Below are 129,581 nucleotides of genomic sequence, written 5' to 3'. Positions count from 1 at the left end.
GCTTCCCTGGGCCACATTGGAAAAAGAAAAATTGTCTGGGGCCACACATGAAATACACAAACACTTTTGATAAAAAGAAAATACACATAAAATAACTACAATACCAGTTGGATAACCAGTTGGAGCTATACACTGGAATATGGGACACCTGGATATTACAGTAAATAGACTGATTATTATATAGTGAATAAAGTACCCCCTCTTGTAAAATATAAGGATATTATAAGTTACTGAGGAGTTTCATGACCATATAAAAACACGAGGCCGAAGGCCGAGTGTTTTTATACAGGTCATGGAACTCCGAGGTAACTTATAATATCCTCATATTTTACAACTGGGGGTACTTTATTAATTATAATACACTAATTTTAGTGAGTCATGTGACAGAAATTACATCACTACTCACCGTTTATAACTGATGACATCACTACTCACCGTTTATAAGGATATAATTTACAAGATATTCATGGCTTTTGTGTATTATATACTATTATGACATTTCCTCGGGAACCGAGTGTTTCAAGTTGGGCCGCATTCATACCCATCCTGGGCCGCAGTTTGGACACCCCTGATTTAGAGTCTCTGCTAAGAATGGGACTTGAGACTATATCAAATCAACTTTGAAAGCTACTTATTAAGCCCCACATGCCTATTAAAATGGTGTGGACTGTAGAGGAACTAATAGATGCTCCCACACCTAAAACTCCATAAGAAAAAACAAATGGGTCTTATGACAAACTGCCTAAGAATAAAAAAAAGCAGTACTGCATCATCCTCTTCTGAAGAGAACTTCCTGGCTACCTTCTGAAGTTTCAGATTTTTTTTAGAAATTCACTACCATCTGACTAGAGGGGAGACCACACTGATAAGTCATATGGTGGACACTACTTATCCTATGAATTTCTACTAGTGTATTAAATAGAGTGAATGGGTAATAGTGACAAAACGAGATTTACTATTTAAATTCCCTTAACTCGCTAGTTTGGAAGCATAGTGGATGCATTTCTCTTAAAATCCACTGAGAATTACCTGAATACCCGTATTAGTCTTCCTGCAGAAGCACGGCTATAAAGGGGAGTCACAAGACCTTTTGTGTATAGAGTGTGAATGAGAGCCAAACGAGCGGATCTTTCCCCAATATGCCACTAACGGGCATGGCTATATCCGGGGTAATCTGATTGTTCAGCCGTATGTCCGAACGATCCGATTACGATGCGCAATGGGCTCGGTGAGGTCAAAATCAACCCTGACCGATCGAACAAATGACCGATTTCCGCCGGACGAAAGATGTTGGCACACGCCACACACAATCCGAAAATCGTACGAATCGAGGATTAGGATCTGTGTGTCTATGGCCACCTTTAGGGGCACCTGTGATTGTTTTAAATATCCCCTTTGATCACAAGGCATGGAGGAAGGGGGGTGATGTGATATTATTTTTAAATACTTGACACGGCCCTTTTACTTTATAAGCCAAAAAGTAAGGCCTCTTTTCTGTTATGTGATTGTGCAAAGGCATTGAGAAGTGATCAGGTTTACCCCTACCAGCACCGCCCTTTCCCCTATTGATAACAAAGCCAAAGGTCCAACACTTCAGTTCTGTGTGGGCCATTATAATTCTAAATAAGGGGTCTCCAAATTTTTTTACTTGTGAACCACTTTCAAATGCAAAAGGAGTCTGGGAGCAACGCAAGCATAAAAAATGTTCCTGGGTGGGACAAAACAAGTGGCGTGATTGGCTATTTGGTAGCCCCAATGTGGACTGGCAACCTACCGGAGGCTCTGTTTGGCAGTACATTCAGACCCGGATTTGTGGCGAGGCCACATAGGCCCTGCCTAGGGCGTAGAAATTTTTGAGGCGGCACACTTCCCAGCCGCATCTTTGAAGCACTGGGGACTTAATGCTCCCCAGTGCTTCTGCCTCAGCGAGCGCCACAGCCGGTGCTAGGACCCTGCGGACACAGGGCGGCGCGACCGGAAGCAGCAAGGGTATGGATCATGCGGCCTTGGGGCGCCACTTCATTAAATCTGGCCCTGAGTACATCTGTTTTTTATGCAGCCAAAACTTGCCTCCAAACCAAGAATTCACTTACTGAGTTTAGGGACACACTCACAATATACAGTACACATAGACTATAAATGTCACAATATAAGGCTGATTAGTAATTAATACAGATAATTACTACATGGCAGCACAGAAACCAGTGCAATTTGCATTAGAATTTAATAAATAATGTATTAATAAATTAATAAATTATTTAAAATAATTAATCAACCCTGTAGCATCAGCTTATATTACAAACTTCATTTTCTGCTGGATAATTAGTGACAACCCCTAAGCTTAGCTTCTCAACAACTGCTCAGAGCCCACTGAGCTTGTGACAGACACTTTCCAAGATGGTGACCCCCTTGACAAGTTTGAAGTCCTGGATCATTGCTGCTATTGACAAGCTGAAACTTAAGGCTCGAGCAACGAGTCCAGTATATAAAATATGGCATTTTTAGCCCTATTCATTTTTAGGGTTTATTTCTCCTTTAAATAAAGGTTTCTGTTTACTAAAGGACCTTTCCTTTATAATATTCTGCCCTTGTTTGTATCCCCTTTACTACAGCTCTCTAACATCACCATTATCGCCATATGCAATTGCAATGTTTGTACTGCTAGTTTTCATTATATTCGTTTAATACTTATTTTACTGGACATATGTTTTTCTGTCACCCTTTTCCTCATCTGAGAAGATGTAAACTTTGTTTCACTAACACTGCTCTAATGATTTGCCACAAGAATCCAGGTATTACTATTCCTATTTTTCAAATACCCGGCAAATTTATCTGGCAACAAAATGCTATTGCCAAAAGCAAAATGCAATGTGATAGTTCCAGGCAACCTCTTTCCTCCATAAAGAACATTGGCTTAAATGCTGGGTCAATGACAGCAATTCTGCAGCAGAATAGAGAAGCTAATAATCATGAAATATGGTGCAAGCCTGCCAAAGTCTAATTATCACTTCTAATGAAATCCAGCCCTATAACTAAAGAAAAAAAAAGTTTTACACTAAACTATTTACTCAGTGTTACACAAGGTTTATAGATACAAATAAAAACATTTTATAGTTGCCCAATAAATATTTCCTAGCAGAAACAAAAAAAAAAAAACAAAAAAAAAAAAAAATATATATATATATATATATATATATATATATATATATATATATATATATATATATATAAAACATTGTAGTTCTGTTGGTCTGTGGTAGTGACCGTATCCTGCAGACATGCAACTGTTGCATTCCAAATGTCCTTAAAGGGATACTATACCTGTGGTGTTGAAATTATGCCATTACTGTAGATTTTCATGGTTTTTTTCAACCTTATGAGTCAAACACTTTGGCTAGAACATGTAGGACAGCTGTGGTCACTGTGGCTGTATCTTTAAGGGTTTATTTGCTGAAATAAGTCTAAAATGTTCAAAATAGTACACTATGTAATAAAGTTGTCAGACTGGTAGTTTTACAGGATTCTCATCAAGCTGTTGGAATGTGATCTTCAGAGAAAATGCTTAGCCAAATCATTTTTTTCCAACTAGGAAATAGGAATTGCTCAGAGCTTCTACACATGGTCGGTCTTTGGAGAGTGTGCCAGGTTATTACTTATTTTACAAAGTGCTAACAGATTACTTACATTATAGAGAATGTTCAATTATTCATATCATTCCCTGCCCCAGTGTGTCTGACTGTCTAATTTCCATACCACAGGTACACATTTGGTTTTGGTGTATATTAGGGATGCACCGAAGCCTGGATTCATTTTGTGATTCGGCCAAATCCAAGCTGTTTTTATCAGGATTTGGATGAATCCAAGAGCCTGGCCAAACTGAATCAGTGTATAATGGAAAATAATTGTTGCGCTCTTAAACGGGTACTTCTGTCCATGTGCCCACTTTTCCAGCACAGAAGAAAGATTCAGATTCAGTTTGTTATTCAGCCAAATCTGTAACCCCGGGATTCAGCCAACCCTTGAAAGGCAGGTATCGGTGCATCCCTTGTGAGTATAAAAGTTCATTAACTCAGCAGTATGTTTTTTGGGAACATTCAACTTCATCTCTGCACCACCTAAGACACTGATCTGAAAGCCAGTTAGGCTCTGTGCTACCATCTCTCTGGCATTTTTATGCCTTCCCCTAAAAATTTTATTTTCCACTACATGCCAACTATGTTTAGTTGTAGGCTGGCACAAAACTGGACTTCACTAAGTGCACACAAGGCACGAAACGCATAAGGCTACTTAAATAAAACTGACTTTTTATTGCATCAAGTTTATGGAGTGAAGTCCAGTTTCGTGCCAGCCTACAACTTAACATACTATTGCCAAATCGCCTCCCCAAGCTGAAGTTCTGGTGCTTGACCCCCTGTTGTTTTTCGTAAGTGTACCTTAGTATCTACCCCAAGGAATATACTGGATATTTATTCTTCCTCTCCCCATTTCCTCGCTACCCATGAACAGTTCATTGCACTACATGCCAACTGCCTGATGTATTTTAAAAGTAGCCAAAGCATACCAGCCCAAAGTCCCTTGACCTTTATCAAGATGCGGTCTAATGAGAATTTTTACTTTATATATGTCTCTATCACTAGGATGTAAGCTCTTTGGGCAGTTAGCTAAAAAATGCCTGAATGATCATGTGTATAATAATCAATGCATAAAAGGAGGAGTGCTGTACTGATAACATGCTCATCAATTTAACAAAAAGGCTGTATTTTTTCCATGTGTCATTCCCACCCAAGCATGCTGATCGTTCAGTTCCCATGCTAGCAAACAGCTTGAGTGTATTTTATAACAGTAACTCACTGCAGAGCCACACACTAAGACTTAAGCATTTGCTGGGACTTTCTTAATTCATATTGATGATGATGTTACCATGTAAAGCTAAAACAAATTGCTGCTAAACAAGCTTCTGAATTTGGAATCTAGCTGCAGGACAGAGCCTGTACAGAATAATTAGTACCACTGCGTCCCACAGTTATTAAAAACATGAAGTAAGTCAGTAATGCTGTTTTGGGAACATTTTTAAAGGAAATTTATTTCGGATCTTTTCTTCAGTAAAGACATACAGCCCCGGGCTACCTATAAACTGAATTTTCAAGCATGCCGGATAATAAATCATACATTTATTCATGCAGCAATGCGTGACTTTCAGCCCCTTTGGCAAAAATGGGAAATACACTTAGAAGGCAAGCTGTGCCGCAGCTGCACATTGTAGCCTAACTGCACCTATACTGGACTATAGCCTCGTTTCACATCTAGTAGTAGATGCAACAAGAGGTACAACACAAGTTTGGAAAAGTGGAGCTAAGCCTGAACAATATATTTCAAGGTTACTCCACCTCATCATCAGAGTGTGATGATGAGGTGGAGTATTCTTGAATTAAGTATGGTTTACTGTTTTTGAATTGTTTTCCTTCTTCGTCTGCTTCTTTCTAGTATTCAGTGATCAATGATCCCAGTAGCCAAATAACAATTGTTCTCCAAGGCGAGAGTTATACTATATGTTTTTATTACTTTATATTATTTACCTTTCTATTCAGATCCTCTGCAATACATCTTCTAGTATCACATTTAAACCCCCGCCTTGTTGCTAGGATAACCAGATAACTACTCAAATTTCAAGCTGGAGCTAAATAATTAAAAAAACACAAAAGCTTAAAGGGGTGGTTCACCTTTAAGTTAGCTTTTAGTATGTTATAGAAGGGATAGTTCTAAGCTCCTTTTCAATTGGCCTTCATTTTTTATTTCTTATAGTTTTTGAATTATTTGCCTTCTTCTTCTGACGCTCAAGCTCTCAAATGGCTCCTTCTAAAACACAAATGGTCTGTAAGGCTACTAATTTATTGTTATTGCTATCTTTAATTACTCATCTTTCTATTCATGCCCTCTCCTATTCATATTCAAATCAATGCTTGGTTGCTAGGTTAACTTGGACCCTAGCAACCAGATGGCTGAATTCGCAAACTGGAGAGCTGCTGAATAAAAAGCTAAATAACTCTGAAAACACAAATAATAAAAAATGAAAACCAATAACAAATGGTCTGAGAATATCACTCTCTATATCATACTAAAACGTAATTTAAAAGTGATCAACCCCTTTAAAGGGTAATTGAAAAGTGAATTACTCCATTCATTTTTAGCATTTTATAGATGGAACTATTCTAAGCACCTTTTCAATTTGGCTTTTTTATTTCTAGCATAGTTTTGGAATTATTAGCATTCATATTCTCTGTCTTTTTGTAGCCTGAAAAGCTGTCCTGTTGTCAGGACCACTGACCCCAGCAACTAAATAAAACTCTGGCTGTATAGTATTTATTGTTTTACTATTCTCATTTTATCATTTCTTATGTTTTTTCAGCCCTTTAACTGTTCCTCATACATTTTGCAGTTAGCCACTAGCAACCAGATAACGCGGTAGTTCACCTTTAGTAATTTTTATAGTTTTTCAATTATTCGTTTTTTTAAAGGGCACCTGTTAACCAAAAATATTTTCCTCCACCAAAGGTGCAGGCTAATAGAGCCCGCACACGGTTGGGGGTAACAGTCGTTTTTAAAAAATAACAAACTAGGACACCTACAGGAGGGAGCACCTGGTTTGAGCGGCCATGTCGGGACATACGCATAATGACCGAATGCTGCAACTTGCTCAATATGCGCATGCGCTCTGTACAACATGGCCTCTCACACTGGGAGCTCCCTACTAGTGCTGGTGGGGCCAATTTTTTTGTTAGAAAACTACGATTACCCCCAACCGGAGTGCTGGCTCTATTAGCCCACATCTTTGGTGGAAAAAATTATTTTCTGCCAACAGATGCCCTTTAAGTTTTTTATTTATTCACCACTTTCTGCTCCTGCTTTCTAATAGGGGTTGCTTGTACTTTCTATTATAAATCTTTCTATTCAGGCCTCTCTTTTCAAACCACGGCCTGGTTGCTAGGGTAAATTGGACCATAGCAACCAAATAGCTTCTAAAATTCCAAACTGGAGAGCTGCTGAACAAAAACTTGCATCATTAAAAAAAGCATAAAAAATTAAGACCAACTGCAAGTCGTTTCAGAAGAGCACTCTCAACATGATATTAAATTTAAAGGTGAACCACCACTGAAAGATACTTTCTATTCAATACCATGAGGCGACAGACAGGGTCATTTTGAGCTCCATTGTTTTCCACCAAGTCGTTAAATGCACCATTTGCCGTTAGCCTAAATGTTAAGTGTGAGAGTTTACAGAACAAAAATATAAATAGTGTACAAAAATTTTAAAATGGAGGGCAGATGAAAATGATCTTAGAACTTTACTGCCCGTCTTATTCTAAAACTGAATTTTATATTGAAAAAACCCTTTACTCAACTATAATGTCATTGTAACCACTCTATCCCAAAAGTTGGGATCTTTTCCCAAAAGTTGGCCATACATTTAAAGATTTGCTAGTTTGTCAAAGGTTGCCAAATCAACGCTTCATTTTGTGGGCCTACAGGAACAGCATCAAGTGGTCCTTGCCCATTAGGATTTCAAATCTGCCAGGTATCTATGGTGCAGTCCCTAGTACCCCATACACATGCCTAGAAGGGCCACAGCTTTTATTGGCCTCTGTATGGGCAGCTTAACTTTGCTGTGATTATATCCAGCCCTGAAATCTAATATGAACCAATAATGCATGCCAGCCATCATCCTCAGTCCTTAAAGCAGTGGTCCCCAACTTTTTTTTTTTTATTATTTTATGAATAGATAGTTACATCAATAATATAAATGTACAATAACAACAGAAAGTACATGCAGAAAAATGCAATAATTAATAAGGTAATTAATACAAGCATTCTAATATATTAATTTAAAAAAACAAACAAATAAATAGTGAAATTGTATATTATAGGACTATTGTCTAAAATGTAGTCCTAATCTAGGTTTTATTATTTTCATAATAGTACTAGCTAGTGTCGTATAATTACGATTCCATGGACCTATGGTGAATAAAGAATTGAGTCAAGTTTAGATCTATCAGTTTGAGAAAAGCTATTTATGAAGATTTTCCATTTTGACAAGAAATTCATACGATTCCTGTGAGCCATATTTAAATTTAAAAAGAGTTGGGAGCAACACAAGCAATAAAAAGTCTATGAGGATGTCAAATAAGGGTTGTGATTGGCTGTTTGGTAGCTCCTATATGGACTGCAAAGCCACAGGAGGCTCTATTTGGCAGTACGCGTGTTTTTTATACAACCAAACCTTGTCTACAAGCCTGGAATTCGAAAATGAGCATCTGCTTTGAGGCCACTGGGAGCAACATCCAAGGTGTTGGAGAACAACATGTTGCTCACGAGGCACTGGTTGTGGATCACTGCCTTAAAGTATAGACAGCTGAGAGGCATGACTTTCAGTATTTCTTACATCTAAACACCATAAATGAGTTCTTGCACTCAAGTACCTCCCTTACAATTTTCCCTATTGCAGGAACTGGGGACTGGGCAAAACGGTTCAGATGAGGTGATGGGCAGGCAGGTTCAGTTGTGGTGATGAACGGGCAGGTTCAGATGCTGTGGACAGTTCAGTTGTGGCCAGTGGGCGGCCAGGCCTAGGACAGGGCCTTTGTGGCTTGCCTACAAATCCGGGCTTGCAGAAAGCTCTGAATTACATAAAGGCCATCTCCCATTGCCTCCATTTTAATGAAATAATTCCCATTTTTTTTTAAATTATTTCCTTTTTCTCTGTAATAATAAAACAGTAATTTATATAGGTTTGGAAACCCGTTATCCAGAAAGTTCTGAATTATGGAATGGCCTTCTCCCATAGACTCTATTATAATCAAATAATATAATCAAATGTTTAAAACTGATTTCCTTTTTCTCTGTGATAATAAAACAGTACATTGTACTTGATCCCAATTAAGATTTTGATAATCCTTATTGGAAGCAAAATCAGCCTTTGGGGTTTATTTAATATTTACTGTTATCCGGAAACCCCCAGGTCCGAGCATTCTGGATAACAGGTCCCATACCTGTACTTCATTCCAACTAAGATTTGATTAATCCTTATTGGAGGCAAAACAATGGGTTTAATTAGTGTTTCAATGTTTTTTAGGTAAAGTTGTTGTACGTGTTAGCCAGTCACAGGGCACAACAAATAAACAAAAAGGTGATATAAAGGTGATACTTTTATTGGCTAAATAAGATAATCAAAGCAAGCTTTCAGGACATTTTAGTTCCATTTTCAAGCTGAATATAATGAAGCTGTTTGTGTTTCTGACTTGTTGCAGGCAGTTCTTAATCCACATAATTAGCCATAAGTACAAGGCCCAGGTTTAGTGCCTTCTCCAGAGAGTTGAAAATTGTCATTAATTTGTATTCCCATACTTTCCTTTCATTTTCTGTTTCAAAATTCCCCTTAAAACCCTTCTAAAATAATTCATAGAGTAGTAAGGGATGCTGGAATGGTTTTCTACTGGTGTGTCTAGTTTTTTATTGATTATAGTGAAGCAGTGATTTGTATTTCTCTTTCTCAGACTTTGACCAGTTTTGCCTATATACAGTCCTCCTGCTTGGCATCTGGTGCAGCATGTATCATGTATCAAGTACACAACATTAGAAGAACAGTTGTACTGGTCATGTATGTTGTATTGCTCTAATGCAGTGATCCCCAACCAGTAGCTCGTGAGCAACATGTTGCTCTCCAACCCCTTGGATGTTGCTCTCAGTGTCCTCAAAGCAGGTGCTTATTTTTGAATTCCAGGCTTGGAAGCAATTTTTAATTGCATAAAAACTAAGCATATTGCCAAGTAGAGCATCCTGTAAGCTGCCAGTCCACATAGGAGCTACAAATAACCAATTACAGCCCTTATTTGGCACCCCAAGGGGTCTTTTCATGCTTGTGTTGCTCCCCAACTCTTTTTACATTTGAATGTGGCTCACGGGTAAAAAAGGTTGGGGATCCCTGCTCTAATGTGTCTGGAATCTCTGTTCTGTCTGGATCTGGATGTGTGGGCAGGTTTTGCATTGTTTTTTTTTTTTGCCACATGGGTATGTTCCATTTTTGGTGGGTTGTGATAGGGAACTTCTTGTTATTAGTGTCTTTAGGTTGGGTCTGGGAATATGCTTGTGTGCCTCTTATCCATATGAAGTGTACCCTGTAGACCCCTGGTTATTTTTCTTTAGTTTTGGATTGTATGTGACCACTAGAGACACCCAATTTACTTCAGGTTTTTCTTTATACTGTAGAAATTGACTCCTGGGAATCCTAGTGGCTCTATAAATGAATTGATCCACAATCGTTGGGTTGTAGCCCCTAAATGTTATATATATCAGAGAACACTACAGCTTCTTTATACATTGGAAACTCAATTTTACATCCCCTGATTTTAAGTTTCCCCTCATTTTACATTGTTGTTTTGTGGTCCCACCTATATATTATGCATAATACATTTTCCTGATATTACATTTTCCTGGATTTTACACCATCTTTTTCTGGTCCCCTAAAAAACATAAAATGGAGTTTCTACTGTATTCAACTTGAAAAAGGAACTGCAATGTTCTGAAAGCTTTCTGTGATTATTTTAGTTAGCCAATAAAGGTATCACCTAGAGGGCAGAGACACACACGCTGCTATTTCGGGAGATTAGTCGCCAGCGACAAAGCATTTCTTCTTCGAGTGACTAATCTCCCTGAACTGCCTTCCTGCCGGCGAATTACATTCTAGCATGGCACTCGGATTGCTTGAGCTTTCTGAAGTCTCCAAAGTTTCCTTGTGAGGCAACTTTGGGTGATGTCGGAAAACGAAGCAGTTCGGGGAGATTAGTCGCCCAATGAAAAAGCGATTTGTCGCTAGGGGAATTAATCTCCCAAAATAGCAGCGTGAGTCTCTGCCCTTAAACCACCTTTTTGTTAAAGGGGTTGTTCACCTTTGAGTTAACTTTTAGTATGATGTAAAGAGTGATATTCTGACGGAGGCAATTTGTAATTGGTTCTCATCTTTTATTATTTGTGGTTTTTGAGTTATTTAGCTTTTTATTCAGCAATTCTCCAGTTTGCAATTTCAGCAATCTGGTTGCTAGGCTCCAAATTACCCATGCATTGATTTAAATGAAAGACTGGAATATGAATAGGGGAGGGTCTGAATAGAAAGAGGAGTAATAAAAAGTAGCAATAACAATAAATGTGTAGCCTTACTGAACATTTGTTTTTAAAGGGGGTCAATGAACCCCATTTGAAAGCTGGAAAGAGTCAGACGAAGAAGGCAAATAATTAAATAACTATAAAAAATAAAATAATGAAGACCAATTGAAAAGTTGCTTAGAATAAGCCATTCTATAACATGCTAAAAGTTAACTTAAAGGTGAACCACTCCTTTTTAGTAGACTTAAGGTGGCCATACAAGGGCAGATAAAGCTGCCGATATTGGTCCTTTAGACCAATTTATCTGTCGTGTCTGGGGGCTTCTGACAGGTCTTCCCGATCGATATCTGGCCACGATATTCATCGGGAAGATTTAATTTTTCTGCAGACGACCCGTCTGAACCCATTGCTCCTCGTTGTAATCCGATACTTCGGCCCCAGGGCCAAATGTTCATATTACACGGATATAGCCCTGCCGTTGGTGGGCATAGCTGGGAAAGATCCGCTCGTTTGGCGATGTCGCCAGACGAGCGGATCTCTTCATATATGGCCAGCTTTAAGGTATGAGATCCAAACTACAAAAATACTCCTTATCCGGAAAACAGATCCCGAGCATTCTGGATAACAGATTCCATACCTGCAAATGCTTTATAAATGCATTTATAAATAAATAAATTGGCTTCAATCGGTACTAATATTAGAGAGTTCCATTTGACTGTTTTGTGCATAACTAAATGTATTTCATTCAGTTAATAGTTAAGGTTGGTCTGGTTTCTTTAATATAAATATATGTGAATATAAATGTATGTAAACTACAGCTGCCAATAACTCCCTTTTTCCCAAAAGTTACAAACTAGAAACACTTCGGGGGGAGGAGTATGATGTTGGAGGAATAAAGTTTTATGAAACACCGAGGCAGCATCTTCTGTGCGTTTCCACCCCGACTGCTAAGTGTCCAGCAGATGGCGCATGCTCAGGTTGAACCCCGACTACTTGCCGGTGGTTCCCCAGTGACGTCACGAAGCTGCTGGCAGGGGTGCAGGGAGGAGAGCCAATGAGCCAGCCCACTCTCACCTCCCCTCTCACTGTTTGGGACACACAAGGGGGCAGGACTGCCACACTAAGAAAGGACTGCAGTAAACTTTTTTTTTTTGACTTGCAGCTGAGTTTTTTTTCCTGCCCATCATCATCAGCACGTACCTAGCGCTTGGGAGGAAGGATGACTATACTGCCCACCTAAAGTCTATTGTAAGACAAGGCATCATTAGTAGAACGGCAACGAGTCGCCCTGAATCTGAAGTGTCGCAGGCTGCAGACATTTAAAGCAGCTAAAGTGGAAAGGTATCAGCTGGGACAGGAGCAGTGCGACAAAGAGCTCTTTGTACAGGAGCTGGAGGAGAAGCAGCAGCAGCAGCAGGCGGGTGGGTCGGGGCTGGTGCTTGGCCAGTGTTGCCCCTTACCTCGCCTGACTTGCACTGCTCTCTGGGAACTTTGGATACTTTGCGCCGTTACTTATTCTCTGGGGATGTCCAGGACCAGGAGCCAGAATGGGGGGATTGGATGTGCCCTGCTCGGGCTTCTCGTGGCTGCCATACTGCTGCCTGTACAAGCTTCAGGTAAGGATCACGTGTAGCCACTACTCAGGACTCCTGGAGCAGCCAGCGCGGTGGTGGGTTCCGCATTGCTTCTTAATACTGTAGTAATGAGTTTCTGGATGATGCATAGGGGGCTCATTAGTGCTATAAGTATCATATAGTGGCTTGTAAGTGCAGCTAATATGCTAGATCAGTTTAATCCTGCCAGGCTAATAGCCTGGGCCAGCAGCTTTATGTTACGGATGGCTTCATTGGGCTGGATTAGCAGGGGTAAGTGTGTGCATTGTGACTGGGTTGCTAGTGGACTCTTGCACTGTATAGGTTAGTAGGGGAGCAGCCTTTGCATGAAGGTGTATTATAACTGGCACCAGACCGTGTATTACGATGGGTTAGTAGGGGATCAGCCTGCGTTTCATGGTGAGTTAGTAGTAGCTTGAATTTAGGGAATAAGAGTTGGTAATGGAATATCCTTGTACATTATAATGGGTTAATAATAGGGGTAGCAGCTTTCCTATTAGGGTGCATTCGTTTCTTTACCAGTGTGAATGTTATGGGCTAGTAAGTACAATAATCAACGAGCCAACCGATATCCAAGTCTGCTGCAGATATGGGTCGGCTCTTTTCCCACCATACACGCACCCAATATTGCACAGAAATTTGTTTCATATGGCCATAGACGCACAGATAATAACATACGAAGCGATATTCGATGTGTGTATGGTGGGAAAAGAGGTGACCGATATCGGCAGAAGACTTGGATATCGATCGGGCTGGACGGAAAATTTCGATCGGTGCCTTTGAAGGCACCAGAACATCGGCCATTATTAGTACTGAATCATCAGATACCGGTAGAATTCGATTGTTTCTACCTGTATATCCAACAATTCAGCTCTACACGTGTGTCTTGAAAAATCGTAATTGTTACGTCTATGGGCAAAAAAAAAGTCTAATGATGTGATGTGAGCGCTTAGTAGTTTGTGAGCAACATGTATCAAGTGTTGCAGCAAAGCAACCAATGTAATATTCAGGGGGTGGGGGCAGTTTTGTGCCTGGATGTGATCCACTCAGCAGACAGGGATTCAGTGAAGCTGTGCGAAGATCTGATAGTTTGATGCTGCTCCCTGTGCTGAGCCTGACCTGCCGATAGATGGCGCTCTGTTACGAGGAGCTGCAGCTCTTGGAAGACCTGGAGGGAAGTTGTTATAAAGTTGTGGTATATAGTATAGTAAAATGAAGGTCGTGGGGCCTAAGACAACCATGCGGCACTGGGCCTTACTACTTACTTTCAGCACAGATGTATTATGTTTTATAGCTATTATTGCTGAAAGTCTCTGAACTCTTCTTGCTGGTGCTTATTAGGGGGCAGTGCTTGTTTGAGTCTGATGTGGGCGCTTTTGCAGAAGACCCTGCGATGGGAAGTTTAATCTGTAACATTTTTTCTTTAAAAAATATACACAAATCAAAAATTATACAGGAGGAGGGTGAAACTTGTTCTGTATTCTAAGGCCTCATGTCAGGCTGGGGGGGGGGGGTTACCGATTATGGAAGGGGTCAGTAGGGCAGTGAGTAGAATAACACAGATAAGCCCCTTGAGTTCCAGATAACACGGCTGGGAAGTGCTTAAGACAATAGGATAATCTTATCACCAACAGGACCCTCTATCTGCTTTGTTATTGGAGGTAACTGTGAGGTCTCAGTGGATCCATGTCCTGATTATTGCCCTCTCCAAAGGTGGCCTTTATCTCTATCCCTGTCCTTGTGTGCTAATCCCACACTTCACATTACCCATACAGCTGCTGCTATCACCCCTGGCACCTATGGGTGCATGTTAGATTGGCAAATATCAGATCATTCCATCCCAAGCATTTTGTTTGTCTGTTAATTTAGTTCTGCCTCCCCCACCGATTCAGATCCCACTCAGGACAGTGGGGGTTCTTAGTGGGCCAAGCAGTGAAGTTGCATATTGGAGCAGACATGTTAATAGTGTGCAGGTTTTGAAAGGCCTTCTCCCCTCCTGGTTGGACCCTAATCCATTTAACTCTCCCCGGGAGGTGACAGATGCTTAGATTGTGCACTTCCTGTTACTCAGCTCCAGGGCCCAAGCCATTTGTTACATTACCTGGAGGGGGGAGGGGGAAGCCTATCTGCTGCCTCTGTATCACGTGGGGCATTTGATCTGGGCAATGTGGACAGTTTCCCTTTATTCCCTGTTGATTTATGGTGACCCCTTTTGAAACGTTGTGCAGAACCACTTTTTACCTACTAAGAAGGGGCTTCTGCTGCTTCTTGGCTTGTAAATTCAAGGGCCTGCCATTTCCTTCAAAGTGCTGCCTCCTCATTGTTATCTGGAAGGGGGCTCCAGCATACGACTAAGTGAGTGCATTACTTTTATGGGCCTTTCTCAAGGGCCGTCACATTGTGCAGAAGCTCAGTGGTAGAATGCTTGGGCTATTTTATGTCCCAGTTTAAGTCCTCCTTCTAACGACAGAGGGGGAGAAGTACTGATGAGAGAGGTGGATAACCAAGCACAGCTTTTTCCACAGGGAATTTTTCCAATTTTGCTCTGCTTTGTTGCTTAATGTGGCTCTGATGTGTTATAATTTACATTTCCTTTGACTGCACTTACAAACATCTACGGAGTTATTTAGGACTGCCCAGGGTTCACTTGGCTTGAACTACAACGCCCAGCATCCCCTTACAACAGAAGTGTGTCGGGTCTTGCTGGAAATTGTACTTGACAAATACAAGCAAAACAGTGAGTTTAGAGCAGAGACACTATTGCTATTACAGGAGATTAGTCGCCCACCCGTGATTTAGATTCTAACTGGCACAAAGGCAGTTTGGGGAGATTAGTCGCCAGAAGAAAAATCAATTTGTCGTTGGGCGACTAATCTCCCGAAAATAGCAGTGTGTGTCTCTGCCCTAAAAATGCCATTTTACAATCCAAGCATGTGTGTTTTTGCAACTTGTAGTGTATAAGATGATATTCACAGTGGTAATCAGCTTTTAAAAAAGAACTGAAAGGTTGGGAAAGCTTACAGTGATAATCATCTAAAGGTGGCCATACACTTTAAGATCTGCTCGTTTGGCAAAGGTCGCCAAATGAGCGGATCTTAACCCGATATGCCCACTAACGGCATAAAATCAAACTTGACCGATTGCTATCTGGCGATTTTTGGCCTGATATCCATCGGGAGGATCCATCAAGAGCCCCCAAACATGGGCAGATAAGCTGCCAAATCAGTCTAAAGGACCGATATTGGCAGCTTTAATCTGCCCTTCTATGGCCACCTTTAGTTAACCAATACAGGTGTCACCTTTACACCACTTTTGTTATTCTTCATATCAAAAAGTTTTACCCTATAACTTCTCCAAAATAAATTTCTGTCCCATTTGTTTTTCTGCTCTCTCGGTGGCTGCAGATAGTAATGTTTCCTCTCACCACAATAGTGCTCTCTTTGTTGTCTGTTTGCAAAGGGCACAGAAGTGATTGAGTTAATTAGAAACCGGAGGTCTCATGAATTCCAAGATTTTGGTGTCTATGCAGTATAACCTCCCTTTCGTGCTCCACGTGATGCAAATAACTGGCCTTATGACCTCAGACAGCCCTCAGTCTTGCCTAGGCTGGAGAAGACTTTATTGCTCCCAAATACCATTTCCCACAGTGCTCTAGTACCCAGTATCAGACAGGCATAGGAAAAACAGATGTCTGCACCCTTAGGCTTCTTTCTTTCTTTCTTTCTTTCTTTCTTTCTTTCTTTCTTTCTTTCTTTCTTTCTTTCTTTCTTTCTTTCTTTCTTTCTTTCTTCCTCATTTCCTGCAGAATGGCTTTATATGACTTGTATTATAAAAATATATAAATATGTAATACGCTCTTTTACTCTGGTCACTCTGACTAGGGAAACAATGTATCAGAAACCAGATTACAGGGAGGAAGTATGGAATGGTAGGCCCCGTAAATAATGAAACCTTGAATGGAGGAGAGTTTACCTCTACCACATTGTTTCAAGAAAAAAGAGTGCAGAAAGTGCAGATAAATATAGTGCAGTTCAGTTACTGTATATTGGAAACTTTCTTAGGGTAAGGACACACTAGGGGGCTGGTTTATCAAAAATCGAGTTGGCGTTTTTTCTGAATTTGAGAAAAAACTTGGATGTAGAAAAACCATAATTTATTAAAGGAAAAAACAATGGAAAGTCACCAGAAAAAACTCATCAAGTAAAAGCTGGTGAGGTTGTGTAGAAGTCAACGGGAATGTTCTCTAACATTTTTATTTATTTATTTTCCTAGTTTATTAAAACATTCAAGATTTTGAGCCTCACTGAAAATGAATGGGACAATGAGATTCCTCACGAGGCAACTTTGGGCGACTATTGAAAACGCATCGCCGCTTGTGCATTAGCGCAGGTGACTTTTCATTGTAGCCTATGGGAAAACACGCTGAGGCAGTTTGGGGAGATAGTCGATCAAAATCTCCCCGAATCTCCTCGTGTGGACTAGCCCTAAATAAGCTAGTATTTGAGAAAAAAAGTTGCACAAGCTTTGTCTGCTTTTTTTTCACTGACTCATACTTTGATAAATTTGCCCTTAGGCATATTCCCCACTTCCCTCTGCCTGCGTTTTGGTGGCAGGTCCAATCTGCTTCCGTTGCACTAACAGGCAAAGTGTCGGCCAGAGTGCTGCTACATGGACGGAGCTCGGCCTGAAAACCTTGAAAGCATCCCGACCTCCACTTCTTGTAGCTGCACTTACATAGGCTCCTGATGTGCCTGCTAGTGCAGCTAAACTCTGAATTATATTGGACCTGACTCAAAAAGGAGGGCATGAATCTAGTGTGCCATTGCCCTTACAATCACATTCATCCATAGGCTAAATTTATATTGAATAACAGCAGTTTATGCTCATAATTTAGTTTTAGATATACTCATTATGTTGATCTTATAATTAAATGTGAAGTGTATGATTTGTTGGTTAGAGAGGTTGTTACAGTATTTGTAGCTGAAACACCATTGAAATAGCTTGTACTTTTATCCGGCCCAATGATCAAGTAATTGGACAAACTTTTTGCATGTAAAATTGGATGTGAGGGCTCCCAGGGACACACAGCTCTTAAATCTACACACTTGCACTGAAATCACACAGATGTACAATGTCTTTTATTGTCACCCTTGCACCAATATTGCCATAAACTAAGGCCATTAAATGTTTTAGAATAAGTCATGTCAAGTTGTTCCAGTGTAATACACGGTATTGACTGTGTGTTCATAACAGTTCTTCTCTGCATGTGTCTGTTAATGATACTTGTGTGGCTGCCATATTTTTTTCCCAGGCTGAAGGCTGTCTCTATAGACATATAAACGTAAGATGTTTTGTATTGTATAGTTACCCAGAATGGCCTTATCTAATATGGCATGCCTTAACATATGGTTTAGGGCTATAATAGTAATAAGTGGTGTGTATAAAGTAGTATGTGTTTTTACCAATATTACTAAAGCTTTTGGTGGAAAAATGTATGAAAATATGTGGACACGTTTAGTTATATCCACGTATATATATTTAAAATGTATGCACAACCAGCTGAGTTGTAGTTCAGCAAGAACTGGAGGGCCAATGGTTACGCAATCTTATCTTTCTGCAGGAGTAAGTAGGATGACTGCATGGCAATAGGCAGGACAAGCTTTCCTTTGAAAAACTGAAACCAATGGAAACTTGTAAATACAATAACTCTATTCAGTAGCAGGACATGTTCAGCTTAGAATTCACAAGGTGCCACTGTGCAGCCACACACACACTGTATAGTCTTGTTTCAAAATCCTCATTGACTTGCATGGCAGAATATTCATGGTTTTGTTTTATTATGTGTCAGCTCAGTGTATATAAGGTTGGGCAGATAATCAAAGGTGTATTTTATATGAATTATGGCATCTGAAATTACTTATCTAAGGACCATGAAATCATTGAACATATAATTTTAGCCATTTTCTTTAAAAAAACAGTTTAGCACGCATGTTGATTACCATGTTGCACTTACCACTAAGGAATTTAGTTACAGAGTTGTCTAGAGGTTTGTTGTTCACATCGGTGTATTTGTGTCAGTAATTTAATCAAAGCTACAGACAATTAGGTGCCATTATTTCTTATAGGCATTAGGGCTCTTACAGACGAGCGTTTCTACCTGCGCTCCCCTGCATTCTGGATTTATGCGTTCAGCCGCAGGGGAGCGCAGGAGTAAATGCACTGAATTCTTTTCAATGTGGCTATACTCACACAGACACAAGTAAGAGCCGAATGCAAAATGGGAAAATGCAACATGCTGCGTCCCTATCTACAGAGGAAGCAGACCCTGTGGTAGCAGGGAGGCCCAGGAGTGTAGATGGCCCAATTACTCCCTAATTGATATTCAATTTCAATATGTCTTGGTAAAATAGGTCAACTTACCAATGGTTTGGAGCCCTAAATTAAATTTGCTGTGGGGCCTGGTAACATGTAACTGCTAGGACAGCAAATAGATATTTTCCCCAAATTTCACCCTATCTGCTTTCATGCTGGGTGTTCAGATCTAGGAGAGCAAATGGCCATTTGTCTGCATTCTCTTGTATTATTACATTTACACTGGAGCTGCTATTACTAATTATTAGCATATATTTATAAAGCACCAGTGTGTGTTCTTAACAATATCCGTATATGTCCTGCCAGACTGCAAAGTGAGTAAACCTTAACACTTGTGTCTCATATTGGTTCTGTCACTTACTTGCCACACTGTGCTTTCATATCTGTATGCAACATTTACACAAATGGGGAAAATGCTGATTTTTTTTTTCTTTTTCATTAAGCAACAGGGAAACTTAGTTGCATTTTTTAGGGCAAAAAAACTATTTACATTTGCCAGTTCCAAAAAAGATGTTGTCATTCCATTGAAATCGACTGCCTCCCCCCTGTGCATTGTTCCCTTTATCTCTTTGCTGTAAGTAACATATTAATGCTAAATTGTGGGGGTTGGTGAATAATAGGGGGTGACAGAAGGGGAGAATGGATCATGTTTAAACAGCATTAAGTTGCCAGCAGGAAACTTAGCATTCTGTTTTACATTCACTGCCCTATGGTGTATGTGTTAATCACCTTTGTCATTTGTATGGAAATGATTTTATTACTAATTAGAAAACTCCTGGCCCTTTGAAAGGTGCGGGTTGAAAAAGAAAATGGCTGAGTTTCCATTTCTAATGCCATTGATTACTGAACCAAACAGTACATATGACTGGCAAAAGAAATGTAAGGTAAAGCAGCTTAGAATCTTAAATTCAGAATGAGTTTTAAAAGCGTGCAGCATTGAAGCAACTTTTTTGTGTTGTTATTGCCATATGACAATTTCCCCCCATTTTTCCATTTTTCCCCCCTCTTTTTATACTTTATCTGGTCTGATATTCTTTTATGCACTATGCTTTTATTTGTTTTAGAGAAAAAATATCAAGCAAACAACCCCCACCCCAAAAATGAATTAAACAGACCCCTCATTGCTCATTTGCTGTTAATAACAGTGTATTTGACAGGCTATGTACTGTAAGAACCTTGGCCCTGAGGCTAAGGAATGAGGCTGAAGAACTCTGCTATAGAACATCAACAGGCTGCTGGTTGTGATCAAGAGTGAATGATACACACAAGATAAAGAGAGGACCTCCAAATGAGCAGAAAATCATATTTTACAGTGCAAAACTGATATTAAACCATTTACATGTTAGATTCTCAGTCATGGTTTTACAGCTGTCGGGGCCTAAATATATTACAAAGTAATGCATTTAAATGCCTCATGGAATATAGCTTCATTAGTTTGCAGGAAGAGCTGTTATTTCTGGTTCCTAGTTCAAGATTAACAATATATAATAATAATAATATAATAATTTATTATTATTGTAGAAAAAAGGAAATCGTGTGCAAAACATTGTTATTTAATCCTGTTATAGGGTTGTGTTTTCATATTAATATATTGAATGCACTGTGTTCCCAGGGAAGTAATTTACATGAGGTGCATGTGTTCCACTCTCAGGAGGATTGTCTACAACTGTTTGCTGTTTAAATATAGGGGCGTTGTGGTTTTTGTGTGTGGGAGAATGGGAGCCCTTATGCAGCTTCTTCTAGTAGTCTCCCCACAGGCCGGGAAACAGCCAGACATTTCATTTTGTTTATTCCCATCAGAGTTGTTACTCAATAGAGGAAGTTGTCATTAAGCTAAGTATGTCTGAGGGTTATGCAGGCTCAAGGCTTCCAGTCAGGCAGTTAAAGCTGAAAAGAAAGCAATGGAAAGGCATTACTTCACAGGCACATTGTCACTGTCTCTCACTTATATTGACCGTAGATGTGTCATTACAGTCTGAGAAAGAGAACCAAACAAAAAGAGCAATCAAAACAATGACCCGTATTCCATAAAAAAAAAAGGACTCGGCTTTCACCAGTCAGGCTGAAAAATGCTACCACATGTTGTCTCGTGCTCCGGAAAATCATATTAACTCATCCCAATGTCAGGAGTTTATCATCAGATATGTGGACTCATAAAGTTCCAGCAATGTCACACACAGATACAGTCAGTGTTAAAAAAAAAAAAAAATCTTTTCATACTTTGTACGTTCCCATTGGTATCATGGCTCAGCTCAGTGGGTGAGTGGACAGTGATGGATGGCATTTGACCTCTGGCTGTTTATACAAACCTCTCCATTTCAGCAGTAAACAGTTTCACTGGAAAGTTTACAGAGAAGCAGCAAGGGACTGTGTCTGAAGGGCAGGGAGTAACCACAGGCTTTCTTTATTGCCTATTGCATGGCCTTTAGGTAACTTCTGCTTGACTAATGGCATGGAAAAACTCTGGGCCACTTGCTGCAAAGACATACCTCCCAACTGTCCAGTTTTTCCCGGGACAGTCCCAATTTTGAATGCTCAACCCGCAGTCCCGGATTGTTACTGAAATGTCTTGAGTTTCTCTCTGACTAAACAGAGAAAAAGATACAAAGTTTCTGAAATGTAATTAAATAAGAGACTTTTGACAGAGAGCCCAGAATACTGCTTTTAGATACATTTGTAACAATTTCCGATAAGCAAAGACACAATTGTAACTATTTAATATAAGCAAATCTTTTGGGGAAACTGTGACTTGCAGCTTAAAGGGAAAATCACGATTATAGTACCACATAAAACCTGACCATAAAACCCCCAGAAATGTGTTTAAACTTTCCATAACCTGCCAAATTTTGGAAAATGGATGTGGTATTTAGAGGGTGTAGCCATAAAATGGGCGTGGTCCAAACATCTTCACCACGCTACACACAGCAGATATTTTTGTCCCTCTTTCTATTTTTCAAATGTTAGGAGATATGCAAAGTTGGTTTATATAAATTATAATAATAATAATAATATAATATTATATAATATAATAACAGGGCATGTTTCTGCAGTAACGGGTATCGTGCTTCTGGCACTGGTAACTGGCATAAAAACACCAGTGGAGAAAGTGCCAGAACCTCCCATTAACTTCTATGCTATATACTTGTCACTGAGCAAATGTGGTAGAAATATACCCTAAGAAGTAGTTTTCCAGTTTTAGAAGACTCTGCTAACTCAGCTTGGGGCAAAATCAGAAAAACTCAAGCAATTATATTTGCAAAGACAGGAATTCCAGCTTGGATCAAACCCCCTTTACTTGCTAGGTATGACTCAGTCAACAGTATTTATCTAGGATTTAGAGACAAGTACATTGCATAGCTGCTAGCAGTTTGTGTAACTGGAAGCACATTGGACACGCTGATACAAATGAAAGCATCTTTATATTACTTTGTCAAACTAACAATCGTGCTGCCATGTTTGCTACTGTAAGTCAGAAATTGAGTTGCCTGGTGTGGCCCTATCTAATACAGTTTGTTTCATGAACATGATGATATTAAGGGAAGGCTCACTGTGATAGGCTATACCATAAGGTGATGATGTGCTTGTATAGTCCTGTGTATTGCACTGGCCTGGAAATATTCAAAATTGAGCCCATAATGCAGTAAAGTTTAACAACCAATTCATTATTCAGCCTGCTTTAAGGTGGCCATACACGGGCCGATAAAAGCTGCCGACAGACCGTGTCGGCAGCTTATTGGCCCGTGTATGGGGGCCCCCGACGGGCTTCCCCGATCGGATGGGATTAAAAATCCCGTCGGATCGCGGCCGCATCTGTTAGTTGATGCGGTCCCGCGATCCGACCGCCCGTTTGGCGAACGCTAGGATCCGATCGTTGGGCCCTAGGGCCCACGATCGGATCAGCCCGATATTGCCCACCTCAAGGTGGGCATATCGGAGGGAGATCCGCTCGTTTGGCGACATCGCCAAACGAGCGGATCTATCCGTGTATGGCCACCTTTAGTCTGATCAAAGTTAATTGCTAATTGGTTGCTATGGGTAACTACCCTTGGCAACTTTGGTCAGGGGTAGTTTATAAGCCCCTTGTCTTTTTCTACAATATTCATCCATTCGCTCTATTTTTTATAAAATTTAATTTTAGCAAAATTACTGGTAGTTATCTCCTGATAGTTTAGATTTCAGCCTTCAGCAGGGGAGAGAAGATTAATAGGCCTTAAACAATGTACATACATTTCATTATTCTGTGATCAATCATCTTGTCCTTATAGGATAGGTATACTTACAGTCATTATCCAAGCAGTTTATATGAGATCAGTCCCTGGTTAAAAAGTAGGGGGGGGGAGCACGTCTTATATTTCAGGAAAAATGTTCAGAAGCGATCAGCGATCTTGTAAAATAGAGTCTGGCTTCAAACTGAGCCATAAATGTTGAAAAGTGCAGTGCAAATTGACACTGTGTTTCATTTAAAATCACCCACATCACATTTGAAGGTTGCTGAAAAGAAGTTGCTCAAATTGCAAGTAAGCACTAACATCCCCCTACACGAATGAGTCTTGTCATTGTATAGCTATGTCATCAAATTAAACAATTGTGCATTCGATTTCATTTAGGCTCATTAGCTTTAGAATTTAGATACATGCTGTTTAAGCCCATGATTAAATATCTTTTGGAAACGAAATGCGTAAGGCTTGATAGATGATGTTAAAAATAGAGAGTTTTTAATACTTTTTTTGGCCTATTTGTGGATACTTTGAGTGTCCAAGACCTACTTTTTCTTGTCCTACTTAGGATTTCTGGTAGACCCTAGGAGGCCTGGTCTGGTCCTGTCCAAATCTTACCCCTAATAGGCCTTCAGGCGGGGACCCCCAGATCCCCCTTGAGAACATTTTTTTAGTTTGAGAACCACATGCATATAAAATGGCTTTATTTCCCCATCTAAGACCATTTTCAGATATTTTTTAGAGTTGGAAAAATGTCTGACATAAAAATAATGGAGACCACACAGAAGGTGCTCAACCCAGTGGGTATATAACTGTATCTATATCCTGACATGAAAAGGGCCAAACTGACCATTGCTTTTGCAGTCAACCAAACAAATAGATCACTGTAGATGGGGACTTGCAGCCATAGGGCTAGTTGGAGCCCAACTCCCTTTATTGCCTAACAGCATCTGCCTGTGTGTGGCCAGCTTTGCTCCTTTCTGCCAAGTCCTGCTATTACGTTAACATTGGTTTGAAGAAAAAAAAAGGCGGAAGCCCTTCTTTTAGTTGTGAAATACATTAGTGAATAAAGTTTTGTGTGTATAAGCTTATTCATTCGTAGGGAGGGTATTTCATCAATGTAAGGATTGTAATTCCCACAGGTTCTCTACTTACACTTTATTGGACATTGGCTAAAATAGGCTTTTATTAATCATTTATTTATGTTAGCGTTTCAATCAAAATGCCAAGATAGCGAGCTTTAAAATAAACCAGACTCCATAAATACATGCTTATGTAGCATTCATTATTAAAAATGATCATGCTTAAATATTGACTTTGGCAGTTCTCACATCGCAGTGGATAAGTGTTGTTTTGCCAAAAGGTAATTAGCAGAACTTTGTTGTATTCTACCTTCAACTTTTCAATTCTATTCATTCAGTTTTAAGATAGGGCAGAGAGAATATTTTGCCCAGGGTCATAACAAGGGTAACCACTGGAAAATTCTCATATAAGCACAAAGGGTAGATAAATGTTAAAGGGTTTGTTCAGATTTAAATTAACTCTTAGTATTATAGAGAGTGATATCCTGAGACAATTTGCAGTCGGTTTTCATTTTATATTATTTGTGGTTTTTAAGCTATTCAGCAGCTCTTCCGTTTGCAATTTTAGCCATCATGTTGTTAGGGACCACATTATCCTAGCAACCAGGCAGTGATATGAATAAGAGACTGGAATATGAATAGTGAGGGTCTGAATAGAAAGACGAGTAATAAAAAGTAACAATAACAATTAAATTAAAGCCTTACAGGGAATTTTTTGTAGACGGGGTCAGTGATCCCCTTTTGAAAGTGTCCAAAGAAAGCAAATAATTAAAAAACTATAAAAAAGAAAAGTCCAATTGAAAAGTTGCTGCTTATAATTATTCATTCTATAACATACTTAAAGTTAACTTAAGGGTAAGGTCACACTGGGCAGTTCGGGAAGATTAGTTGCCCCAAAGAAGAGCAATTAGTCGTCGGGCGACTAAATCTCCCCTTATCACCCAGTGTGACCTTACCCTAAAGGTGGCAGACTGATTGTGCAAAACCTCTGTGCTATATCCTTTTAACAGGGTATCCAGCCTAGGTCCTGTTTACTCTGGGAACTCTCACACCCCAAAAACATACACGCAGATTCATTGGCTCTAGATGAAACTGATCATAGTTTGTATTAATGCAGGACTTTGTAAGCTGCCCAGTAAATGATGTATACATCTCTATGAAGCAGTGTGGCAGTATATAAATAAAGGATAATAATCAGCACCAGTATTTTTAAGTAGGATTTATCTTGAAACCATATTCAGGTATTGACCAAAAACTTATGGTATTGTTCTACTGTCAATAAATTGATATACAGTGTGACTTCAAGGAATGCATGCTGTGGGTGCAAAGGACTTTAGTATTTAGGAAGGTAGGAATCCCCTCCGGTTACTCACAGCACAGAGGTTTTGCACAATCAGTCTGACAGGCTGGCAGAGCATTCCCAGATAAGATCTTTCATTCAGTCAGCATTTGTAAGGTCCCCTGCAAAGAGAGGCTTATTAGAGATCATTATATTGGTGAAGGCATCATTCCTATCCCATGCTGTAGTCTGTCTACATAATATGTTAACCCTTACATGGCACCTCCCTGGCTCCGTATAGCAGCTTATACAAAGCAGCTGTTTGACATGTCAATTGAAGAGAATGGAAAAATTATCTATCCTTATCTCTGCTTAAGTTTCATGTAACATTTCAACCCCCCCCCCTTTTTCATGAACCAGATGTTACTTTTTTTTCCAAGCCTCATGTAGCAGTAATGAAATACAGACACAAATTAGACAATAGCATGTATCAAAACTGTTGCACAAGATTTAAAGGTAGTCATCACATTGCTCTGCCATTTTTTTTTACAGCCAATTTAACTTTTAACAGATAGCATAGACATTACCCATGCTGTGCAGTGCTAACATTTCATTGATTAAGAAATCTTTCAGTTGGGATTATGAGTTTTGATGAATAATTTGTAATGTCTTGGCTTTGTTTATCTTGCTCTATTAAGGAGCTAGCTATAAATGTAGAGCAGTCAAGTAACTGGGTGCAGCATTCATGGCGGAGGCAGTCATGACATTGCCTACATTTAATTTAGGAGTTCAGCCATTCAGTTACAGATTGGCCAAAAAAGTACATTGTAGGTATATTGGCACATAGTGATACAGTCTGTGACCAGCATTAAAGGAACAGTAACATCAAAAACTGAAAGTGTTTTAAAGTAATGAAAATATCATGTAGCGTAGTCCTGCACTGGTAAAACTGATGTGTTTGCTTCAGAAACACTTCTATAGTTTATATAAACAAGCTGCTGAGTAGCAATGGCGGAAATTGAAAAACGGCTATTTGGCACAGGTTAAATAATGGATAACAGGTAACATTATGTTCTACAGAGTTTGGGATGGAAAGGATCATTTATGACAGCTTTATGGCTACATGTCCATATCGTGCAGTTGAAATATCTGTAAAAAAAACGTGACTGGACGGGTGTTTTTGGTAGGAAGGAAGCCAATAAGAGTCATTTAACTTCTACTAATAAGTATCTCAAATAGAAAAAGTGACTATTTTTTAAAACAAAATGTATCCCATTTTATTCTAGAATGTTTCATAGTATGCCATAAGTCGACATAAAACATATTTTTTTTGCTACAGAGTCTGAAACAAAAGTTATATTGTATACAGTAGATGGATAGATAAAAATATAAATTCCATGCTATATAACTGTGGAGCAGCCACTGTAGTTGAATAGGGCGGAAGGACGCAAATTTACATAGTAAATAACAAGCTCTGTAGAATACAGTGGTTTTAGTATGGAGATTAACACAGGATAAATGACATTCATGGTTTTCTACAGAAGTAACGGATGAAAAGCTTTCAGGGCAGAGACACACATGGAGATTCGGGGAGATTTTGTCGCCCGGCGACAAATCGCCTCTTCTTCAGACGACTAATCTCCCTGAACTGCCTTCCCGTCAGCTAGAATCCAAATCGCCGGTGGGATGTCGCTCGGAGCGCTTCATTTTCCGAAGTGGCCCGAGGTTTCCAAGTGCCATCACACCAGTGATTTAGATTCTAGCCGGTGGGAAGGCAGTTTGGGGAGATTAGTCGTCTGAAGAAGAGGCAATTTGTGGCCGGGGGACTAATTTCACTGAATATCCTGGTGTGTCTCTGCCATCATACAAAGCTGGAGATTTGTTGGCAATAAACAGTTTATTTATAGGTGCCGGATGGACAGATAAAAACTTTATGAGTTTTAAGGGTAAGGTCATACTGGGAGATTCGGGGGGGGGGTTTAACGGGCGACTAATCACCTCTTCTTTGGGGGCGACTAAATTTCCCCGAATCTCCCAGTGTGACCTTACCCTAACAAAAAAACCCACTTAAAGCTTCCCATAGACGCGCCGATTCTTCTTGCCGAACGACCGATTTTAGGGAAGCCCGACCAATCCTTTACGATTTTTCAGCCAACATCTGTCAGGAAATTGATCAGCCAGGTCAAAAAATCTTTGTCGGTCCCAGTGCAATCTATCTATGTTTGCAGGGCCAAGCAGGCAGCTCCCCTTTGTTTTCCTGGCAAATTGGTCTTTTTAGTTGATGGTCAATTCGTACGATCGTACGATCGTTCTGAGAAGATCATGGTCTCAACATCTATGGCCAGCTTTACTCGTCCTTTGAAACAATAAACATACGTATTATCTAGATCATGTTTGCCTTGCCATGCAAAAACAAAGCTTGCAAATAAACTGCTTTTCATTAAGATACCCTTATCTTTCTTTTTGAAGGCTGAAATATGTTGAGGCATAACTAAAATCTGCTAGCAATGTGCTGAATAAGCTCATTTACAGACAACCACCATACGCCTGTCCTTTCTCACACTTCCAAAGGGCCTAATGCCTAACCTTTTGCAAATACTTAATTCTTGGAGAAATAATCTGCTCCATGATTTTTTTACTTGCACTATTAAGATGACTATATCTCATAATAGAAAGCATTCTTTCTAATGTGGTGGAATAATTGTAACCCTACTGCCTGCTCTTTATTAAAGTATTACTGATTTATTGGCACCAATGCTGTTGATAGGAACAGAGTATGGAATACACTTGAGTCAAGTGACAGTAGCCATGGTTAGTTCCAGGCATCATTATTGTCTGGTTTTAGGCTGCTGAGCCAAACTAGATGATGTAAGAATTACTTACATATGGTATGGCATGAATTGCTTGTCCTTTAAACAGTAAAATATGGCAGTCATTATCTGAGGATTATGGAAGTAAAAAAAATGAACAGCGGCATTTACATGCCCATATACAGTATAGTATAGAGTGACAAAGTCAGCTTTATGCTAATATTGGACTCAACTTAAAGGCACAGGTATATACTATACCAAGTCTATAAAATGTTTCCGTTAAAAAATGCATTCAATTAGAAAGGTTTATGCCAGGCTGAGAGAAAACAGCATCTGGTCCTCAGGATCTGATTTCAGGCTCCGTATACATTAGGAAATCTAGCCTGGCTCTTTGCGTACCTGACCGCTAATTCAACTTTGCTTCTGCAATTAACAAGAGAAGAAGCATTACAGAGGGGATTTTTCTGCCCATTATTGAAATAATCATGGTTGTGTAAGTGCTTCAATTGCGTTTATCTGCATACCACAAAATGCAGTTAGAATGTTGCGACATGTGTTTGGAGCAGGGTATGGCCGTGGGAAGCAGTGTTCCTTTGCTTTTCTTGCTAAGTGATCACAGTTTAGTGACTCACACCTTCTTAAAGGAAAAGGAATGGGATAATCAGTGGAGGTGCCAACATTTTAGACACACCCCAGTATTTACAATCCCTTACCTGATTCCTGGGCAACTTCATTCGAGCGACTTTGAAAAACGAAGTGCTCCGAGTGCCATGCCGCGGTGATTTAGATTCTAGCCAGCGGGAAGGCTTTTCGGGGATATTAGTCACCCGAAGAAGAGGCGATTTGTCTGCCCGAATCATAGCGTGTCACTAGACTTACTGTCACTGGAGTGTAGGCTGAATGTTGATATAAATTGCTGATAATACCATTTACTAACCCTTTCAGAAAAGTTTCTGCATAGTTGGGTTTATTCACATCTCCCTCTGCAAAAACTGCTTCTCTTTAGGGGCCAACTATACATGAGGCCCAGGGCAGTTTCCCCTGCTTTGTCAAAGGGCAAGGGCACATGTATTTATTCACTTAGGGCAATAACACATGGGAAGATTAGTTGTCTGTGTTAAAAATTCACTACTGCAGGTGACTAATATCCCCAAAAATGCCTTGCCCTTAACTGTCATTGTAATTGCCGCAAGTAAATTACATTACCTGTGGGGATTTGGATTCATCACAGGAAATGCAAAAGCTTTTTCCTTGGCTAAAAGATGGCCATACACGGGCAGATTAAAGCTGCCGATATCGGTCCTTTAGACCGATTCGGCAGCTTATCTGACCATGTGTGGGGGCTCCCGACGGGACCTCCCGATCTATATCATTTTGGGGAGATTTGTTCCCATGGTAATGAATATTTAACATTGGCGACTAACCTCCCATGTGTCATTGCCTTTAACATGTGCCAATCTGGATTAATCACAAATGTAAGGGAAGCTATTTTCTTGCATTTAAGCTGGATCACTACTGTATACAGTATGTATAGTGTTTTCCATGCGGCAATCCCCATTCATCTGGATTACAAGTTTCCCTCTTTGTAATATGTTAAGAATGTGTGTTTATACAACCACAATAAAATCGAATGTACACATTCTATACAACAAGTGCCATGTTGTAATTAAATGTCTCCAATAAGCTTATGACTCAAACCTGCCTCTCTCTTGACTGGAAAGCACCATGTTTTAAGAGGGAGACTTTGAAATGAGCTATGTAAAGAGCTATGTTACCCAGAGGAGCATGGAGGTTATGGAAAGAAAGCATGTATATTAGAAGCAGGGTTTTTGGGGTAGGGCCAAATACAAAGTGAATGCATGTCAACACAGATTAAACATTTCTTACATTGTAACAAAGCAGCACTTCCTGCTGTAAAATTGCAATAAAAAACATGTTCATTCAGAATATTGGTTTGTTTAAACAGTCTTGATGTGGGCAAGCACTAACTAACTGCATAATAAAGTATATTTGTAACATTAAAGGCCCAGTAACGAGGTAAAATGAAAAGATTTTTTTTTTACATATTAAGTTTGTGTCTGTTGATTCAGCATCTACAGATAGACCATTCTATTGTTAACAAATGTCATTTTCTAATATATGAATGAGATTTGCCCCCTGTTTATCTTTTCCCGTATTAACTAAAAATCATTATAATCTCTCTGCTATTAGCTATGTCAGGGATACCCAGCCACATTCAAATGTAAGAAGGGTTGGGGAGCAACATAAGCATGAAAATAGTTCCCGAGGATGCCAACTAGTGAGGCAACTTTGGGTGACTTCAGAAAACGAAGTGATCCAAGTGCCATCGTGCCTGCAATTTAGATTCTAGCCGGCGGGAGATTAGTCGCCCCGAAGAAGAGGTGATTTGTCATCGGGTGACTAAATCTCGCCGTATCTTAGTGTGTGCCCTTACCCTAAGATTTACATTAGATTTAAATGCATACAAAACTCTCTTATTTTTGGTGTTACTGTTCCTTTAAAATGTTACAAAACACTTGATGAGCACAGAAACTGAATTTCAAATCACAACACAACTCACACTACTGAGGCAAATGAAGAATATGGATAACTACATTTAAATTAGTTTTATGTATTTTTCTTTTCTTTGTGGTGTATGGGGTTTTTTGCCAATCCAGAACTTAATGGGCCGACACCTCTGTAAGGATCTGATGGGTCAGCCTGCTTGTCCAGTACAGTCAATGTGTGTGCACCGACTCTGCATTTATTATTATAAATGATATTGCTGTGCAGGGATTTCCTGTCTACGGTAGAAATGTTTTTAGCTCTGCCTTTCCAATGAAATCTTTGTGCTGTTTATCTGGGAAAACTTCCCATGTGTCCTCCCAAAGCTTTCTTGCCAATCTAAACCTTGTACAATAGTTGGAATTGCTCCTAATGGATGGGTTATGGCCAAACCTTTTTTTAGGGCATACGCTCAGGGATGAGGTGCTAAGCGAATGTAAGTAGAAACCTCTAAGAAAGGCTTGATATGTAAACTAATGACCTAAGCTTAATGCAAAACTGGACATGGAGAGAGGATAAACCTATTTCAAGCCTATTCATTCCACTTTACAAGGCACCGTTAGGCAAAAAACTGGGTTTGAACTTAAACTGCCTTCGAGGATAATTTTACACAGACTATTTTCGTCTTTTATCCTGGAGCTTCTCACAGATGTCTTATAAATAAAACAAAACAAAGTGTATATATATATATAGAGAGAGAGAGAGAGAGAGAGAGAGAGAGAGAGAGAGAGAGAGAGAGAGAGAGAGAGAGAGAGAGAGAGAGAGAGAGAGAGAGAGAGAGATGCAAAAAAGCATTTGCATTTGCATTTCTATATGATATCTTTAACCAGCACCTGGGCAGCACCTGAGGATTTTTGAGTGCACCGGTATGTTGTTGCATATATATATATATACACCCAAGGTTACAGATGGGCATGCCCTCAGTTCACCCCCCAGTGTTAGATACTTGTGAAACACTTATCCCATATGATTGCAACTGACAATAATACGTAGGATCAGATAAGGACAGTATATATATATAAACTAAAAGTGGTATTTTCCCCTGTGGATCAGTAGGAGGCACAGGAGATATAGGGGCCCCATAAGGCCCTAATTAATGAGCAATTTCAACATATATTGTTAATAAAAGGACAACCTCTGGATATGTTGGGGGGCCCTAAAATTAATTTGCTGTGGGGCCCAGTATTATCTAGTTACTCCACTGAATGTCTCTCTAGGGCAGTGATCCCCAACCAGTGCCTTGTGAGCAACATGTTACTCACAAACCCCTTGAATGTTTCTCCCAGTGGCCTCAAAGCAGAGGCATCATTTTTGAATTCCAGGCTTGGAGGCAAGTTTTTGTATAAAAACCATGCTAAACAGGGCCTCCTGTAGGCTGCCAGTCCATATAGGGGCTAACAAGTATGCCCAGGAACATTTTCCATGATTGTGTTGTTCATTGTACAAAATGGGAAGTATTCACCATAGGCCTTATCTGCCCTGTACGAATCTATATGACAGTTCCTGCTGATAGTCAGTGTGCCTGGTCATACAGAGGACTATTTTTGCTGTCTCTAAACAATCGCACTAAGACAGCAGCCATCGTGTGTGATAATGAGCCTGTTCCTGTGGCCTTTATTCCCTGGAGTCTGCATGTTGTACGAGCATTAATCTACATCTTGTGATAATAGCAACTCCACACTTCCTGCTGGATGCAATCCAACTGGCCTCCAGTAACACTTCTCTCATCGGGTCAATAAAAGCTCAGCGAAGTTTGTTAATACACTGTTATGGAGGTTGGCCTTCCCTGTTCTGCTTTGGAAGCTTTAACTCTTGAAATAACCATCATGTTGCAGGCCAGTTGTAAATATTCTACTTTCCTTATAATCAGAATAATGAGAAAGCAATGTCCAAGATGTATTCATCTCCAGTTAGACATGTGCCTCATGGGAGTTTTGGATTCACTGCTAATAAACTTGTATGAAGTCATTACTGTGCTTCTATCATATAGCAGGGATATTGGGCAGAGGAGAACTTATTGGAAACTCTTTATTACTCACTGACCAGCTGGGAGTAATATGTGTGTGGGGTTAAACTGGGGACTCACTGCAGATGAACTTTTTCTCAGTATGACTTTTCAGCTAGTCTGTACAGTAACCCTTCCCTGCCACATATCTAATATTTTGCCAAATTGTGTATAACGCTAAAGTGCGATGGTGGTGGCCCCGTATTGGTTGTTGGAACTACAACCCGCTACAAAAAATCTAAGGGCCTGGGCGCAGTCATAAAATATAGAATAATCGAATAACAATGTCCACACTTTCAGGTCTTAAAAAGTGAAAAGGTTATTTATTAATAACTGCCAGTTCTTTTTGATAAATAACCTTTTCATTTTTTAAGACTTGAGAGTGCGGACATTGTTGATCGATATATATATATATATATATATATATATATATATATATATATATATATATAGATATATATTATAATAATGTATAATAGTAAAAATGTATACAGTGAGCTTCAGTCAAATGATCTGTGGTTATTGCTGCAAGAACTATATCAAGGTCTTTTACTGCAAAAATAGAGCAGAACTGCTAAACACAAGTCAGATGGCCATTATGTGAAGAATAAGCAATATAGTTATTAACATGCCTATATTGCCTATTTATAGTATTTGCTGTTCTTGCCTTAGTTCAGTGACTGATCAAGTGAAGGTTTCCAGCTGCTGAGCAATACCTTCCACCGTCCTCAACAATCCACAATGGCAGCAGTAGTTCAAAATCGAGTTTTACCCTCAATACCAAAGACTAATGTGCCCAGTAATGAATGCTAATCAATATAAGGACTATTAGAGACCTTGCCTTTAGTAGCAACTTCCCCCTTTCAACTTCACACCATTAAAAATGTACTTTTCTAGTTAATTGGCTATTAAAACAGCAAAGCCTTTACACAGCAGATTAAACGTGTACTTAAAGAGGACAAACCAAAATTACCATTTCAGTTGATGGAAACGATGCACACCGGCAAGTAATCTCTCTTTCCCCTCTGGATGTAATTGTGAAGATTAGCAGACAGGAAATGCCCTATGATTTGCATAAACAAAAAGAGTTTTTCGTTGTCTCTTTCCATCTCTTTGGAATGGATTTTGTATGAATGGTTTGAATAATGCTCCAGGCATCAAACCTCTCCAGCTGCTGTGAAGCTGCCAGGAAATACCCACCTCTTTAGGTTGTTTTTTTCTCTCTGGAATAAATCTCATTTATTTGGAAGTTTTCACTGTTTCTCATAAACCTCAAGCTCTTTTCAAACTGACCACATCAAGAATAGTCCAGGAACATGGACTTCATTTAGTAATCTTCTTAAACACTTGTTAGCCTCATGTAACTAGGGTGTGCAGCATAAAGAGGGCTTACACAAGCACAAATTCTTCTACTTATAATAAACATGCTGTTTGGTTGTGTGAAACTGGTTATTTTTAGGGAAAACGGTAATTGTATGAACCTTGGTTTGTTATATGATACAAAACCTTTTTGGTATGTCCAATATTACAAGCAAGTGGCAGCTTAGTTGGCCAAGGTCCACAGATTTTCCTGTAGAATTGTACTTAGTAGAAGTGAGGTAAAGACGTGTTTGAAGATCCAAAAAAAAACTTACTACTCAACTGCTGCAGTCTATACAGGCCTGTCAAAAAGGGCCAAAATACTGGAATATAGCCCCCAACTCCAAAGGGCACTCAAATCAAAAATTCAAAAATATATTCCCAGTCAATTCTCAAAGTTTTTATAATCACTTTTTATTTATCATATATATTAAAAAGTAGGCATACAGACCAATTGATGCTCCGCCTTACGCGTTTCGCACCCATAAGCACTTATTCATCAATTGGTCTGTATGCCTACTTTTTAATACTTATGATAAATAAAAAGTGATTTTTTAACTTTTAGAATTGACTGGGAATATATTTTTGAATTTTTGAAAGACGTGTTTGAGGCCAGCGACCCAGAGCAACAATTATATAAGGTTAAAACTGCATGTTGAGCCAGTAATACCTTTATATAGACGCAAAGGCAACTTATATTCATATTCAACTATTAATCTGTATATTAGAGCAGATACAAAAAAATAGAATAAAGATCTGTTGCCACTTTACCCCAGATTTGCTATAGAACTATAGCATTTATGCACAAATTAACTACCCCCGAGGGTTGCTGTCATGCTGGGTCCTGAAAGTAAATACCCTCTCTTATCACCACTGAAACCAGCCCTATTATTCATAATTTCACCCTGTTTAGTGCAAAATCCAAGTGAATGTACAGTATGTATGTGGTCTATGTTACTCGTACATGTCTGGAGAGATGATTGACTGACAGCCAATGTAACTAAAGTTTGCTGGGTCCCCAAGCTAAATGTCAAAATGGACAGTGTTGTACCATGATATCTCCCCCCTTGGACATTATTTGCATTTGAAGCTTTGCCCAGTCCTCTATTTACATGTAATATACCAACTCTTAAGTGGCAGCCTTTATACACTGGCTGACCATGACTGTAAGGTGATAATGGACTCAATCATTGATGTAATGTCTCGTTTTGGTTTTCACCTGGCGGTTTTGGAATTGGTCATTGTTATGCTTCTTTAACCTGTTAACATTTGTAAATCATTACTGGCAGCACTGCTAATGCTAAAGAGGCCCCTTCAGAGGCTAAACACCATGTTCCTCAGCCATTCTAGCCTGATGGGAAAAGAGCATAACGTCAACACCCCTCCCAATCATTGGGTTTTGGCAGCACTATGTTGAGGGTCTGGTTAATTTTATTTATTGTTCCCATTTTATGTTCCTGGTGACCCTAGCAGGAAATGCTATTCATATATACTGTATTAGTTATCCACTCAGGATATAAGGAATCCTTCACTTGCTGACAACATCTTTCCATGCAGGCTCTGAACTAATATTAGCTGTGTATTTCCAGTGGGAAATCAGTTACTGAACATATACTCCTAGATATTTGGTATATTTTAATATGGTGATTTAAAATATTGGTATTTATTTTATTAAAATGGTTTCATATGTTTCTGCAGGAATATGGTGTGTGTTATATGTTGAATATGTGTGTGTGTCTGCAGAGTTTCATATGTTTCTACAGTGTTGGAATGGTTTCTACAGTGTTGGAATGGTTATATCTATCTGAAAAGAGTGTGAGCAGAGGGAAGGCATTGCTCTGAAATTAGAAATAAGTGTTGTCCTTGCTGTGGAAAGTTTCATTTTGTACTTTGTTGCACTGTCACCAGTGATGCCATAACTTCACTGCCATGTAAATCCAAAGGACATTTTACGGTCAAGAGCGCTCTTTGTGGCTGGGATCTCCGGGGAGCAAATGCTATACTTGTTCTGCCTTTAAATTGACCCTGATAATGATAAAATGTTTTCATAAACTTATAAATTGTTGTGCCCCCATTTCTAAGTTTGAGACTGGTTCCTGTGTCTTGTATTTGGAGTAGAATTATGTTCCATTCTCTGCCAAGGACAAACTTAGGAGATAAATTCTCACCAAAGACAGCTGCCTAATCATTTTTTCACTGGATCAGGGTTTCTGTTCATTCAGTGCAGTGGGAAAGATTTGTATATCATGATGTGCACCAAAACAATCAAAGACTCACTTTCCAAAAATGCTTTCGTTTGATCTGCTTATTGTGGTGGCTGCAACATTCTCATGGCTCCTGTGGTGGGCCATGCATTTGTGTTGTAGAAATGAAGATCCACACACTTACATATGAGTGCTAAAGGGCGGAGCGTTGGGTTGCCTTTTAAGACTGTGGCGAAAGTTCTAGTAAAAGGCAGGTCACTTTGAGAAACACCATAAACCTCAAGATGGTGCTCCTTAATATGCTTAATACATGTCTTGACACCTTGTTCCCCAGATGTCCTTTGCTATATAAATAACACTTGTTAAGAGACGTAAGGAGGGGAATGAAGGCATGAGTAATGTCCCAACTTTAATGTCCCAGTCATCTAACACATACACAGAACTTTTTCTAATAACTTGTTCAGACCCATCAGGGTGTTATACACATAATTGTGCAAAGCCTAAATACATTTTGAAAGGCTCCTATGAAATGGAGTTGACTTGTTGATTCAGTTGTGTTGTCTGTTTCATAAACCCAGCAGATTAGAAATGTCAAAATTGTAGCCCAAGACAGGCAAAGGATTCTGGGACTTGTTTGATCAACAACTGTTTGCCGATTGTGTATCTGTGGTTTGCATGTTATAGTTCTCTCCTTGGCTATGTCTGAATCATCATGTCCCAACAATATCCTCTACTCCAAGCCTCGTAGGAACAGAAAGTGCAATATTATTCTACCAAGTATTAAGCAGCTGTAGGACCAGATGCTTGAAACAGTTGCTTCCACTATCACTATCTGGATCTGTAGTGTTTCAGGATATATTTTTACGAATTGGCTTTTTTCAGTTATCATATTGTAATGGTTAAACTATATTTGCACACCAGAAAAAGTTGTTTTCCCACCACATGATGAACAAAGGAAAGTAAAGACACCGAGGGGTCACGGGCCTACAAGCTGAAGAGTTGTGTTTTTTTGAAACTATCCAGAAGTAATGGTGTGTTTTCCTTGTAGTGTCCTTTGATGAAGATAAAAGGGAGGAATGAGAAAGGTGGTGCAGCGTTAGTCTGGGATGGGGGTTGGGTTAAAAAAAAGGGTGCCTGTTAGGGCTAGTCCACACGAGGAGATTCGGGGAGATTTTGTCGCCTGGCGACTAATTGCCTCGTCTTTTGCGCGACTATCTCCCCGAACTGCCTCAGCGTTTTTCCCCATAGGCTGCAACGCAAAGTCGCCTGTGCTAATGCACACGCGGCGATGCGTTTTCAATAGTCGCCCAAAGTTGCCTCGGGCGATTATAGAAAACGCATCGCCGCGTGTGCATTAGCGCAGGCGACTTTGCGTTGCAGCCTATGGGGAAAAACGCAGAGGCAGTTCGGGGAGATAGTCGCGCAAAAGACGAGGCAATTAGTCGCCAGGCGACTAATCTCCCCGAATCTCCTCGTGTAGCCTTACCCTTACAATTTTAAATGTTAAACCCAATCATTTCTACTTATCTGTTTGGAACAATACATGTTTTATTTAAGTGATTATGTCAGAATGAAAACAGCACATTGATCTAGTAACCTTTGTAACAGTCCTACAGGAACCCTAAATAGCAGCCCACATTGCTACAAAGGAGGACTGGAGCCAGTGGTGTAACTAGATGTTACTGGGCCCCACAGCAAATTTATATAGGGCCCCCAACATATCCAGAGGTTGCCCTATTTTAACAATATATGTTGAAATTTCTCATTAATTAGGGCTTCATGGGGCCCTCTATACCTCCTGGCCCTGTGCAGCCGCAGGGTCTGCTTCCTCTGTAGTTACGTCCATGACTGGAGCTGAGTGGGCAGATGTCTATCAGAGTTGAATGGCAGAGGACCTTACATTTGTCTTTTTATAAAAGGGCCTGCTTCATATTGCACATTGTTCTATACAATAAGGTTAGAGACCTCAACTTACCCAGACCCACCTATTCAGCCCCTCTCCTAATCTTACTCAAAGTCTCCTTCAAACCACTGCCTGGTTGCTAGGATAATTTGGACCCTAGCAACAGATAGCTGCTACAATTCCTACAGACTACAGAGCTGCTGGACAAAAAGCTAATTAATCTGAAAACCACAACTAGATAAAAATAAATGAAGACCAACTGTAAATTGTCTCAAAATAGCACTCTCTGACTGAAAGAGAATTTATAGTTGAATAACCACGTTAATTGTAGCATGCCATTTTTTTTTTATTTCTTAAAAAATTCTAACAGGCCAAGCCTCACTGCATATGCATTGCTAAACTGGGAGGAATCTATTCTGCATCAACATCATTAGGGATGGGTGAATTTGACCCGTTTCATTTGGCCAAAAATTCGCCGCCGGCGAATTTTCGCAGACGCCATTAAAGTCTATGGGCGTCAAAAAAATGTTATCGCCCGGCGAAATTTTTTTGACGCACATCTTTTTTTTGTCGCACAACGCCATACAAGTCTATGGCCGTCATTTCTTTGCCAAAACAAGGTAAAAAATTCGCCCATCCCTAAACATCATATAATATAAATAATTTGTGATGCAAACATAAAACGAAAGGGCCATGATCTTTTACAGATGACGTAGCGTGAGATCTGAAATAGGACTTGAGGCACGAGTACATGATCCAAGTGTATGAATATGAACCACAATCTTAGGCGCATTGGATATAGCTTTTAGCCTGAATGTAGCCAGACTCTACTATAGAGTAATGCACTCCAGATTGCTTGCATGCCACAATTTTCAAGTGTCTGGTGGAGTATTTTATTTTGTAACTTGCAAACATACACAGCAATATGTCTGTAGCAGGGGATGGTTATACTGCAACATCAGGATTGAAAAATGGAATACTAATAAAAAGGCAAACTTCCTCAGTTCAAAGGCAACTGTTTCATACCAGTCCCTGGTATTTTTAGATTTTTCAATCTTTCCGTGCACATCTTAGAAAGTTTATATTTAATAATATAACATAGCAAAACTCTTCAAAGGAGCAAAAATCCAATGCCAGTGAAGTGAAGAATGCTTAATAACGACCTGAGATCGCCAACATCTTCCATAGAAATCAACTGCCAATGTTTTGGCCTCTGCAATTCTTCCTGAGAGGACAGTGGCACTGAATGACCTGATCTAGTGTTTCTACAATATTCTTCTTTGTACAGCATCAAGGTGGCAGTATGTGGCCCAGGGGTTTAAAGGAGAACTAAACCCTAAAAATGAATATGGCTAAAAATACCATATTTTATATATTGAATTTATTGCACCAGCGTGAAGTTTCAGCTTTTCAATAGCAGCAATGATCCAGGACTTCAAACTTGTCACCATCTTGAAAAGTGTCTGCAACACTCACATGCTCAGTGGGCTCTGAGCAGCTGTTGAGAAGCTGAACTTAGAGGTCTTCACAAATTATCAAGCAGAAAATGAGGGTTGTCTGTAATATGAGCTGATGCTACAGGGCTGATTATTAAATTCTAATGCTAGTTGTACTGGTTTCTGTGCTGCCATGTAGTAATTATCAGTATTAAGTACTAATCAGCCTTATTCTATGTGTACTGTATATTTTGAGTCAGTCCCTAAACTCAGTAACTGACAGCAGCACAGAGCATGTGCAGTGAATCAGCAGAAAAGAAGATGGGGAGCTACTGGGGCATCTTTGGGAGCACAGATCTTTACTGCTAAAGGGCTGTGGTTGCCTTGGGCAGGTATAGAAGCCCAAAACATAATGTACAACATTTCTAGCTACTTCTTTTGTTAAGAGCTTTAATTCTCCATTAAGCTGAGCTCAGCTGGCATACGGTAAGTCATGGGTTTGCAGGCTATAATTATAAAAGTAGAAATGTGTAAAAAAAGAATGTTCTGTGCAGACAAATAATGATGGCCTCCCAACTGAAAGTTTGTGGAGGGGAAAGAAAGATGGGCATACAACAATGCTTCATTTTGCCTGTCGTTAGTTAGACCTCTTAAAGTGCTTTAATGTGCTTTTTCTATTTTTTATTAGACTCAGCATTCTATATCATCTGGCAGAAACCAACAGTGATTAATGAGGAAAGGGGATAATTTAGGTAACATTGAATTTTTAAACAATTCTGTCAGCTGCATGAATTCTCTGGTTCCAGCCTTGTCTGAAAAATATCTCAGATTCACTTTTTTTTTTAGTCCATTTCAAATCTAATCAACATTCTTAATGTCTTAGACTCACCACAATGGACAAAGGCTCTGCAGTGTCATTTCTTTAAAGCTATTTCGGAAAGATTTGCAGTGATCTGAGAGAATATGCAAACATTTTCTAAGCTGCTATCATATTTCTGAAGCACAAAACCTGTAATTTATATCACACAGAGACAGATGGAAGGGAGTTTGCTCATTTGAACAGTGTTTCAAGTTTGGGTTCCAAAATATCTAGGCTTTCCGCTCGCACAAATTATTTTTTGTCAGACAGAAACATTAAAAAAATCTTTTTTGCTTTAAAGTAAAAATATTATGGCTCATGAAAAAAAAGGAAACAGAAAGAATCAGGCCAAACAGCTGCTATTGGGATTACAGTAAGACTCTGCTTCCTATACATTAACTTCCCTTCCTTATGTTCACTGTGAGCCAGGTTTTAGTGCTGTGCCCATCACTATCAGTGCTGCTGTGATCTGTATATTTAATGCAAATTGACCAGCAGGTGCTGTACACAAAACCTATTGCTTAATAAGCAGTTGGTTCGTATTGCAGCAGGGCTGTAGCCATTACACTTGTCTTGGAGGAAGGTGATTTTTTGCATTTTGTACACTGGGAATAAATTGGAGGACCAGTTTGAGAGGCATTTGAGATATAGAGGCCCAGACACTCACCTTGGTGGGTGGCCCCATGGCTCTATGTATGCAGATTAACCTGAAAGGTTCAGTTTGGAACTCATTTGTTTTAATTTTTTATAACAAAAATTCAATTTAACATAAATAAATCATGGACTTTCCTCAATTTACAATAATATATTTGAAAGTATTGTTGTATTTCATTTCTTATAATACATTATAGTCAAACAAAGCAAAGGCAAAGTGCCATGTAGAGTAGGCGGTAGGGGTATGGCCTCCAGTGCACAGACATTACTCAAACAAAGTCCAGATCAGTGGCAAAGATAATAAATTAAATGAAGGATCTCAGTTAGGAAGGCAGACTGGCTAGGCTGGTATTGTTTACATTGAGGAAGAGGCACTTAAAGGTGTTTATAAACATTTCATATAAGGGAATATACAACAAACTCTCTGGTGGCTCATTAGTAGCAGAGCTTTTCATAGCATGTGAGGGACAACTTTAAAATTCGAAGAAAGGTGGTTACATGTTAATGTGCCAAAATATATTTTTTAATGAGAGCTGTAATAATGTTAATTTCACTCCCATAAGAGGTTGTAATAGTAGAAACAATAAATAGCTTCAGGAAAGAGCTGGATGTCGTTTTAGGACATGTGAAGAAACAATATAAGGATATTAAAAATCCTAATCATATAAAGGCACAAGACTGAAGAATTTTCAAGGTGACCTCCAATATTTTGATATTTTACAACAGATGGAAGATTGTTTTTTACATTACACAGGCATGATTACTAAGATATATTTTAAATGATATTCATGGCTCTTGTTTATTATATAGTGATTACAGTACCCCCTATTGTAAAATATAAGGATATTATAAGTTACTGAGGAGTTCCATGACCCTATAAAAACATGAGGCCAAGTGTTTTTATACAGGTCATGGAACACTGAGGTAACTTCAAATATCCTCATATTTTGCAACAGGGGGTACTTTATTTATTATAATACACAAGTTTCAGTGAGTCATGTGACAGAAATGACATCAGAACTCAACGTTTATAACTGATGACATCAGAACTCACTGTTTATAAGGATGTAATTTACAAGTTATTCATGGCGTTTGTGTATTATATAGTGAATAAAGTACCCCCTCTTGTAAAATATAAGGATATTATAAGTTACCGAGGAGTTTCGTGACCATATAAGAATATATAAGGATATAATTTACAAGATATTCATGGCTATTGTGTATTATATAGTGAATAAAGTACCCCCTTTTGTAAAATATAGGGATATTATAAGTTACCGAGGAGTTTCATGACCATATAAAAACACAAGGCCGAAGGCCAAGTGTTTTTATACAGGTCATGGAACTCCGAGTTAAGTTCTAATATCCTCATATTTTACAACTGGGGGTACTTTATTTATTATAATACTCAGTCATGTGACAGAAATGACATCAGAACTCACCGTTTATAACTGATGACATCAGAACTCACCGTTTATAAGGATATAATTTACAGGATATTCATGGCTTTTGTGTATTATAAGGATATATTTTACAGGGCATTTGTGGAGATTGTCTATTGCAAAAAAATCATACGGTACTTAGATATGAATGTATTTGTGGATTATCTCTGTTTACAAAGGTGTATGATGAATGTCTTGTGGTTGCCAGGGTTCCAGAAATGGGATAGCTAAACAATGAAATAACACCTATGCATATTTCAGTAACTGTCTATATCAATCATGATGTACATGTTCAAGTTTTAATTTTATGAATTAAAAAAGGGTCATGTATTTTGGAGCTGATTTTACCATAGTGAGTCTGTCTTTTCTCTTGAATTCTGACTGAAAGTCCAGGTCTAGCCCCAGCTTGGAAAGTGCCTCTCTCTGAACTATGCAAGTCTCTCTGGAACTCACAGAATGTATTTCCAGGTTTTATTTCAAGAAGAGAGATAGGGTAATAGTAACGATCCCAATAGACCCCCCTATAACCCTGCATTTAGTTATTACTGCGGAAAGAATGTTTAATGTGAAGTTAAACAGTCAACTTTTATGGAAGGCAAGATGTAGAAAAAAAGTTAAATATATGTTGGGGGGGGAAGATGCTAGGGAGAGGTAAAACTGATTTGTGGAATGTATAAAAGTGAGTTCATATACGGTATAGATTTGCCAGCGTAAGGAAAACTTTAGCACATGTACTTTGTCATCAGATTTGTATCCTGTCACAATGCATTTCATTGAGTAATCCTTCTCCAGTAACTTCTCAGACGTGTCAGTTCTTTTTTATTTGTATGTACTTTCTAATAGGTATTGGTTGGTTTTCTCAGAGGTGTCAACCTCCCCCTGTATGGATTTTAATTACAGCCATTAGTGCTCTATGCATGGACCCTAAGGGATGCAATTTAGTGCCACATAGTGCTTTAGAACTTGCACCTGGGACAAGGGGGCCCATTGAGTCTCAGATTTCATTTCCATTATATTAACACATACACCAGTTTGAATTTTATTTTTTTTATATAAATGTTTAGATTTTGTATGGGTGTATTGCAGTACTATTCTGGGAGTACAATGTTGTTTAAAGAGCAGAGACGAAGAACATATATTGTATAACAATTGCCCAAAAACACACAACAAGGGAAACAGGTACCTTATATGTACAATGCCCCTAGTATAGTACCATGTATAGTATCCTGTATAGTATCCTGTATAGTATCCTGTACATTAAAGATGGAGGTCTGGCCAAATTCCCTGTTACAAATTCCTCTCTATTTTGGTCTCAGTTGTACAGTGCTTTGGCTTCTAGTATAGCTTGCCATGAGTTATATTACATTATTGTCTTATTTATTAATAACCATTGTATGGTTTAGGACGGTATGATTTTGTGCTTATCCTTCCATCATTACAAACCTAATCCACAACCAGGGTTTGTTCATTTAATGCTTAAAGATTTATGGTGGCAGGAGCAAAAACCAGATCTCGATGCTAATAAATTCTGCCTGATAATTAAAGGCAGTGATTCAAATATACTTTATTTGTCTGGCCTCCCATTTGTCTTGGTTTTTTTTGTTATATCCCCTATCCAAAATGTTATACACCTGGCTTGAGAAATTGGGGTCACACCAACTTTTGTTTTATTCAAAAAAGAAAACACTGGAACACCTCCAAAGCAAACTGCTGTAAAGCACTGGCAAGTTGTTACAGCAATTAATGGGACTGAAGATTTATAGCAGCAATAGTCCTCTATCTTCACCTCTGTTACTGTTTTACCATTTGAAACAAAAGGATCAAGAGGTTGATACTTTAAAGAGTCTTTTAAGGGTATGCTGCTAAATCCATGCAAGCTGGTAATGGACAGAGCATGACATTTCCACATGCAGGGAATGACCAGAATGGTTACAGCCCATCCATCTGCTGAGGAACACAACTACCATGGTTAATAATTATGGGGTTGCTAAACCAGTGGTTCTTCTACAAAGTGAGTAAGCAGTTTTAAAAAATATTCTTTATTCTTTTATGCTTTATCTAGGTTTTGCATAATGGTTATTATTGCTCTTTATGATCCTAAAATTGATGCCACATTAGAATAGCTTAGTATTCATAATGATGCCCACCAGTACTAACCACTCAGCATTAGCAAAATTGTCAATCAAATCTAGAAATACAAATCTAAAATTTGGTGAGAATATCCTTAGTTTCTTGTTGCCCAGAGGAACAGTCAAACAATGTCACACAATTGTTTCTTTGCCGTGACACATAATAGCTGCACACTTGCCTGGGGCAGCATGGATATGGGATACGCCGAGATAATTAGGGATTCTTGTATGGAAAGGTTGGCAGAAATGGTAATTCTGGTAGAGGAAGGATGAATTTAGGGCATCACAGGAAGAGACAACTGGCTAAATGCAGTAGTGGTCTAACATGACTGTGAAAGCAGTATTTATAAGTAAACTGGGAGAAATTATGATTTTGCATCTATTTAGTGCTGAAAAAGAGAAATGTCATTGGAAGGAGTCAAGCCTGAATTAATAGCAATATACTTTATAAACTCAAAAGAAGAAGCTAACTTTGTTTTTTTATTATACTTAAAAAAAAAACACCAATGGAGTTTATATGCTCAGTTAAGCTTAGGGAATTATGGGTTCTTTTGCTGCTCATTGTTTTTAGTAGGTAAGTATAACTGAGCAGGCTAGTTCTAAATTGTAGGGGAAAGGGATTAGATAATATAAAGAAAATATTACTCACCCTCTTGATTAAGAGGTTTATTTGGACTATATTTGGAAAGTGTGGTTAGTGGTAGTTTTGGTGGTAAGTTGTTGTGTGTTGCTTTTGAGGTAGACTTGTGATAGTAAAAATAGTCCTGTCTGTAGCTTTGAACTCCATTGCTGATTACTTGAAGCATGCAGGAATACTATTTTCTGCTGAAATCAGTCCGTAATATTTATTTTGTTTCATTCTTCTGGGAGACTTTTGTTTCTGAACAGAAAGTTGTGCCGGGCAAGTGCAACTGGAAGACACAAGCCAAGTCAGTTAACATTAAACTGAAAGGTGCAAGCATGTGTTCTTTGTCTTTTTAGAAGCACTGGTACTGTATACAAGTAAGCTAAATCAAAGCTCCATTAATAATATGGCCAACGTTGTCCAATACTTTCTGAAAAGTGTGTGCAACTACTTTACCAGTTTTAGGAAAGTTGTTTACTTGTGTTAGTGGACCCACACACCATGGCTGTTTACGCTTGGAACGTATATTTATTGCAACACTGCGTAGCCTGAAAATGTTTTTCCTGTTTGGTCAGTTCATTTGAGTTAGGTTTCAGTTGCCAAAACAAATGTTTTTATGGGCCACACACACATACAATCATACGGTTTGGTAGGAAATTCACCAAGCTTTTTCATTTGTTGCAAGTGAGTCCCTATTTAAACTGATTATTTTGGCCTGTAAATCTACTCGCACCAATGTTAACTAACCAAAAAAGGAAAACTATACAGCTCAAAAAGTGGTCTGTTTTCTTGCTCTGCATGTTTGCACTGAACTCTGTTTAGCACATGGGTAGTGTCATGGGTCTCTCTCTGTACCTTCCCTGTGCAGCAAATTGGAGAGAGTATTCTGACTATTCTGCCCAAGGGCCAATCTGTTTCAACTGTGGAATGTGATAATTGACACAACAGTAAACTACATTGAGATGCAATGGCTTGTTCAGGTATCCTAAGAAAGAGATAATAGCAGAATAATGCAGATGTGAGAATTGATGAGTGTGCCTTGAATAAGTGTTGAGAGTTGGGTTCCACTTTCTCATATTTTTGAACTGGATGATTAGTTAGACTTTGTGGTACACTGGACTTGACGAGATTCAAAACACTATGGAAACAGTTCGCTAAGCTTTAAGCTGGCCTGACTAGGTCCTAAAATGATGGGATCTTTCACTGATATGATGGGTAATATAAGACTGATGAGATGGTTTGGCCCTTGCGATCATAATTGCTGGTATGCAGGCCACCGGGATGAGGATTGCATCAACGTACAGATGCTGTCTTTGATCTGATGGGAATATCAAACCTGTCGAATCGATGTTAGCCCAATTTTGAGGCAGATATTGATTGGCCAGGCCTGTTGTAGAGCACCATACTTTTATCGGCCCTTGTATGGCCACCTTTAGCTCTTGGTTGTGTATAGAAAAGGCTGAAACTCAGCAGGTAGATAAAAAAACTCCACTGGAGAGTTATACCTCCATACAGGAGCGTAACTACAGAGGATGTTGACCCTACTGTTGCTCATTGGGGGGGGCTCAGGGGTGTAGAGGGGCCAGTAAAGCCAAAAATTAACAAGCAATTTCAGAATATCTTAGTACAACAGGTCAATTTACCAATGCTTTGGGGCCCTTTTTTGAATTTGCTGTGGGGTCCAGTAACATCTGTTTAAGCCACTTCTTCCATAAAACCTTACACAAAGTGGCAAGGAGACTAATATAGATTTCATGCACTGTAGTTAACATTTTATGGGTTTTAAACATAAGAAAATATTTTATGCAAGAACAAGCAGTCAGAATGATAGCTATTGCTGCATATATGGGTTAAATTTGCTAGTTTGTTAATATTTAGAAAACGGAGAGTAAACCCTGGTTTCATTAAATTTTCAGTGCTTGTTCGAGTGATAAAATAAGGTTTCCCTTAATAGATATCCACTTTTGGCTTCCTCAGCAGCAGGACCTGGAATCTCTCTGTCAGTTCTGTGTTTGTGGTTCATGTATCCAACCATTGGCGCCAGGAATGAATCCAGACAATTTTTTCATTTAAAAGTACATCATATTTCGTTACTTTATTAGAGAATCTTATGCCGTTGTTCCAAGCGTAGCTTATTAAAAGATTTCGAGCATTTTCTAGCATAAAGCAGTGCAGTTGCCTTCACAATAAATTAATCTGAGCTGAGTTTTGTGAGTTTCCTTGATTCATCCGAAGAAGGAATTTCTTTCTGCTAATGCAGAGGTATTTTAAGGTAGCTGAAAATATAGGACTTTTTTTGAATTACTCATTCCACTCTGAAAGGAATAGTATTATGTATTTTATAAGGCTTTTCCTGTTTAATATAAACCAGAATTTTACAGTTGAAGCAATAGAGGAATTTAGGCCTATGATTCACTATACCAGTGAATGGTATAGCATTTTAGAAGCAGCATTGATGCTTTAGTTCAATAAGCATATCTCCTATCATTTTCATTATAAAAACTGGGACATATCTGAAACATTCCAAGGATTGTGTAGTTATGCATCTGATACATCCTTACCCCACCTCTTCCTGATGGGGGGTTCACAACTCTTTTAGATGGGAACTGTCCAACTAACCATCAACAGAGGGTATGCACAACCAATAATCAGATACCTATAAATATGTGGATAGTTTTGATGCGGTCTGCGAGCCTCTGATCACTCAGGTCATGTCAGTTAGCTGCTGCCATCAGTTGAGGACCACATTGGGTCTGCAGGGCCTCATATGTCACCTGATAATTAGACTAAACAGTTACCAAACCGAATCCACTTGTTTACCAATCTGGTCAAATAAAAACCAAACTGTTTCTGGCTTTCTACAAGAAGTTGATAATAATAGGCATGTGTTTTACTTTTCACTGGCTAGTGCCAACGACAGTAGACATTTCTTTCAGCTGTATGCCTTTTATTAGGGAGTTGGTATCTGGATGGGCACTGTTTCTGCAATTTGCTGTATTAGGAAACCATATCTTTCTCAAACTCTTATTTTCCTATCCATTCAGGTCTACAGACTCATGACTCTTGCTACATTTTAAATGGAAACAATATTTCAGGAGTGGCTGCTAATGTTTTATGCACTGATTTATTTTCGTTGACTGATGTTCAACCATCTGGTTCTGAAACAGATCAGCATTCAGATAATAAGGTTGTTCTTTATGCTTCCTTCATAAATCTTTTCCCTGACTGTTCAGCAGGTGATCTCAGTTTTCCATGGCAGAGACTGAGCATCTACAGCGCTGGGATTGTGGGAGCTGATCAATGATTATACTTCTTTCAATGTCACAGCTATTTAAATCATCACAGAGACAGGGGGCTTTATATGGGTGCCACAGTACTTAATTGATTTAACAGCTATTTATGAGAATTTAGGCTAGTATGGATTTCAGGAATGTTATATCCTGTGTCTTCCTTTAGTGCTGTTGGCTATTGGAAGTTGTAGCTCAACAGCTGGAGGGAAAAAAAATTCATATTAATAATTAAGATGAAGTTCATTTATATATCAATTTCTAAAGGCTCATTTAACAACAGAGGTGCAGACAATAATAATAATAATTGCAAGCTGCACGTTTTCTTATTCTGGTGTTTTTTCTCTTTCCTTACATGATTAGCATCTTACTAATGAAACAGAGACTTTATGGAATGTGTATATAATTCTATGTTTTTGTTTCTATGGAAAAACTAGTTTTTTGTAAAAAAAAAATAGGGATGAGTAATTTTTTTGTTGCTCCATTTCAGTTGACAGATATTTCATTTGCAAGTAACTATGATCCTCAGTCATTTTTCAAAGCCCTATAATTAAATCATGAATACTCCCATTTTCTGGCCCACCCATATTATGAGGTTCTATGTTTTTGGCTGTGTACAAGTAAAAACACAATCTCTTCCTGGCGCTGAGCAGAAATAGTTTAGTTATGCTGTGTGTTATTGTTGAACAGGGTGAATTAGCTCCATGTTTATCAGAAGAAGTTTTATGTTCGGAACTGTAAGGTAAATGGTAGCCAGGACAGGTAGAATTACCCTCAAAAGGGTACTTTGTGCTAGGCTGCAATTACTCTTTCAGTTCCTTCTTCTTGAAACGAGATATTACTCTTTACAAGAAGCCTTATTACTTTTTCCATACAATCCTTTTAATGTTTAACACATACTTTAACAACATTGCACAATCACTTTGTACAGTGTCAGCTTCTTACCTGTTGGATCAAGCATTTTAAACCTCAGTGACATGGGGGAGTTGGCATAAGTCAGTAAGAGCCACAGTTATCCAATGGCTGCATACTCAGCAGAAAAGAAATACTATGATATAGAGGCAAAAAAACTTTTTTCTCCTTTGTTGAGTTTATTACTGATTAAATTTAAATACAGATAAAAGCATTCTCAGAACCAATAATACAGCCACTATAAAAAAAGAAAGTCTGGGAGGAAGGAGGCAAAAATCCAACCACTGGGGGTCATTTATCAACACTGGGCAAATTTTCCCATGGGCAGTAACCCATGGCAACCAATCAAATTGCTGCACTCATTGTTCTTCTTGCAGCTGGCTTCAAAAAGCTAATCACTGATTGGGTGCTATAGGTAATGGCCCATGGGCAAATTTGCCCAGTGTTGATAAATGAGCCCCAATTATGTGACTGGTGATTGTTTCTTTCTTTTTTTTTTTTATATTTATTCTATAGACCCCTTATGCGCCTCATCTCTAATGTAAAAACTACCAACTTGGCCAACTTTGCTTCATAACTGATATCTTTCATACCTTGTATTAGTCTATTCACCCTACCTTGTCTTTTCTTTGTTTCATTAATGTCCCTTTTAAGACCAAACTGTCCAACATATTCTAAGTCCTACCATAGTTTTTAAAGGGAATATACAGGTATAGGACTTATTACCCATAAAGCTTGGGACCTGGGGTTTTCTGGATAAGGGATATTTCTGTAATTTGGATCCCATACTAAAAATATTTAAACATGAATTTAACCCAAAAGGACCCTGAATAGTTATGTGCCCGACGCGAACCCGCCCTTCCTCCACCCGCACCTGACTTCCGGGTTGCTTTTATAGACCCACGCCGACACAGCCATGATGTCACAAAAGGGGCGGGGTGCGCAGGCGCATGTCTATAAAAGCAGAGGCCAGAAGTAGGAATCTGCCAGTGTATGCCATCCACAAATGGGGATGCGAGGTCGGCCTGAACCCACCCGATCCGTGGGAAGTATCTTTTAAATTTTTGAATTATTTGAGTAAAATGGATTCCTTCCTATAATTTGGAGCTTTCTGAATGGTTCCTAGATAACAGATCCAATACCTGTATTACCTCTGTACTCTTGGATTTAGACAGCCCTGGCCTTTGCTGGTCTGACCATTCAACTACTAGCCGAGAAACCAGTTCAACCAAATCTATAGCCAGATTAGAAATGGCCTTGTGTGGGGCCAGTTTATTACTATGTCAGTACTATAAACTATATCAGTGAGTATTTAAAATATACAGACACGCTCAGTCGTGAAGTCCTGTTAATTAGAAACCTGCAAGATGAAGCCACAATGTGAGCTACTTCTGTGAGCAAGTGGAAAGTGTTCAGACAAAAACCACTGCATAATTTTACTAAGTTGTTCCAGTGCCAAATAATGATTGCCTTTCTACTTGTTATAAAGCAGAACGCCTAAAAATGTCTGCTGCCTGGGTGAGCCAAAAAAGGAGGACGATCCGTTTGTTGAAAGTTATTGCCATGTAATGACTGTGGATTATGGTTTCTTAATCCTTATTTCTACTGTAATCTTGATTGAAAAAGCACATATATTCTAAACAGGCATACAAGCTGATGGCAAAAATGAATTCCTAGTATTGATGTTCGTCCCCAGTGTCAAGAAATCAATAGTTGCTTATGCATTTATTTTTATTGCAAGACATTTGTAAGGTTTTTCTCAGACATTTAGTCATGCAGCTTGTAACTTTGTTTAGATTAGGTAATGCATTATTAAAAATGATAATAAAAACCAAAAAGAAGTTCTGACTTCTGCATGACACTCCTAGTGAAAGCAATGTACACAACTTCAGATTCTATCCTTCCGTGCCCTTGCAAGAACAGATTTAGTTGGTGTGTCTGCTTGGGTTTGGTGAGACAGGGCGGAACTGACAGTTGCCAAAATGAAACCTGCAACAGAGAGAAAATAAACAGGGCACCTTTCATCACTGCAGTTTAGCTGATGAAAGGCAGAAGACCAGATATTAAACAAACTCGATGTATGATTTACTAGGGCCTACTGCTCCAAACACCAGAAACAAAGGTCTTTTTAGCACAGTATTCTGCCTTCTAATCTGTCATCTGAGTCTTTCACAGAAATACACTCCAAATAAATGATACTATTACATAGGTATTTATAAACAACATCACACCATGTGTGTGTCTGTTTAACTCTTGGGTTTATGGTACAAATGAATGATGTTGACTATTCTGTGGTGTTATATGTGCTTGCCTAGTCTTCACATGTAAAAAAAGAGATTATTGATATCTAGGCTATTTACATATTGGTACCGATTTCTATGATGGTTCCAGGCTTTCCACACACACACAAAAAACTAAAGTATGACTACTAAAGAAAGAGGATTGAACCCATGGCTATAAGCTTGTTTGAAATAGATGCTTGCATTTTTTTCCTTCTGGGGTAATAGTTGACAGGCCTCACCCAAAATTCATGCTCTGAGGCTATTGTCTAGACCACTGCATGGAGTCACAGTGAAAAGAATTTTTATATATTTTCTCTGGTGTTTGTATGTGGAAATGTCGACTTAAAATGCACATCAATGTAAGAAATGGTATGTAGAACATGTCCTAACTGAAATACATTTTTTTTGCTGCTCACTTTGGGTTAAACTGCTTAACACTGTTTATTTGCGATCCTGTATTCATTTTTTTTTATCATGCTTGGTCCCCATGTGCTTTTTTTTTGTTGATGTTCATAAAGCGTTGACTTGTTCTTTGCAAGCATCCCTGTTCTGTGAGACCAGCCCCTGTATACAGCTATGACTAGCTTCCAGTTGTACATTGCTAGAGAGCTAAAGCTAAGAAATGTAGCAAAAGTTTATGGATACAGGATATATACTTGATGTATATTTAACTTAGCATTTAGGATCACTTCTTGCAAAACAAGCAGTGTGTTATTGGTTGGTCTGAATCTCTTTGCATTAAATAGGTGGTTCACCTTTAAGCTAACTTTTAGTATGTTATAGAATGGTCAGTTCTACGCAACCCTTCATTTTTTATATTTTATAGTTTTTGTATTATTTGCCTTCTTCTTCTTCTGACTTTTTCCAGCTTTCAAATGGGGGTCACTGACCCCATCTAAAAACAAATGCTCTGTAAGGCTACAAATGTATTGTTATTGCTACTTTTTATTACTCCTCTTTCTATTCAGGCCCTCTCTTGATTACTATAGCAATTTCTACCCTATTAGAAGTTAAATAACTCAAAAACCACAAATAATAATTGAAAACCAATTGTAGGTTGTCTCAGAATATCACTCTCTACATCATACAAAAAAGTTGTTGTTGTTCACCTTCTGAGCACTTTTTTTTTTTTTTTTACTGTTTTCCCAAAAATTTAAGTTAAAATCTTAGGGCGATGGTCACACGGGGAATGTTTTTACGGTCAAGGGTAAATACGCCAATGAAACCACATGTAATGATCATATGCATTTTCAGCCGGTAGTTTTCTTTTCCCAACATGCGTTTATGTTTTTTCTCGTTCCCCACAATTCCACTTGGAAGGATTTTAGTAAAAATTTCTGAAATAAAGCCAAGCAGAAAAGCAATTTAAATGCAAAATTTAGCGATCGTTAATACACAACATAATTACGTCACCGGAAAATAAAGCCGCAAACATGTATATGTGCAATCCATCTTGCGAGAGTTTGGGCGCCATATTGAAAATATGCTGCATATTTCAGCCATGTGTATTTCGAAACCTGCAGATCCTATAGAGTTCAACAATATGGCGTTTCCTCTGTGTATTGGCGTTTCTTAAAAAACACAAATACTGGTGTCGTGGCAAAATGTTGGCTCGCAAGTGCCCGGTGGGAATTACTGTAGTGTGTATTCCATTATTTTTAGTAGGGCTTCATTTTGTGTGTATTTATGATCACATTTTATGGTTTAAAAGTTTTAAAAAGCCAACGAAAACTTCTGGTGTTTCAGTCTGGCAGCTCAGTAATCCAAGTGCAAATTCTGAACTGTTACAATTACAACTTGCTACAGTTCTGAGCAGCATCTGTGGATTATTAGTAACTAGTATCAATTATAACAGGTGCCTTTAATGAAACTCAGGAAATCTGCTCAGCCAGGGACAAAGATAAGAAATGTATCAACTAAATGTATCAATTTAAAACAGTTTGTGGAGTTGGTGACTCCCCCCTCCCCCGAGATGCTTCAAAAAGATATAGGAAGATGAAAAAAATTAAATTGTAAACTTAAATAATAGGAAAACCGAAATAGAAAAAAAGAAAGTAATTGAGAAAGGGCTTTATTTCTGCAAACAATCTGCAAACAAGTTAAATGAAAAAAATGTTGGAAGGTAAGCAACCCCTAATATATTATTATATTATTTATCATGTATTATACTAAATGCATATACGATAGAAAACTGGATGGACAGAGGGCACACAAAAAGGACAGACTGGTACAGTGTCGGACTTGCCCACTGGGATACCAGGAAAACTTCTGGTGGGCCCAGGTGTCAGTGGCCCTCCTGCTACTAAACATTTGGCCTATTTCATGGCCATTCCCTATTTGTATTAGAACAAAGAGGCTAAATAGATTTAATAATAGATCATAGTATGTAAAGAAAAGAGACTAGGGGGCAAATTTACTAAAGGGCAAAGTGACTAAGGCTGGTGAAAATTCGCCAGCTTGACGTCATTTCGGAACTTCGCTGTCGTAACTTCACTAGCAAAGGAGATAGACTCTAGTGGTACTTCGCTCCCTAACGCCTGTAAAATTTTCGCTCTGGCGAATGGATGTAACTACGCAAATTCACTAAGATGCGGATTTTACTGAACGTTACCTCTTGCGCCAGACTTGCCTTTGCCACCTCAGACCAGGCAAAGTGCAATAGAGTAGATAGGAGTTCCTAAAAAAATAGGTGAACATTTTTCCAAGTCCAAAAAAACTATAGCATCTTTTCCTTTTTTCAAGGTGATAGGCTGCAAAAGTGCAAAAAATTTTTTGGGGGGTAACCGGCTTCCCCCCTATATTTCCTAACATATGGCACCTAAACTATACAGTGGGCTCATGTGTAGGGCAATATAACAACTCTATTTTATTTTATTAAGGTTTCCCGGGCTTGTGTAGTGTAATGTATTTGCTGCAACATATACATCCATTCAACTTTAACTTCACCCCATATGCAAATTAGGCAACACTAGCGCAATTATGCTCACTTGGCGCAGTAACACTAGCGCAACTTCGCCAGCATTCGACATTATGTACGCAAATTAGGATTTTAATGAATTCGCCTTGTCCTGGAGAATCTATGCCTGGTGAAGTGTTGCACTGTGAGCGAAGCCGTCGCTGGCAAATTTTTGGAGGTTTGTGAATTTGCCCCTAGGAGAGGTTAAGTGAGGAGAGGAAGAATAATAGTACTGAGAGTAGGTCCCTGGTCTAAGGTTTTTTGGTGGGCTCCTGGTGTCCCAGTCTGACACCGGACCGGTAAGTAAATGGAAAGGCAGACTGACACTGAGCAAACAATGGATATATTTGGATTTATGGTATAAATCTGAGATGAACCACACTACATTTTAAAAGTAATTTAATGTGTCACAGGCAAGTGAGCCAAGTGGAAAACATGTCAAAGAGATAATACACACCTTACAATGAGGGTGAGCACATGGTCATTGTTTTAACATCTTGACTGGTAAAAAGGATGATTGATGCCAATATTATTAATAGGGAACAAAGATAAGAATATAGAAAGACCAGTATTTTTTCTCTCTACCTACAACTATTATTTCATGGCAGTAGCTTACTTTACTACATATAAATCCATGCAGGGCCTTCATTTGGTCTCAGCCCTAATAACCATGAATAACAGTAAGGGTCCTTTTTTATAGTTGGAACAGGTTGACATGGAGGGAACTCTGAGATGAAATGACTAAAGTAGGAATGATAAAATTAGAAGAATCAGAGCAATGTAAATAATTGTGCCCCTTGGAGTATATGTGCACAGGAGCTTCCTGTATTGATTCCTCAATGTCTCATGCTCTCTGGCCGGGTTAGAAACAGATGTGGGTGTTCTGCAATTTGCCTATTCTGCTTCTAGCATCTGCTGTTTGTCAGAAGCTTCAAACAACGTATGCACTACCCAGGCCTAGTGCCTTCTCCTGATGAAGAGTGGTTAAGTCCTAAAATAGAAAGCAGCTGAGGCCAACCTTTTTGCTTTCCCATTAACTTGCTGGATGATATATTGGAGCCTACTGTTTAGCCACTTTGTTATTAACCATATGAAAACTGGTTCTTCATTCGGCACCAAAGAATGTTGTCTTGAAGCTGCCATTCTGCAGACACTCATTATTTTTCCTGCCAAAGCAGGCACTGACCAAAGTAATTACAAACATATGAGAGTAATTATACATGTAAGAATGGACCATGCCATGACCCAGTGTTTTGCTTTAAGATAAACACACCAAGCAATGTCTGTTTTCTGCAGGTTGCTACAGGATTAAAGAATCATCTTTCTAAGGTAGCACAGCCACTTTATATACACCATATACCATATCAAGGTACGCTGTGTCCCAAAATGTTAATAGATGGAAACTGTTCTTCTCATATGAATTGTGGGTCTTTACAAAAGCTGAAGACAAGCAAACTCCTGTTTATTCATATTTTCAAACTGAGATAACTGCTTAGAATATGGAGAATGAAACAGCTTTAAAGGACTATAGATTTTAAATCGCACACATGTTTTTAGAGAGACTTTATATACACCATATACCATATCAAGGTACGCTGTGTCCCAAAATGTTAATAGATGGAAACTGTTCTTCTCATATGAATTGTGGGTCTTTACAAAAGCTGAAGACAAGCAAACTCCTGTTTATTCATATTTTCAAACTGAGATAACTGCTCAGAATATGGAGAATGAAACAGCTTTAAAGGACTATAGATTTTAAATCGCACACATGTTTTTAGAGAAACAGTGACTTCCGTTATTGCAGTGGTCCCCAACCTTTTTGCACCACCGATCAGTTTCAAGCAAGGCCATTTTTATGAGGACTGTGGGGTGGCGGGGTGTAGATGAGTGGGTGCATTTCAGGCTTACAAAATAAACTGTCCAAATATTATTTTGGTCCTTATTGTGATCAGTAGAAAGCTTACTGTACTTCCCGCACAGTTGTTGGCATGGCAATGGCGCATCAGGGAGCTGGGATTGCAGGTAATTAGGGCATTTTTTATTGTTTTTTGCAGCTATTATAGATTGTAGCTGGGACCAGAGTAGGTAAAGCTGGAGCACTCACACAAAAAATCAACAACTGCCTAAGTGCTGGTTTAATTGTAAAATACAAATAAACAGAAATTAACTGCACTCACAGGACTTAATCAGGTCAAAAAAGCAGTGGTTTTATTCCAACGTTTTGGCTCCTATACTTGAGTCTTCTTCAGGAAGTCCTGAAGAAGACTCGAGTATAGGAGCCGAAACATTGGAATAAAACCACTGCTTTTTGTTTATATATATATATACACAAACACAGTTTTGTGATTCTGTATTCTTGGAGAAATAATGTTTTTAATTTTATTGTGCATTACAAATAATGTCCTCATTGACATCATACCTCAGTGTCACTGTATTTTAAATTAATAATCCCAACAGATATATGTTTAAACATTTTTAATCCAAGTATGGCAGTAAAGAAAATACAGTTTTTTGTTAAACTTGCTGAGAAAGGGCTAACCTGAACAGGTTAACTGAATTTCAATTCTTGGAGCCTTGTCAGAGGCTGAGCGTGCCTGAGTAAATTACCCTCCTTAATACTGCCATGAGTTAAACTGATTTACTTTGGCAGAAACTACAAAAACAAACATGTATTTTAAAAGGAAACAAAAAAAAGGAACTTTTGGATGCAGCGATCTCTAATTTGGCCGAGCAGAAAAGGAAATGCTTAATAAATTGTGCACAATTGTAAAGTTCAGGCTTTGACCCCAACTAATAATTTAACATTATCCGTCAAAGCCGTAAATTAATGTGAGAAAATAGCCGTTCTAATTATCTGTGAAACATTGTATTAACTAAAAGAGACGAATGGCTTGTTCTTTGTTTACCCTGTTTCTGATTTCAGGGCACATTATACATTTATTAGAAGCACATTAACTTCTAGAGCAGTGATTTAAGGAGAAATGGGGCAACTGCTCTGTATTTTTATTATTCTGTATAGTTAATGTAGTTCAGGTTTCAGGAAGAAGATGTGGTGGGATAGTGATACTTTTTATTGTATTGTTTTATATATGATTATTTTGTTTTATGTTTTCCTATGAACAGCCACCCCTTCTGCCCCTTGTGATCAAACATTTTAGAATCTGCTTTGTAATCAGGGGTGTAACTACAGAGGAAGCAGACCCTGCGGCTGATAAAGCATGATGAACTGAATGGAAGATATTGGCATATCCCTGTAGGCCTAAGCTCTGGGGCCTCCTTTGTTTATAGCAAATAAAAAAGCACTCAGTTTTATGGAAACTCAAATGTATCTGAGGGTGTTTCAGTATTTCAAGTCAAACAGAAAAAAGTAATGTTTCCGTTAAGAAGTTCTAGAAAAGGCTGAATATGATAAATCACCCACTGTTCTGGTAAATATCTGTGATGTTGGTCTTGGAGCGGGTCTAAGCCAAAAACATGATGGAGAAGAGCATACTGTACTGTATATTAGCCGTAAATTGTTTCCAAGAGAAACCAGATATGCAGCTTTAGAAAAGGAATGCCTAGCCATAAAATGGGCACTAGAATCCTTAAGATGCTATCTGTTGGGTCAGGAGTTTCATCTAGTAACTGACCACTGCCCTCTAATGTGGCTTAATTCTAGGAGAGACAAAAATGCTAGGGTGACATATCTAATGCACTATTACAAACAGTGGCGTAACTAGATGTTCCTGGACCCCACAGCAAATTAATTTTAGGGCCCCCAAAATATCCAGCAGTCCATTCTGTTTTACCTGTATATATTGAAACTGCTCATTAATGAGGGCCTCATAAGGCCCCTATGTAATGAACTTAAAATGGGATGTTGCCTCCTGTGCTGTTCAGTTTGGCAGGTAGTTTGCCTTTGCTTGCATTATCCTTACAGATAACATACTTCATCATTCTTTTTTGTAACAGGAGAGGGAGGTTATGCAGCTGTTCCATATTCCTGCTGTTTTCCCTTGTACTAACTTTTGTTATTCTTTGATTTTTTTTTATTAGCCCCTGGTCCCTAGTGTTAAAACACCTCAAATTTTATTTTCCAGAATATGAGTTTATGTTGCTTTATGAGTATTCTGCCACGGCCACACAATTTTTTTCCCCTTCTCATATTTATTTACCCAGAAGTCTGCATTCCTAAACCATTATAAAACCCCAATGATTGAAGTTAGCAATGGATTATAAAAACTCCAGTGTTGTTGTTGGTTTTATAAAGGATTGAGTTATAATTCTTTCTTTCTTTCTTTCTTTCTTTCTTTCTTTCTTTCTTTCTTTCTTTCTTTCTTTCTTTCTTTCTTTCTTTCTTTCTCTTTCTTTCTTTCTTTCTTTCTTTTTTCTTCTCTAATATCTATCTATCTATCTATCTATCTATCTATCTATCTATCGATCTATCTAGTTATAATCTATGTAGCTATCATGTATATATCAGTCTATCTATCTATCTATCTATCTATCTATCTATCTATCTATCTATCTATCTATCTATCTATCACTATCTATGATGTATCCATCTGTTTATCATCTGTTTGTAACTGTGCCCATTGTAGAGAGAGAGAGAAACTGTTCTTGATAGGATTCTATGTAAAACAGCTATCCTTGGAATACCACCAGGCTATTAGTATCTGTAATGAGCTTTGCTGTAATTTGGGTAGTTAGTGTGAACATCTGCCATGCAGGTCATGGAGTTGCAAGCCAGATGCCTTGAGTTCCAGCTTGCAGGCAGCTGAGGAATGTTACAGGGTGATCACATCAGGAACAGAATGAATCAATAACAGCAATTGATAATGCTCCGTTAGTGGGAGATCTACTAGGAACCTACCAGTCAGCCAAGGAAAGGGACCTAATCAAAAAAATAAAATTCACATCGCTATATTAAATATTAGAATTTTTGTCTAGCATAGAAAAGTGAAGTGCAACGCACATTCTTCTTATTTTATAAGAAAAGTGTAGCATTTCCAGTTCGACTGCTGTCACCTTTATAATGATCTGCATCTGCTGTAAATACTTGCAGGAATCTCCCTTTTTTATGCAAACTCTGCTTTTTAACTTGTATTGCTTATTTGAGTTGAGACCTCAGATAGCTGATTCTTGCTACGGATGAAATGCCTCTCCTGCCCATAACCAAGAGCAGAGTCCCAGTAACAATTCATGCACTGTTTAAACGCCTAATATAAATAGTGAACCACTCTCTTGCTAAGATTCTAAATAGACGTTAACAAGTAAAAGAGTCCTTAAGAGCTCAACGCTTGTGTTATGCGCAGAATGTCAGCAGTTGAAATTTGCAGGCCCTAGCAGACGGAATTATATAAATGGTGTAGGCTACAGAGAGACCGACATTTTATAGATGTGTATTTTGTCATGTTGCCAAGATAAAATTGGATAGTTCTGTTTCAATTGCAGCCGTTAAAAATATACGTAAAACAACACATGGTTAAAAAAAAAAAAAAAAAAAAAAAAAAATATATATATATATATATATATATATATATATATATATATATATATATATATATATATATATATATATATATATATCATTTTAACTAAAGGTGTCTGTGTCATGTACATTTTTTATCTGAATTGACAAAAATTCCATTCCATGACTGAAGGTGGGACTAGCAGTTTCCTCACTCCAGTGCCATATGTAACATCTACAGGATACCTGTCAGAATTTCACTCAAAACTTGATTTATTCCAATCCTTTTCCTGGTTTGCTAATAGGTTTACATGTACATAAAATGTTCTACTGTTAATATATTGCTGTGGGCATGACCAGGCACGGGTGGATTTTAGTTTAGTTGGCAAGAAGCTGATTAAATGGGAAAGGACTTAAGTATGATGAATAAAAAAGATGGCAGGGGCTTGTAAACTAAAAAAAGAGCCATTAAAAGAAGTATTTTACGATGCAGCGATAACCCAGACACTGGGCCAGATTCAATACCATAAGAAAACATTATTTTTTATTGTTTATCACTTTAAAACTCATAGGCGAGATTCAATTCAAGGAGAAAAAACTTTTCTTCTTATTCAGTTCCAGTTTTTTTCTATAGACTTTAGAGAGGTAAATTTTCTCATTGAACTGTATCTGGCTCTGTGGGAAAATCTAGAACTGAATTAGGAGGTAAGCGTTTCCCGTCAAATTCGACCTGACACATTATCTGAGGAATGACAAATCGTTCATGAATATATATAAATGTTAATCAAACCATGTACATAGATAACTCCACGTTGGGGCATTCACTGACCACCTGTTGAATTGCTGTGGGTACTAGACTTGGTGCAAATGTAGTAAATATTGCTATATTATCCCAAGACACATAGACAGACCCCATTAGATGTTCTGTTTATTTTTATAACCTGGGCTTGGGTGGCTTGGGGTGTGTTATTGGCATAATGAGTTGTAGTACAAGGGAACAGGAGTGAAAGGGCAATGGTCAAAAATGACCAAAACTTAACGGCAAGATGGTTACCTTATATTACAATATAAGGTTAGTAGCAGCTCTGTCTTTACTGATGGTGGAGCCTAAAGGAAAAACATTTCCAACCACGGCCCTTACACCTTTGGGTGTTGGAAATTGCGCTTCATTAACAGCTGCAGGGCCCAAGGTGGGGCAACACTTTCATGAAGCCCGACTGCTGCTACTGCTGCAATCTCAGATTGGTTTTGTGTCAGTCCAATTACAAAAACAAGATAATGTTTTGACACGGTTTTATACAAATGTGTCACTAGCTAGGAAAAACAAAAATGAGTTTATTACATTTTGAATAGCGGTCAGTTTTATTTGTTCTGCTTTAGATGGCTTGTTTGCCATCAAATTATTAATTTTGGGGACATCTTGGGTTTGAAAAGGTTGAGTAATTTGCGCCTCCTAAGTACTTTTATTTATGAGGTGGCTGGCTTTTTCTGCTAGGGCTTTATGTAAAACAGTTTTTAGCACTGCAAGAAGTCAGCATATGGACTTATATAGCCATAGTTTAAATATATTGCCATCAGAAACAGATGTTTGGTGAAAGATAGGTTGCAAGGGGGATTTTGCTTAATTTTGGTGATCAAACCTCACTTTTTAAAAACTGTTGCTTCTTTTTATTTTGAATCTTGATGATCATAGTGGAAATTACATTTTGTATGCTATATTATTCAATCAGTTTTTTCCCCAAACCTGCTGACATTATAAAAATAGGTTATTACCTTTTCATGTATTTTGTTTCTATAAGGCTGATGTTGAACTGCATGATCTATGCAGAATGGGAGACAAACTGGTGTCATGCACAGCTGCTCTGTGATACTTGTAGGTCTCAGCAAATATCCAGCCATTGCAAGATTCTTACCATTTTATTCTCCCTATGCAAACATACACTTACCGAGCTACCCATCAAAACGTGCCTTCTGTAATGTCATTATTAATTGCCATACACTTCTGAAATGCATTGTCTTCCATAGCATGTAGGTGCTGGTAACACAGTCCAGGTGTTTCTGTATAATGGATCCCATACCTGTATCTAAAACCTTGGTTGTGGTCTGTGGGGTTAATTCAGACAATGAATACATCTAAAGATGGCCATAGACGCATCAATACTAATTTTTGTACAATATTTAGTGCGTGTATGGCGGGAGACAAGCTGACCAATATCAGCAGAAGACTTGGATATCGGTAGGCCTGTCGATAGGGTCGAGGGAAAAATTTTCATTGGGTGGATTTGAAGGCATCCGAGCATTGGCCACTGTTAGTGCTGAATCATTAAATACAGGTAGAATTGTTTCTACCTGTATATCTGACAATTCAGCTCTACCCGCGTGTATTGAAACTATTGTTCTTTCCTTGAAAGATCTTTTCCAGGAAATAACGTAATTGTTACTTCTATGGCCACCTTAAGACATCTATCTGCTGCATACGGTAACAAGTGGCTGAGCTTCTGTAGACAGAACGGATTATACTTGTTTAAACACGCACCTTTGTTTCTAGTGAAGCGTTCCTTTTTATGTTACAGATGATCAAACAAAAGCTTTTCCTTTTCCTTGCTTTTACTAAAGAATTAGTTAACATCACAAAAGCCAATCTAAATTGTCTTACTGTAGTTCCTTCTCATTTTGTATTAATATTTAAAATGTCAGAGCTGCAGCACAGAGTTACAGGCATCCAAAGGGCACTTCTGAAACATACAGTTTGGAATAACTCACAAAATAAGAATAAAATAAATTGTATTTGGCACTTAACTTGTTCTCTTACAATTGTAGTTCTGCTCCAGTTCAGGGATGTCCGGATGGTCAAAAGTCCCCCCCCAAGGGTTAATTTACAATGCAGGACACAGATTGCAAAGTGCAAAAAAGCCTCAATCTGATTGTTTTGCTCTTTGCACATTACATCATGCATTGTGTAAGTAGCTGTGGGTAGACTTGCAAATACTGCGGCCTGCATTTAATCCAATAGTGGTTGTCAGGGGGGGGATGTAGGTGTACCCCCCATCTGTCATTCCTTCCTGACCCTGTACTCTGCTTCTCACTCTGCTTACCCCAGGGTGCAAGTGCTTCTTAAGGGGGAGCATACTTGAGCACTCTAGTACTTGTGCCCAGGGGTAAAGTAAAGGGGTTGTTCACCTTCCAAACACCATTTCATTTGAGTTGTTTTCAGATTATTCTTTTTCATTTGCTTTCCATTTTTTATTTTTTACCTTTTTTTTCCCAAAATCTAAGTTAAATCTTTTCTCTGGTGTTTCAGTCTGGCAGCTCAGTAATCCAGAACTGTTACAATTTGCTCCATTAGTTGATATATTTCTCTCAGCAGCATCTCTGCAGTATTAGCAACTATTAGAAAGGTGAAAAATTAAACTTTACACTTCAATATTTGAAAAAGTGACACATAGAAAATAGAAAGTAAAAAGCAAAAAGCAAAAAGTCTTTATATCTGGTTATCTATCTGAAACCAACTAAACTGAAAAAAAAGTGTTAGAATGTGAAAAACCCCTTTAAGTCCTGATTTACAAGACAAAAACATTTGGGTGGTACAGATATTAATTTAACACATATGGATGAATATTAGTTCAGCAAACAATATGTATTATAGCATGGAATTGAATATGGAATGGCAGTTTTATAATGTGCAAGCTGTCACTGCCTATCATAAGGCTTAAAACTTCCCTGGATTCTGTATTTGTCATCTTATTTTATCATGCTGAGTGCAAGGATGAAACAATAACAGTATTAGGTTCAATACTGGCCCCCAAATTATGTGCAATCACCTGAAACATGGGGGGGTGCAACATTTTGTTTTGGGAGCCAGTAAGAATGTTCACCTCTGGCTGAATGCTGTTGGCTGGGATTAGAGTTGATGAATAAATGATGACTTAGTGCCAGTGCCGTTGTGATAACTTTAGCTCATTCTTCACTTGGTAGATCTTCCCTCCATTATCTATATGAATTGAGATAAGAATATACACCTGCACAGAAGCACACCCATCCTTTGTTTTATAGAGAAACCAGGCACACTGGGCACAGCAGTAAGTCATAGGCAATAATTAGAAATGATACTAATATTCATACATTATGTGGCTGCTTACTTTGCTGCAGAATATGATGCTGTATAAAGACCAGGCTTGATGCTATACAACTGTCATGGGTATATACAGTATATATATATATATATATGCTTGAAGTAAACTGGAGCACTCTTAATGCAAATTGCAACTGCCTGGGTGCAGGTTAAAAATAATAGATATCCATAGCAAAAAACCGCACTGCCAGGTCTTTGTCCAAGTGAAAAAAAGATTTATTAGATATACGACGTTTCGGCCCTGTTACTCGAGCCTTCTTCAGCCTGAAGAAGGCTCGAGTAACAGGGCCGAAACGTCGTATATCTAATAAATCTTTTTTTCACTTGGACAAAGACCTGGCAGTGCGTTTTTTTGCTATGGATATATATATATATATATATATATATATATATATATATATATATATATATATATACCCACAAAAAAAAAATATATATATATTTATATCACACTTCTGATATACAGTATGCTGGTAAGGGTTGTACTAGACTTATACTTGGATCACCAGCAGTTGTACAAATTAACAAAACAGACATGACATGCCATGGGTCACCACGTGTGATTATTGCTGAAAAAAAAAAAAAATTGTGCATCACTGAGATAATGAGGATTTAGTTTCTCCCTATGTACAAAATCAGATTGACTGCGCAATTTGGCATTGGTTGATCTGACTCCAGTGATGCCAGCCATAACAAATTGGAGCGCATACTCTTACCTCCACTTTTGGGAGCAGTGGGTGCTGTTAGGTTTCTTTGTGCACTATGCCTTGCCTCTTTCTTGCATGAGTGCATCTGAAGCGAACACGTGTAAGTAATACCTCGGCAAACATTTGCTAAGGGATAATGAAAACCACAGACTGCACTTCTGAATAGACTCTCGATAATTGAATGCATAAAGATTTTATGCTTGGAAATATATATGTTTCCATTTCAGGCTTTCTGGGCTATTGAACAACAGCACAGGATATGCAGTTTTACGGCAATAATATTTAGTGGGCCTGTTCAAGAGATATTAACAAGTGATTGGGTAGCCACCAGATCTGCAGGGCCGGGTTAGTAAAGCCACAGAATATGTGACATGTGCAATATGCTTTGCATCTACTCTACAGTTTGCCTAGTTTTACTTTACTACTGCCTTTATCTGTTCATGAGCACAATGATGGGGGCAGTTTTAGCAGACTATCCTGCAATCCTATGGGCACTCGAGTAATTAGAGGTTACTGGGCCAAAACATTTTAGCAGATGACCTCTCATGCACACATAGATTAAAACTGTCCCCACTAATCTTCCCCACTACTGCATCTCCACCACCCCAGGCCCCAGCAACAGCAGAGCCTGCAACATATTCTGTACCCCGTTGATATGCTTATGAAGACTGAAAATTTCATCTGCTGGTGGACTTTCACAACACATACAGTACATAAAGCATCAGCAGACCCAGAGTAAGAATTGCCTTTGCCTGAATGTGTAGGTAAAAGCTATTTTAAACCACTTAATGCCCCAACATTTGGCCCGCTGGATATGCCCATTCAACTTGTGTAGTGTCCCTTTAAAGGAATTTTGGTCCTGATATATGCATTATTTCAGATTATTTACATTGTCAGCCCAATAAGGGTTTTCATGTAGTTTAAGTTGCTCTGCTAAATTCCTATATTTCCCTTGAGAACAAGTGCCCTGGAACCTGAGGTGTGAATTAACAATAAAAATGTCATAATGGAGCAAAAATGCAGCGTTGGCAAAGCTCTGGCACTTTCCAAATAAATCCAGTAATTATCCAAGCTTCAAAATTGCAGGTTCTCAATCAAAGGAGACTTGTAAGCCAGCGAAAGGCAACCTCATGTACCCTAGTTGTTTAGAACCATCACCCAAATACTCATTGCTTGCGCCTGTTGTTTATGCATACAGAAGGGGAAGCTTATGGGCAATTTTGCTGAAATAAACCAAATATCACCATATTAATGGTAAACTGTGTAAAATCATGCAAATTGATAAAGCTGTGAACTTTTTTTTATGCCAAGGTGAAGCCAAATGAAAACTAAGCAGCATTTTAACACTTTTCATGTAAGAAATTTTTTACCACCTGGATTTGTTCCATTGACTTCAACAGGTTGTATCAGGTCTAAAGTGGTGTTATTTATGGCATTAGTCCGATGTTAAAAACAAGTACACACTTTTGTAAATATGCCTATCCTTTTTTAATGGATTATTTTCAAAGAATGGTCTTAATTCATGCATAAAATACAACAATTACACTTTATAAATACACCTTTTATTTTACACCAACATATACAATAAAATATCTTTACATATAAATATGCCCCATAACGTCTGGTTAAACAGACTGTACTTGCTCTAATAGTTTGGGTAATTTGTCTGGGGTCACTGAGCATTTTTATTAGTTTAAGTGCTTTGCTGGTTTTACAATTACACAACCCATGTGCAGTCGTATGTATCCATCCTGTAACAGCAAAGTAAAAGTGTTGTTTTTTTGGAGGAAGAATTTAAGGCATTTAGAAGATTAACTAAACAATGGGAACTGTTCTCCGGGGATCACAAGACTGACGGAGGTGAATTGCAGGGCTCTCTCTGTTATTCATAATTTATATCAATTAAATCTGTGCAGCTTGGTAGACATAATAAAGGCATTCTTATATTATAACAATGTACCTTACCTATTCCTTTGAATGGTTTTAGATGGGGAAATTAAATGTGTATGCCATTGCCCAGTTTACTGTTTTGATTAATATTCATCAGACAGCTTGTTCAAAAGAGTCTTCTATGGGAACAGTTGCCAGCTAAAATATAGGATATAAAAGATATAGCTTTATGAACCCGTGCACACGTTGCTTCTAAGAGAAATTTGACAGTCACTGGGAAATTCTCATAAGCCAGATAGTTAGTACAGCAAGGCAATGGCTGCTGACACGCTTATCTTGACTTTCCAGCCAGGCCCATTGTTATTCTCTACTGTTGACTCCATTCATAAACAAGAAATCCCAATGAATTAGTCTGGCAGTGCAGCATATTCATTCAGTTAAGTGGATCATGACACCAAATACATTCCCTTAGCACTTCCATCGGCAGTGCAAATCTATTTATGGTACCCTTAAATATAAGTGTATAGTATAAAATATAGAATAGAAGAATGTAGTGAGTATCTGGGTTCACCACCTTAAAAAGTGTGCCAAAAATGCCAAGTGATGGGTTGCTAGGAATGCTCAGGCAAGTAAAATGAAAGAGCCCGATTGAGAAAGCAAAGTATTCGGCTGCTCTCAGAGCCAAAGTAATCAGATTGGCATTCGAATCAAAGTGTACACTGGTCTCATTGTCTAACAAGCACTAAAGGCTGGAAATTCCTAGAAGGTTAACAAAGTTAATCTTCATAAAGCAAAATATTAGAAGGTCATAAAATAAAGTTTTTGGGGCATTTGCAGGATTATGTTACTGTGGACAAATCTAATATGAATTTTGCCTTGTTAGTCCAGGAATGTCATATTTATCAAAAATAAGATTATGCTTGTGCTGACACTAATTCATTTCATGGAACAAAAATGAAAGGGGAAGATTTGTTATAAATCAGCCTAGAACTCCTGAAGGATTTCCAGCAGTTCTCAATTCTGTGAATTATCAAAACTTTCCTGATTTGTCAGGAGAATGTTCCATGCATAATCACATTAATCAAAGCGGAAGCTTGTGTGAGACCAGTATGGGTTTGACCGTTTATGCCCTTGAATGAAATTCTGCTCTATGGGCAGCAGTGTTGGGGACTATCACCCATCCAAATTGTTGCTACCCAAAGCAAATCATACACACAGGCACGAAGTGTATGAAAAATGATTTGCTGCTAATTTTTACATATAACCTACCGTATGTCTTAGGGATCACCTTGGCAATCCAGATTTTATGTATTTTTATGTAAATGATCAGCACCACAAATAGTGGGTCCAGTCCAAGGCTTCTTGTGGTTTTTGAGTGATTGTTATTGCCACCAATGGGAAGTGACCCGCAACATTACACATTATGATTACTATAATGTTTCCATGTGCCATAGCCCTAACAGGGCTGAGTTTCAACATGTAAAGAGCTGTATGGTAAATAACGTATTTAAACATGAAATAAACTCAGTAGCCTGGTTTTGCTTCCAGTAAAGATTAATTATATCTTAGTTAAGATCGAGTACATTGTAATGTTTTATTATAACAGAAAAAAAGGAAATCATTTTGAAAAATTTGGATTATTTGGATAAAATGGGAGACGGCCTTCAGAGCAGGTTTCCAGATAATGGATCCCATACTGAATAAAGAGTATTTTTCTAGTTGTATAATTGTGTGGGCACCATTATGTCAAATTTGGTCTGATCACAACTAGTAGCTCAAAATAAAAAAATAATGGCAGACGGGCATATGCTTTTTCTTCATTTATATATACATAAACCGCAGAGGCCATAGTCACTATTTATTGGGCCTATGGGGGTGTTTGCTCTTGTTTGTGCTTGACATACCAGGACCTATTTTGAATCTCATTCCTGATCTGAACATGATTTGACCATTTTAATAAATAGATCTGTTTGGTGAGTTCATTGTTTTTTCTTTATTATTTTCTTTCAATAGCACCTGGGCATTTTATTGCTGAGAGGCAAGAGTGCCCCTAGTTACTACAATATATATGTTCTGTATTTATTGTTAGCATTTCTTGCATTTAACAAGGATTGTATTGCGCGAGGGTGGCAGGTAAAGCCCCCCCCCTGTGAAGCAAAGGTCTGTCTAATTAAAAGACTAACTTAATTAATATCAAATGGGAAATGCATTGTGCGTTTTAAATAGCAATTCAGTTGTGTGAAAAGAGAGGGACAAATGTAATTCTGTGAATGTCACCCAAGGAGCTCGAATGAAATGCAATTAGCTGAGGTTGTCCTTTGTGGAGCCATCATGTTACCATTGTGGAAATGAGACAGCTAAACACATGCCATGGAGGAATGAATGAATGAACATGATCGCTCTTCAAGTGTTCTTGTGAAGTGAAGATTTATGCCAAGGGTTCTTTAGTGCTGCCCAGGGGTTCCAAGGGGTCAATCAGATAAAGATAACGTTACTTCTGCTGTAAAACCACCGTCAGCTCAAATTTTCGTTGTTGAAAGACGTATTTGAAGACTGAATAATGAATTCTAAATGTGTGGTTCTTTTAAAAGGGAACATGCTGTAGAGTTCAAGCCACCAGATCCAATGGAAGAGACCTTTGAGAAAGTATTTCCTGTAGAAACATGGAACACAATCAAATACAAAATAGATCTTTGTGACACTGTTCATTACAGTGGGTCTGAGAACGAGAACCCAATTTAGAGAATTTGTGAACAACAAAAAGTAATCATAATTCACTAGCCATTAAGGAAAATTTCAATAGTATATTTTGCCTAGGTTTTTCTATTCGCAAAATATATCTTAGGCAATTCTAATATCTAAGTAATCATTTATAATTAATTATGAATACCTGTATAAATCATAATCCTTTGCCTTTGATTAATCTAAAATTGAAAACCAACAACATTTGAAGGACAACAGTATAAAACCCACATTTGAAAGAACATTTTACATGTGACTGATTTTGATTTCCCTTTAACGTTAATTTATATAATTTGATATATATGATAATATACTAAAGAATAATCAATAACATACCTAATTGTAGAGCAGGAATGCTCACAAAGAACTTTTAAGGGCCTGTTTATGAAGCCTCGATTTTTCCCCTAAAAACTCGACCAGAAAAAAATCGAGGCTTCATAAATACATTTTTAGAGATTTATTATACCCCAAAGCTGCTAAAAATCCAAATCTGAAATTACTCCAGCTAAAACCTTTCGAGGTCATGTAGAAGTCCCTGCCTTTTATAATTTGAAGATCTCTTGACATTGAGAAAGTTGAGGTTTTCGGGAGACAACTCGGGAAAAAACAAAACGTAAAAAATCAAGCAATTTTTTGAAAAAGTCGGATGTTTTGAAATTTCACTCGATTTTCTGGAGACTTTTTCGGCACCGACTTTTTCGAGCTGATGATATGATAAGTTAAATTCGTGGATGGGAGTTAGATTGTTTAATAAATAAATTAGATACATATGAGTTTTAGTAAATACTGCCCTTATTGTATAAATGAAAACATAACTAATATTTAGTGCATTTTACATTTGATAGTTCCCATTGCCAACTGCATTTTTTAGATAAACCGTCATGATCAAAGTTTTCTGTATAATTCAATAAAGCCTGCCTTGCATGCATGAGTTCTTTTTAAATATAATATCAGCAAATTCTCCTCGAGAGCCTATCCACAGGCACAGGGAATATATTTATATAGCAGCACTTAGAAGTATTTGAATCAGTGAACAATATGACCATTGTAGTTTTACTCAAGCAAGTCATTTTTTCCTAAGTACTATGCCATTACATTGGGAAAATAAACATTTTGTAGCCTGCCAAAAAAAGCAATCATAAAATTGATTACAAATGTTCTTATGTAACAGTAGAACCCTTTGCCGGGCCAAAAGCAAATCCTTAGACCATTTGCTCAGTTGCAATTAGGAAATAAATGGATACACAGAAAGATATTAGAATTTGAATAGAAGGAAATCACTGGTCCTGCTGCATTTTAATGAGGTTGTGTAAGGAATTCCAAGCAAGATCTGTAGAACAATGGCTTGAACTCCCTAGCATGAAATCTGCCTTTAGTCACTTACCTCTAATTCATTTATATTGTCAGTAAATTAACATGGACTATTATTATTCATTAGTTACATTATGATGAAAGACATTTCTTGCAATGACTTTAGAACCTTTAAAAGATAAGGTGCTGGGGAGTTATTATAATAAATGTACCACCATAAATGCTTTACCACTTGGCAAAATCTACCCATTTCTACAATATCATTATGCAGTAACTCCAGACAATGAGATTGGATGTATTCAGGATCTATTTAAGGACTGAGTCGCTCTCATGGCAGTATATCAGCATGATGACTATACATGGAGGCAGCATTGAGCAGTGTCGGACTGGGACACCAGGGGCCCACCCAAAAACATTAGACCAGGGGCCCACCATAAAACAGACCAGGGGCCCACTCAATATTCTTCATCTCCTCAATCAACCTCTATTCTCCTAGTCTGTTTTCTTTACATACTATAATCAATTATTCCATCTATTTAGCCTCTTTGTTCTCTTAGAAATGGCCATGAAATAGCCAAAAGTTTAGCAGTATGAGGGCCCACTGACACCTGGGCCCACCGGGAGTTTTCCTGGTATCCCGGTGGGCCAGTCCGACACTGGTATTGAGTAATATTGGTATTGTGTGCCCCTGTCTGGTGCAGCATGGATCCATGAGAAGCAAGCTTCATTCACATCCCTCAGGAGGGTGGGAGGCAGCCTCACTTGGAGGTGTGTGATGGTCAAAAAAATTATTGGCTGGAGGGTGGCGTCTGCCTGTGTAATATCTAAGGAAAATAAGCATGCGTTGACAATAATGATAACGCTGACCCTGCTAGTGCAATCAGGTGATAATCTCTTTAAAAATGTGTTAGTGAGCATTTTTGAGTGATAATTCAGCTTTTAGAATCTGACCCAGGAACTGAACCTTGGCCTCCCTAAGTCAGAGTGCCTCTGAGCCATTTTTCCTCTTTGTTGCATCTGGTAATATACATGTCAAGTAGTCATAAAAATCAGTAAGGACTCTCTTGTTTTTTGCCTCTAGCAATACAAGCCATGAATGATTTGTTTATTGCTTAGTGTTCATAATGCTGTCATGGTCTTGCCATGTACATTTTGCATATAATTAGCTGGGAAAGAAGAGACAAGTCTGTAGGCACTTAAATACATGAGGGATTTCTTGCTTTCTGTATTTAAAAAACAGACACTGGGCTGAAACCCAGAACCTCTGAAGCTGGTAAACTTCTCTGTACGCATTTACAAGGTTTAAGCCGAAAATAACATCAGGGTTCAGAGCAAAAACTGCATACATGATATGAGATTAACAGACAAGGAGACCTCATTTACCTGTTATTGTTACTGTTTTTAGGTGAAATGGAAATACCAGACTTGAATGACCCACTGGGACAAATGGAAAGCCACGACAGGCTCGGAGCAACTCCTAGAGGTAATTAAATGATTTACCTGGTAGCAATGACTCTATCATGGTCCATGCTCTTCTAAAAGTGGAGGCATCTTTATCTGGTTGGTTGAAATGATTATCCAGTAAATATATTTTTAGGGTAGGTCAGTAACTGTCAAGAACTGGTGTCTTGCATCTATCACCTATGCATTAATTTGTCCTCAGTCCTCCTGAAACCACAAGGATAATACAGGTATGGGAACTGTTACCCAGAATGCTGTGGACCGTTTTAGTATTCTTGTAACTGTTTCAATACTAGCCTGATTACCTTAGCTATTTTGAAAGGGTGCAAGCAGGGCACCCAAAGGACAACAGTTGAGGATGGGCTTTTGTGTGTGAAACCAAAACATCAATCACTGAAAAATGCGTATGTCCTAAGTGGATTTCCATCTCTAATGCTGGGTACCTTCTGTTGTGATCATCATCCTTCGGTGGGGAAAGTGCCATCAAAGGCACAGAGGGATATCATCAAAGGCACTGTCAGAGTCAACCTTCCAAGCATCTAGTTTGCACTTAAAGTCTCCAGCTGTGGAGGGAACCTTACTGGTTAGATTAACACATGTCTGCTCCAGCCGCTTCAGCTTTCTGGCCCCAGGCACACAAACAGAACAGAGACACAACTGTTCACAGGAGTGACATCTGCACATCTGCATTCCTGCATTTCTAAAAACACTAAACGCTGTGGTATTTGGGCATATATTTTCTTTGGATTGGCAATTTATCTGCAGTAATGGTGTGACATGTGCTGGTGGGTCATGGTTTATTACCAGAAGCAACAATTACCAACAATTTGTATGTCATGGTTGCAATTGTATTATGCTACATATAAAGCTTACTAACTGCACATGACAGTCATTATATATATATCATACTTCCCAACTGTACAGTTTTTCAGAGGACATTCCCAATTTTGACATTTCAACCTGCAGTCCCAGGTTTGTTACTGAAATGTCCTGACTTTTTCTTTGATCTCATGCACTGAACAGCCAGAAAAAAGTACAAAGTTTCTAATTTAATTGGCTTTTGGCAGAGAGCCCAAAATAGATACTTTTGTAACAATTTAAGATAATCAGGTCTCTTGGGGAAACTGACTTGCAGCTTAAAGGGCAATTCACCTTCATTAGCAAAACTGTAATAACACATAAAAACCACAGAAATGTGTTCAAACTTTCATAACTTGCCAAATTTTGTAAAATGTAATGAAAAGAGAAAAAGAAAGAAAAGAACCTTGTTTTGTAACTGTATCAAATGCTACACCTCTGTAGTTCAACCACTTCTCTCCAAAAATAGTTTCAATTCATGTATAGTTTAGAAAAGGATACCCTTAATTATTGCAGTAGTCCGAATTGAAACTATGTTGGTAATCTTTAAGGTAAACTGATAACACCAGATTAGCAAGTTACAATGTTGCTTATTGTTAAGGTCTAGTGAATTTAACTCCTCTCTACTGGATATGGCAATTCATGTGCAACATTCACCTTCAAACACCTTTTAATAATGATTCTAATAAGGAAACAACTTTACAGTTGGTATCATTTGTTATTTTATTCCGGTTTGACCCACACAGTCGATAACCAATTAAACTAAAAATTAAGAGTTGATTACTCCCTATTCAATCACTTATAATTTAAGGTGCCGTTTATCTTATAAGGACCTTAAATTAAAGGTTTGCATCTTGATTGCACACACACCCTGGGGCATCATTACCATTCCTGCCTAAAACTTGGGCCTCCTTAAAAGGGGTCCTTTTATAATTTGGAGCCACATGCCTTAAATGTGCTAAACATTAAAAACCCAACAGAAAAAAAAAAACAAATATGAGGAATTCTTTGTTTAATTTAAATAATATGGTTCATGGCATGGCATTGCAATATTGAATCTTGAATGATTAGCGTATCATCATGTTCCAAATGATTGTTGGAGAATATTTTTAAGCATTGTGCTAATGTACTGCTCAACCTGAAATTCACGGAGACAGGGAGTCAAAACTTGTCCTAGTCTAATAATACATACCAACCAATCAGCATTTACTAGCCTACTGTTGTTAGAATATTAAAATCAAAGTTGGTTATGTCACTAGACCAGAAGGAACCCCTCTGTTATTTCATAACCCACATCTAATCCCCTCTGCTCTACACAGAAAAGCCCTAGAGAAGTATAAATAAAGATGCAGAAAATGGGAGTGAAAGATAGCTCTAAGCCTCCCAGTTTAGGCCTGTGGCTCACTGGGCGTTTTTCAGCTGGCAGAGAAGCACCCATGCAGCCTGTCATTAAGTTAAATAAAATGTGTCTGCTGCTAGTGGTGATAGGCAGACATAAAACACTCAGATGTGTGTTTTGTGGCCAGATCCCCCAGTATCTGGTACTGTGACAGAGAGATTCCATTGAACTAAATGACAGACTGCATTTGGGCACTTTTCCACTGACTGGAAACCGCTGAATATGCCCTCGTGCCATAACCCTTAGTCAAACAACTTTATAACGTAGAGGAAATTAATTCAAATGAAGACTAACAAATCCTAATTTTATATAATTTTAGATGCATGTTGCGTGTATAAAACACAATTTGTTTTTATGATATTTTAGCCATCGTTAATAGCCACAATGAAAGTGGCAACTGTTTAAAATGATTTCCCTTATTTTTTTATTCATACCGTGAACCAATTTTTGGCCCTGTGGCGAAGCATTTTAAGTACACTTTGCAAACAGATGATGCATTAAATGTCCGCCCATTTACTTTATGCAGCTCCAACCCTCATATTTACCGTCCTGGGTTCACTAGAAAGGTATCATTCTTCTGCTGTGAATGATGGCAGATGAATATAGTACCAGACATTTACCAGTGTTTGGACATTCTCTAGTACCCATGACCTTGTAAGGAAAATACTTTCATTTAGTGGATATGGTAAGTTGGTTTTATGACTGGCCTAAAAGCTTTTAGTCTGCTGGTTGAATAAATAGAAGCACATCTTTTATTATTTGTATTGGATGGGTGCCTTGCTTTGACTAAACATCATAGTGTGGAAGACAGAAATGCAGTATCAGCTCAGGGAGGGAGTAAGGGGGCTATTTTAGTACATGTTCAAGTGTTTGATGAAGAGTCTTGCATATGTTACAATTTTATAGGTCCCAGGACTATTTATTATTAAGCAAGAGATAACAAGATGGCTAACAAGAAACATAACAAGATGGCTAGCAAGAACCTGAAGTAGAACACATGCATAACTCTCAACATTTTGGAAATAAAAAAGAGGGACAAAAAAAGTTGCCGCAGTGACATTTTCTGACCATGCCCATTTTGTGGCCACAAATGTTCATTTTACAAAAACTGGCAGGTTATGAACGTTTGAACAGATTTCTGTAGTTTTTTTCAGTTATTACAGTTTTGGTAATGAAGGCGAATTGCCCTCTAAGCTGTGAGTCTTAAGTTCTCCCAAGAGACCTGTTTATATAAATTGTTACAATTACTTATTTGCTTATCTCAAAATTGTTACAAAAGCATCTTCGTTGCACCTGGTGGCTGTTCTGGTTTCTCTGCCATAAGCCAATTAAGTTAGAAACTTTGTATCTTTTTCTGGCTGTTCGGTGCAGCGAAAGTCGGGACATTTCAGTACAAATGCAGGACTGCGGGTTGAGCTATCAAGAGCGGGACTGTCCCGCTGAAAACAGGACAGTTGGGAGGTATGCACATGTTATACCCAGATGTAATCATAATAAATCATTACTGTGCCAAAAACCAACAATACCCAAGGGGAGCTCAAGAAGTTGGTGCATGTGTACAGCATTTGTTGCTGTAACGCAAGACAAGGGTACCAAGAAAGGATATATTTTGACCTCTGGGTGAATCCAGTGTATTCTGGTGGATGATATTTTTATGTATTAAAAAGTAAACTTATAAGTAAGTAAGAATTCCTCTGAAGAATAACCTCTAGTCAAACGTATAATAATAAAAAAGTATAATAATAAAAGTAATGAGAAACTGAACATACTGAATTTTATCTTTGTTTCTATCTTATTCTGTGAAACCTTTTTTTTAATTGCCTTTTGTATGTTGTATTGTTTTAACTGATGGTTTTCATTACTGGAAAAAAAAATCTCTGAAGGTTTTATTCAAGCCATTATTTACACAGAATTCCAGCTTTTTTTCCCTGCTGCTCGACTGACATTTTACTGTGACCCTGCCCTAAAGAGACCAGTGTGTTGTTACTAGTCTAAGCCTCTTGTGCTTTGATAACTAAAGTGAAATATGGAATCTCTCAGGCACACGTTATTATTATGCTGGAAGAATGCTGTCATGTACAATTGTATTTAATGGCGAAGCCCCCACAGAGTGGAAGGAGGTCAATAAAGTCACCCTCCTCTCTAAAATGTGCTTTATGTTCCTGGTATTTACAAGGCCTGTCAAACAGATTGGACTGTTGAGTTATATTTGGTAATTGCGGAAAAATGCTGCAAATGTCACAAATTTCACAACATGGAAAATTTTTGCTGCATGCTGTCGTCTTATTAATGAGCCCGCTCTTGCTATATCACAAACCTAAGCATGTCTATTTACATATACTGTAACCCCCATTAGAAGAAGTATTCAACAGTTATGTTCTTTACTGCCACCATATATTTTCAATAATGAAAGCTTTCACTTTAAAAGTAGACAAGGTAGAGTGCACTTACAGATGCTGGGGCAGGATGTGAAGTGCAACAGACAGACACTTTGTCCTGTACTTCTCACATGAATAGGTTGCAGCCTTTCTTCCGCAACACTGTATTCATAAGGAGCAGGCTGGAGGGAGCTTGCAGTCCATTAACATCTATATATATATATATATATATATATATATATATATATATATATATATATATATATATATATATATATATATATATATATAATTTTTGTTAGTTTGTACTGACATGTACCCAAAAACATTCCTATATACTTAATGGCTATACATTAAGTTTTTGACATGATAGTACCCAGTGGTACTGTTATTTTACCTTTACTATATGATAACTGCAAATTAACCCCCTATGCATACCTCACTGTAAATGCTATACATAAGCTTATGGAGTTGTTTTTGGTAAAAAGGTATCTGGCATACGGTATCATTTTATTGCTACACACACAGTGATGGTAGGCCAAGTACAACGTTTTCAATACAAATCATTTTGAGACTAAAGAGATTTAAACTGGACACTTTAAAATAATCTGCATGCTGAAGTAATCAGATCAGTGTATGAGAACATTGGCTGTACTGTCTGCCAGGGACCTCCTCAGGGTCCAGTCTTTCGGTCAATTGCCAGCAAAGTGGATAAGTGCATTCAAGGGCTAATTTGACTCTCCTTGTTTGTGGCAACATATCTGGTTGTTTGATGAGCCGTCCACACTTGTCCATGTTTGACAGCAGTAAAAGGCAATATAGAAGTATTGCTTACTCCTCAGTTGTTAGCTAATTGGTTCATTTCAGGAGGTTATTCCCATGAAGCCATCACATCTGTGCATCCATTTTCTCTACTCCCATAGGCCTGAGTTTCAGGCAAGCCACCTTATTAAGGTTATTATTATTTTATTGAGATATGTTTCTGGCAAGTTTTCACTAATACTTTAATTTGATTTTTTTTAAATTTTTTATACAAAAAAATTGTGATTCGGTATTTCTTACAGTTGCAGCAGGCATATAAATCTGTACAGACTAAAAGCAAAAAAAAAAAAAAATCCAGAGCACTGTGGTTGGTGCAGGCTGCCTGTTGGATAGACATACAAAGGGCACAGTTTGAAGCCAGAATAATACAGGTTTTGTTACTTGTCTGAAGTGCTGTTTTATTACCTCAGTTTCCAAGATATTCTTTAAAGGGAATTACAACTGCTTTTTTGTGACGGTGGGTCAAAGTATAATGGCATCCAGAGGACCGGATTGTGTATGACATTTTTTCTTTGATTATTATTTATGGCATCTATTAAGATTTTTTTCTATTTAAGTAGAAGTAGAGGGGGCTTGAATCTTCCTGCGTAGGAATCAGATTTACAGGAGCAATTAAAGTTTTCCAAAAGGATTTGCTGTACTTCATTCCTAACAGTACAAGCCTCCCCCGCTCTGTACTAAAGGTACCGGATCTGTTATCCGGATGTGGTTTCAAGACTGCTTCTGTAATTTTGATTACAAGTCTACCAGCAAACCTCTAACCATGAAATAAACCCAATAGGATTGTTTTGCAACCGACATGAATTAATGCAGCGTTATTTCCCATTAAGTACAAAAAGCAAATATTTACGAAGTCGAAAAATTATTTGTTAGGAACACTATGCAGAATGGTAGTGCTATATTTAAGAACTTCTCAATGGGTATCTGGATAATTGATCCCATAACTGTAAAAACAAATGCTGAACATGTGATAGTGTGCAGTGGTGATATAAATTCACATATGTTTCATTTGTGAGAGGGCGCCTGAAAATAGCTTAGGCACATTAGACTTAATTCTTGTATTATTTTATAACATGTCAGCTTGGCAACTGTATATGGTTTATTCTTCAGCTCAGAATTAGCCATCTGCTTATTATAAATGAAGATAATCAGGGCGAGAACATTTTGGGGGTCGACAACCCCCTTCCTTGGGCACACAGTAGTTCACAGCCCTTACTGCGTGCCAGTTGGTTTATAGGAAAAAAGGCCCAGCTTGAAGCAGACAGGGGTTAGTGAGTATCCTTTACTGACTCAGCAGGCCAATTATGACTGACTGCTGGTGTGCTCATGCAACTAATCACTGACAGTTAGGTTTGCAATGCATAGAATACTGGCTTGATCTTGAAGTGACATGCAAGTGTTGCGGAAAGGATCCAGATCACACAGTAGTGTAACCAATCACACTTGCTAGTGGAGCTCTTTAAATAGGAGACAATTTGCCACAGTCTCGTGTGACACTGATGATGGACACTCCATAGGTACAAAGTTTAAAAGACATTATAATCAAATTAATCACTTCCGAAATTGGAAAACAGTTGAAAAAGACACAGATAGTCCTTGCTGAGCAAACATGAGTTTTTCTATGCCAAAAAGTGTTGCATTCAAAAGTAGTCATATAGTAAATTTAATGCAGATGTCATAATAATCTGGCTATTGATTAAGCACTTACCTGACAACAGCAACTCTTAATCATGTGAAGGTTTCTAAAGATGGCCATAAACGGGGAGATCCGCTCATTAGACAATGTTACCAAACGAGCGGATCTCTCCCTGATGTGTCCACCTTGAGCTGGGCAATATCGTGCTGATCTGATCGTGGGCATCAATGAACAGTTGCTGGTGCGTTCCAACAGGATTTTTTACCCTGCCCGATCGGCATCTGGCCGACTTTCGACCAAATATCGATCGGGGTTGCCTGTCGGATGGCTCCACACATGTGCCAATAAGCTGCCGACTCGGTCAGTCGGCGGCTTTTATCGGCCCCTGTATGGGGGCCTTAAGGCAGAGTAGCCTAAACAAATGTTTTACTGAGCATTCACAGGAAAATAATATAAATATATAACTTATGAATGACTTTCCTACTCTTTGCATTGCCCCCGGCAGCGCATTATCACTAGCGCATAAAACAGATTGTTTGGTTTCTTTACAATTAAAGGAACATATACCAGCATATAGTGGAATGCTTCGTTATAATGTCAAGTCTTGGAATGTGTGCATGCTGTCTGGGGAAGGGGGGAAAAAAGCAACAAAAAAATCATTATATTCCATTACCAAATTCCAGCCAATCGTCATGTAAAACAGCACATATATTTGTTTAGGTTACTGTATGTTATACATCTCAATTAAGAGAATGTAATGTGTTTTTCCAAGGCAAATATTTAGAGCTACTGTAGGTGTATTAGTGCACAAGAAGCATTTAAAAGTGAGCTATTACAAATAAGGCACGTATTCCCAGTAACATAAGCAATTCTGGTCCCGGACTTATTTATACAGCTTGGCATTTAGGATTAGAAAGGGAGAGGCAAGTGGCAAAACCATCAGTGAAGCTTACCCAGGACTTTGAAGTCTGGTGTGTATGTGTGCAATGGGATCATGTTTTTGTTCTCAGATGGAACAGTAATAATCAAATAATTGCTGCCTTTTTTTTGCACTTCTCCTATTTCAGCTGGCAAAAGCCTTCGCCAGACAAATGCTTGCACAAAGGCACACACACACCATTCACCTACACACTCCCCCCGTACCTCCAACCTTAGGGAGGTAAGAAATATAATGGGAAATGATGTTAAAAACAGTTCTGGCTAATTTGGGAGTGGAAGGAGCACGGACACTTTTTTACATTTTCTTTTTCCAATCCTTTGTCTGTCAGACTTTCCATGGATTTTTGGGACTGTAGTCAGGTGTTTAAGTTTCTTTGGAATAATGAAACTTTCAAACGAGAAAAGGGATTTTCATATTACATTTCCCAGCATGCGCATTTCTGGTCGTTGGCATGACAAATTTATAGCACCATTACGTCTGCACCATAAAAAGCCTTTTTATGCCTGACAGCTATTAATTGAAGCACTCATCTAAATTTACCCTGGAAATGACTGCTATTATTATTATTGCTAATTTACAAAGCGATAAGCAATTTTTGTAGACCTGCTTTAATGAGGAATATTACTAACAATGACCTGCAAATGCAGAGGAACTGTGTGTAGATGGAAGTTGCGCACACCCTTAACCCTTCCTCCACTGTGTAGCCTGGTGCCCTGTGTAGGAGGATACGGCAGCCTCCAATATTGAGGTACAAGTAAGAAACACAGGCATTCAAGGCAAAGAAATAGCAGGGTTCCCCCTTGCTGTTTATTAGTGCGAACGTGCAGGGGCTTGCCCCGAAACGTTGCATGTTCGCACTAATAAACAGCAAGGGGGAACCCTGCTATTTCTTTGCCTTGAATGCCTGTGTTTCTTACTTGTACTGCAAATAGAAATGCCTGTTCACAAGAGCTTGCCATTAGACACTAAAGGATCATTGTTCACAGTGTGCAAATTTCACTACTATGTAGAAATAGCTGTTTATATTAAATGAAATAATTAAAATGTATTGTAGTGAAATATTTGGAAAGGTTTGCTTATCCATGGAAATCATTTCTTTGCTCTGCAGGCCGGAGGTTGTATGGTGCTTCAGGGATGGACAGAGGTCAGACATCATTTGTTCTCATTGATATAGAAACATGGCACATGCTGAATTCTACTGTTTTTCCTCCTTACATTTACTGCAGGCAGTCTTTTTCTACCTTTCATAGAAGAAAAGGGGAATTGATTTAAATGAAGTGTAGTGATCTGTGACAGTAGTGTGCATTTATAAAGAAAGGCATTTTGCAGAAGTGGTGAACATAATTGCACCCCGGGGCCTGTCTTCTCCAACCGTGATCTGACCCTTTTTGAATTCTTCTTTCTCCCCAGGATACTATTTGACGTTTCTAGAACCTGTGAACAATATCACAATTGTGCAAGGTCAGGCAGCAACACTCCATTGCAAAGTGTCCGGGAATCCACTCCCCAATGTAAAGTGGCTGAAGAACGATGCACCTGTGGTTCAGGAGCCCAAGAGAATTACCATTAGGAAAACAGACTACGGCTCACGATTACGGATACAAGACCTGGACACCACCGACACTGGCTATTATCAGTGTGTCGCCACCAATGGGATAAAGACCATTACTGCAACTGGAGTCCTCTTTGTTAGGCTTGGTAAGCTTTACTGTGCATTATAATTAAATAACAGACATGGCAAAGGAAGTAGTTGACCTTTCTGCAAACCCCTTCACCACCTGAGTTAGCTAGGATTGCACAGATATACATAAATCTTTATTTCTGCAACGGACGTGAGTATTATTAATTCTTTGGAAAGTACTATTTTGCATTTGATGTTTCCCAGCTTCTTACACACTCTCAGCCCAACTATATAATTATAAGGAGCCTGCATTTATAATGATTTTTATTTTTTATAAAGTTGCTATTACAAGCATACAGAAACTACAACTGGTAATACAGGTATGGGAATGCTTGGGACTAGGGTTTTCCGCATAAGATCTTTCCTTGATTTGGATCTCCATACCTTAAGTTTATTACAAAAATAATTGAAAAATGTATTCAACTCAATTGGATTAGTTTGCCTACAATGAAGATTTATAATATCTTAGTTGGGGATCAAGTACAAGGTACTATTTTATTATTACAGAGAAAAAAGAAATCATAAAAAAAATTAGTATTATTTGATTAAATGGAGTCAATGGCAGATGGACTTTCCGTAATTCAGAGCTTTCTTAATAATGGATCCCATACCTGTACATGTCTATTTTGTAAGTAGGTACGGTAAGGGTTGTCACTTTTTCTGGACAAAAATCCCAGCCTTCTTATGTTTTTTAATCTACGGTATATTCCCTATTAAAACATCATTATGAATCATCATTTTTACTAGCCAGGTGGCTACCAAAGTCACAGTTTAGACCTGTACTTTTTTTGCATTGCCTATCCTTTGCCAGACTGTATTCTTACATTCATATGTATAAATACATTTTCTATATCTGTAATATAATCTCTGTTTGTTTCTTTGTTTGTACAGGACCAACAAACAGCCCTAACCCGAACATCCAGTAAGTACAATTCTGATAAAAACTCCTGTAATTAGATCTACACTTGTGCATTGGAAATATCCTTTAAATCACATGGGATTCCTTTTTGTCTTTCTTTGCGTTAAAGAAAGCCCTGCTGAGGGATTAGTGTAAAACAATAAAGACCAGGGCCATATTTCATGAATTATTGGCAAGGATAGGCTTTTTTTAGCGCCCTGAATGGTCAGTGCATGGTTTAAGCAGATAAGGTCTTAAATGAAGGAATGCTGATAGTGTTATATATCATGTCTTTCCAAACTGAAAGGGACAGTATACCTTCTGTTCAATTTATAGGGCTTGTACTGAACAGCCTACTGTTATAGTCCTAAAAAAAGTTATTTGGTAGTTCTTGAGACACACAGGGATAACAGGGAAATTGAAGCTACTCTATATTTGGTTCTTGTGAGGCACATAATAAGATTACCAGTATACAAATCCACTCAATTATGTTTTCTTAGCAGGAGTCCATTATTCAACCGAATTATCTGTGCCCTGTTAATGTAATCATCTACCTAACAAGGACCAAACATGGAGTAGCTTCAGTTTCCCCATTTCCCCTGTTTAGCTCAAGAAATAACAGCAGCTATTTTCATTTATTGGTAACTATAGGTTACAGTATATTTCACTTGCATAAGTTTCCATACATTATCTCAGTAAGCTAATAATATAGCAGATCCCTTGTGTATTAAATGGAGATATTTAGATTAATAATGGATTCTGCACAGGAAGCATATACCTGTAGAGAAAGGAATATAAAATGCAGTTAATACCTTTATTCTTCTTTCAAGACAAAGGTAGCCTTCTGGTGGGCGCTTATTGTTCAACAATTGTTAAGACATTTTTGTGAAGGGGCAGTGGCCATTTTCAAAATCATTGGTCATTTCATGTTTCTCTCCTTTCATTGCCTTTTGCCAGTGAAGTGGTGAAGTGTGTTCAATGAGATTTGGCTGGCGTATCTACAGAATTCTTTTTAAAGGTGTAAATCTATCCTCTGCTAACGGGAATGAACATTAACATTGCTTTTGCAAACTTGTAACCCGACTCGCTTTGTAAAGTCCCTTACACGTTATATACTGCTATAAAATGTTGATTGTTTTTCACTAGTCTGTCTCTGGAAAAGTCTTTCTGCAGGGTTCTGTAATTGTGGGCTTTAAAGAGAAATGAGCACGAAAAAAGGGAGCCCTTTGAAAAAAGCAGCTAAAACCCCTGTACGTCTTAGTTTAATGTGCTGTATTATCATTTAATATACCAGTGGCAATTGTCTTAAAACTTGCAGTGGCCATAGACACTTTTTATTGCCGCTAAGCAGAGTATTTATTAACACTTGGGATGCAGTTGCATTGTGCCAGTGGAAAGCCATAAGCAATATATCATCTTATGTTCCAATGTTATGCAGATAGAGAATATTGTATAGTAAGTTGTACATTATCTGTGTTGGGATATGTAATGTGTGATATTAAGTGGTGCAGCACAATAAACAACTTGAGCAGGCAAGGGGTTAATCACTGGACCTGACACTAATAATCATTTCCTATTATGTAGGCTGCTTTTCTTGGTTAGAGCTAACAGGCATTCCAGGGCACTGCTACATTAGGGGGGTTATTTATCAAAGGTCGAATTTTAGAGTTTTTTAAACCTCAAATGAACTTGAATGAATTCAGAACTCGAAAGGTTTCTAATTAAAAAAAAAAACTAGCGAGAACAGAAACTCAAAGTGATCATGTTTTCTGACAAAACCCTCCAAACATCACGCATGCTATTAACATCTTCAAATTTTTCCAGGGACCTCTGCCATTGACTCTCTACAGGTTTTAGATGGCGTATTTTTGGATTAGAGCTATTTCCAGAGTCAGGGTATAATAATTCCGAATGTGTGTTTTTGACCAAAAACTCAAAAACTTGAATTGTCATGGAAAACACAACTCGATCCATAATATATAACCCCCTAAATGGAAATATGGAAATTAAATTTGAAATTATTACATAGGAAAATACCTTGTAGGGGCCTTTAGCGGTCGAGAGAGACGCATAGCGAGTACAATTGTTTGGACCCTAAAAAAATCTAATAATCTGCAAGATATTTCTCATGTTTAAACACTGTTAGTTTTAGAAGATTTGTTTTGGCTGGCTCAGAGGAAATACATGCAAGGAATAAATTGCCTTTTCCCACTCCCTATGGATATTCGACTCCAAAAAATTCTTCCCTGGTTTTGAAGGGAAAGTGATTGTGCTTGTGTGCTTTCTGGCCGTGGGTTCAGCTAGAGAACCACAGGGGATTTTTGGGCTCTTTTGCATGATTAAACTCTTATGCACTTTCAGTGCATTCTGAATTGCGAGTATTACTCTCTTTAAACGGTCAGGTCAACTTTAAGTTAAGGTGGCCATACACGGATAGATCCGCTCGTTTGGCGATGTCGCCAAACGAGCGGATCTCCCTCCGATATGCCCACCTTGAGGTGGGCAATATCGGGCTGATCCGATCGTGGGCCCTAGGGCCCAACGATCGGATCCTAGCGTTCGCCAAACGGGCGGTCGGATCGCGGGACCGCATCAACGAACAGATGCGGCCGCGATCCGACGGGATTTTTAATCCCATCCGATCGAGATCTGGCCGACTTTCGGCCAGATCTCGATCGGGGAAGCCCGTCGGGGGCCCCCATACACGGGCCAATAAGCTGCCGACACGGTCTGTCGGCAGCTTTTATCGGCCCGTGTATGGCCACCTTAACACTACCTGTTTTCTTCTGGAATGCTTTATCTTCAAATACATTCACAAAGCAGCACCCCCTGCAACTGCATATAGACTATAAGCCATTGGGAAAGTTGCAGTGTTGTTTTGTAGACTTTTACTTTATTTTATGTACCATAATGATGCCCACGCATTTGAATAGCACTCTCCAGGCAATTCAATCAGATATTACAGAAGAGCATAGTTTCTCCCACACTGTATATGGCCATTAAGCAATTACTCTTGCCCATAAGGCCATCTGAGTTGGCAGATGATACCACTGACTTACCAGTGGGGTTCATGTGCCAACCTTGTTCATTAGCCTTAGCAAGATCATGGATTTTGGCCCACAATGACGCCTCCAACTGCTGTCCTTTCAAATATTATAAATGTTGGGATCTAACTCAGGATATATCAAACCTATAGGATTTTTTTTAAAAAGTATCTATACCCAAACATTAAACAGCAATTTGTAAGGATATATACATGTGTGCCTAACTGTGAGTGAAATGGATTTGTCATTTAGGCTAATAATATGGTTATTGTGCAACAGAATACACAGGGCAGGTGAAGACTTTGCATTGAAACGCAGTTTGTTCAAATCTTATTCTAAGCTCCCAAACTACAGCCTTTGCCTTTCTTTTACCACATGTCCCCCAGCTGCTTTATATATTAACTCATCATTGTTGTTGATTATTTTTACATTTCAGACATACAGTTTTATCATTAGCCTAAGCTTTACACCAATAAAATAGCCTGCACTTGCAATAGGACCCTGTTCTTGGAAAAAAAGGGGGGTGAACAGTCTCAGTAATAAACACATCTCGGCTTAAAAGACACAGAGGGATACTGTACAGAAGCTGCATATCATTACAGACACCTCATTTACAGCGTTCAGTAGTATTACTTTCGGCAATCATCTTCATTGTGAGAGCAATAAAATTATGTTCTTTGCCAGGTGTAGTTGTGTTGGCAGATTCCCTTAATGCTTTTAAAAAGCCTTTTATTTTTTAATGAGCAGTATTAATTTGTGCTCATTATGTATGTGTATATATATATATATATATATATATATATATATATATATATATATATATACTATAACAAACAAGGGAAAGTTGTGCTCACCACTATTTTTTAAAACCATTAGGCGGGGGTGCAATGAGGCTGTGACCACAAAATACATATAGACAATTACAAGAGTCCTCTGCACTCAACCCATTATCAATATATTTAAGACAGCGACATTTTGTGCATACTGCTACTGAAAAATGCCTTACCCTTTAAACAAAACAGGGATTGTTTGTCCATATATTGCAATATATTTAAGCTGGCCAACTACGTCAAAGTCATCCCATATCTGGCCAGTCCTATGCTCAATTTTATCTGATTCATTAAGAATTCTGTTGCTTCATTATACATTTTACAAAGGGACTTGGTTTTACCTGCAACTTAACTTGCTGCTTTCAAAGTAAACCTCCATACTTGGCTGCCCTTTTATTAGACACCAGTGGGATCCCCTGACTATAGCTGGGAAGGGTGGGAGCTACAACATGGAGCTGGTCACTGCTCCTGTATAAACTATAACAAACAAGGGAAAGTTGTGCTCACCACTATTTTTTAAAACCATAGGCGGGGGTGCAATGAGGCTGTGACCACAAAATACATATAGTCAAATACAAGAGTCCTCTGCACTCAACCCATTATCAATATATTTAAGACAGCGACATTTTGTGCATACTGCTACTAAAAAATGCCTTACCCTTTAAACAAAACAGGGATTGTTTGTCCATATATTGCAATATATTTAAGCTGGCCAACTACTTTGAAGCTGGCCAAGGTACTTTGAAAGCAGCAAGTTAAGTTGCAGGTAAAACCAAGTCCCTTTGTAAAATGAATAATGAAGCAACAGAATTCTTAATGAATCAGATAAAATTGAGCATAGGACTGGCCAGATATAGGATGACTTTGACGTAGTTGGCCAGCTTAAATATATTGCAATATATGGACAAACAATCCCTGTTTTGTTTAAAGGGTAAGGCATTTTTTAGTAGCAGTATGCACAAAATGTCGCTGTCTTAAATATATTGATAATGGGTTGAGTGCAGAGGACTCTTGTATTTGACTATATATATATATATTACCATTTTTTATTATTATCTCATTTGGAATTGTCAAGTGGATTAAAGCTCCTGGTGAGAAGTTTATGATTATGGGGCAGATTTACTAAGCTCGAGTGAATAATTCGAATGAAAAAATATTCAAATTTCAAAGTAGTTTTTTCAGTACTTCGACCATCGAATTGGTCAAATTTGATTGAATCGAATGTTTGAACGATTCGAAGTAAAAATCGTTCGACCATTCGATAATCGAAGTACTGTGTCTTTAAAAAAAACTTCGACTTCATACTTCGCCACTTTAAACCTACCGAAGTCCAATTTTAGCCTATGGGGACCTTCCCCAGCACTTTTCTATGTTTTTTTTGGTCGAATAAAAATTCTTCGATCGATCGTTTAAAATCGTTCGAATCGTTAGAACGATTTTTATTCGATCGTTCGATCTAAGCTTTTGCTCTAAAATCCTTTGAAACGTTGGATTAATAAACTTTTTTATTTTTATCCTCAAGTTGTTTTCTCTTCAAATCCTGTGAGTGTCATCAACTCCTACCTGTTATATATATATATATATATTAATTATCTCTATCTGGTAGGATATTAAGCCCCCCATGGCTTAGATGCAATGGGTTCACGGCAAGGTTCTGTTTCTGTTGATCTAATGTTTTTTTCCAACTTAAATATCTTCACAGCAATGTTATATCTATAGAGGAGAATGCATGGTTCTGTGTGGTTTAGTTCTTGCCTTGCCTGTTGAGAAAGACATTTTTTATTCAGATAATTTTCCTTCGTGAGAGCAAAGGCAGTAGGTATTGATGTATATATCAAAATAGACTGTGGGAATCCCTATAAAAACAGAAGTAAAAAAATATAATTCTTGTTTTGCAGTTTAGGGAAAGCAGAACATCACATAAACCAGTGTGGGGCTATTGACTAGCACAGCAGAGCATCTCATACAGATAATATAACTTTTTAAACATCTGCTCTGTGTTTTACACCTTAATCACAGTCCATGTCAAATGCAGAGGTTATCGGTAGTATCAGTTACTGCTATAACTGTTCCACAAAGCACCTGTCATACTGAGCTCTAGGCAAGGCAGGGCCAACTACAGGCAGATTTATTGTGTGTTATTGTTGGGCTGTTCTATGAGCTGAGCTGTCTTTTTTTTTTAGTTACTAATTGGTTTTTGAATTATAAGAGATATTTAAGTGGCATGAGTATCAGTGACATATTGTAGCAAGTGGATGCCAGAAGCGGTTAGTAAAGGATTGTTTCCTTGCTTAAAAGCAAATTGGAGGCTGGAATTATGTCATTGAACCTAAAGGGTATAAGGCTTTTCCTCAGTAAATATGGCTGTATATTCCAGAGAATGCAAATAGTGAAGGCAGATGCTCATCTTATTTCTCTCCTGAGGAACATTCACACCCCAACATTAGGTATTCAGTCACTGAATGTTACTTTTGAATGACTGATGGATAATAAGGATCTGCATGGTGTGTTTTGCCCTGGGTCCCAATATGGACAGCCCACTTCAGCTGCTGTAAATCCCTGTGCAAACAGAAATGGAAGCAGACACTAGTCACCTTCATTTTTATTGATCAGTTCATAAAGAGCATATGGAGACCCAAGCAGGGCCAATTTCCCATCACTGGGCACTTGTACAGGTCAGCTGTGCTTTGTACTCTTGTGCTTGTTGTGTTGTTTGGTGCGAGAGACAAAGCACAGTGCCCACAGGCCTTATTATGGGGCTCCAGGATGTGTTCCATGGCTGATGTGCCTTCCTTTACATTTCATGAATGAAGTACAAGGACAGGGAGTTCAAACTAATTTTGGGGGTCAAATGTTGTTTGTAGAAAACACAGGGATTAGATTGTTCATTCATATTGGAGTTCTTCATACAATGGAGCTTGCACCCATCAGCAGGGGCACTTCAGCTGTCATCCTCAGTCTTTTGTTGGATCACTGTTGTATTGATGGCAGTACTTTATACACTATGGGGCCTATTTAATAAAACTTAATGGAAAGACAATATAATATACTGGTGCCCTGTACTGGCAAAACTGATGTGCTAGCTTTAGATAAACAACTATAGTTTGTATAAACAAGCTGCTGTGTAGCCATGGGGGCAGCCATTGAAGCGCAGGACATACAGTAGATAACAGATACTTTCTGAAGAATCTCATTGCATGCTACAGAGCGTATCTGTTATCTGCTGTGTAACCTGTGATTTTCTCCTTTTTCAGCTTTGAATGGCTGCCCCCATGGTTACACAGCTTGTTTATATAAACTGTAGTAGAAGCAAACACACTAGTTTTACCAGTATAGGCAGCAGTACATATTATTTTTATTACTTTAGGGCACTTTCATTTTTTGGTGTTACTGTTCCTTTAACTCTGTATGCCAAAATTAATTTACAAAAACTGTCTGAAGTCTGAATATGTCTGTGGACTGCAAGAACCCACATGCAATGGGGTATAACTTGTCCCACAGTATATCCTGCCCCCCCCCCGTGCCCTGCCAACTTTTTGTAGACGTAGAAACACTTGTGTATCAGCACTTTTCTAAAATTAGATCTACTGAGCTGGTTCAACGATTCCCAGAGTCACAGCCAGTAAGAAAAGGTATGTGAATTTCATCCAACAAAAGAGACAGAATAAAGAGCTACAAGCCGTTAAAGTGAGCTTGGAGATTACTAGACTGCTCTTTCCATGCCATATATGGGCTGCACTGGAGGCACTGGGAAAACATTCACAAATACACAGATTGGGTGCTGGGCACAGCTATACATTAGCAGGCCAGTTTGCCAGCAAACCATGTTAATGGCATCATGATCTATTTTATGGCTATGTGAGCTGAAATCCTGCAAATCCTTTAAATATTAGGCAGAGTGACATACTAGCCTGCAATATGTTTTAGGGAAAATTGTATTTTAACTACCAGACAGTTTATGCCTTTGATTGATGGCATGTGGGAAATTTTAATCCTGACTATTCATTAAGTGGGAACTGGAGTGATTAATAAGCCTTTGCCCCACAACATCTGAATCCCATTCATCTGAAAAAGCAACATGTGGCACATGCACTCAAGCTTATATTACTTAAAGGAAAACTATACCCCCCAAACAATGTAGGTCTCTATAAAAAGATATTGCATAAAACAGCTTATATGTAAAACCCAGCTTCATGTAAATTTTCATAATAATATACTTTTCTAGTAGTATGTGCCATTGGGTAATCATAAATAGAAAATTGCCATTTTAAAAAATAAGGGTCGCCCCCTGGGATCGCACGATTGACTGTGCACGCAAACATACCAACAAACCACACTTGAATGGTCACATGAGCCAATTAACAGACAGAGTTCTTTCTTTTGCTTCAACACTTCTTCCTGTTACAGTTAGGGGCATATTTACTTAGATCGAGTGAAGGATTAGAATGAAAAATACTTTGAATTTCGAAGGTTTTTTTTTGCTACTTCGACCAACGAATTGGCTACTTCGACCTTCAACTACGACTTCCACTTTGAATCGAAGATTCGAACTAAAAATTGTTCGACCATTCGATAGTCTAAGTACTGTTTCGTTAAAAAAAAACTTCGACCACCTACTTCCGCGCCTAAAACCTACCGAGCACCAATGTTAGCCTATGGGGACCTTCCCATAAGCTTTCTAAGCTTTTTGATCAAAGGAAAATCCTTCGATCGATGGATTAAAATACTTTGAATTGTCGATTCGAAGGATTTAATCAATTTAATCGATCGAACGATTTTTCCTTCGATTGTTCAGTCAAAGCATTTGCGATAAATCCTTCGACTTCGATATTCAAAGTATTTTACTTCGAGGGTCGAATATCGAGGGTTAATTAACCCTCGATATTCGACCAATAGTAAATGTGCCCCTTAGAGTTGTAGTATTTCTGGTCAGGTGATCTCTGAGGCAGCACACAGACCATCACGAAATGGTTGTTCAAGGCAAGAGATGTAAAAAGGCAGAGAGATTGGTGAGATTCTTTTATATGCCACTTAATATGATATAAACTATCTGTTGCTTAAGTGTTCATTTTGGGGGGTATAGTTTTCCTTTAAGCATTGTGCCTTTGGAGTCCTTATGCAGTACCTACTTGATGGCACTGGTGGGTGGCTCAGTGTTTATCACTGCTGCCATTCAGTTCTAACATGGACACCATCTGCCAGCAGTCAGCTTTTTTTTCTTTTCACAAATACTGGAAGATGTTTGGGGAGATCACCACTGGTTTGGTCAACATATGGTCTAAAGAATTGGTGCATAATGTAGGTCAGTTTGGGATAGGATCCCTTAAACATGCTGATGCAGTCCTCATCCAATTAATTTTCTATACTGCCTGACACATAACAAATCAAACAGGCTAACAGGAGCGCTGGCCAATAAAAGCTGCCATCTTGGCAATTCAGAGCATAAATCCTGTCCTAGAGACAGCTTCAATCAATTTCTGAGGAATACTAAGGCTTTTGAAAAAGGTGTGACATTTGTTTCTTGTAGTAGTCGTCCACAGAATGTAAAATGGTGTAACTTTAAAGGTGGCCAAAGACACACAGATATTATCGTACAAATCAACTTTTCGTATGATATTCAATGTGTTTATGGAGAAACGAGCCTACCGATATTGGTTGGCTTGTTGATTGGCAAGTATAAAAAGTTTGATCGGCTGTTTTTGAAAACTCCCAAACATCGGGCAGCATTTACTGCTGAATCGTCAGATACAGGTAGAATTATGTTGTCTCTAAATGTTTGTATTGAAATGATCCAATCATAATTGTTACATCTATGGCCCCCTTAATTGAGATATGTAAACCAATTAGTATTGGAGTTAGTCATGGAGATGGAATTCATTTCAGAAGTGACTGTTATGTCTGAAGGTCAGTGAGGACACAAGCTGAGACTTGATATAGTAGTCACTAGGCATAATGTACTTAACCCTACAGCTCATTCCGCCACTGTGTTTTTCCTTTCATTTATTTCACGTCGCTAAGACGATTTGCATCTGAGCATTTCAAAAAGGAGAAATGTAATCTATTTCTGAGCTTGAGGTTTATTTACTAGCGATTGTTAACTTTTTAAATGCTTCTGTGGGGCTATGAATCCCAAATCCCAAGTCAGACCATAGCACTCCGATGCAATATCCTTTATGAACAGCTGTAAGCATTTATATTTCATTTTAACAAATAACCGCACTTCCATCTCAGTTAATTCTCCCGTAAAGTGTGCCTGCAAACTTTGCACTCCATTTTACAGAGAAGTGCTTGTTCATCAAGGTATATCAAGACAAGTTCTTCCGTGTAGGGCTGCTTTTAAGGTAGGGCAGAAACCCTCCTGTTGTTGTTGTTGAAATGTGGCTCCCTCTATTCCAAAGACTCATTCAGGTTCATTTACTAACACAATTCTAGCTGGACAATAACCCATAGCAACCAATCAGTGATTTGCTTCTTTGATCCAGCTACAAGTAGAACATGAAAAGCAAAAAAGGTTGGTCGCCACGAGTTACAGCAATGTTTTAGATTTGCCCAGATGATTTTTTAATATAAAAAAACCCCAAAAAATACAAAAATGATGTATCTGTTATCATGTACAAATTGGTTTTCAGAGTCATTGTCTGCATCACACTACAAATTAATTGCAAAGTGAACCTCAAACATAAAAAAAAATAGCAGCTAGCAGAAACTCAAATTTGTAAATCATTAAAAGCCTGTGATTGGGGCGGTTTTGTGCCTTGCAGTCATGCTGCAGCTTTACCATGGCTCCAGGATGTACATTGTGTCCTAGTGCTGTGCAGCTGGGCTATAAATAAGGCAACCTGGCATATTTAAAGCCCCCTGTATAGCAATTGTCTGAAAGCCTTGCTGTTTAACCATGTTATTCCTGGCTGGAATGTCTTTATCCTCTAAAGTTGAAATTTGACAGTGTTACTGAATATATATATTTTAAAGACGTATTTAAAATAAAGTAAATGTCTACTATTGTAAGGTCCCCGTCATAATGCTCCCTTTCAGTGGCTCTTAAACCATGAGGCTCCTGGAGAAGTGAATTGAGGGCCCAACTTGATTGATTAGAATGGGATTTAAGGATAATGACATTGTGATTGACATTTTTAGAAGAGTAAATTGATGGTCAGTTAGGGAAATAGTCGTAGAATATGAATGCCTATATTTTGGTGCCAAAATCCACAGCATCAGCCTGCACCTAAGCAAAGGTAATGTTTCTGGGTACAGGCACAGTGGGCAGAAGGGCAGCAGCGGAGGAGCGGATTCTCAGCCTGCAGAGATTCAACTTGTCTGGCCCTAGCCTAAGGTCATTGATGTGCAATAAAACTACACACTAGCAAAGCTCAGTGTTTATTTAGCATTTTGTTTTTGGGGAGTTTAGTCACATGGCCAGCGTGTTTATCTGATTAGCACCAGGCCAGTAAGCAAATACCACTGGCTGCTGAATTGCACACATCCTGTTGAAGGGGAATATACAAATTAGTGTGCATATGCCTTAAGGTTGCTGATTCAGGCCCTTTAAGGTGGCCCTACACGTAGAGATCCCTAGATATCTCTCCCCGATATGCCCACATTGATGTGGGTGATATCTGGCTAATCTGATTGTGGGCCTAGGGCCCAACAATGGGATCATAATGTAGCCAATATGGGCGGCCAAGATCCAACGGAATTTTTAACCCTGCCCAATCGACATCTGGCTTACTTTTGGCCAGATATCGATCAGGAAAGCCTGTCGTAGGGCCTCACACATGGGCCAATAAACTGCTGACTCGGCCCGTGTATGGCTAGTTATAGACTGATTCAGCAGTTTATCTCCCCGTGCATGGACCCACCCAACCAGCTTGTATTTCTGTCGTTATAAAACAATCGCTTGGCCCTATGGCCAGCAATTAGATTAAAGCCCAATATTGCTAAATGAGAGGATCTTATAGCTTTTGGCCACCTTTACACATAAGAGAGAAATGTCTTGAATTTTATAAGGATGGTCAATTTAAAAGAGGTTCAGGCCTGTTTGCTTTAAATATGAAAGGCATATAGATTTATTGTGCTGTCTCCCTGGTTGGTCTGGGCTGCAGGAATCAATAGCTATATGTTACAGATCCGGCTCTTAAGTACTTAACCAAAGCTTGTTTTAAATCCCACAACAGCTTTTGAAGAGGTACACTCAGCTGTATTCACATGTTGGGGAATACAGTCCCTTAACCTCTCGCTTGCTAGGGAGGGGCCTCAGCACTTCCTGTCACCTTCTGGAGTCGAATCCAAATGATATTTTAACGGATTCCCTGCTGAAACATTGCTATATGCACTGCAAATGTCTAATCCCGCGTTATACCTTGCTGAGAAATGGTTAATGCCTTTTCATATTGCGCAGCACCTGGGGAGCTGATTCATTCCAGACCTCTGCATCCATCCGTACGTTCATACATACACTTACATACATACATAAATACATGGTTTTTTTTCCAGAACATAACTCTAGTGTTCTCTGACATCAAGACATCTGCAGACCTACTTATGTAAAATGCATTTGTGTGTGTTTTTCTTTTTCAGGGATGACTACCACAAAGATGGGTTTTGTCAGCCCTACAGGGGAATTGCCTGCGCAAGATTCATTGGCAACAGGACCATATATGTCGACTCACTTCAGATGCAAGGGGAAATCGAAAACCGAATTACAGGTAGGAATTGTTTTAGGGACAATTGGCTTTATTTGCTGGTTTATATCTGTCATCTTAAATCTGACTTGAACAGCCTGTTGGGACATTTCTTTATCTTCTAAACAGAGAATGGGGCAGCTTGTTTTTTAACGGAGGGCCACATACCTTTCTGCAGACCCAGGAGCTGTGGTGACTCCGAGGATGGGGATGGGGCCCCATGAGTTTTCCAACTGCTTCACAGTTTCAGTTTCCCCAAAGTCAGGGGACAATAGTTGAAATTAATAATGAAATTGAAATTAATAATGAAATTGCCACCCCTAATTTTGGGTGGTTTGTAGAAAAAGGCTGGCGGGGGGGCGGTCCTTTCTTTTCATTGTGTGGCAGATAATGTACAGTGGATACATACTTTAATGCTTGCTTCACTGGTTAAACTGCTTCACGTCAGTCTAAGCGCATAAGGTAAATCCACAGACAACAAGCATTTCCCAGTGCTTCATCAAAATATTAGTTTGGGCACCTCATCAGCACACTATGAAGCAATGTTCTTTACTGCTGTAGTTGGTTACTTTGCTAGCACACTGTGCTGTATTGTGTGGAATTGTTAATGTTTATAGTTCTGTCAAGAGTTACTGCTGTTGCTGCCATTGTTCCCTTTCCAAAGCACATATTCATCCACAGCTTATATATTTATGTGACACCCAAAGAGAGTCCTGACTATTTTTTTTTTTTTTGTTAATGTTGTTGTACATTATTGTTTTGGCGCCCTCTACTGCTCACTTGTCTCGCAGGCATCAGCCTTCTTACAAGTGGCAACCTTCAGCAAGGAAAAGAATCAGAATAATGACCCTTTTATCGATTATTGTGCTAAGGGATTCTTTATAAGTTAAAGTATGTGCATGGAAATTCAAATATACCCAAACAAGCATGGTAGCTTCCATTTATCAATAAACACAAATAAATTAGTTTTCTGGCTATGGCAGTATGTTTTACTGAGCATTATACTAAAACAAAGGGAATGTAAACTTTAGGGATACATATTATATAGGGGTTTGCAGGCTTTGTGTTTTATAAGCATCAATAAGCAGCAGGCAGGCAAACTGATTTACTGTTATACTGTCACCAGTTCCATTTTGCTATAACAACTCTGCTGTGCACATTTTCACATGGAACTAAAACTTTCATGCAACCCCCATGGAGGCCAGTTTGACATAAACGGGGTTATTTATCAAAATCTGAATTTTTCGGATTTTTTTAATTAAAAAAAAGTCAGACCAAACTAGAATCCAGGATTTACACTTATTCATCAATAAAAAACCGCAAAAAAGATCTGATCAACTAAGACTGCAACATTTTTGAATTGTCGCACGAAAATGCAAATTTTTTGGATTGTCACGCGAAAAAAGTGAAACATTTTTCAGATTAAGCAGCTGATTTTTTTAGTAAAATAATTTTGAATTTTTCGAGTTTTTAGCATTCAGACGTTAATAAATAATAAAAAAAAAGATTAAGAAGGCAACACTCCACATATAGCCTTGCATGCCATGCCCTAATAGTTAATTTCTACCTCTAGAACTGCATATTTCTACTTTACAACCTATGCATACCCCGTTCTTGTATACACTGTCCATAAATAACAGTTTATCTATATCCGTTAATTCTTCAGCCGCTCCTGTACAGCTGAGTAATTGTAGCCACACACAAAGGTATTTCTGACATTTCAACCCAATGGCAGAACAACTGGATGGTCAGTATAGTAACTCATGGATGGTGGGCAAAGAAAGGTTTTTACAGATCCAAAATTTCTGGGGAACTTGGCAGACTCCTCAACTAACAACATGTCTGACTAGAATCTGCTTGAGCATAAAAAGATTCCAATTGGAACACTGGGTCATTTTGGAGGCACATCTGGAAAGATTTCTTGCCAGTTTAGTTTAAAACAATAAAAATTGCCTTCTAACACTGGTCTTTCTGATGGCAGTTGCTAAAGAAGAATTAACTGTAAGCAGCTCCAAGAGCCAAGGCATAGTCATATTGTAAGCCCTGATGGACACATTATGGGTGTTTTTATGTTGTAATAATTCTTCTCTAAAATTACTCTAGCCTTTCAAGACGTGTGTAATGCCAACCTGCTTGCAAAGTGACATCTCTTCTCACATTGCCAGTCAGTGCAGCTGCCCCATAGTGGTGAGCTCTTTGGCTAAACAAAGTTCCATTTTCATAAAAGCAAGTGATTAATGAGTCACATTTATGGGTGCAACTTTAAACTGATTAAGCTGAGTTTAAAAAATAAGAAATGCTAATGAAAAATAATCAACTGTTTTTTTTCCTTCTAGCTGCCTTTACAATGATTGGCACTTCCACCCATCTCTCTGACCAGTGCTCTCAGTTTGCAATCCCATCATTTTGCCACTTCGTGTTCCCTCTCTGTGATGATCAAACTTCCAAGCCAAGAGAGCTGTGCAGGGATGAGTGTGAAGTGCTGGAAAATGACCTGTGCAGGCAGGAGTACAACATCGCCCGCTCCAATCCCCTCATTCTCATGCAGCTTCACCTACCAAACTGCGAAGAACTGCCATTGCCTGAAAGTCCTGAAGCTGCCAACTGCATGAGGATTGGGATCCCAGTGGAGAAGCTTAACAGATGTAGGTGCTAATGGTTATATATAACTGTACTCTGTGGGGCTTAGGGTTTTTTTTACCTAGGGTTGAATATTGAGGGTTAATTAACCCTCGATAGTCGACTGCCGAATTGAAATCCTTCGACTTCGAGTATCGAAGTCGAAGGATTTAGCGCAATTCGTTCGTTCGATCGAACGATCGAAGGAATAATCGTTCGATCGAACGATTAAATCCTTCGAATTGAACAATTCGAAGGATTTTAATCCATTGATCGAAGGATTATCCTTCGATCAGAAAAACCTTGTAAAGCCTATGGGGACCTTCCCCATAGGCTAACATTGGCCTTGGTAGGTTTTAGGTGGTGAACTAGGGGGTCGAAGTTTTTCTTAAAGAGACAGTACTTCGATTATCGAATGGTCGAATATTCGAACGATTTTTAGCTTCAAACGTTCGATTCGAAGTCGAAGGTCCTAGTCGAAGGTCGAAGTAGCCAAAAAAAACACTCGAAATTCGAACTATTTTTCCTCTATTTTCCTCTATTCCTTCACTCGAGCTTAGTGAATGGGCCCCTGTGTGTTATCCAGTCTTATTTAATGAGTTGTGGCCTGGGCTGCATTGGTTCCATAGCACTTGCTCTGCTTCTCCTACAATTGCTGTGCCATTGACTGTGGCTGCATTGTTTGCTGTTGTTGTTCTCAGCATACAATAAGGCTTTTTTCTCCATCTCTGAAGGCAGATTCATCTACGTTAATTTGAACCTTTGTCTTATTGATATAACTGAGATTTGAATTCACTCTGTCCATTCACTTTCACTTTGAATGCCCCACTCTTGCTTCTACAGAGGTGTTTCCAGCTTTGCTTTTAGGCATTTTAGAGATCATTTGATTGTTTCTTGGACTTGCACAATGCTCATTATGTCCTTACAAAATGTTAATTTGAGTATTACAATCCTATGTGTCTGGTTTAGAGGGTGGGGTTTTGTATTTTAAGGGGAAGTAGTTTTCAAGTTTGCTTGTAACCTGAACAAAGACATACCATATAAACCCTCTCAGCAAGGTTCTAAACAAGTAGACCTTATTTGACCACCAACATGGTTGTGATTGAATCACTCAGATAGCAATGGCCACTTTGATGCTTACTCTGCACATATTGTTTTGGAAATGCATTCATTCCTAGGCCAATAAACTGCTAACTGAATCAACAAGCTCTGAATTTCCATCTAAATTCTCCCTTTGTGTGGGCACCAGTGATACTGGAGGTTGTTTCCTAGCGAGTTCTGTTCATTATGCCTGGCCATCCCAATACCACTTTGACTTCTTATTAATTTCCATGTGAGTTATCATGTTTTAGACAGCTATCTGTTCAATGTTTGTAAATCTCCCAAAAAGAATCTGACTTATGTATGACATTGTCTTATTTATGTTCTGTGGTTATTTAACTTGTTTAGTGTTTGTGTCTAAACACTGTGACATCCATGCCAGATGTGCAGCATTTATACAGAACTTTTACAGAATCCAGAGCCAGGGTTTGCTACAAGTCTGAACATCAAAGTGTTTAAAGCCACACACGTTCAAAGAATGTTCCAGCGATATTTTATATATTATGGGGGTTATTAACCTCCAATATATATAATGGATATCTAATTATTACTGTTTCTCTTCTACTCTTCTGCTCCTCAGATCAGCAGTGTTACAATGGGACTGGAACTGATTACAGAGGATCTGTCAGCGTCACTAAGTCTGGCCATCAGTGCCAGCCATGGAGTCATCAGGTTCCCCATAGTCATTCACTATCCAATGCGGATTACCCTGAAATTGGTGGAGGCCACTCTTACTGCAGAAATCCAGGAGGCCAGATGGAGGGTCCTTGGTGTTTCACACAGAATAAAAATGTCCGCATGGAGCTATGCGATATTCCTGCTTGCCGTATGTATCACAACACAGTTTTTATTTTTAAACGCATGTCTTAAATTGACTTTTTCTTGAGCTAATATCCTCTAAAATGTTCTAAGTATGGGTTTATTAGTTATTATTATTTGTGGGTGCATTTGCATTATAGCAACTCCCATTCACATATTACTGCACACACAGAGAAACAGAATTTTATTTGCACATGAGAAGCAATATAGTTATACGTGATTGTCTAAGGGCAAATAAAACACAGATGTCAGCAATAATCTTTCATTTTGTATGGTTAGGCACTGATTTTAAATATTATTTACTGTATTTTCCACATATGGGGTCTCCCTTGTAACATTAGCAAATTACTTCATCCACCAGGATGGAAACTTAGTCTGGCTTATGAAGTACATGGTGGTCACTGACCAACTCAGAACAAGGTGGGAGCTGCACCTCCACACAGTCATTGGCATGCATAGAAATGTTATTTGAGAATGATTGCAAGTAGCATTTAATTCTACTTCTCTTTGATAGGTACACGTGACAACACAAAGATGGAGATTCTCTACATCTTGGTCCCCAGCATTGCAATCCCACTGGTCATCGCCTGCTTCTTTTTCTTAGTATGCATGTGCCGAAATAAACAGAAAGCAGAAGGTTCTACACCGCAGCGCCGCCAACTCATGGCCTCTCCAAGCCAGGACATGGAAATGCCCCTTATGAATCAGCACAAACAGCAGGTAGTGTGTTTGAATATACTGAACAATGCTTAGTGGTGCCTTTATTCATAATTCCACATGTTGAGCATACCTCAGCATCCTAATGACTTCAGTGGGGGTAGAAGGCACTAGGTATAGTTCACCATTATAAAAAGTATTATTGACACCACTTTACCTTTCTATATACATCACCCCACAGCTGTTAAAATAGATAAATGTGTAGGGCACAATGGAGTTATTTTGCTTTCCCATAGCTTGCAAATGATGATGTCAGGAGAACCAAAAAGGCTTCATGTGTTTACCCCTGACTGTACCCCTCAAAAGATATCAGTGACTCCAATGATGGTAGTTCTCAGTAGCTAAGAAATATAGTATAATTTTCCTTAGTGTTGTGAGTGAGCAAACAGATGCAGACTTCTTTCTATTGATCTGTCTCAAAATGCTTACTAGTATTTGATCATAGAAAAATGCTAGTGAGTCTTTTGCCAAATACCACGTTAAACCTGGCATGGCAAGTGCTTTTTGCTGTACACCAAAGTGACCCAATGTTCATCTGTTCCAGAGCTATGCAAGCTTACTAAATGTCTACCAATCCTTTTTACAGTGTCCATAAGGCCATAATTTAATGTTTTTTTTGTTTATCTTTTCAGCCAAAAGTAAAAGAGATAAACCTATCAACTGTAAGGTTCATGGAAGAGCTAGGTGAAGATCGTTTTGGAAAAGTTTACAAGGGACATCTCTTTGGTACCACTCCAGGGGAACAGACTCAAACTGTTGCCATCAAAACACTTAAAGACAAAGTTGAAGTTGCTCTTCGTGAAGAATTCAAACATGAGGCCATGATGCGATCTAGGCTTCAGCACCCAAATATAGTTTGTCTGATTGGGACAGTGACAAAGGAGCAGCCCATGAGCATGATATTTAGCTATTCTCCTCTTAGTGATCTGCACGAGTTCTTGGTCATGAGATCACCACATTCAGATGTAGGCAGCACAGATGACGATAAGACTGTTAAATCCACCCTAGAGCCCGCTGATTTTCTTCATATTGTGACCCAGATAGCATCAGGAATGGAATTTCTTTCAAGTCACCATGTTGTTCATAAAGATTTGGCTGCCAGAAATGTTTTGGTGTTCGATAAACTCAGCATTAAAATTTCAGATCTCGGCCTGTTCCGGGAAGTATATGCTGCAGATTACTATAAACTGATGGGAAACTCCATGCTTCCGATTAGATGGATGTCTCCAGAAGCGATCACATATGGAAAGTGTTCTGTTGATTCAGATATTTGGTCCTATGGGGTCGTGGTGTGGGAAATCTTCAGCTACGGGCTGCAACCGTATTGTGGGTATTCCAACCAGGATGTCATTGAAATGATCCGAAATCGCCAGGTGCTGCTCTGCCCTGATGACTGTCCTGCATGGATATACACTCTAATGCTGGAGTGCTGGAGTGAATTTCCTGCTAGAAGACCAAGATTTAAGGACATACACACACGGCTAAGAACATGGGAAAATATGTCCAACTATAATAGCTCTGCACAAACATCTGGGGCAAGTAATACTACCCAGACAAGTTCTCTAAGCACAAGCCCAGTAAGCAATGTTAGCAATGCTAGGTATGTTGGGCCAAAGCCAAAAACTCAGCCATTCCAACAGCCACAGTTTTTGCAAATGAAAGGACAAATTAGACCTATGGTTCCTCAACCTCAACTCTACATTCCAGTTAATGGGTATCAACAGATGGCTGCTTATTTTTACCCAGTTCAGATACCAATGCAAATGGCTCCACAACAAATGCCACCTCAGATCATACCCAAACCTGGATCCCACCACAGTGGAAGTGGTTCCACCAGTACAGGATATGTCACAACAGCGCCCTCAAATAATTCCATGGCTGACAGGGTTGCTCTCCTTGCAGATGGGGCAGATGAAGCACAGTTAACGGCAGAAGATATGTCTCCAAATCCTGGTCAGGAAGAAGAAGGTTCTGTTCCAGAAACAGAATTGCTGGGTGACAATGACACATCTCAATTAGATGCAACAGATATTCAGTCAGAGACTTAACATGTGTTTTGCTGAAAAAGAAGACTTATAAGAAAAGTTAACTTTAGCATGAATTTGGACAAACATCTTCACACGGTGCCTATAATACAATTGGAATCTGAAGTTTGAGCCATAAACAATAAAAATGTTTCATTTATGTGTTGACAGCAGCTTTTGTACAGATTTTAGAACTCTTGGACTCAGAATATACGCCACCATAAAAAATGTATGTACAGTTGCTGTGCAACATATGGCAGATTTGCAGTGCACATCATGTGCAGCGAAGACTGTGATTGTAAATTTAGATGAATGTGCCCATGATGTTGTTAGGCATAACAAGTATATACAAGTACAGCAATGCTCTTAGAGTGCCTGGACCCCCCACAAATAGAGCTTGTTGAACTAAAGCACACTCAATGGTGAGTGTCTAGCTGTACGGAGTACAACATTGAAATGCATCAGCATACAATTCATCACTATTGTTTGTTTTTTATCGGGAACATGGGGAGTAACCCCCTTCTCTATTGCTGATAATTTTTACAGGGTGCAGTTCTTATATCTGTGAACCATGTATGCCAAACGCATGAGCTTCCAGATGTTGCTGGCTTACCCATGATCCTTAGCCAGCCAGTCACTGGACAGCCAGGTGATTGGCATCCGTGCAACAGATCCTCTCAATCTGAAGCCAAAAGTATGGTCTACTGTGCACTAGCCAACCAAACATTAATGGAGGTGTTTGTTGCTTTTTTGTTGCTTCAGAGACTGCAAGTTTATTATATCTGTTTTTAATAGTTTAGTTTTATACTAGACTTTATATTTTACATGAAGAGAAAGCTGATTGCATAAGCATCCTTAGGGTTGTATTTGGAGACTACAGCAATCAGATTTTGCCCATTCCTAATTTTTTTCTCAAATGTCTGTCTTTCTGCCAAATCCAGTGTTTTTTTTAACAAACAATATGTTGTTCTGGTTGCTTTATAAAAAAAAATAAATTGTGTACAGACTTTCTATGTAATTTATGTTTTTATTATCGTTTATAAACTTTTTTATTGGAACTATTTTGACCCATTAAGGAAAAAATAGCTAATTTAACTGTTTAAAGTTACTTGTGTAATTTCTGGTTTTATGTAACTGACATAATCTAATCCATTCAGTTCCTACTTTTTTGATTCCATGAACAACGCATTGTGCCCTACAGTTGTTTTTTTTTTTTTTTTTTTAAATCCAGATACTAAGAGTATCTAATAAAGGTGACAGATACAATTAGCTAAAACCTTTCTGGTCTAATTTTATTGAAACGTTTATAATAACGGGTGGAATTTCAAATTATCTAGAAACAAATACTGCCTTAGTAAGACCGTTCATTTGACTTTTCTTCTGACAATGGCTTGACCTGTTTCTTTCTTTTTTTAAATTGAGCTTTAGATTTCCCCATTGACATTCGTTTTTTGTAAGATAATTCACACGATACATAGTAACATGGTAAGTTAGGTTTAACAAAAGACACACGTCCATCAAGTTCAACCTTTTAACTTTTTTTAACCTGCCTAACTGCTAGTTGATCCAGAGGAAGGCAAAAAAAAACCATTTGAAGCCTCTCCAATTTGCCTCAGAGGGGGACAAAATTCTTTCCTGACTCCAAAATGACAATTGGACCAATCCCGGAATCAACTTGTACTATGAGCTATCTCCCATAACCTTGTATTCCCATCCAACTCCTTCTTAAAGCTATCTAATGTATCGGCCTGTACGACTGATTCAGGGAGTGTATTCCACATCTTCACAGATCTCACTGTAAAAAAACCCTTCCGAATATTTAGGCAGAATCATACATTGAATTGATTTTGATCATTTGTTTACAGTTAACTGAAGTCCAATTTATATTATTTGGCCCTAATTGGGGGCCCTTAAGAGGCATATTGTTACACAGGTATACACAAATCTACATTGCAGCACTCTATATTTTAATAAAAGAACAGTCTGTGTCTGTTTGTTGTAAATGGCTGCCGATAAGCTGAAATTAACTATCCCCACCAAACTGTTTTCACACTTATTTTTATAATAATATAATAATACTCTATATTTACAAAAGAAGATCCACTACAGGTATACCACTGGGTAATGAGCAGCGTGTAGTCAGGGATTCCTATGTCCTTTTGCTCTGACAAATATCCAGCATTGGAAACATTTATAACATAATCATATGTCAATTACATTCTGTTAGATCATTACAGAGGAATTGAGTGGTTTAAAGCCGTTGTTTTGTTTGTGGACATATATCATTTTGACTGTATTCCTTTTGGTGATTTTCAACTGTACCTGCTGCAGTCTTTCTTTCATTCTTTGCTTTCTTTTATTAGGCTCCTACTTAGGAACTCAAAAAATCTTAGAACAAGTCTTGTTCTACAGTTTTTTTGTTTTTCTGCTAGATGCTGACCAAGCCATTTTCTAGCCTTAAGCTGGCTATAGATGTTGAGGTTTTTAAAAGATCCGATCCTCATCGTGAGACCACGATCTTCTCAGAACTATCGTACGATCGTATGAATTGACCATCAACTAAAAAGACCAATTTGCCAGGAAAACAAAGGGGAGCTGCCTGCTTGGCCCTGCAAACAGTTAGATTGCACTGGGGCCGACAAAGATTTTTTGACCTGGCCGATCAATTTCCTGACAAATGTCGGCCAAAAAATTGTAAGATGTACAATCGTTCGAATCCCACTAATAATTTCAAAGGATTGGTCGGACTTCGCTAAAATCGGTCGTTCGGCAAGAAGAATCGTTGCGTCTATGGGGCGCTTTATTTGGAGGATTTGGACAGATCCAAGTTCCTGGCTGAAACCAATTCTGAACCCTTAAAATCACGTGAATTTAGATCACATAATGAAAATTGCAAAATGTAGCCTAATTTACATATTCAAATTAGGGTCAACATTTGGCTAAATCCTATGTGTAAGATTGTGGATTCATCTGAATCTACCCAAAATGGATTTGGCTATACCAAAAGACAATGAAAAGTTGATAATAGATGTAAAAATGGTAAATTTTTATGGGCAGGGGTGCAGGTGCTGAAGAATGAAAGAGAGCAAATGTGCACCCCTTAAAGCCCATACACTTAGCACATGTCCCTGCCAATGGTTGATGCTGCTGTATTCTTGGAGTGCAAAGAGCTGAACCAATGGTCAAAATCTGGGGTGGGGGGTACACAGTGAAAAGTGCAAAAAATATGGTGCTCTATGTGTGGTTTTTGCACTTTACATCTTGCCCCCAGTTGTAAATGAGGCCTAAAAACTATTATATCTTGCCTGATTCAGGCGCAGCATATATTTTTTTTTGAAGCAGATATCTGCAATGAATGGTTCATGCCTTTGGCAAATCACACCTTAAAAACAAAGAGAAAGATCCTTTTAGCTCTTACAAAGCCAAAGGGATTTGAAAGCCTAAAAATGATCAAATGTTTTGCTCACAAAGTTACTGGATACAAGATACGGAACATAAACACTCAGTAAAACCTTGATTTGCTTACAGGAAACACAACAGCTTTTTGCCAGCAGCAACATGTGTGTTCAATACTGCCAAGATGAGAATTTTATTATTGTTTACTAAAAATGGAACGAGTGACAACATTTGAAAAGATTCTTGAACTGGATGTTAATTCTAGCCAAGGAACTTACATCTTATTTATTTGTGTTTATTGCTTGGCATTGAGACAAGCCATGAAGCATTAACACTGTATGTGAAGTTCTCTGAAGGAACGCATATTAACGCTTCACATTCTAAACTGCACAGCAACTAGAACATGTTAAAACTGCAGATTAAAGCTACAATGTTTAGGAAACTAGGACCTTTCTTTCACAAACACACTTCTGTTTGCCATGCTTGTATTTTTCTACCAATGACCATAACCCATTTCAGTCTGAAGCAACAAAGCCATCTCATATGCTCTATTTACTAAGCAGCCAACTGATGATTTGTATGCATTTATGCCAGATGTTGCATCAAAACATGATGCCTCTTCAGACAATCCATTTATTTCTTTAAAACATTTTGGAAAGCTGTTTCTAGAATACTAGAATTTAGCGTCCCATAATACACTGGAAGCAAAATATTGTAATTTCATGAATGTAGCATAACGGGCAGGGGCAAGTGCAAAATAATAGTGCAAAAAAAAAAAGTCATGTTTTTTCACAGTGCACCATGACCTGTTTCCAAGAATGGAGCACTTCACACATTCAAGGGGGTGGCAGTTGGTGGGTGGCATGTGGCCATACCCTACAATGCCTCTTTAGTTTGTTCTCTTGAGTCTGACAGCTCTGCAGCTTCCACTGAAAAAGAGCAGTTTGCACGGCTACAGTAGCTGGTAAATGAGCTTTCAGATTTCTTCACCAAGATGTTCAGTGTAAAAAAGGTGGTGTTTATATATGCAAAAACTCCAAACACATCTGGGTCAACCATCAATTTTTTCTCCAGCATTTACTGTACCATTTAGAATGGCATATTTCATGCAAAGAGGGTATTGCTGTTATATAAAGAGGCTTATTTACAAACATTTTAATTTCTATTTTTTCACAAATTGATTTTTTTACCCTTAAAATATGTGCTTTTTTTATTTCTCTAAACCTCTAAAAATTCGAAATTTATAAAGTGTAAAAACCACATAACTTCTGATTAAAAAGCGGGCAAGGTCCTATAGAGATCAATGGGAGCTGCGCTGTTCCTGTTGGACTGTTCACTGTTCATCTTTTTTTGCTTGAACTTTTTATATTCAGATTTTTTAATAAATTACAAGGCATTTATGATGTTAGATAAATAGAGTTGAGTTGTTGGTTAAAAAAACTAAAACCACAAAAACTAAAATGTTGATAAATGGGCCTCCCAGTCTTGCTTGTGTTGAGGGAAATGATTTCTGATCACAAAGGTATTTATTTATATTAGTTTCTTTTGTTATCCACTCCATTAGTAATGTGTTAGCTTGCTGGTCCTTGCATATTGCTTTCATTTGTTTTGTGACTTGTTACCCTGCAGCTTTGTATGCTACTAGCACTCAACATGATGGAAGGATATTGAACTAATGAATAATAAGCCAGACTACAGTTGGCAGAGAGAAGATAACTCTTGCGTATTCAGTATTATTGCTCATCTATAGATTTCTGCAGATGCCTGTTTTATTTTTGTACCTTATTGATTGTGCAGAAGATACAAATAAAAGTGGCAAGGCCTTCTGATTTTACAAATGATTTCATGACAGTGTTTGGCAGGATAGTTAGCAGCTAAAGATACAGGAGCAGGTAATGTTGTCCATTATAGACAAGTATTTTATTTAGGGGCAAATTCACTAGTAGACGAAAATTCGCCAGCGATGGCTTCGCACATAACGCTGGTGAATTTTCGCCAGCGTTAGCCACTTCACCCTTTAGTGAATTTGCCCCTAGTATCTGATGTCTGTATGGCAGAATGCTGGATAACTATGACTATATTAGGAAAAAACAATCATTGGGAACATAGGTGTTTAGGGCTAGAATGACTAACAGATGTTATTACACTTTGGACATGTAACTTGCAACTTACTGACTACATATATGTATTCCAAGTTTACATTATGCCAAATTATTGGAATAAAGGGAGAAAACTAAACACTAAGAACAAATGTCTAGAAATGGTATAATTAATATACTGAACTTACTGCACCAGCCTAGAGGTTCAGCAAGTCTGTAACAGTAATGATACAGGCCTTTGAATTGTCTACATGAGTATGTCATCTTGGATTTTGTTAGGGATATCTTTTGAGTGACATGCACATGCACACGCGTGTGCTCTGAGCTGCTGTTAGGAAGCTAACGTTAGGTGTGGTCACAAAATATCAAGCAGAAAATAATAGAAGTTGATGCTACAAAGAAGATTTTTCATTTTATGCAAACTGCAGTTTTCTGAGATGACAAGTAATGAAAATCTGAATTCATTACTTATCAGACATTTTTGTAAATGCTATAGTCTATATATTTTGAGTCAGTCCCCAAGCGTAGATAACTGACAGCTACAGGTGCATCTTCTGAGACACAGATACTCCCTTTGAAAAAGCTGTGGTTGCTTTGTGCTGGTACAGATGCCCAAAAGATAATGTTCAGACTTTTCAGCCTACTTAGATCTCATGGGAGTTAATACTGAGAAGGCAGGGGCTGGAAACTGGAGACTGTATTCAACAGGCAGGGTCTTTGTGCTGATACAAGGCAATAGGGTGGATTATACATGTAGCTATTAATTATAGTGTACTCATCAAGACAAGTTATATGTGTATTTATTTCATTAACAATAACATATACTAAGGCAGACTTTGAGGGGCACATTTACTAAGGGTCAAATATCGAGGGTTACTTAACCCTCGATATTCGACCCTCGAAGTAAAATCCTTCAACTTCGAATATCGAAGTCGAAGGATTTACCGCAAATACTTTGATCGAAGGATCGAAGGAAAAAACTATTTTAATCCATCGATCGAAGGATTTTCCTTCGATCAAAAAAAAAGCTTAGAAAGCTTACGGGGAATGTCCCCATAGGCTAACATTGTAGCTCGGTAGGTTTAAAGTGCCGAAGTAGGTAGTCGATGTTTTTTTTAAAGAGACAGTACTTTGACTATCGAATGGTCGAATAGTCGAGTGATTTTTAGTTCGAATCAAAGTCGTAGGCGAAGGTCGTAGTAGCCTATTCGATGGTCGAAGTACCCAAAAAAAAACTTCGAAATTCGAAGGTTTTTTTACTTCGAATCCTTCACTCGAGCTTAGTAAATGTGCCCCTTAGAGACTATGGGGTAAATTTATCAAAGAGTGAAGTTCCGCCACTAGAGTGAAATTCCGCAGCTCTCAATTAATTTCTATGGGATTTTGAAAGGCGTATTTATCAATGGGTGAAAGTGAAAGTTCACCCTTTGATAAATACGGCTATAAAAATCACATATAAATGAATGGAGAGTTGTGGAATTTCACTCTAGTGGCGGAACTTCACTATTAACTTCACTCTTTGATAAATATACCCCTTATTTCTTAATGAGTGAAAGTTAGAGTTCACCATTCCTACACCTCTAAAAATCCCATAGGAATTTTAGTGCAGTAAGCTATAATTTTACACTTATAGAATAAATCTGCCCTAATGGGGGGAGAATTAAAGTAATTAACTGTATTGTTGCCATTTTGTGCACTCTTGTTCCTGAATCATGACTGAACTGGTGTTAGTGTTGTTAAGTACAAAATGTCCACTAGGTGTCACACGGTACAACAAACAAAAACTTTCCAAGAAAGACATTCCACGTTCAAGATATAAAGAAAGCTAATGTTTAAACAAGGAGAAAATTACATTTGGGCTCTGTTTCTGCTGCTTTGAGCAGTGTGATTCCTCTGCAATAACCTAAAAATGGCCCGGGAAATTAGTGATGGCTGGGTGTGAACAATATGGGTTGAACAGCACCTCAGTGCTCTGTGAATATACAGTTTTTCATTATAATCTGTTTGTTGTGGTGTACTTCCATGATCTATTCAAGAGGGCTCATCAATTTTTATATTATTCGGTATAATAGTGTATCCTATATGTTTTATCATCGATTATGTGTCTTTTTGTAATATTTTATTTATACAGTGTCAACATATGGCACAGTGTTAAGTAACCAAATCATGCACAGTCTCTAGTACAATGGAGTTTACAATCTAATATCCTTATCACAAGCACATAATATATTAATGTACTGTATATATGTTTGTCCTGTAAAAAAAACAGGAATCATTTGAGAAAACCACCCTAAAAAGAAAAAAATGGTGGAAGTTTTTCACAAGATACCAAAAACCACAACCTATTTAGCTTGTATGCTAATGAGCCATTGCACTGCATACAAGTGTAGGGGGCCCAAAGAGTTATGGTCAGAAAGGCATGGAAAGGAGATTGTCCAATTGGCCAGTTTCAGCCCCTTGTTTATATAAAGGAAGGGAACACATGGTTCAGCCTGTTTGGTCTCCACCTAATACCAGAGAGCTGGATAACTAGTTTTTTGCTCCATCATGAAGTGGTACGGAATTAGTATTGACGAGACAAAATCAGCCTAAAGGTGGCCATACACGGGCCAATAAAAGCTGCCGACAGACCGAGTCGGCAGCTTATTGGCCCGTGTATGGGGCCCCCCGACGGGCTTCCCCGATCGAGATCTGGCCGAAAGTCAGCCAGATCTTGATCAGATGGGACTAAAAATCCCGTCGGATTGCGGCCGCATATGTTCGTTGATGCGGTCCCGTGATCTGACCGCCCGTTACCATTCGTTAGGATCCGATCGTTGGGCCCTAGGGCCCACGATTGGATCAGCCCGATATTGCCCACCTCAAGGTGGGCATATCGGAGAGAGATCCGCTCATTTGGCGACATCGCCAAACGAGCGGATCTCTCTGTGTATGGCCACCTTAAGTTTAGGAACCACAGTTGGAAAGAGGCTCAGGCTATCTTTAATCCCTGACAGCATTCCAATGGAGGGATCCTGTAATGGAGCTTGAGGTAATGGGGAATGATCCTTTTCTAAAACTGCTTGATTTTTTAAATACCTCTAAAGCAGTGGTCCCCGACCAGTGGCTCGTGAGCAACATGCTGCTCACCAACCCTTTGGATGTTTCTCCCTGTGGCCTAAAATAAGGTGCATATTTTTGAATTACTGGCTTGGAGGCAGGTTTAGTTGCATACAAAACAGATGTGCTGCCAAATAGAGCCTGCTGTAGGCTGGCATTCCACATAGGGGCTACCAATAGCAAATCACAGCCCACACGTGGCACCTCCAGGAACTTTTTCCATGCTTATATTGCTCTCCAACCTTTTTTACACCTCAATATTGCTCTTGGGTGAAAAAGGTTGGGGACCCCTGCTCTAAAGATTCAATTGGCTTGCTTATTGTTTACGCAGGAAAGTACATTATATTGTTCTCTGTTACTCACAAAAACACCTATAATGTTAAAAAAAACTACTGTTATAACCTTTGTGCCAACACCTCTGCACCAAAGCTCCACTACCCCTCAGTTGGGGAAAGAAGGAGAATTGTTTGACCTTCAAATTCTACCTATTACATAATGATGGTTATTGAAACTAGGTGACCAGTGCAGGTTAGAGGAGACAAAGCACAAACTAGTGGGGAGACATACATTGAGAGCTGCATAAAGCATTACAACTTTATGATTTCCAATTATGGAAAACAAAACAAATGGAAACTCAAATGCAAATACTGAATGCCCGCGCAGCCCCCAGTTTATTGCTCCTGTGCCTGACACATTTTTTAGCTCACCTTTATATCCGAAGCATATGGGGAAGGCAGGCGCAGGCCCTGGTGCAGTCACACCCACAGCTCTCTAGTAAATGTACTTCTAAATATCTCTAGAAGTGTTCAGCAGCATTTAAAGGAGAACTAAAGCTTAACTAAAGAAGTAGGTTAGAAATGTTGTACTTTATTGGTTGGGCTTCTGGCAACCACAACCCTTTAGCAGTAAATATCTGTGCCTCCTCATCTTCTGCTGATTCACAGCACATGCTTTGTGCTGCTGTCACTTAAGCTGGCCATAGATGCAAAGATTCTTAAAAGATCCAATCGTTATCGTGAGACCACGATTATTTCGAAATGATCGTTTAAATGTACGATGTGTCCATCAACTAAAAAGACCATTCAGGCAATATTGCCAGCAAAACTGAAGGGTAGTTGCCTGCTTGGCCCTGCAGACATAGCTTACACTGGGGCCGATAAAGATTTTTTAACCTGGCTGATCAATTTTCTGACGAAAAATCGTAAGATGTACAATCGTTCGAATCCCACTAACTTCACGATAATTTGACGGATTGGTCGGACTTCGCTAAAATCGGTCGTTCGGCAAAGAAAAATCTTTGCGTCTATGGGGACCTTACTGTGCTTAGGGACTGACTCAAAAGATACAGTACACATAGAATACAAATGTTGTAATATAGGGTTGATTAATAATTAGAATACAAATAACTACATGGCAGCCCAGAAGCCAGTACAACTAGCATCTAGAATTTAATAATCAGCCTTGTAGCATCAGCTTATATTAAAGGCCAACCTAATTTTCCACTTGATAATTTGTGACAACCCCTAAGTTTAGCTTCTCAACAGCTGCTCAGAGCCCACTAAGCATGTGAGTGTTGCAGATGGTGACCCCCTGTGACAGGTTTGAAGTCCTGGATCATTGCTGTTTTTGAGAAGCTGAAACTTTAGGCTGGTGCAATTCTGGCAATTTCTGCAGATTCTGGACTCAGAGTTCACAGCTCATAATGAACTGGGGGTTAAAGGGGTTGTTCACCTATAAATTAACTTTCAGTATGATGTAGATGGTGATATTCTGAGACAATTTGTAATTGATTTTCATTTTTTAATTATTTGTGTTTTTTGAATTACAGTGTATTTAGCTTTTTATTCAGCAGGTCTCCAGTTTGCAATTTCAGCAATAAGGTTGCTATGCTCCAAATTGCCTTAGCAACCATGCACTGATTTCACCGAGAGACTAAAATATGAATAGGCCTTAATATACAGATGAGTAATAAAAAATAGCAATAACATTAAATGTGTAGCCTTAAGGTGTTTCTAACTGTATATCTAACGATTCAAGAATGGTCGCAGGAAAGATTGTAATTGTTAAGTGTTACCTTAACAGAGCATTTGTTTTTGTTTGTTTTTACAGAGAATTTGTTTTCAGTGATACCCCATCTGAAAGCTGCAAAGCTTTCGAGCACTCATACTCCTTTCACACTGCATGTGTGCTCATTGCTCCTGCTTTCTGCATTAGCAATGCCTGTTTTTTCCCTGTTAGATGGACTGCAGGTGATACCTACCAACATATCAAGCAACAAATGATCATCAATGTACCATCTAGTTTTATTTTAGCTGTGTTGACTGTATTATAATATGCACTGGTATCAACATTTGCGTATGTGTGCTAAAGTTTATGGTTTTGAGGGAACATTGGCAGTCATAGCCTATCTATATAGAAACTGTAATAATTTGGAATATTAGACCACCTCCTGAGTATATCAGGATATAGCAATAATTATCAGTTTTAGAATTTAAAACTGCCAATGTCCCAGCATTAAGAAGACATTTGTATGTTTTCTGAGCTAGGTTAATGTCATCTAACGCGATATCTTCTTAATCAACATCTTTGCAAATTTTAAAAGGGACAATGGTGATCATTTTAACAAGAGCCTGTATATTCAGAATTCTTTGACCTTCACATCACCTGCTTGTATGGAAAGACTAAGCCTGCAGATGTATAAGGAAGTACAGAGAGCTGTAAATCTCCTGGACAGTCTATGTTTAATTACTGCAGTATTAAAAGGAAACATGTGGTCTGACACAGCTACTTCTCATTTCCACATGCATGAAAGGGGAACTTTACATTATCAGAAGAATGCTGCACCTGAAGGAATAAACTGTTGCTGAAAAACAAAGAGCTGGAATCAGCAGACCTTTCGTCATCTTTACTTTTATATTCTAACTCTGCTAGCAACGTTCCAAATTCAGAATTTATAATTTTTCAATATTACTTTCTTTAAAAGGATGCTGCTGGCAAACCAGAGCACAATTAAGCTGAAGCGGATATTATCATATACAGAATCCTACAGCAACCAATCACATTAATACCAGTAAAATATTTATTGATTGATGACCATGGGTTACTAAACTTGGAACAATTTAAGGCTATCACTTAATAATCCCCCCCATGTTCCATGACAGCAGCTGTTTGGATTGTAAAAAAACAACTAAATGCAGTCTATTACTAATCAAACAGGATTTATAGAATTATAACAGTATTATCTTAAAGGGCACCTGTTGGGTAAAATTTTTTTATCCCCAACCAAAGGTGCAGGCTAATATTGCCCGCATTCTGGTTGGGGATAATAGTAGTTGTTTTTAAAAAAAAATGCCCCCTGCCAGCGCTAGGCTACCCACACCAGGAGGGAGATCCCGGTGCGAGCAGCCATTTCCGGTCACTCGAATGCGCATAATGAAAAGCTGCCCGTTGCGCATGCGCGCGACATCACAAGTGCGTTATGCGCATGCGAGTGACCAGACATGGCTGCTCGCAACGGGATCTCCCTCCTGGTGTGGGTAGCCTAACGCTGGCGGTTTTTAAAAAAAAACACGAATACTCTATTAGCCCGCACCTTTGGTTGGGGGATACCCAACATGTGCCCTTTAAAATTCTACATATGCATATGTATAGGACAAGTAGTGTCTTTCAGTTTTGAGTTGCATAGGAGTTTCAATGTATTTAAATGATATATACACTGTATGTGTGTGTGTGTATATATATATACCTGGGGTGTGTGTGTGTGTGTGTGTATATATATATATATATATATATATATATATATATATATACACAAATACAAGAGCACACAACCCATTATCAATATATTTAAGACATAGACATTTTGTGCATACTGCTACTAAAAAATGCCTTACCCTTTAAACAAAGCAGGGATTGTTTGTCCATATATGGCAATATATTTAAGATGGCCAACTAAGTCAAAGTCATCCCATATCTGGCCAGTCCTATGCTCAATTTTATCTGATTCATTAAGAATTCTATTGCTTCATTATACATTTTACAAAGGGACTAAGTTTTACCTGCAACTTACTAGCTGCTTTCAAAGTCAAACTTGTCTGCCCTTTTATTAGACACCAGTGGGATCTTGTACTTGTCTATGTGTATTTTGTGGTCACAGCCTCATTGCACCCCTACCTAATGATTTTAAAAATTAGTGGTGAGCACAACTTTCCCTTGTTTGTTATAGTTATACAGGAGCAGTGACCAGCTCCATGTTGTAGCTCCCACCCTTCCCAGCTATAGTCAGGTGATGCCACTGGTGTCTAATAAAAGGGCAGCCAAGTTTGGGAGTTTTACTTTGAAAGCAGCTAGTAAGTTGCAGGTAAAACTTAGTCCCTTTGTAAAATGTATAAAGAAGCAATAGAATTCTTAATGAATCAGATGAAAATTAAGCGTAGGACTGGCCAGATATGGGATGACTTTGACGTAGTTGTCCAGCTTAAATATATTGCAATTTATGGACAATATATATATCCCGGTTTTGTTTAAAGGGTAAGGCATTTTTCAGTAGCAGTATGCACAAAATGTCTCTGTCTTATATATATTGATAATGGGTTGAGTGCAGAGGACTCTTGTATTTGTCTATATGTATTTTGTGGTCACAGCCTCATTGCACCCCCGCCTAATGGTTTTAAAAATTAGCGGTGAGCACAACTTTCCCTTGTTTGTTTTATATATATATATATATATATATATATATATATATATATATATATATATATATATATATATATATATATATATATATATATATATACAGTAGACAGCACCACACTTCAAGTTTAATTACCCCGGTGTGCGGTAAAACTGAACACTTGAAGTGTAAAAAAGACCAGCACTCAGAGAATTCTCTGTGAAAAACTGTCTTGTATTAGTGCATGTTCAAAAAACTGCACCAACACAAGTTTTTCAGAGAATTCCCTGAGTGCTGGTCTGTATTGCTGGAATATATTTAATGGCCATTCGCTAATTTCTGCCACCATCCTGTGAGGGGAAATGGTAGCTCTGGTCATGTGATCTGTTCATCACTTCCTGAATCTAGCTGTTAGTATGAATACTGTAAACTGGCAGCATGTCAAATACCTTCCTTTTCCCTCCAAAAATGATTTTCATAACTAGCTCAAAATACAAACATTAAAAAATCTTTCACCTGGAATCTGGCACTGGTGAATTTACTATAGAATGCTTGAAACGTTACAACACAAGTAACGGTTGGCAATGAATTTACATATACAGTAAATCAAGCAGATATAAACAAAACTAATAATTAGATTGTAGGCATACATACTTATTGCGCTTAAGTTAAGGAGGGTGGACACATCATACTATAGAGGTACTTATACAGGGTTATATTAGTAGGTGGGTCAGTGGGGGCCCTTCCTAAGGCCATACTGGATAAACATTTAACAATGCCCTAGTTGAAAAATATTTGGTATATTGAAAGCTCTTCAATACCTCATGATATAGTTTTGTATGTTTTTCTTTTTGAAGTGAGGCCTCCAATCCATGTGAAACACGTGAAAGAGCTTAGTTTTGAAGAGAGACAGCGAAGGGGGTTGTTTCTCTATCCATATCTGTAAGATAGTTTTACGGGCCACCACAGATACAATAAATACGTTTTCTATTGTTTGTTAAATTAGGGATACCAAAAATAGCCCATTCAGGTGATGAAGGTACATAGTTTAAGGGATACTGACACTAAAAATGTTCTTTTCAAAATATTAATCTACATTAAAAGTTACCTATGGGTCTTGTTGATCGTTTTTCGCTGATAGTTCTGCTTTTGTAAGTAATTGTTACTTGAAGTTCCTAAACCTGACTGTTTTGCCAACCTGACTGTCTCTTCTTACTGTTTCTTATGCTAACAAACTCCTATTGCACAAATATGGCAGCCCCCTGGGGGCAAGAAAGGTAATGTGAAAACATCAGGCAAATACTTTTATGGCAAAATTATAAATAGCATTAAAGACAATGTTATGATAGATAATACAAAAAGTTATTTTCTAATGTCAGTATTAAGTAAGTTTTCTGTTACATATTGGGCAAGTAATACCCAGAAGTTTTTAATACGAGGGCATGACAAAAAGAAATGAAGCAGATCGGCTTCAGGAGTGTCGCATGTAGGACAGTTATGCTTCGCTGTCATTTTGCAGTGGTATTGGCGGTTCGGAGAGAAAAAAGTTTTGTACATTTTAAATGCATTTCTCTATATGTTGCATTGGGAGACATTTGTTCGCATATTGCAATGCCTTAGGAATATCAGAAATTTTAGTACTGTGAAAATCTGTTCACCTAGAAAATTAAAAAAAATATTAAACGTGATAGTTTTGCAATATTTCCACCTGTGTCTATTAAACCTCCATACTTACATTTCGGAATGTATCTACCAAAGCTTTACTGGGCCACTCTTTTCTATTGTTAACTTCACTCTATGTGGCTACCATTTTTAAATAATGTATTCTTCTCTGATTTTCTTGTCACTGTAATGTGCACATACTTATCTGCAATGTAACCTGAGCGTTTTTGCCTTTGTATGGCTGCCCCCAAAGCTACACAGCAGCTTACTGATATACTACTATATACAGTAACTGTAGTAGTGTTTTAGAAGCAAACACACCAGTTTTAAGGAGACAGTACTCTACATTTTAAAGGGGTGGTGGACTTTTAAGTTAACCTTTAGCATGCTATAGAATGGCCAATTCTAACAACTTTTTAATTGGTTATCATTATTTATTTTTTCTAGTTTTTAAATTATTCACATTCTTCTTCTTACTCTTTGCAGCTTTCAAATTGGGGTCACTGACCCCACCTAAAAAACAAATGCTCTTTAAGGCTACAAATGTATTATTATTGATACTTTTTATTACTCATCTTTCTATTCAGTCCCTCTCCTGTTGACATTCCAGTTTCTTATTCAAATCAATGCATGGTTGCTAGGGTAATTTTGACTCTAGAAATCAGATTGCTGAAATTGCAAACTGCAGAGCTATTGAATAAAAAGCCAAATAAGCTCAAAAACCACAAACGATAAAAACTTAAAACAAATTTCAAATTGTCTTAAAATGTCAGTCTCTACATCAGGGGTCCCCAACCTTTGGGGAGCAATACAAGCAATACAAGCTTTAAAAAATTTCCTGGGTGGTGCATAATAAGTGCTGTGATTGGCTATTTGTTAGCCCTATGTAGATTGGCACTTTACAGGAGACTGTATTTGACAGTGCACTTGCTTTTTATACAACCAGAGCTTGCCTTCAAGCCAGGAATTCAAAAATAAGCACCTAGTTTGAGCAACATCCAAGAGGTTGGTGAGCAACATGTTGCTCATGAGCCATTGGTTGGGGATCACTGCTCTACATCATACTTGGGTTATTTACTAAACTATGAATGCCAAAAACCAGAAAAAATTGTGGGGGGTTTTTTTAGTAAAAAAAAAAATCACAAATTTTTCGAGATTTATTATACCCCTATACCCCGAGGATGGAAGAAGTCTGAATCCGAATATCAGGCATTTCAGACCTGCTGAGGTTGCATATAAGTCAATGGGAGAAGTCCCAAAGATTTTTTGATCTGCGCTGTTGTGTAATAACCCGAAGATTTTGGGGTTTTCGGGCAAAAATCAGAAAAAATCTTGAGTTTTTGGGTGGAAAATCCGAAAATTTGTACGCTTCGTATTTTTCACTATTTTTTCGGGTTTTTCTCACAAACAAAATTTTCGGGAAAGTGTATTAATAAATAATAATAAAAAAACCCTTGCGCATTTGGTCTGAGTTTTTTCCAAAAATATTGAGATATATTTGGCCTTTGATAAATATCCCTCTAAAAGTTAACTCAACGGTGAACAACCCCTCTAAGTACTTTAAAACACGGTCATTTTTTTCGTTGTGTTACTGTGAAGGAATCTTCCATAGCTATTAACCACAGTTCCAGCGCCTTTACAGGAAAATTGTGAAATCATGTGAAGTAGAATGAGTTTTGGATAATGGATGGGAGGTGGGGTCTGACAAGTGCAATGCACAAGTGTGTATATAAGGAACAGGCTGGTCTGTACATGCAACTTTCTGGCAACTCTGATGTTTCTGCCCCTGGGGTATCCAGTGGCAGCTGCTCTGAAAACGTCTACTTATTAAAGGTGGAGGCTCCTCAGTCTTTGCCACAATTATGTGTCTCATTGGTGGATGCTGAAGATTTGTCCTTTCCACGAGATTGCCTTGAGTGGCAGCAGCAGCCCCAAGCCATAGAGGAGCCAGTTATGGGACCTTCACATAATGAGCAACTTGTGAGCCTTGGATTACTGTGACAACTGCACTGAGAATCCCCCCCCCCCACCTGCAGCCACACTGTGCATCAGGATCACAGCACCAACCTACCAAATAAGTGCAATCTCCTGCGCTTCAGCTGCCTACGTATCTTTGACCTTCTGGACAACTGGCAAGTGGAATGAAGGGGTAAGCGGTATCCCCCCTCCCAGTGAAAATGGACGCAGCCCTCTCTTGTACAAGCAGCACAGCAGCTCCCCCAGAAGAGTCCCCAGGCCCAGAGCTGGCGAACAGAGGTGCCCCGCGCGCAGAGAACAGCACTACCTATTGGGCCCGCAGGAGGCGCAATAACGAGGCAGCGCGGCGGTGCAGGGAGAGGCGGCGGGTGGAAGAGCTGTTGCTGGAGCTTAGGGCTCTCGAACTCCTAAGGGAAAATCAGCGACTGCGCGCTGCTCTATACGCGCTGTACCCTGGGCAGCCAGCAGCGGGCTGGTCTCTACTTAATGGCACGAGCCCGGGACAGACTTTCATTCTACCCCAGGAAGCAGCTCGTACTCCCTTCCGCCCATGGAACAGCAGCCCGCGCCCTGCCAGCCACTCTTCCCTCAGCTCTGTCCTCTCCCATGTACCGAGTCACCAACAAGCACCCCCAATGTCCCATCATGTGCTGCTGCCCTCTCCCCTTATTCCACCCCCAGGGGACTTGAACCTGTCCGTGCCACAGCAATCCGCTGACTCGCACCTTATTCTTCCCCCCAGGAGCAGCAGCAGCCAGCCTCTCCTCCCCCACAAGCTGAGAATCAAAGGTTCCAGGTCACTAACCTGGCCATGTGGGGAGCATTCGACTGGCTCTTCCCAGGGGGTGCAAGGGGGCAGGCAACTTAGCAGGACAATGAGTGCTCCATAGACAGGATGCTTGTGGCACAAGGACAGACAGACTGCCTCCTCTCTATTTAACCACAACTCAGGGGATGTACTCCATCAACAGCAGCTCAGACCTTGCTACAGACTTCTCTCCCATAGTATCACTATAACACTGTACTCCTATCAAATACACACTCTATAAAGCTGCTACTTAGCCATTCCATGGCATACTGGGTGCTATTACTACAAACCATTGGACTGCCACATAGGCCAGCTGTACTGAATGGGTGGTTGGTAGGGTTGCCACCTTTTCTGGAAAAAAATACCAGCCTTCCTATGTATTTATCTTTTTCCCTATTAATAACATTGGGCTCAACCAGCATTTTTACCGACCAGGCCGGTAAAATACCGGCCAGTTGGCTAGTGATTGATCAGGCTCCTCTAGCAGGGGGAAGCATTGCTGGGGTGTTAGCTTTGCTTTCAGCTAGTCCACTCCTGTGCCTCTGAGCCTTTACTTCCTATGAAAGCATACAGGTGGCTCAACCAGCGAATGATAAAAGTGCGCATAGTGTGTATGTGTGTATATATATATATATATATATAATAGGGATCATAGATTGTAAGCTCCCCTGGGGCAGATACTGATGGGAATGATATATAATCAAGAGCTGCAGAATGTACCAGCACTATATAAATAAAGATTTATATACTGTTATCAATATCTGCAAGCACTGTAGGACATTGGGAGTTGTAGGCCAAGGGCATCTAAGGAATGCAAGTTGAACAGCCACATATAAGAATTATGAGAACATATAGTATAATTGCTGGGTAAAGCAATAGGTACAGGGGTACAAGTATTTATATTGTTTTTTGCCAAACAATCTGAGCTAATGCACAGTGAATTGTCTTACAATGAGAACAGGGAGCTGTTTTAAGCAAGGTGAATTCATAGTTGCCGTTTTGCTATATTCCCTATTTCTTGTAACTCATCCCACTGATTTGGGGACAAATGAGTCTTCCAAACAGGCTGAACATTTCTTTTGTGGAAGGGGTTCTGGCTATTAATGGTGCTTTACAAAAAAATATTTTTACATTTTCAACAGAATGCAGATAAACCATTTTTTCTAGTGGCAGGTAAATACAGAGCCTAGTCTTTTTCTTAAGAACATGAATATTTCTTCCATTGTTTGTTACAGCAGCTTTACACCAGACTTACAATATCTTCGTCTCAGTGCTAACACTGCGCTTTCTTCAAGGCAAATTTGCCTTGTGTTAGCACCAAAATGTCCCAATATAAAAGAAATATGACCAGCACCTTTCTGTCTGAGAGGCAGGTGAGGCAAAGCAAGTATTGCATCTTGACAGAAAGATAATTACAAAAACAGGACTTATATAATAACTCATGATAACTTGCAACAAACTGCTTTTAAGCATCGGTTAAGTGTTCATTTGCTTTATTGCATTTCCCCACTGTGTTCTGACCTAACACAGACTTCAGATTTGTATACATGTGATTTTTTTAAGTAGAAAATTTTAGGTAGAAATTTGATAAGCTGCAATCTTCAGCTTGGGGCTTTCTAGCTGTGACTGAACTCAAACTGGGAATTGAGTCTTGTAGTTCATTCACACCTGGAACACCACAGGCTATAAGAGCAAATGTAAACTGATATGGTGTTTGTAATCATCACTTTGCATTCTGGATGTACAGTCCTTAGTCCTCAAGTTCAGGCATCCATGATTTGGTATGTGTGAGCTTTGGCTAATTCAAGGTTTTGTTACAGTTTTAGCCTGCTGTAGACTGCTGTATGAACATCAGACATATAACACCCGAATATCTCAGCAAAATTCATATCTAATTCCAAAAAGCTGGAATTAATGCTGCTTATATCTATCCAACTAGCTCAGTTACTGAGTATATGCAGCTCAAAGCCCAATGTGCACGATCCACAGCCCATAGATTGGAGAACGGTGGGGAACTTGATTTTCAGCCTATGGTAAATGATCTCCCAAAAATCATATACAAGTGAATAGAGAGCTGCAGTGTTTTCCTGTGGAGAACTGGGGCAAACTCAGTTTCACCCCTTTAATTTTAGGGAAAACATGGCTACTTATAGTTACATCGTTAAATTGGGTTGGAAAATGACAAAGTCCATCAAGTTCAACCCCTCCAAATGAAAACCCAGCATCCATACACACACCCCTCCATACTTTCACATAAATGATATATACCCATATCTTTACTAACTATAGAATTTAGTATCACAATAGCCTTTGATATTATGTCTAACCAAGAAATCATCCAAGCCACTTTTAAAGGCATTATAGTTAATGCTTTATTTATCAGGCCTCTGATTTATACTGCAGCTTTTTGTATATTGTGCTTCTATTTGTTAAATAAGGTTCTTATTTCTAAATCAATTAGAGTGACGTTGCCTCAGACCTTGAGGCAGAAAACACAGTGAACCAAGGGAGATAAATGGTCTTATTTGCAGAAAAGAAAGTAAGCACCACTCAGCTTTATTTCTCTCTGTGGTTTTTCACAATGACAATAATATAAATGCTTTTTTTCAAAAGTGGAACATTGCCAGGGTTCCGTGTGTATGTATGCTTTATACAATAATTGTTTGTACATTCATTATTAGCTACTGTATGTGCTGTATAGTAATGCCTTGGTTTTCTGTAGTTTTAGGATATGTAAGGCTTCAGATGCCTCAATTAATACTCATGATTGTGAACAGCCCTGTAATGTTGTGGTGTTATGTTTGACAGTGTGTTCTGTATGTAGATAATAAAGCTTTCTTACTCAAGCTCTCTGCCTCAGCTGTTGCACCTTTCTATAGAGCTAATAAAGAATAATAAATAGCCATGATCAATATTCAAACATGAATAGTGCACATGTGGGTACTCATACACACACACACATACACAAACTGTACATTTTCTTGACAGGAAGAGGGCTGCTTATTATTCCAGCAGCATTCTATTTATTTCTGCGTTTCTTTTGTAATAAGTAATGTGTGCAGAAAATGATCCAGTACTGATTGTGCTGAACACATTGAAGTCAATAAGTATCCCCAAACAAATTTAGGTAATAATGCAGCACAGAATGAATTCTCCCAGCAAGTTTTGTGTATTGTACATCAGTCCTAAAACGTTGAAAATAATTTGGTCCAATTTTGGATCATTCAGAGGAACAACAGCGATATCTTTTTAAGCATCTGTAGAACGTGTAGATAATAGGTTTTTTTGAGAAGGAAACTGGCATCCAGTATTATCCCAAGTCTTTGGAATTGTAAGGCACTTTTACATAAAAGCCCAGCAACCAATTATTATTATACCTGACATGCATTTATAAAGCACCAACATGTTCCATAGTGCTATCCATTAGAAGGGTGCCCACATCACATACAAATACTGTACCTCTTGGTGTGTGCGCTTGGCGAGGGTAAAGGGCATGACTTATACTGGTGATATAAGCTTGATATTTTTAGTTCTTGTTGCTGTTATTCATGGTTCAAAAGACAAGAAAAATGAGATTCTAGAAGTCTGCTGTCTTACAACTGTAAGACAGCACTCACTCCATTTGTCTTAATTACCCAATTTTGTGCAATTAGTAAGCGACCAACCAAGCAATCTAGCAAGTGAGAGCTCTAATTCCAATCAGGCTTTCTGGGGCATTTTTTTCTGAAATGATCATGCTATGGGGAGTAAGTGTTAAATACACATATGGGCTTTTTTAGTAATAGAGGGCCAAAGTGCCATGGTATTGTGCATTTTGCTTCCCAGAAATTTGCTCCCTATGCCCATAGGTGCAACTGTTTGCACCCCCCAATGACATGCAGAGTTGCACCTTTTTCTAATTTGGTGCTGCATACACGTAGGTGACATGCACTAGGTGGGTACACCTTTAAATAGAAGACCCAAGCAGTGATTAGCTTAGGTTAATTCAGCATGTCATTGTTTAGAGGTTTTACAAACCAAAAATGTTTTTGCTAGTACAGGTATGGGATCTGTTATCCAGAAAGCTCTGAATTTTTGGAAGGCCAGGTATGGAAATCCAAATCCAGAAAACCCCAGGTGCAGAGCATTCTGAATAACAGGTCCCTTAACTGTATTTCAATCAAAGAATATATTTTATGGGGACGATTAACTATGTTGTATCTTGTAAATGTAAAGAATTATAGGGCTAGGTGTGAGCATTAAGGGTTGCAAAATTGTGGACCTAAGAACCCCATACACAAAGTATTTGAACCTAGCACTTGTGAAGGGCCATCTGTGAACAGTACAAATTTATAGTGATTATATTTGCTGACCAATTTTCCCACTGATTTCCACAAACTCCATCTCTTAATGCTTGCCTCATTTGTATAGTAACAGTCAAGGCCATATTTATATGTAGGCACCCGAGGGCCTGTGCCTAGGGCGGCAGCTTTTGGGGGGCAGCCCTAGGGTGACTATATAGTTGAAAAACAAAACAAAAGCCCCCACAGCCGGTGCCTGTATAGTTGAAAAATGTTTCAAAATAAACTAAAACACAGGGGTACAGGGCCCATTGTGTGACATCCAGAAATGATGTTTTTGTGGAAACGACTATAATAACCTGTCAGACTTTCACTGACTATGAACCACTATATAAAGCCCCCATAAATACCGGGTTTGTGACTATAACCTGTCAGGCTTTCACTTAACTACACAGCAGCAAATACAGTATTTCGATACCTGTGAAAACATATAAAGGACTCTGTTAACTTATGAACATAAAAGTTTATTCTTACCACAGTTAACTAATACAATTACAACAAGTTATTACAGTTTAAATGAAACCTCATAATGAGCGATGCATACAACATACAGTACAAGGCTTATCATAGGTATATTCTAACCCCTAATGTCTTGTGTGCGTGCATATAGTGTTATGTCTATGTGGCTATCCTTAAAAGTGTTTCTTCAGATACCTCACCTGTTCCTTATTCCTTGGCAGGATCGGATTGGAGCCTTGGAGGCCCACTGGGCATGCAAAACAAATGGCCCTCTTGGCAGTCCCCCGAGGCCCCTTCCCGACTTCTAAACGCTCCGCGCATGCGTGGAAAACGCAGCACCGTGGCACAACAGCTGCAAAGCCAGGGGAGCAGATCTGGGCCAGCGGGGACCCATGAGGGCTGGGTGTCCCGCCGGCCCAGTCCGACCTCCTTGGTTTCTTCTTCGGTTGCTACTACGGATGCACCGAGGATTTGGTTCCTTTGAATCCTTCTGCCCAACCGAACCGAATCAGAATTTGCATATGCAAATTTGGGACGGGGAGGGAAATTTCGTAACAGGGAAGTAAAAAAAGTTTTCTGCTTCCCACCCTAATTTGCATATGCAAATTCGGATTCAGTATTCGGCCGAATCTTTTGTGAAGGATTCGGGGGTTCGGAGAATACAAAATGGTGGATTCGGTGCATCCCTAGTTGCTACAACAAATAAAAGGGCTTCCAGCAATATCCCTTTGCCCTCCATGTAGGGTTGCCACCTGGCCGGTAAAAATGATGGCTGATCCCAATGTTATTAATAGGGAAAAAAGATAAATATATATAGGAAGGCTGGTATTTTTTTCAGAAAATGTGGCAACCCTACCCCCATGACAACCAGACTGTAGCCCACTAAAGTTTGTTTATAAACATCCTGTAACCTGGATGAAACACTGTCTAGTAGTAGTCGCTGTAGTCCATTCCAGTAATGTGTTATACTGAACATCATCCATTAGGTGCCGCTGTATACTGTGTCCCATTGGTCTTCCAGGTTTACTAAATTCCTGTTAAACTAGTTTTCCTTGGAGGTGGTCAACAATGTTTACATGGATTCAGTTGGGGTTTACATGGATTCTTGTTTTAGTAACACCAACTGTCTTCCCAAACTTTTCTTTTGTTTAGCATAGCCATGTTTCCAAAGGCTTCAACTGTTGCACAAGCTCTTGTTTGTTTATTGTAACGGATAGAAGCTGATCTTCCAAAGGCTTTCTTGGATGCCTATCAAAGTCTCTTTCACCAATATTATTTCATCACAAAGTCCATTATAACAGTTCATTTTGTTCAGATAAATATAATTCAACAGGAAATTTTTGAAGGTATATTTTGCTGTCATTATAAAATAACTAATGCTGGCACAAGAAAGAAAAGATAGACAGATAAAGCAAAATGAGATTGCATAGGATTGCAGCCAGGAGTCTCAGATGCTGCCAACCTACAATATATAGCCCTTTTGCAACAGTTATTTGTCATAGAAAAGAAGTATTCTCATGAGGGCTCCAGAATTATTCCTGAGCACAAAGAAGCTGACCAAGCCCAGTAGGCATGTTGCTGGGTTAAGGACTTGAGGTATACGGTTCATTTGCAAAAACATTCATCACTTGCTGGCAAAAGTTATAATTATCTGGGAATTAGAGATGTCGCGAACTGTTCGCCGGCGAACTTGTTCGCGCGAACATCGGGTGTTCGCGCTCGCCGGAAGTTCGCGAACGTCGCGCGACGTTCGCCATTTTGGGTTCGCCATTGTTGGCGCTTTTTTTTTGCCCTCTCACCCCAGACCAGCAGGTACATGGCAGCCAATCAGGAAGCTCTCCCCTGGACCACTCCCCTTCCCTATAAAAACCGAAGCCCTGCAGCGTTTTTTCACTCTGCCTGTGTGTGCTGAAGAGATAGTGTAGGGAGAGAGCTGCTGCCTGTTAGTGATTTCAGGGACAGTTGAAAGTTTGCTGGCTAGTAATCGTTTTGATACTGCTCTGTTATTGGAGGGACAGAAGTCTGCAGGGGTTTGAGGGACATTTAAGCTTAGGTAGCTTTGCTGGCTAGTAATCTACCTTCTACTGCAGTGCTCTGTATGTAGCTGCAGTGGGCAGCTGTCCTGCTTCTGATCTCATCTGCTGACTGCTGCAATAACAGTAGTCCTTGTAAGGACTGCTTTTATTTATTTTTTTGTTGTTTTACTACTACTACTACTACTACTACTATAAGAGCCCAGTGCTATTAGTCTAGCAGTGTTGGGGAGTGGGACTGGTGTGCTAATCTGCTGCTCCTAGTAGTTCAGCAGCACCAACTTTAATTTTTTTTTTTAATATTCATTTTTTTTTTATTTTACTTTTTTTATTTTACTACCGCTGTAGTAGTGTATAAGTTGACCTTTTAGGCATTATTTGCCCTGTAGGCATTATTTGCACACTGTTTTCTTCAACCCGCCATCGAGCTGTGTGACCTTGTTCACATTCTGTCTAAATATCCATAATATTACCGTCTCCAGAAAAAACACCGGAGTCACTTTTTTCAAGCAGCCATAATATATTTTACGTAATCCGTATCCACCGCTGTAGTAGTGTATACGTTGGCCTTGTAGGCATTATTTGCACACTGTTTTCTTCAACCCGCCATCGAGCTGTGTGACCTTGTTCCCATTCTGTCTAAATATCCATAATATTACCGTCTCCAGAAAAAACACCGGAGTCACTTTTTTCAAGCAGCCATAATATATTTTACGTAATCCGTATCCACCGCTGTAGTAGTGTATACGTTGGCCTTGTAGGCATTATTTGCACACTGTTTTCTTCAACCCGCCATCGAGCTGTGTGACCTTGTTCCCATTCTGTCTAAATATCCATAATATTACCGTCTCCAGAAAAAACACCGGAGTGACTTTTTTCAAGCAGCATTCATATATTTTACGTAATCCGTATCCACCGCTGTAGTAGTGTATACGTTGACCTTGTAGGCATTATTTGCACAGTTTTTTTGGCCGCAGCCACTGAAGCACAGAGGCCAGAAAAAATATGCCATATAAATGCTGAAAATAGTCATTTTTTGCCATACGTTGACTCAACGTATATGGCAAAAAATGACTATTTTCAGCATTTATATGGCATATTTTTTCTGGCAACTGTGCTTCAGTGGCTGCAACCAAAAAAACTGGGCAAACAATGTCTACAAGGTCAACGTATGGCGAAAAATGACTATTTTCAGCATTTATATGGCATATTTTTTCTGGCAACTGTGCTTCAGTGGCTGCAACCAAAAAAACTGGGCAAACAATGTCTACAAGGTCAACGTATGGCGAAAAATGACTATTTTCAGCATTTATATGGCATATTTTTTCTGGCAACTGTGCTTCAGTGGCTGCGTCCAAAAAAACTGGGCAAACAATGCCTACAAGGTCAACGTATGGCAGTTGTTTAAAGAGAACAGTAGATTACTAGCCAGCAAAGCTACCTAAGCTAAAATGTCCCTCAAATCCCTGCAGACTTCTGTCCCTCCAATACAGAGCAGTATCAAGCAGATTACTAGCCAGCAAACTTACTATCATCTGTCCCTGAAATCACTAACAGCTCTCCCCCTACACTATCTCTTCCAAGCACACACAGGCAGATTTTTCAGATACATTTTTGCCCTTGATCCCCCTCTGGCATGCCACTGTCCAGGTCGTTGCACCCTTTAAACAACTTTAAAATCATTTTTCTGGCCAGAAATGTCTTTTCTAGATGTTAAAGTTCGCCTTCCCATTGAAGTCTATGGGGTTCG

The 129,581-nt window shown here is 38.7% G+C and overlaps 1 protein-coding gene across 4 annotated transcripts; it reads left to right on the top strand.

Moving 5' to 3' along the window:
- Positions 1–12,246: 12,246 nt before the first annotated feature.
- Positions 12,247–104,295, top strand: ror2.L (receptor tyrosine kinase like orphan receptor 2 L homeolog). Of its 4 annotated transcripts, XM_018238073.2 has the most exons (10): positions 12,247–12,769; positions 72,784–72,861; positions 81,981–82,016; positions 82,283–82,570; positions 83,445–83,475; positions 95,903–96,030; positions 98,343–98,651; positions 100,307–100,552; positions 101,060–101,265; positions 101,895–104,293. In XM_018238073.2, the coding sequence occupies exons 1-10, from the start codon at positions 12,679–12,681 to the stop codon at positions 103,308–103,310; spliced, it is 2,829 nt and encodes a 942-aa protein (XP_018093562.1). In that variant the 5' UTR covers positions 12,247–12,678; the 3' UTR covers positions 103,311–104,293.
- The last annotated feature ends 25,286 nt before the right edge of the window (positions 104,296–129,581 follow it).

Source organism: Xenopus laevis, chromosome 1L (genome assembly GCF_017654675.1).
Source record: "Xenopus laevis strain J_2021 chromosome 1L, Xenopus_laevis_v10.1, whole genome shotgun sequence".
NCBI classification, from domain to species: Eukaryota; Metazoa; Chordata; class Amphibia; order Anura; family Pipidae; genus Xenopus; species Xenopus laevis.
The sequence above is the reverse complement of the archived record's forward strand: the minus strand, read 5'-3'. Positions and strand labels throughout refer to the sequence as shown.

What these genes read in the sequence shown, in the direction of transcription:
- ror2.L (XM_018238073.2), top strand. Translation starts at nt 12,679, where the DNA reads ATGTCCAGGACCAGGAGCCAGAATGGGGGGATTGGATGTGCCCTGCTC. An exon ending in TGCTTCAGGGATGGACAGAG is followed by an intron (nt 82,017 to 82,282) that starts GTCAGACATCAT and finishes CTTTCTCCCCAG; the next exon opens with GATACTATTTGACGTTTCTA. An exon ending in AGCCCTAACCCGAACATCCA is followed by an intron (nt 83,476 to 95,902) that starts GTAAGTACAATT and finishes TTTCTTTTTCAG; the next exon opens with GGATGACTACCACAAAGATG.